The sequence below is a fragment of the Lucilia cuprina genome, chromosome 4, assembly GCF_022045245.1.
Source record: "Lucilia cuprina isolate Lc7/37 chromosome 4, ASM2204524v1, whole genome shotgun sequence".
NCBI lineage: Eukaryota > Metazoa > Arthropoda > Insecta > Diptera > Calliphoridae > Lucilia > Lucilia cuprina.
Genome location: NC_060952.1, coordinates 6,423,965 through 6,568,143, shown reverse-complemented (window position 1 = coordinate 6,568,143; position 144,179 = coordinate 6,423,965). Strand labels below are relative to the sequence as shown.

The 144,179-nt window shown below is 27.2% G+C and overlaps 4 protein-coding genes and 1 long non-coding RNA gene across 26 annotated transcripts in view; 1 reads left to right on the top strand and 4 right to left on the bottom strand.

Moving 5' to 3' along the window:
* The window catches only part of LOC124419358, a 30,348-nt gene extending 18,879 nt beyond the window's left edge, over positions 1-11,469 (bottom strand). The window contains exon 1 of the long non-coding RNA XR_006940513.1: positions 11,232-11,469. This is a non-coding gene — a long non-coding RNA (uncharacterized LOC124419358). The remainder of the gene's footprint in view (positions 1-11,231) is intronic.
* LOC111675656 (polypyrimidine tract-binding protein 1) overlaps positions 1-23,036 on the top strand; it is a 242,772-nt gene extending 219,736 nt beyond the window's left edge. For 9 of the 10 annotated variants that reach the window (XM_046948408.1, XM_046948412.1, XM_046948409.1 and 6 more), the window contains 4 exons: positions 8,546-8,638; positions 20,085-20,301; positions 22,552-22,629; positions 22,721-23,036. In XM_046948408.1, the coding sequence (XP_046804364.1) occupies positions 8,546-8,638; positions 20,085-20,301; positions 22,552-22,629; positions 22,721-22,853 (521 nt within the window). In that variant the 3' untranslated portion in view covers positions 22,854-23,036. Of the gene's footprint in view, positions 1-8,545; positions 8,639-20,084; positions 20,302-22,551; positions 22,630-22,720 lie in introns of those variants that run through there. The other variant, XR_006940512.1, reaches the window with a different exon arrangement.
* On the bottom strand, positions 20,453-21,342 carry LOC111675655 (seminase-like). The gene has a single exon (XM_023436447.2). It carries the CDS (start codon positions 21,274-21,276, stop codon positions 20,509-20,511), a length of 768 nt encoding a protein of 255 aa, XP_023292215.2. The 5' UTR covers positions 21,277-21,342; the 3' UTR covers positions 20,453-20,508.
* A 28,575-nt stretch (positions 23,037-51,611) lies between the features above and the next one.
* On the bottom strand, positions 51,612-102,730 carry LOC111675663 (rho GTPase-activating protein 100F). Of its 11 annotated transcripts, none has more exons than XM_046948156.1 (14): positions 102,253-102,730; positions 97,162-98,050; positions 87,868-88,661; positions 61,897-62,199; positions 61,708-61,830; positions 61,511-61,648; positions 61,176-61,449; positions 60,100-61,109; positions 58,913-60,038; positions 58,772-58,851; positions 58,346-58,709; positions 57,668-57,921; positions 54,895-55,018; positions 51,615-54,421 (listed from the first exon to the last, which is right to left on the bottom strand). In XM_046948156.1, the coding sequence occupies exons 3-14, from the start codon at positions 87,952-87,954 to the stop codon at positions 52,701-52,703; spliced, it is 5,604 nt and encodes a 1,867-aa protein (XP_046804112.1). In that variant the 5' UTR covers positions 87,955-88,661; positions 97,162-98,050; positions 102,253-102,730; the 3' UTR covers positions 51,615-52,700. The 11 variants fall into 11 exon arrangements, with proteins under 11 accessions (XP_046804123.1, XP_046804122.1, XP_046804118.1 ...); XM_046948158.1 differs by having other exon boundaries at positions 102,350-102,729; XM_046948157.1 differs by lacking the exon at positions 102,253-102,730 and adding an exon at positions 98,161-98,301.
* Positions 102,731-105,572: 2,842 nt separating this feature from the next.
* Positions 105,573-142,815, bottom strand: LOC111675692 (pleckstrin homology-like domain family B member 1). Of its 3 annotated transcripts, XM_046948649.1 has the most exons (11): positions 127,701-128,083; positions 127,193-127,255; positions 124,542-124,656; positions 120,728-122,496; positions 120,496-120,668; positions 119,506-120,350; positions 119,341-119,449; positions 114,688-114,901; positions 107,337-107,758; positions 107,141-107,273; positions 105,573-105,988 (listed from the first exon to the last, which is right to left on the bottom strand). In XM_046948649.1, the coding sequence occupies exons 3-11, from the start codon at positions 124,654-124,656 to the stop codon at positions 105,812-105,814; spliced, it is 3,957 nt and encodes a 1,318-aa protein (XP_046804605.1). In that variant the 5' UTR covers positions 127,193-127,255; positions 127,701-128,083; the 3' UTR covers positions 105,573-105,811. The 3 variants fall into 3 exon arrangements, with proteins under 3 accessions (XP_046804605.1, XP_023292268.2, XP_046804604.1); XM_023436500.2 differs by lacking the exons at positions 127,193-127,255; positions 127,701-128,083 and adding an exon at positions 142,138-142,815; XM_046948648.1 differs by lacking the exon at positions 127,193-127,255.
* Between the last annotated feature and the right edge of the window lie 1,364 nt (positions 142,816-144,179).

The following is a 144,179-nucleotide window of genomic DNA, read 5'->3' as shown; positions in this document are numbered from 1 at the left end:
TATCTGATGTTTAAGCTATGTTTTTTTTTTTTTTTTTTTGTTAAATTGTGTTTTGTTTTTCTTTCTATCCTACAACTCCTACATACTTTTATTGCATTAGTTAGTTTACAATTTGCGATTGTTATTTTCTCCTCGAAAAAAGTATGTTTGCACATTAAAAAAAAAAACATCTACAGCTACAACAACTGATTGCACACATGTAAAAACTCGCCTGTAGTTTAACAAGGAGTCAAAGTACTCGTCTAGTTGACATAATTTTTTGTTTTATTAATTTGGGGATATTTAACATTTAAATACTGTTCGATAATGTAAATAGGAAGAGTGACTTTTCTTTATGTCTTAATATAATTCAGCGAAAAATAACTGTAAAGTAAAATTACACCCCAAATACTGTAGGGTCCATGCACGTAAGTGTATAAACTTTAATACGCTTTGTATTAGTATGCATTAGTACTAGTTTAGTATATGTAATTGTAAATGTTGTTGTATGTCAAGTACTATGTTGAGTACATTTTTTTTCTATTCTACTATAAAAATGACTTGTAAGCATCAAGTACTTGTGTTACAACAAAAATGTAAATACATAAAAAGCGTACAGATATATACAAAAAGATAAACAAACATAAGGACGAACAATCAGACATATGTATGTTTAAGTGTATGTATTTAAAAAATAAAAAACATAAAACTACATAACTGGTCAAATGACGATGTTTATTTGATTTTTTTATATATAATAATTAAAGTGTTTTATTGTATATTTTTGAAATTTTTATGCAATACTTTTTGTTTACTATAGCCCCTTAAGTTATGCTTCATTATTGTAGTTTAACTTTTGATGTAAATAAAAATTTTTTGAAGTTCAACTTACAATTAAGCACGTCAAACAAAATTGAAAAATGTACTTGTTTTAACTGGATTAGATAAATATACATTCCGAAATTAAATCAAATTTCCAACAGTTTTGCAGACCTATACGGTTTCAACTATAATTCAAATTTTTTAAACAATTTAGCAAAATACTCTTAAACAACACTTAATACAAACACATTTACAAACTGGTCATCATCATCATCCATACTATCTTAATCATTTCTGTCATCTTTTTGAACAGCTGAAATGTAGCTTCATTTAGTTTTTTTATATTTCATCCGTTTTTCGCTCCTTTTAAGTGGTCTCTCTCAATTTGACATTAAAACTGTCATCATACAGTTTATTTAATGTCTATTTAAAAACGAAACAAGAAACAGCTACAACCAGCAACCAACACGTATTGCTCAGTAATATAAATAAAAGAAAAATAATAAAAAACACAACAACAACAACTATTATAAAAACTATACTAAAAAGTCATGTTTAAATATACTATAAAAAAAACGAAAACAATATGATGGAAGGATAAACGACCTAGATACATATAAACCAAAACACACACTACTCGTATGAATGAAAACCGGAGAAAATCATACAACTGGTATATATTCCTTTATTTATACAATAAAAAAAATAACAAATACTATATTGTCAGTATATGTATGTTAGTGTATGATTTTAGTGCATTTTACACAAACGTTACAAAACTTACACAAATACATTTTATCAAATAATATTGTGATTTTTAACTAACTAGAGAAAAATTATCAGGCTGGGTTTAGAAATGTTTTCCCTTATCTCTCCCACTTTAATTACACGTCCCTGATCAAGCAAGTCAGTCGTAAAAATTACACACACACACCTTTTTTGTTTATTGTTTCCTTTGGTCCTTAGGGTAGACATGAGTATGAAGAGGCAAATTATTTTGTAGTTTTTATTGTATTATATGCTGCGTGCATATGTTTGTTTGCAAGTGTATATGTGTGTGTGTTTTTTATATTTAAACAAATAAAATAACTTCATAAGTAATTTAAATTCAAATTAAATTCAATTTTATAAATCATTACACACTCATGGACATAAACTTGACAAATTGTTCAGAAATTCATAGAGAAATTAAACAAAATGTAAATAAGACTACAATGTAAATAAGAAATTTTAAAATTGTTTAATTAAAAAGAATACAATTGTTTTATTTTTATAAATAGCGGAAAATTATGTTTTTAACTTTTAGAAATTTAAATATTTCAAAACTATTTTATTTATATATATATATAAAAAACAAATTTAAAACAAATGAATGTTTTTATTGATTAAAAATATTTTGATAGCAGTTTTCGATAAAAGGACATTCATAACAATTTAATAAACATGTCTTTTGTTGTTACCCTGTAAACATGTTGCTTTAACATACAACTTATGATGCTACAGAAGCAGTTTTTTTGTTAAACGTTGAGCAAAAATTACCTCCGGAGTGCAAGGTACACAAATGGGTACATTTTCAAATGTTGATACAATTTTTCGATCTGAAACATTTTGTTTAGTGTCAAGTCTTTTACTCAATAAATTTCTCAAAAATGTACATTTTAAAAACAAATCTAATGTAATAATGAGCAACATATTAGCTATAATGTTGCGGCAAATAATTATAAAACATATTTACACATATCCCTAAACAAACATTAAATATTGCTGCAACATTTTGTTTCATTTGCTAGAATTTACTATATTTTGATGATACATTCTTTAATTTCTTACTTAAAAACAAGTTAATGTGGCTCCAGGAAGAAAATGTATATCATTGGTAGACCAAAACAGCTGCAACATCTATTATTAAAGATTTAAAACCGGGAATAGTTTTTGACTAATATTAAAGTACTACTTGGTATTTTCTGTTCCTCATCTTCTTGCCAATACATAAATTTCCTATTTATTCTTCCTTCCTTTAATTTTCCTACAGTAAGGTTTGTTACATATGCAATCATAGCATGCCATGCGTAAAGTAATGATGTCACAATCTTTTAAATGCTATCATTCAACAGAGTAGTAGGTCGTCACCATAGTTGTTGTGTTTATTTTATTATTATGATTCTTTTTTTATTTCATTCTTTCACTACTTGACTTGTCTTTATATTGTGTGTATTTTATACCTAGAAATGCAGCTAAATTCACTCAAGTACCTTCATTTATCCGCATGAAATTGTTATTTAACAACAACTTTGCAACTTAAATAACAATAATAGAACAAGAAGTACTGAGTTTTTGTTAGCTGCAACTTGATTTCATTTAGCATTTTATGTAAACTTTATTTTATTATAATTTCTTTATTTTTTGTTTTTTTTTACTTTATCTCTTGCAACAATAATTTAAATGCAATTAATCATAATTGTTGCTTGGCAAAATAAAATATAAACTTCTCAATTATCATTTATTATAATTTTCATAATTTATATTGTAGTATAATAAACTATTAAAATGTTAGTAAATTATGTTGAAATTCAATTATAGTTATGTTTGAAATAAAGTTTTTGTACTATTGAATGTATAATTATTATTATTATTAATTGAATTAATATTAATCATACGTTTCATTACATTTAATTTGTTGTGTATAAATATAAAATGTAAATAATATTGCAATTTTCTTATAAATTGAATTGTAATTAAGATTTTCATGATACATATACTTATATGAAAATTAAACGTATGAGTGTTATTAAAAGAAAATGTAATTGATATTACTCATACGTCAGTAAACTTAGGCAATCTACATTTTGAATTTTATGAAATTGTTATTATGAATAGGATAAATATTCTATATTTTAAACTCTATAACTTTAATTTTTTTTGTATTTTTTCTCATTTTTCCTCCATTGGCTGTCATGCAAATTTCAGTTTACTATCTCTTAAGCTTTTAAAGAGTGTTGAGAGCAAGTTAAATCAACAATAAGTAAATGATTTGTTGATATTGTATATATTTATATTTAAGCAAAAAATTGACAAGTATATCAAAGATAGAGTAAAAAAGTTGCAAATAATATGCATAACAAAATTTATCTATCAAACCTAGCTAGTCTTTTATGCAAATTATTACTTACCCTGAAAATCTTTTCACTGAAATATGTAAATTTTTTCCCAGTTTTTTTATAACTTTAAACGTTTAACATTAAATAGTCAAAAAAAAAACTTTATTATTTTATCCTTTTTTATAATAGTTAAATATCATCTAATCTATCAAAGTTTAGTAGTTTTTTTTCTTATATTTATGTATATTAGAAAAATACCTTAGTTAGATAATAACAACAGTTTAAAAAAGAATATTTATTAGTTGCGACATCGTATTAACACTTTAACATGAAAATTGAATTTTATTTATTCATACGTTTTGCTAAGGAAAAAAAGATAAAAATGGTTTAATAATGTGAACCCTTTTACCTGCTTCTTTCCATTAACGTATGAGGGTTGGTGTTTGAATAAAATAATGTTCAATATAGTGGGTGTGTGTAGTGTAGCCTAAACTTTTTATATATGTACATATGTATGTATATTATTTTTATTCTTGTTATAGATTTTGCCAAGTTGTTGATATGTGTAACGACCTGCTTTATTTAATAAAAGCATGTCAAACATACATAAATATCGATTATTGTGTATGGGAAAAAAGTTGTATAATAAAATATGATAATTTATGACACTATTAAGATAGTCTTAAGCGTATAGATTTCAAAACGCACATTAACAATGTTTACCTTACCTACAACATTTAATCAAAGTAGGTGTTTAAAAGGTGACAGTATTGTCAATGAATGGATTCACACTTTATAATTTATATAGATTTATATACCGCCTTCAATACCTGTGGTGAATTTAAGTGTTATATAAAAATTTAGGTTGTTGGTAAAGTCAAAATTTATTTAGAAGTTTCTGTTCTTTAAACAAGGGTGCTAGCCTCCATCAGTGTCATCTATAGTTTTATAAAACCGGACAGACGGACGGATGGGTATATCTTAATCGATTTAAAAAGTTATTCTGCATAGATCGGTACTTTATGGTAGGAGTAGGGTTAATATTTCTGTGCGTTACAAACATCAGCACAAACGTATAACCACCACTATAATGGTGTAGTTTTTAATCAAAATAAATGTTCCCTTTAAAAAAATTTTTACGATTAAAAATTTATATTGAGGCAAAACAAAACTTTATTAAAAAAATTTTCAATACATTTTCCACTGCTGTTTATTACTTACACTTCACTTAACATAGTCTTTAAGCCTTAAGCAAAATAATAGATACATCAATTCTTATTTATATGAATATCTACAATTTATACATATTTTTTTCCATACTTATTGAAATATTCAAATGGAATTCAAATACAACAAAGAAGAAACAATTTTTTACAAATAGTAATAGAAAGGAAATAACTTGAAATTTGCACTCAATTTAGATATATTTTTTTTATCCTTATAGTCAAAAATATAAAAATCTATAAAATAAAAAAAGGAATAAACATAAAATAATATGTTAGACATGGTTAAAACAGTCAGCAGTCACACATATTTCTTCATCAAATATGTACAGAAATATTTGCAGCAGTATTCAGCTAATGTTGCCCTGGAGAATTAAAAACGCTACTACTTGTTTTCTTTGCTTTTTTTCTACAAAAGCTGAAGGGCAATTTTTTTGTACAAGCTTTAAATGATAATAAATTATTATCAAATGTGTAAAATATTTCAATATGTATGTAACAAAAAAAAAGAAGACACTGACATGTATTATGTATAAACTACCAGTACAACGAACTGAAATTTCATGAATAGTTTACAGGTTTTTTTGTAGAGAAATTTAAAAATTTCAATTTCTTTGTTTTTACCCTTAACATGATTAACATACAACTAACATAAGTCAAGTTGTTACGAAAATCTAAAAAAAAGTTAAAAAAAAACAACCAGAATTTGAAATTCTCATTGCATTTCCATTTTAAAAAATGCTTCATTGAACATAAATTTGTTTTCTTTTTCCTACATAACATACAACATACAAATAATAGTTATGTCTGTTACTCCTGAATAGTTTATTTTTTTTTTCTTTTTCTCTAACATATTGATGTTTTTACTACACCTAATGCTTGTTAGTTTTTAAAACATTGCTTGATTTCAGTTAGTTTCATCTCAGGTTTCTCAAATTCTAAATATTCGCAAATATGTATGTATTGGATTACTTCATATATAACAGGTAACAATTCTTCTATTTTCTCTACCACCATAACTAACAAAACATCAATACGTTTTAGCATTTTTAAGCTGCTACTCTATTTCCTATTTACTGTTCATACATCTGCATGTGCTATGTGTGTGTGTACGTATGTAATAATGTAATGTATTACTTCGGCTATCTAAACCAGGGCCATTCCAATTTACTTATTGGCAAATTTGTTTGTTTTATGTATTATTTTCTTGTTACTATTGCTGGTGCATCTTGTGTTTTTGTTGGCTTATTCAATTGTATAGAACAAAATTTTCCAAACCATTTTGTAGATGTGTGAGTTCATCTGTTTTCTTCACTTTGTATTATTCCTTTGCGTTCTTTACAAAAACTCCCCAGTTGCTTATGAAGGCCAACAATTTTCACTTTATATCTGCCGAGTATATCTTAAAGTTAACGATTTTTCCTTAACCTGTTTTCTCTGGGGAACCAATTTGTGTAAAATTTAAGGATGGCTCATATGTGTGTTGGTTGTTCGAAGGTTAAAATTAAATAAAACAGAATTACAACATAAGGCAATCATTTTCAAAAATTCTCAAAAAATAAATTAAAAATTTCAAGCATTAACATCTTTTTCGAGAATTTTCTAGGAGTTTGAAACGATGCAAATTTAATTTTTAAAAAATGGAACATACTTTTAGGTAAATATAAAAATGTCTCTTTATTTGTGAAACCGTTTGTGTTTTACTCTTAGCAAAACAATTGATGTCAACGATATTCCAAGAATTCGCTTAAATTTTAAGAAAGTATTTTTTTTAAATTGTAATGTTGTGTAATTAACAGCTTTTGTTTATTAAAAAAAGCATACTTTTAGGTTAATATACAAATACATAGTTCAGAGTATTTGACTACAGAAATACTTTTAGGCAGCTATTCAATACAAAATGAGTTAAAGTTTTTTTAATTAATATTGTAGCAGTTGTGTATAGTTTTTGTATAAAAACCCTATTTATTTAAAACATTCTTCTTTTTAAATACCTTACGTTAACCACAATAAGAGGTGCATATTTCGATTAATAAAATTTTAAAAGTTATTAATATATTTTAATTTTTATATAATTCATAAAACATAACATATAACCATTACATTTAAATCCTTCTATACATCTACTTTTACTACTGCTCATTCAAAATGTAATACTCTGCCCTAATTATTGTGCTACCCTCGTTTACCAACCCATAAAATATAAATAAAAACTTTTGTTTTAATACAAAATCAATAATGCAACAATACAATCACTATACAACCAAACTCACACACAAATTACACAAAACTATAAGAAAAAGGATATAGATGTAAAGGATGAAAAAACTCAGGTAAAACGGACTTTAAATTTCTTGTTGGATTTCATGATAATGAAACATCCGGTACAACATTCAATATTACACCGGCAGTATATTGTTTGGGTTGCATGCCGAGTGTTAATGTTACAAAACATTTTATATAAGTTTGTTGTTGTTCATGATGTTAAAATAAAGCTACAAAATACATTTAAAATAATAATGAACAACTTACAACTGGGCCAAACCAACACTACCAGCACCATTAACCCCACCACAAATTATTAGCTTTAATAAACTCTTAAACTAAAAATATGATACAACAAATACCTGGCCTGTCCCAGCGACAACGGCCAAGTTTGTTGCATACAGCGGCAGCAGTAACGTCTATAAACAAAAGTTTTGGCCAACTCAATAAGCATCATAAATTTTCCAAATAAAACATAAAGAAAAAAGTCCCGACAGTTATGTGGAAAAGTTTTGCGACTGCTGCTGCTGCTCCTTGTGGGTCTTATGACTGAAGTTCTGTTAATAATCTTTATTTTAAGTTTGGGGTTTTTACTACGGATGTGGTAGTTTGTTGGTAGACGTTAAGATTTTAACAAAGTTTTTTTTTCATTTAACACGCGTTACTTTATAGAGAAAGAAAGGGACAGACAGATTTGTGCATACTTTGTCATCAGCATGAAGGTAGTCATCATCATTTGTAGCCAAACTTTGCTCATACTATATACATATATTTTTTTCTTATTGTCTTACAATTTGTAAATGCCTTTTTTTGTTGCGAGTTTTTTTTATATTAAAAACTTTGTTGCGGTTTTTGTGGTATACGATTTCTTGCTTACTGTTTAATTTATTGAAAATTTTAAGACTTTAACCAACTAAATATTTATTTGATTTAAATACAAAAAATGCATATAAATCTCAGTGTAAGGATAACCCATTGCAAATAATTAAATTTATTAAAAAAAATTTCTGCTCTGTAAAGGAAATACGTTTAAGTATGATTTTTATATAAATTCGAATTTTCCTTTTTTATATTTATCATATGTTCTTAATTGTTTCTGTTTACTTTTTTAATGCATTTTTAATAATCATTTTAATTTTTTTATTTCCTTTAATGCAGGTGTTTATGGCGATGTGCAACGTGTAAAGATTTTATATAATAAAAAGGATTCAGCTCTTATACAAATGGCCGAACCACAGCAAGCTTATTTGGGTAAGTTTTTTAATATAGCATAAAAACTTTTGTGAATTTCTATTATTGAATTCGTGAATTGTGAAAAAAATGAATTTAAATCGTGAATAATACTTAAGAGTTAATAAAATAAGTGGCATGTTTTTAGGCGGTTATAAGGAAACAAGTGCAATATAATGAAATTGATATACTCGAATATCTTTTATAGCGCCATAATCATTATAACTAATATACAATTTTAACTTTTTTAGATCGATGTTAAAATAACAATTGTTCTATAAAAATCAAAATAATTTAATGTATAAATGCAACCAAAACTAGTTATATGACATATGAATGGTTTTCTAACAGTAAATCATTATACGTCCAAAAACACACATTGAAAAAATAATAATTTTCAAAAAAATTTCCTCTACCTTTTGTTAGTCACACATATCTCCTGCTGTTGTCATACAATCTAAATTGCTCAACATTGGCCACGTTACCATCAAAGGCTGGATATAAATTTTAAATGATTTTACTCCCTCAAAAGCCTCTAGTATTTATATAAAATATTGGTAATAATTGATTTTAATACATAATCAATTTATTGGCAATATCATCTTGTGAGCTCATCAACAACATAATGAAAACAATAATTATTATCAACATCATCTTAAATACAGCCCTAGGCTCCCTAAGGAGTTTATTTGGTCTATGATAACCAGCTGAGTTTCTGTTTAAACAGAAATAATATAAATATATAATTTATAGTAAATATATTTCTGATGACAAATTATGTATATTACTCTTAAATATATACATATGTATGTATTAAAAATTTTCATTATGCTGTTAAATTTCTTAAATATATTGACTGCTACTACTGTTTAATATATTTAAATGTGGATATATACACTACTGTCACATGCATATGTATATATGTATATGTTTATTCCAGTCACGAGCAAAACTGAAATTCCAATGCACGCGTGCATAGGCCAAGAAATTCTGCTGACGCTTTGTTGACACACCTACACTATAAGCTTGTGTGTATTAGTGTGTCTGTGTTTTACTAAAATGACCACTTGTTTGTTGCTTTGTTACGATCTCAGAGATCAAAATCAAATCAGTTGCTGTTCAGCTTTTGTAGAAGCAAGATCACGTTGCGGATTTTTTTATGCTTATGATTTTTTCTCTTTTATTACACCTAGCAAAATGTTTGATATAAATTGGGAAAATGATTTCTTTTTTATAGAAAACATGAACGGTGAGGCACAATGCGTCGTATGTTATAAAATATATAAGCTACATTCCATGTTTGGCACCACATATAACTGTGAGGTGGCATTCTCAAGTATGAAACTGATTTTAAGTAAATTGCGGAATAGGTTAACCGATCAACACATTGGTGACTTATTGCGTATTAAGGAATATAAAGGAAACATTGATTTGGATAGATTAGTTGAACTTTAAATTAAGTTCAGTTAATATCTCGGTAATATCCCTTAAAAGTTCGAAATCGAATAGAAAGTCGTGATTTTCTTAATGATATTTCAGTAGTTTTATTTAATACTACTTTTTACAAATACTACTACTTTTCTTAAATGAAAAACTCTTTCCCTTTATTCCATTTTTGTTTAAAATGCCCAAAAGTTCATGAGTTTTTCTCGTCGTAAAAAGTATTTGCAATAGAAAACGAATTTCAAAACTTTTCTCAGTGTACCACCATTTTGTTATAACGTGCAGTCATCTCTCTGCTGCTTAACGCACACAAATATACACATGGTGGTATGTGTTTGCCCATGACTGGTATATTCTATAAACCGTATTATGCATATTTCTTAAGCCAACCTGCTTTTTTATTTGTTGTTGTTGTGTGCGTATTTTGAACTGTGCCTGATGCTTGCAATAACAGATGTTTGCTTTGGAATCTTTTAACAGCAAATATTCCTTTTTGCTCTCAATAGCCTTATGCTTATACAAGCAGACTACAAGTTAACGTTATTGATGATGAATTTTTGAGGTTTAATATATAGATTTATTTATTATTAAGAAAAATGCAACAACAACAAAATGAAATAAAAAGTATTTTCCACAGCAACATTTTATTTATTTCCTTTAACACATACTCACAACAATAAATGCTACATACACCCTTGCATTTGTTTAAATTGTTGATATTTTCTTTTTTTATTTTTCCATATTTGTTGTATCCTTATTTAAGAGGCAAAAGTGAACAACATTAATATACAATTAATATTATGCTGTCAACTAGCAACCATTTCATAATAATTTTCATTCTCTTTCTCGGGTATCACATTGTCGAGAAAACATTTAACAGGAATATTGTTAAAAAGTTATAAAGGTTGTGGGAAAAAATATGAAATATTCTCTACAAGTATATGAAAACAACAGATTTATGTATGTATGTGGTTGCCTGTTATAAATTAAATAAACTACGTTAAGTTGTTGTTGGTACCTGATTTTTTTTTTTTTTTTTTTTTTGTAAATATATGTTAATGAAAATCATGAAAATTAAGCAAATATTTATAAATGCATACAAGACAGTTGTACTTTGCTTTTGTTCATTAAATATTATTTTAAGCATATTAAATATTTATTAAATACTCACTTGCTGACACACACTCATTTCCATGCTCGTCTTTGGTCCAACAGTCATTATTAATTGTTTAAATCTACTGCACTTTTACTGAGTGTAAATTAATTTAAAATAACAATTGTTTTTAATTTTTATTAAAAATTTGTTTAAAAATTCACTGTTTAAATTGACAATAATTTAAATTATTTTTGTTTAAATTTTAATATAAAAAAGTTAAAAAATAAGATTCAATGTTGTCTTGCTATTAAATATTGAGAAAGTAAGGGAAACAGTAAAATAATAGCTTAACTATAATGAGCAATCACTACAAATTTTTATTGAATTAATTCTGGAAATATTATAAGTTATAAGATCTATTATATAGCGAATGCTATCCAGCAAAAATTTACATTGATAAGTTAAGGGGATTAATAAATTTTTTAGGTCATAAGTTGAACTGCCTTAATATTTTCTACAATGCAAAGGTTTTGTTGTTTAATTTGTTATAAATAAAAACGTTATGTAATTTATACATATAAAACCATTGTTTTTAGTCAATGTTTATTTAAGTGTTTTGGTTTAATTTTGTAAGTACGTGTAGTCTTTGTGTATTTGTGTTCTCATTTACAAAAAAAAAAAAAAAGAAATAAAAATACACAACACTACAAGCCAACACATATAAGCTATACATACTAACACTTGTTTATATGTATGTATAACGGAGGAAACAAAAGCTCTCCACATGATAAAAACAACGGTGCAATAGTAAAATACAATACAGTTGCCACACACTATCACACTCACACACAAGTACAATCACAGTATGACATTATTCATTGTCCTCTCGCGCACTCTAAATGGATTGTGTAAGTGTGTAAAAGTTTATTTAACTGAAATTTTGATTGTATGTGTATGCAACCAACCAACCAACCTGTTATTTAGACAAAGGTTTTCAGAGTTTGTTTTAAGTTGAAATTTTTTTTCTCTTAAACTGGTTTGTGCTTATTTGCACAAAAAAACAATACAACACACATACTACTTGTATTGTTAAACTAGTATTTTGTGGAAAAATACAATTGTAAATACAGTTTTGTTTACACAGACTCACACATGTAAACAATTTACACATTCATTAAAATTCTATTATTTACTACGTGATTTTTTTGTTTCTTCTTTCATACAACTACAGTATTGTTTAAAAAAATTATTGTGCGAGTATTAGAGTTGTCTGCCACAAAGTTGATAGTGTAAAATTAAACAATTCGAGGCTCATTTAACTAACGAATTTGAATCCATTTTTACCATTATTTCCACGAAAGTGACTCAAATTTATATATTTTTCTTTTTTGTTGTTCTGTATACATAAGTTTTTATTGTTACAAATGCACACAAAAACTATGACACATGTTCTTAATATTAGTATGCAAATTAGCAATGTGTGTTTGTTATTAAAAGGTATTGTTTTATTTACCTTTTGTCTAATGCCTCTTTTTGGTTTAATGGTGTCCACAGAAAAATTAGGAGCATATAAAGTGTAAAATGCAGTGTAGGGATTTAGTTTCTGAGAAATAAATTACTAATTTAGTAACTTGTTTGTGTTGTCTTTATTTATAGCTAACATGTTTTAAATGTTTAGCTAAAATTAAAATTATTTTAAGATAATTTTAAAATATTCTCTTAATACTCAAAATATATTTAAATATAATATGAAATTAGCTGCTATTTTAAAGGACAGCTGTAATTGTAATCCAAGCAGCTGCTATTGCTTATTGTGATATCTCTACAATTATTTTAGAAATAATGAATTTCTCTATAAACTATGGTGAATCATGTTTCATTTTGTAAACAACATAGGACCTTCATAAGTTTTATCGTGAAAAAATCATAAAATTTTATAAAATAATGTTAAGTATAGATCAATCCATATATTATTCAATACACGAGTTCATAACCAAGTTTATAGAATTTCACATAGTTTAATCAATAGATTACTAAGTGGTTTAGTTTCCATACTATTCATTAAACCAGTTCATAGACCAGTCCATAGGCTAGTCAACATACTACTCTGTTCATAAATATACTAGATCAAAGACTACTAACTAAATTTATCCATACATTTGGTAATAGATTATAGAAAGGCCAACCTATAGACCAGTCAACAAACTAATCCATGGAGTAGTCAATATATTTTTAAAATAGTACTTTTCCGAAACATATTATTCATTTTTACAATGCGGAATTTACATAATCTGATCTTTAACATTACACCAAAACTTATCAAAAAACAATTTAAAACATTTGTCTATAAAAAGTTTAACATTAAATCTCTTTTCGCTTAAAAAAAACTATACACTAGTAATTTGCAACTAATTTGCATTTTAAATATTTAATTAGTCAATACGAACTATTTTATTATAATTATTTACAAAAGAGAATTTAAACCATATATAAAACATATATAATTAAAAACAATTATAAAAAAATTATGTCTACATACTGCATCAACAAATACAAATAAAATATTCCATTTGTGAATGATTTGCTATAACTTGGCGTATACTTGTTTTTTTAATTCCTACATGTATTTAATAACAAGTATACGCCACAATTGTTAGTGACAGTTAAAAACCAATAGAATACCACCACCACTCCAATACTAGCAACAGTAACAATAAAATAAAATATGTATGTATAGATATATGTGTATGGAATTTTTTCCTGTTGCATTTGACACATATTCAATGCATTTTTAAATATACTAGTCCCTTGCAATTTACATTACATTTACTTCGATATGTATGCACATATATATATGCATGTTTTAAAACAAATTGTGGGAGTTAAAACCTTTGGTAATAAGGTGTAAATAATTATACACCTTTTGTAGTTATTTAAAATTCTATGTAATATAAAACCACACACATATACAAAGGTATTAAAAAACAATTATTTTAATTGTTTGAAATGGAAAATAGTTTACTTGTTTAAAGATTTATTAAATAGCTTAAAACCCTTTAAGCCTTTAACTGTTGCTAGAATCACAACTGCTGTCAAAACTACTTTAATGAAAACATTTCAAAGATACATATACATTTGTATTATTATTACATGTACATATATTATTTTACTTTTTCCTTTTATTATAACTTTCTTAGTTTTTATTTAATTTTTTAAATAAAACTTGTTTTGTATTTAATGTTGTTGTTGTTGTTGTTGGTGGGTGTGTGTAAATAATTATTACTAAAAGTTTTTTAAAAGAGCATTAGTTTACAAAATTTATTATATAGAGTAGTATTATTAAAAAAAATTTTGTTATAAAACATTTTGAAAGTTATTTTGCAAATATTTTAAATTTTTTTAGTTTTGTTAAAATGAAAATGTAAATTAATGGTTTCTTAAATCTTCTAAATGGAATTTTTTAAATTGTTATCATGTTGTCCATATAACTAGGAAATATTATAAGAAATCGTCGTTTAAATTGATGTTAAGATTGATGGATTCTTTTATGTTTTTGTCTGGAAAATATCTTTTCGCATATTTTAGTTAAAAATTTCATAACAAAATCTTAATAAAGAGGTATTAATAAAAACGTACGGAATACCAAAAAAGGTGTCATTTAAACAAAATATTATTTTGTTTTGTTCATGTTAAAGAATGTATTTGATTAAATTCTTTTAAAGTGCAATACGTTTATTTAAATGAAGTTTTTATACTTAAAAACAGCTGGTCCCTTTTGAAAAAACTACAATTGTTATTTTTCTTTACTAATAAAAGTATAAGAAATATTAATAAACTTTAGAGAAATTAAAATAATTTGAAATTTTTTTTAAACAAACATTTATCCTAAATTATATAAAATATATTTAGGGAAATTTTATTTTTATGTAAATAATAAAACATTAAGGGTATTCAATAAAAAAAAAATTTAATGTTTTTTTAATTAGTAAATTTTTGCCCAATTGTGTTTTTAATTTTTTTCAACATTGAGTATTTAAAATAAAATATTCTTACTTTAAGTTTAATTGTCCTACAAACAACACATTTTCTAGTTATCAACCCTAATAGTTTCATCTTAAATTATTCACAAATGTTCATATACTACCCTCAGAAACAATATAGTAGTTGTTATTATCAGTCAGCATATGCAAAATATTACAACATGATTACACTGGCAGGCAAATTTCTGTGCGTTATATGTATGTATGTATATGGAAATTAAAATACTTTAGAGATTTGACCAATATTTTTCCCAGTGTTATAGGGAATTTAAAGAGTTTTCTATTATTTACAAAAAAAAAACATGTCTTAAGAAACAAATGTTACAATAATTTCATTATGAAAATCATACGCAGACATACACTTTTGCATATGTATGTATATAAACAAATGAGTTTGTGTGTGTTTGTAATAATAATTAACTTTTGCATAAGTTAAGAACTAATGCCCTAAACAGTGAGTGTTTCAATTGTTCAATAAATGGGTCCACAAAAAACAATCTAACAATGGGATTATAGTTGGATGATAGAAAAAGAGAGAAAAATGGGGTGGTATTTTATGTTAAATATTATTGAAAATATTTTTATCGTAATTTATAAGCTAAACTAAATTTTCATTGAAAATTTTTAATCCCAAATGTATATAAACTACTATTACTACAACTATTAATACAAAATACTACAAACAGGAAGGTTTATTTAAACATACATATGTATGTGTACCCAGCAGCACAGTCGGACAGTAGTGAACTACATATTTACCTTACTGCCCAAGTGACCAGCTATTTTAAGATGTGCTGTCCTACGAGAAATTCAATCGTCACCCATTAATTTCTAAAGGACGGAAAAAGCTTCAATTTGTCCGCATGCTCTCCCCCTTAATATTTGCATTCTCTTCCCCTTACAAAGGGAACACTAAAGTGACGATTGTCTTCACCCTCGATTATAAAGAGTACAAACGTGACAACAGACGAAGTAGACCCAACCAGATAGTTAGACCTCAGTGGAAATTACTGTATTTTTCAGATGCTTTGAGTCTATGTCGCACTACTGGGTATAGACGTTTATAAACATGTAAATGTAATGTATGTTATTGTAAAAGTGTTTTATAAAGTTGCAAACAACAACATTGTTATAGTAATGTTTAAGTAAAATTTATATAGTAATCCCTTGATATTTAAAATTTTGCTTATATTTTGTTGCGTGTTATGTATGTGTGTGTCTGGTTTTCAAAACATATTTACAAACATGCAAAAATAAAGGACAATAACATGCTTATTTATAAATTTTCTTAACAATATTGAGAATCATTGATGGAAATTTGGAAAGTTATTTAAAATTGTTTTCCCCTTTTGTACATTTTTGACTAAATCTCTCAAGTTTTCGTACATATCTCAGCATTTAAAATTAAATCTAGTTTGTTTTGTTCTATTCAACCCTTATGTCGTTTGTATTTAGTAAAATTCTGAGCTAGTTTTTTGATCATATATATAAATAAATCAAACAGGAGTCGGATTCTCTAATATTAAAAAAAAAATTTCAAACATTTTTTGTAGCTTTAAAAATTTGTATTTTCTTTTACCTTAAAAGTGATTTTAATGCCTTTTAAGTTTAAAGCATACAATGTTTGTTATTCTTTTATTAAAAAAAGAAAAATGACATCCCAGCAAAACATTATCTATATTGTTTACGTTCCCTTTAAGCCCTAAAGCATTTTATTAGATTTATGTTAAACAGTCAGAAAAGTAAAAGTAAAAGATTTTTATATTAAAATTTCTCAGCTTCTCTTATTGATTCGATTTTTCCTATTTTCAAAATTAAACATCTGTTCAGCAGACATTGATTGTCCACAGTCTCTATCGTGCTTTCAGTGGACGAGTGGGTTTAGATTAGTGAAGCTCAAAAGCATACTACCAAATTTTTATTTGTGTTGGTAAAGCAACGGGGAACACAATTCAACTCAAAAATAAATTGTACTAATAAAATGACTACCAACTAAAGAGTATATGCTAACTGCCAAATATTTATTATGCATTTTGACAGCCTGCGTATATTAACACTATCTACTGTACTCTATCATTCGCTGATCTGCTACAGATTTTTTTCAAGATGACTGCAAATTAACATCAAAATTCTCATTTAAAGAAGAAATAAACCTACAGTCAACAGATTTTTCTCACCATATTACGCTTGCTATGAAATCTCAATATTCAATATTGAGATCCACTGGTTTAGATTAAAGATAAAGTTAAATTTTTTATTTTTAAAAGACTTTAAACTAAACCAGAACGCAAAAAAAAACATTCTCCAATTTTTCAAAATTTTATAAAAGATTCATTACGAAATTTTTTGCTTGGCTTTTTTAACATACGACGTCTTAATTTGTACTTTATCTCCTGTTGTAATCGATGTAAAAATATATTGCATATAACATGCGTTTGTGTAATTTTTTTTCATTGTTTCATATACATATGTAGATAGTAAAAATTTGGTAGTTGTTTTTATTTTTTTTTACTTTACAGACTTTAATACTTACCAGGTATTTGCTACAATAATTTTATTTTCTACTTTATTATACAAGTAAAAATATACACATACATAGATTTTTTTTCAAAAACATTTACAACATTGCAAACATTTGTAAATAGTATGTGTGTGTGTGTGTGTAATTGTATTAGTTCGTGTGTGAAAGTTTATGTGTAACGTATGGCTACAATTTTTGCCGCTTCGTTGATGTAACAAATGAATTTGTTAATATTTTATGAGCATTTGCAATAAAAACTTACATTTGTATTGAATATATAACACATTTCTCAACAAACCTACCAACAAAAAATACATTTAGCCAGCTTTTCTGTGTGTGTGTATTGTGTAGCAGTTATATTTGTATTTTATATCCTTGTATTGTGTGTATAGCTTTTGCCTATGTGTAATATTTTTTTTCTTTTTTTCTCCATCTTGTTGTTTTTACTACTCTATTAAAAATGCAATTGCTGTTTTTGCCACTCGTCGTCTGACAAGTCAGTGGAACTTGCCATATTATTATATGGGGGGGGGGTTAATGCCAGGACACACTCACACACAAACTTATTGGATTGTAAAGCAAGACCAGCAATATTATATATGTTTTGTTGGTTTCATGTTTCAGGCACGAAAGCAAAGAAAATTCAAAATTATTTTACTGCCCTTGTGGCACATTAGTAGTCTATATGGACTGCCATTAATACTTGTACTTCAATAGTCTTGCTGCTATTTTTTTCGTCCTTTTTTTCTGTGGGTTTTTCTTGCTTATTGTTGCTTTCCTTGTTCGTACCTTTAATAACTATAAATTGTATGTTCTTTTTCTCATACATTTATTAGTGTCTACATTTGTCTATAAGTGTTCTGTTTTTTTTTTTTGTGTCTTTTGTTGAAAAGAAAAAGGTGTCGTATTTATTTTGTGTAAGTATTTTATTTGTTGGTCCTGTGTTCTACTGACAAAAGTGCAAAATTTCATAAATTTTTAAATTTGTGAAAATTGTTTGTTGTTTTTCCTTTTTGTTCACTTTGTTTTGTTTTATATTACGTTTTCGTTTATATTTTGAATATTCAATTGATTTTGAAAGCTTACTAATGGTTTGTTTAAATTTTATAGCGTCAAAAAGTGTTGAACAGTAGTTATAGTTTTTTAAAGGTAAAAAAATAAAATAAAGTGACCATTTTTTACAAAAAAAAAGTTCTATCGTCTTAGGCTTCAAACATCTTGTCTTATCATCTAAGTAATTGATATTTACTGTAGTATAGAAGGGTATACGAGTTGCTCAAAATCAGACATATGGACATAATTAGATGTCATTGAAATTTAATGATGTTGTATTTAATACATAAAAGTAAATTATATTTGTATTTCAAAAGTAATATTAGTTACCTTTACGTTACTAATATTACTTTTAATTATTGTTTGATATTCTTATAAAATTTATATAATCCTAAACCTTATTTTATGACAATTTAAATTATTTAAATATAATTTTATTTAAAACTAAAATTTCTGAAATGTATTTTTTTATATTTAAATTCATTTCTCTTTTTGGCCACAAAACATTAAATAATAATAATAATTTTTAAGTATTTAAAAACAACCTCAGGTGTTTTGTAAAGTATTTTCAATATACTGTTGCTTAATGCATATCGAAACTAGAAACAGATACTAAGATACTATAATAAATAAGTATTATATTTTCTGCTATAAAATGTATTGTTATCTTTTGGTTAAAAGGATACAAGTTCAATCAATATCAGCAATAGCAACATCATCATCTTCAATATTGTCATAACTACTGGGTTCTTTTTCTACTCTACTATGTATATGTCTGTCTGTTTAAAGTTTAAATCTCTAAAATAAAGATGCAATAATACTCCTCACTTATGTATATGGGGACCAATTTCATTTAAATTTGTTGCCTACACTAGAGATAATGTGTGTGCTTGGTAACCAGTAGATAGCTAGATATAGTAGATATTTTTTGCAATTTATAAAGTAAATATTTAAGCAGCTTCCAGCCACCATAAATGTAAACAAATATTTACAATAACTTGTCAAGAAATAATCTGCAATATTGATGAGTGTGTCTAGAAAATATTATAACAAAATAAAAGTAAATGAAAATTAAACTAAAAGTACATTTTCAGGTTATTTATCTTAACAGTTACCTTAAGTAAAAAATAGCTAAAAAAAAAAATTATGATGAATATTGATTACGTTTTAAAAGATAATATGCCTAAATACCAAAATGTTCAAAGAAAAATATATAAGACACTAAGATTTTGTGATTTAACTAAAATAAAATTTGTTTAAACCTTTTTTACATCTATTTAATAATATTGTATTTTATTTTAATTTTACTTTCAGCTATGAATCATCTTGACAAATTACGCTTGTGGGGCAAGGCGATACGTGTTATGGCCAGCAAACACCAGGCTGTACAACTGCCAAAAGAAGGACAACCCGATGCCGGCCTTACACGTGACTACTCTCAGAATCCATTGCATCGATTCAAGAAACCAGGCAGCAAAAACTATCAAAACATCTATCCGCCATCGGCGACTTTGCATTTAAGTAACATTCCGTAAGTAAAACTCGTACAAATTAAGACATTTAAATACTACACATTCTATATTTTTGTTTTATTAAGTTACTTCTAAAAGCTTTTTGGAAAGCTTTTTTAGAAGTTATCTTACCTTAATTGCCCTTAATAAACTTAACATTAGCAAATTTTATTTTAATATGCGTTATTAAAAAAATCCTTTATTTTACTGTTAAAATTTACCATCCTTTACCTTCTCATGGCGTTTCTTATAAACTTACGAACCACATTGACATTAGTATAGACACCCGGAAATCCTCTACGGGCACAACCAATACCCCATGATACTACACCGCAAAATTGACCATTTACAAAAGCAGGACCACCTGAATCACCTAAACATGCATCTTTACGTCCAGGAATAGCTGCACAAAACATTGTCCTGCTAATCAGAGCCTGTCGACCATATTGTGCCTGACATTTAGCTCTTCCAATCACTCTCACATTCACAGTGCGTACTTGTTGTGCCACATTTCTACCATTTTCATTTAGCAATCCCCAACCGGATACTTTTACTGGTGCGCCTGGACGCCAATTTCTATTACACAAACCTGCAGGTCGTATTCCTTTGCCTCTAACTGGTTTTTGTAGTTTCAAAACTGCCACATCCATATTCATGGTAGCTTTGTTGAAACCTTTGGGCACCATTATTTTGCTAACTCTAGATCGAACACCAGGTTGGGATAGCTTAGTAGCACCGGCCACTATCGACAAACGACGGGCTTGCATACCCTTAACACAATGGGCGGCGGTGACAACAAAGCGTGGAGCTACCAAAGTGCCACCGCAAAAAAATTTACCATTTTCCAACAGTTGCACTAAATATGGTACTTGGTTAATTGTGGTTGGTTTTCCACCCACAATACGTGATTGAATTTGTGGGAAAACTTGTGTTATTTGCAATAAAACTAACTGACATATTATTAACAGTTTAAAACACGTTTTTAATTTAAACATTTTTTTTTAATAATTTGCCAATTTTTAGTCTGGCGAGTGGATAACCTCATATACTTTTTAGTTGTTTTTAAGAACTGTTGAATTATTAAAAATTTTTATAACATTTTAATCAATGTTAGAGCTGAAATAAAAATTAGTTAAAACAATTGTTTAAATATTTACTTATTAATTTTATAGAGATATACATAGTTGTTTTTGAATCTACCTATGGTTGTTTTAGAATTTGGTCTAATTTTCTATTTAAAAATGTGTCTTAAATTATTACGTTGTTTTTGTTACTTTTTTGTGCAAAGTGTGGGTTTTAATACTGATTTTTAAACTAAATGGATTACTTGTCAAAGGAGAGACACGAAGGGAAGTTTGACCTTCAATATTTTTCGCGTGTTTATTTTATTTATTTTACTTTAAGATTTGCTATTAAATTGACAACAGTTTTTAAAAACTAGCTTAACATATTTACCCGCAATGACGTGTATTAGGGTTAGTTTATTTTTAAATAATTAAAATCGGTCGTATTCGACTCTTCAAACTTAGGTAAATTCGAACTAGAACTGAACTAGAACTGAACAAAAACTGAACTAGAACTGAACTAGAACTGAACTAGAACTGAACTAGAACTGAACTAGAACTGAACTAGAACTGAACTAGAACTGAACTAGAACTGAACTAGAACTGAACTAGAACTGAACTAGAACTGAACTAGAACTGAACTAGAACTGAACTAGAACTGAACTAGAACTGAACTAGAACTGAACTAGAACTGAACTTGAACTGAACTTGAACTGAACTAAAACTGAACTTGAACTGAACTAGAACTGAACGAGAAATGTGTAGAACTTAAACTTAATTACAGCAGAACTGTAACAGAACTAATTCGTTTGTCTTTATATTAGACGCACAAGTCTAAAACTAAAACTGCTAATATATCGTTTGTTTCGAATAATACAGATGCTTCTCCTTATACTGTAAGTTTGTCTTTTAACATTTTTAAGTTTAAAGATTTTATTTAACGATATCCTCCTATGTCTGCTGCTTGCTGTGCCAGACGAAAAAGATATTCTAGCGTTCATCTTACCTGTTGGTAACAACTAACATTTAATCACCTGCGGTTATGATTATTAAAATGTAAAAGCAACAAAGGAATAAAAAACAATGTAATTAACAACAAAAACTGTTATTACAAAAAACATGCAATTTATCTTTAAGACATTGTTATAACAAAAAAATCATAATTTTCTTTTATTTTAATAATTTATTTTCTTGTTTCTTTTACAGATCATCTTGCACTGAGGAAGATATAAAAGAAGCCTTTACCACTAATAATTTCGAAGTAAAAGCTTTCAAATTTTTCCCGTAAGTTTTTCTTCATCTCTAAAACTTAATTTAGTTTAAAAATTAATTTATATTATTTTTCTATTTTTTTTTTTCATGTACCAACTTATAGTAAGGATCGTAAAATGGCCTTGTTGCAACTGTCCTCTGTTGAAGAAGCTGTTTTGGCTTTAATTAAAATGCACAATCATCAATTGTCAGAATCAAATCATTTACGTGTTAGTTTTTCGAAATCAAATATCTGAACCAATAATTATTATCATCAATTTCACCACAACCACCACCACCAACAGCAACAACAACAATACCACTACAACAACCACCAACAACAACCACACTATTATTTATATACAACTAAAAATCTATTATTACCCGCATGAATCTTTCAAAAAGAGATTTAAGATTTATAAATAAATAATAATTAAAAATTAAATAATATAAAAGTTAATAATTAATGGCAGCATATTTTATAGTATATAATACTAAAAAAACAACAACAACAACAGTAAATCAACAAGAAATACATACATACTACAACAACAAAAAGAAATTAACAATAAGTTAAGTTATCAGTACAGAGAGAGAGAGAGAGGAAAACAAAAAGAGAAGCCAAGTCATGAAAAACAAGAAGAAATCATAAAAATAAGTAAAAGAACAGTTTTTAAAATTGATCAAAAACACCGGCGTTAAGAAGTTTTTTTGTAATTTTAAGTTTAAAACAAAATCATTAAATTTAACAGAAAATTGTAAAAATTCAAACAACACAAACACAATAGTTATTAAAACAACAAACAAAAGAAAACTATAGCATATTAATAAATTTAATTAAAATTAAAATCTTACGCCCCCAAGACTCCTCCCCCTCAGCAAAAACAACAAAAAAATCGTTCCCCCATTTTTTGATTAAAACATAAGTAGGAATTTTAACAAAACAAGAAGTATTAGCAAGTAATGAAATTAAAATTTATTAAAAAATTTTTCAGTGTAACTTTGTTTTGTTTAATTTCTTTTTTTTATTAAATTTTATTCTTAATTTTATATTTAATTTTCCTCTATTTTTTTCTTATATTCTTTTTTTAAACATTTTTTATGCTCATTTATTTAACTTTTAATTATATTTTATATAAAAAGAAAAACTATTATTTAAAAAAAAACACACACAACACGTAAAAAATATATTTAAAAAAAATGAATGTGAACTCTTTCTACTTTTTAAACAAAACTAAAAAATATCTATGTAATATTAATCTCTACCCCCTTTTTTTAAAACTAAAATTTGTTTTTTTTTATAATTATCTCTTACTATTGGATGTGAACTTAAATTTAGGATATGAACAAATATTATTATATATTAAATATAAAACAAAAAATATTAAAAATTTATTAAAAATAAAACAAAAAAACAAAAAAAACAACTATCGCACATTTTAATCAACAAACTAAATGCAATACAGTTTTACAAAAGTGTATAAAAAATTAAAAAAGGAATTTAAAACACAAAAAAACATTTAATAAATAATAAACAAATGAACTTAAGACATCATAAACTTTGTTGACGTCGTCATCGGCATCAGTTAATCAGCATCAATTTCAGGTTCATCCAAGCATACCTTCCACTCCCACCCTCGGCTACACAATAGCTTAAAAACAGTTAGAAAAACATATAAATTACATACAATTTATAAAAGAAACAGTTCTTTTTCCAAAGATGTTAAGAAATTTAGTAAAAAGAGAATATTGTTCAAAATTGCTAAATATGTTTTATAAACATATTTTTAAATCCAATTAATTGAATTTAACCTACAATTTAAAAAATTAAAACAATTGAATAATGAAATTTTAAGTTAAATATAGTTGATGAAACAGGTTTTTGGTAACAACAACTTAATATGTTAATAGTTTTAACTTCGAACTTAATGTGTTATGATTAAGTCAAAGGCATTATTCGAAATCAATACTAACATAATTATAACATTTAATTTTAATCAGTTGAGTTCATATATCATTTTTGATTGCAGCAACTAAAAATTTTAGTTAAGCCCTATGTTAAAAATTGTAGAGAAATCGACCTGAAATCTGTTCTTTAAATTGATCTGATCATAGGTCGAATTTGTATTAATAAGTTTGTTCAAGGAGTTCATTTCAGATAAGTAAACTATTTGCAAATTGTGTTTTGACAAGTATTGTGAATGATAAGCATTGTGAATGAACAGTTCATGAAGGATAAGCTACGTAATTAATGTGAAAATTCGTACTAGTATCTCCAATCACATAGGATTCAGAGATAGATTAAATTACGAATTAGACCATGAATTGGTTCAAAATAATTCACAAAAAAAAAACATTATTTAAAAACTTTTGCTAACAATAATGTTTTAGATAACTTAAGACATTTACGGTAAGTTGTAATAGTTTCAGAAAAATATTTTAATTTATAAACAGAAGAGAAATTTATAGAGAAAATTGAAATACAAGTTTAACAGAATATACAACATTAATTACTTGACTTTCAAAAAAGACTTGGATGATTATAAAGATTCAGAAAGCATTTGTTTAAAGACACGAATATACATCGTTTTTAATATATCTTAAATGTAAAAAATTCTAAAAACATTTTTGGAAATAGATCTGTTTTAATAATAAAGTATGTTTTTCTAAAGCAAAAAGCAGTTTATAAATAACAAACAACTTCTTCAAATAGCAACAAATGGACAAATCATGGACATCAACACCCGCCAACAACAACATCAACACTCGTGCAAGTTTAAAAAACATTTTTTTCTTTTTCAAAATCCCATAACCATTAACCAGTTGTAGTAAGTGAGTATTGATATGACATTATTTTTAAAAAACATATTTAAATAAATTAAAAAAATAAATCAAGACAAAAATACTATAAATAAAACAACAAAATCAATCAAACTGTGTTTCGTTTTAAACAAAAAAAAAAAAAAATAAAATAATGAAAAATAAAACTAACCCCCCACAAGAACTTAAAAATATAAAAAAACATATATTGTATATTTAAAATTTTTTTGTTTTTTGTGTATTTGCTGATTTATACATAGTGTTTATTAATATATTTTTAAAACAACAAACAAAATGGGAATCTTAAATATATTTATATATAGAATATATAATATTATAACGTATGTATAAGTGACACAAAAAAACAAATTTAAATTTATTTTAATTTTTATTAAAAAGTCAAAAAATAAAGTGAAAGTGAAACTAAATTTTAATAATAATAAACAAAAGTCGAAGAAAAAAAAAACGAAAAATATATTTATTGATTAAATAGCAGAATATAAACAATTAATATGTTTAAATAATAAATGAAAAAGGCAAAACATTGCATATTATTTAAGAAAGAACTTTGGATTTTTTTTGCAGTTTTTTTAATTGGGTTGCATTTTTATCGAATTGAATTTGTTTTTAAGATTAAGTGTTAAAAATATAATATTTTGAATATGATTAAAAGAAGATCGTAGAGCTGCAAGAATTACACTCTAAATCGAATTGTTGGATCTTGCTTAAACAAACTATTTGATTTAAAATTAATTATACTAAGGACTAGTACATGGACTATCCAGTATACATCAGGCTAGACTATTGCAAGAATAGTCATTAAAATAGTTTACAGACTAGTAATGGAAACTCTCATATTGTAGATTTTAGAAAAGTTTATAGACCAGTTAATAGACCTGTTCATAGACTAGTTCTTTAGCTAATCTACAGGATAGGAAATAACAAAGTCAAAACACCAGCGAAAACTAGCTCGACTAGAAAATGGTTTATTCCACAGATTAGTCTAAATGCTAGTCAAATGATTAGTCAATAGACTAGGGCATAGATTAGACCACATTATTACAGACTAGTCAATAGACTATCAATATACAAATTAATAGACATTCAATAGGCTTATCCATACTCGTAGTCTAGGTCATATATTAGATCATATGCTAGTTCATAAACTAGTCAATAAAGCAGATTATAGACTAGTCCAAAGCGAAAGCTATAGACTATTCTACATACTAATGTCTACGGTCGATAGATTAGTTTTTAGACTGATTAATCGACTGATGCAGAGAGTAGTTCTTGTACTCTTTCTTAGATGTATAAAAAAACAATTTTTATTACTCCTTGACTTTCGCTGATCTAATCCAGAGTGTACTAAACACAAAGTGACATTAGCAAGGCTGATCATTGTTTACAAATTTTCATAGTTTAAGCTGTGATTCGCGGTTGTCAGATCTTACAACGTTGGCAGAAAACAAATTCAGAAAATTTCTAACAATCGAGTGAACTTAAAATTCCAGTTTTGCAACGTTATCAGAAAAACCATTACTGGTTTTTCAGACATTTTCTGATCATTTTTCTGCCAACATTGTAAGATCTGACAACCATGTATGCTTAACTATAGACTTATATACAGGCTTTAACAGCATGTTTGTCAAACTCCAAGTGTAAATGCAAGAAGATCTAATCCATTGACTAGTCTTTAAACAAATAATGAACTGGACCATGGAAAGTCTATGGATTATACTGGTCCCTAGAAAATTGTTAATATTTAACAATTGAAATGAAAAATCATATAGTGTAAAGTAAGCCTAATAAACACTTAACTCTTTTTACAAACTTAATTTTAAATATTAAACAATTTATTTAAACTAATTTGCTAGTTGGTTTTTGTTTAGCAGCAATAGACGCACTTACAGCTGTTTAATAGAATCATAATTAATTTTTTCTGTTTGCAAAAAAAACAGCTAAATAAAATTGAGTTTATTAAAGGTAATTAGCATTGATATACATACATTAGAAACAAAATGAGTATAGATGAAAAAAAAATTATAAACAAATAAATAAAACAATTAAATGCATGTGTAGTGAACTGAAAACGAATGACTAGTGACAAATTATGTAATTTATTTAAAAAAAAAAATTTAAACAAAAAAATAATGAGCTTGTTATAAAAGTAAACTTAAAACTAAGTAATTTTGGTTTAATTTTTGTTAAACATTACGCCCCCCAAAAAAAATTTTATTAAGGATTTAAAAGGAATTTCATATGAGTAAAACATATTAAAAATAAAAATAAAACTAAAGACAAATCAAAAGTATAAAAAACAAAACTTTCAATATATATATATACATAATATACATAAAACTAAACAAAAACAAATATTTATTATTAACAATAATAATAAACAAACATTTTAAAAATATTTTTTTTTAACTCTCTTAAGAAAAGTGCTATTTTCACAAATGAAAATTAAAAATAAAAAGAATTTTCAAAATAAAAAAATATTAAAAAAAAACTTCAAAAAATATCTTATAAAAAAATTTATAAAACCGAAAAGAATTAATACAAAAAAATTTAAAGGCTTGTGAAAAATTGCACTTGATAACAGAAAAAAAAATAAATAAAAAAGAAAAATATTGATAAATTATACATCCATATATAAAAAAATTATAAAACAATTTCCGTTAAAAATACAACAACAAGAACAAAATAAACAATTTTTAAATGTAATATTTATCCCAACGATGATAAATATAAAACAAAAAAATAAGTAAAACAGTAAAATATCAAACATAAATATATATTTTAAATGTTTTCAAGAAAAAAAAATAAATACAACAAAAAATACTTATAAAAAACAAATAAATATTTGTACATTATTTAAATTTTATTTTAAAAAACACAAACAGTAACAACAAAATAAAAAACCGTAGTTTATGGAAAAATGTTATAATTTTTAACATAATTTCAGAAAAAGATAACAAATATCTGCAAAACAAAAATTATATATTTGTTTTCTTCGGCCAAGTCGAATTCTAATATAGTCTATGCCAGTTTTAGAAGTCACTTATGTCTATTACAAATAATAATAGATATCTGTTAAAAATAATAGTTGGTAATGTTCTTTCCAGGCAATGAATGATTGACATTTTATTCAACTGATTACTCTTTAGGTTACTTAAAAACCTAAAGAATAACCAAATAGAAGTCTTCAAATAAAGAATAGAAATATAAAATAAAAGTTAGTAACGGGTTTTTTTCATTCCAGGCAATAAATGATTGAAATTTTTTTCATCTGGCTAATTTTAGATTACTTGGGAACATTATAGTCTCTTCATATTGCCATTAGGAACTTACCATTGTAAATACTTAAGAGCAATCAAATAACGCATGATTATCGAAATCTATGAAGAGAACATTGAAATTCTGATATTATTACTTATGTCTAGTGATAACTCTCTCCATTACATTACTAAGAAAATCTGGCAACTTTCTTTTATGTATATTGCTTGGGCCAGTGTCACACATTCTATATACATATATCGTTATATTTGCTGTATTGTGATATATATTGATCGTGTTTTATATCACAAAAAAAAAAAATTCAATTTTCAAAAATCCATTTATAAGAAAATAACTTTTTTCTAAATTTGTGTTAGTTCAGGATTTTGCCTGAATACGCTGATTCATTCGACGTCCCTATTCTGCATTTTAATTCGAATCGAAATTTTGTCCGTTTGGCAACTTTGGTGTTTTGCATTTCGATTCGAAGATCTCTCACTTAAATGACATCTAACAAAAACGTAAGTACGATCTTAATACAGCATTGAAACAAATTACGATTCCGTTTTTAGCCAAACTTTTTACCAATTTTCAATCGTTGCGTAACGATCCGAGGCATCCAACAATCCATTAATATGGATTGTGATTCAACTTAATCAATAAATATTATACGTGTAATAGTGCCATTCTAAAACTTCTAAAACTGGTATAAAGTATAAAATGAAAAGCTCTACAAACAAAATGAATTTAAAAATATAACAGAATAAAAAGCTTAATTAGCTGATATTTAAATGGTAATAGAATAAATTAAATTGCTTATTAAAAATATATTTCTTTAAAAAGTTTTCATTTTAGTTACAGATTATTCGAAAAATTTGTTTAAATTATGTGTTAAATATTTGTCTAGAAATTGACTGAATAAAAAGTGTAATAAAATTTAAAAAACTTTAATGATGCTAAAGCTAAAAATAGGGAAATCAAAGAATTCGGCTTAAAAAAAATAAATTAAAAAGCTTTCTTATTAAGAAGAAAATTAGGGAGATACTAGAAAACTCAGAAAGCTTTATCTTTCAAATGCAAAGCTTTTATAAAATTTCATTATTTTATAAAAGCAGACATTCGTAAAGAACTTTGCTATTAGCATAACTAGGTCAGGATAGATAAAAGACAAAAAAGCTCAAAAGCTTCAACTTTTACATAAAGTTCATACTAAGATTTATGTAGGTGTGAAGAATGTTTTAGTATCTTCTGTTTTATATTTGTGTGCATTTTAACCTTTAAAAGTTCAACTCAACTTTTGGAAAAGCTTTGGAAATTTCACTTTATTAAAGAATTTACGTCCACTTCTAGGTTTTTATAATATTTTTTGGTAATTATTTTAAAGCTCATTTTTTTAAACCCGAAATAAACAATGTTGCTAAACAACCACTATAAATACATATCAAAAAAAAACAACAACAACAAACAAAAGAAAACAGCTAGTAGCAAATTATAAAAAAGACGCTTAAAACCCACTAAAGTTGAATTTTACAGAAAAAATTGCATTAACTTGCTTGAAATATTTTTTTATTAAATAAAATAATTTAAGTATTATTATTAACAGCAGCACCTGAGTTTTATTTTAAAAAAGAACAACTTATTTGTGCTAGTTTATTTTTTAAATAATTTTTTTTATACAATTTGCTATAATTTTTAATAATATTTTTTTTATTAATAATAAATAAATAATATATATTACTTATAAAAAGAAGAAGAAAAAACACACACAGGGTTGTTATAAAATAAAACTTAAACCGTAAATAAAGAACAATCGTTTGAAACAAATCATTTTAAAAACAAAACAAAAAAACTTTAAAAGGCAAAATATATTAAACATAATTAAATTAAAACATAAAATAATATAAAATTATACATATTTAAATAATAAATAAAATAAAAATGAAAAAAAAAACAAATAAAAATAAATTTTAGCAAGTAGTTTAAATTAAATTATTTATAACTGAGTGTTGATTATTTTAAGTATTAAAACATATTTTAAAATAAAATATTAAAAAAAAACTTGTGAGTAAAACAAAATGTTAGCAGAACAAAAACAAAAACATTGAAAAAAAAAACATGCATGTAAGTGTCAAAATAATAATAAAATTTAAAAACAAACAGAAAATAATAAAACTTAAACAAAATATATAAATATATACATTACATTATACATAAAATATATTAAAATTAGTATTTTAAAAAGTCAATTGCATTTCTCTTGATTAAGACAAATTAAGAAAAATAATTAAATATAAAAAACAAAAAAAAAAGAAAATTATTATTAATAATAAAAAATAAAACAAAATTAAAAATTTACAAAAATTAAAAAAAAAATAAAAATTATTTAATTTTTTTGGTTTGTTAGTTAAGTTTAAAAAAAAAAGTTTTTAATTAAAATTTTGTTGCAAAATATTTTGTATAATTTTCTGTTCAATTAATCTTTGTTAGACATTATGTATACCAAATGAAAGTCGTCTGAAATAGTTTTCATTAGATATACATATTGCCCATTTATGAAACAAATGTTTTAAAGAATATAAGTCATATGGAATGATATTGCTATTTTAAGTTATAGAAAACTTTTCAAAGACGTACAAAAAAATTAGTTATTGGAGCAATGAGTAAGATAATATACTAATAAACATAAAAAATAACTGTAAAGACGGTTTTAAATCCAAAAAAGTCGGGTAAACATATTAGTAAGCAGTTATTTTTGGCTATAGTCAAAACAAAAATAAGTAGCTTTGTCTCTAAAAAGTGTGCACTTAGACTTTGCTCCAAAATTAGTAAAAATTCACCTAGGCCTAATATCGGGCCTGTCATGCGCCATTGCCTCGGGTGCGAATCGAAACAACAACCTCCGTTCTACCAGACTTGAACACTAACCACTAACAACCTAGCGAAGGCAACTTACTCCAATATTACTTGCCTACTTACCGTATAATAAAGAATTTTGCTAGGTAGCCTCAGAATTCTTGCATTCTTTTTGACCATATTTGAGACTTTATAAATTAGGGAGAACACCTTTTATTAAAGAATCAGTTATATTGTCTAAAAGTTCAATCCATCGACTTCAATATAAGCATTTATCACTTGTCATATCTTCATAATTCCTAAAGATATCTTAACCTAAAGTTTGAAACTATAAACGCCCAGAAATTGATGTAAGCTTTATGATAAACATTTCTTCGAACGATATTTTTGTAAGTACTAGAGATATTTACATAATTCGAACGGATTTTTATGAGAAAATTTTTAACAAATAGAACCATGAAAGTTTGTGTTTGCGGTAAAAATTTAATTTTTTGTAATTTTATGGTTGTTACAAGCTTTAGGTTAAGATATCTCGAAAAAGCAAACATATATGATGTAGATTAAAACCTTATTTTTAAGTCCAACAATGATGTTAGGTTATAGCGACTCAAATATAGCCAAAAACGTTGATTTCACAAGATATCTCAATAACTTAACGGGAAGAAGAATTTTTGAGATCAGATTTAGCCTGTCCAATCCTTTAGAAAAGTATACTTTGGTATCTGGGTTAAAAATCTGTTGATTTCTAACACACACACGTACAGACAGACTAATTTTACTTAATGTTTATCGAAATAATATTTCAATTTTAATAAGGAATAGGTTTGATGTATTTTCTTTAAATATTTCTTGACAAAATGTTAAAAAAGTTTTTTGTAACCCTAAAAACACTTATAAAATTAAAACTGACAATCAAATGTTTTGCAGCCAAAAAAGCAATAGAAATTTGCTCATAAATTTATTGTCTTTTCGACAAATAAAAACATCTTCAAAACAGCATTAACACTTACGCTGTAAGGTTAAAAGTAAGAAATAAAAAGGGTTTTGTTTTCATATATATGGGCAATATTGTCAAGCAAAGTGTTTAGTTTTATTGTATATATGCAACTTTTTTAAAATTAATTTAATTAGCTTTTGTTGGAACTTACAAAATAGCTAGTAAAATTTTTTTGGAAAAAATTATAAATGTTACCTAAAATCCTGCATACTCCTAAAACCAACTCATATTCCAAATCAAACTTTTGAACTTTACTTGCAATAGAAATAATAATAAACAATTAACAACAAAACAAATAAATAAAACAAAGAAAATAATTTAAATAAAAAAAAACAAACTCGCACACTTACACTGTATGAAAAAGTTCCTACTTTTAGTAAAAAAAACAACAACAACAGAAACACACATCATTTTCAAGCAAATTTCAAAACTCATTTATTTAGCGCAATTATATTTATGTTTGTTTTAAACAAAATATTTTTTTTAATCAATATGATTTGAAGGAAAAACTTAAAAAAGAAATAATAATATGAACTAGGGTCCAAAAGTCCAAAAAAAGAAAATATTAAACAAAAAGGAAAAAAACAAAGAAATTTTAAAACTCAACAAAAGCGAAATATAACAAAACAAATTATGTTTGAAAATATAAACATAACAGCTTAAAGCTTTAAATACTTCTTACACACACATAAAAAAATCACACACAAGGACCTTTTAAGTGTAAAATTATGAAAAGAAATTTTAAACCAAAAAAGAACTGCAAAATTATAAAAACAAAAAAGATAAATTTCAAAAAAATAATTAATACACTTAACAGAAAAATTTAACAATGTAAATTTAAAATATTACTTATTATTAACAAGAAATTGAAATATTAATTAGCAAATAATTATACAAAACATATTATTAAAATATTCAAATATTTAAATTAATTCTTTTGGTTTTATGTTTTTGTAAATAATTTTCTTTTGTTTAAATTTAGATGTCAAACAATAAAAAATTTTGTTCAAAAATTATTTCTTAATACAAAAAACGAAAACTAATTAGAATACATTTTCGTATTTTAAATTTATTGAATAGCGAAGGATAAATATGTAAAATGCATTGCAAAAAGTGATTATTTGAATTGAACAAAATTTTAAACACAAATTTTGAGTGAAAATTAAGGAAAAACATTAAAACCAAAAAAAAAAAAATATTTTACTTTTCCAACTGATTTGGCATTAGTAACAACAACTAAATAAATAAAATATAACATTCAAAAAAAAAAGAAAGAAAAAAAAATAAATTAAAAACATAAAAGTTATTTGTTTGTTATGTTTAACAATTTAAGTATAAAACTGGAGATGTAATTCATAAATAAAATATAAAAATATATAATAATATTAAACCGTATAAAAATTAAATTAAAAAAATTTATTTTTAAATTAAAAACATAAAAAGAAAAAAACAAACATGTCATTTTTTGTAATTTAAGAATTTTAATTATTTAACCATTATTATATATAAGTTTTATTCAAAAACTAATTTTTATTATTATTAATTAATTAATTAATTAATTAATTAATTAAATAAATACTTTTTAAACAAGTCGTCGTTATATGATTTAAGTTTGTTTTTTTAATAATATTTTTATTATTATTATTAATTATTAAAATATTAAAAAAAATATTTTTGTCATAGTTTTATATTGTTTTAATTAATTAATAATTATTATGTTTATTTTTTTATTAATAATTTAATTATTAATAAAAATAAATTAATAATAAATACCTAAAACTAGCAACAGCATATGTTAAATTGTTAAGTTTAAATGAAAAACAAGAAAGAATAATAATAAAATAATAATTCTGAAAATTTTAAAAATAAAAATAAATTGTGTGAGTTGGAAGTTATGGAAAATAAAAAAAAAGAAAATTAGCAAAATGTTTTTGCTTAATTTATTTTTTTTAATTGTTTGTTAATCTTCTTCTAATGTATTCGTTTTTAATCTATATAATTTTTTACATTTACTTTATAATTTTTTTACATATATATTTTTTACTTATAAAAATAATATTTTTTTAAATACAGCTGTTTAATCACAATATACAACAAATGTATCAATCAAACAATCAATACATTTATACACCTCCATACACGCCCTCTCCCAGCTCCCCTTCTCCCCCTTCCCTCTAAAATATATATTTTATGTCAAATAGTTTTTATTTTTAGTATTGTAATTTTATCACATAAAAACAAAAAAAACAAAAACAAAAAATATTTAAACTTTCGACATTTTTTAACTTAAATATTCTGCAAAACAAAATAAAATATAAAAACAAAAACTTGTATTTTTTAAAGCTATTCTTAAAAATTAAACATTAATTGTGTTAAAAACAAATAGAAAAATTGTTTCATTAAATAAAGGACAAACAAACGAAAAGTGAGTATAAAAAGTATGAATGTATAGTCGGTTATGGCTGACCATAAAATACCCTACACCAATCGGTATATTAAAATGTGAATTATTTTTTAAATATTAACGCAGAGAATTTCTACAAGTGGGGTTCGTATTGGTTGTACTTCACTACTCGCGAACAGTAGAGTTGAAGAGGATCCATTGTGAGCGGACCATTACACTCGTTAGATGTAGTATTTCATAGTTTTATATCCAACCTGTAGCAGTAAGAAATCTTAGGATATCATTAAGTTTAGCAGAGCACTTCCCTGTCTTTGCAACTGTGACGGAGTTCATTGCACCTTGCTTGTCTGCCTTAGGGTTCTATAGTTGAAACGAAAAGTCGACTCTTCGATTTTTTGCATTTTATGCAAAGTCGATTTTTCGACTTTTTTCATTTAGTTAAAAGGAGACTGTTAGACTTTTAGTATTTTATAAATAGTCGACTTTTTCCAACTTTTTTACTATTTTCGACTTTTTTCGAGTTTTTACGACTATTTTAAAGTTTTTGACTTTTTTCCCCTTTTTTCAAATTTTCGACTATTTTTGACTTTTTTCTACTATTTTCGAGTTTTCGACTTTTTGATTTCTTTCGACTTGGACTATATACCGTCTAATTCGGTTTATAAGGTGATGTAATGTTGGAGGGTAATGTTAGACAGGCGAACCAGCCTTGATAGATCCTTCTTGCATTGTCAAACTAATAGGGAAGTAGTAATATAAGAATTCAGTGAGAGAAGTGCCGCTTGACTATAGATAAAAATTACTACGTTGCAGCGAAATCGTGTTTATAAATGAATTAAAACCTTCAAGACATTTTCTGAAGTGAGCTTGTATCGGCACTAGAGCCAAATGAAGTCGATCATTACAAAAATCATCAGTGTTTTAAACTTTTAAACTCCTTAAAACTAAATTTAGCCGACTTTTGTTGACATTTTTAACCATTTAACATAATTATGAGACTAAAAACCCCATTCGGTGGTGCGGTTGTATGGGGGCTAGGTGAAATAATAGAAGAATATTAATTCAAATTATCTTGAAAATTGCGACCTGTAGCGTGCGCACAAAAAAGTGATTCTGAGCTGATTGGCATACCAAGTTATTATTTTTGTCTTATTTTTGCTGAATCCGTATCTCAAAATGATGATGAATATTGAGATGTGATGGAGAGGCTTTATTACAGCGCAAAAACTACTTTATGAGCTTTGTATATGACAAAACTACATTATTATTCGAGAACAAGCTTCGAACGAACAAATATATTGCATCCATACCTATCTGAGGACGACTTTCTGATTGTAAGTTGAAAAAGAGAAGAAATTATATTTTCAGTTTTTAAAGAATAATTAAAAATTCGCAGCAAAATTGCGCAAAGTGTAAGTACTTTCTTTTGAGTGAATATCTACTTCTACTTAACAACATAACTCAAGCTTACAAATAGCGAGTTAACGAAGTACTTACAATTTCGTCTACAAATGTAGTGTAAAGTGTCATCGAGAATACAAACCAGGGACTTCAGTTTGCTTGTCAAATGTTGTACGCATTGGACCACTTATAATTTTGTTTTATTTTTTGAAAAAATTCAGATTACAAGAAAGTCTTTACTAGAGTACGTAAAGTAATGCAAACGGTAAGATGTTGTCATTGAAGAGTATGTTGTTGAGTAAGTTAAAGTCTTAACCATGTGCAGTAGCTGCCATTAAGAAGGAGCTGAAAGAAGGCAAGGGTAAATATGGGCTTATCCTTATAAGTGTTGGTAGATCAATATAATGGTTTATAAGTTATTTATGCAGAATTTTATAGTGAAACTAGTGTTTATAAGTGAATTATTGATTTCTAAAGGGAAAATTGTATGGAGTCAAAGAAGACCAGATCAGTACCAAAATGGGCAATAAGGTTTAAACTAATACAAAACTAAGTTAGAGAGATACTAAACATTTAACATAATTATGAGCTACTCGGGGCTACGGTTGTATGGGAGCTAGGGGAAACCATATAACTATTTGCAGTATTTTTAACAGAAAATTGCTATCTGTAGCGAGTACACAAGGTAAACATTGACTAAAAATGGACTTAGAACGAATCAGAGCCGATTGGTATACGTTAAGGTGGTTGTTCAACTCCACACTTAGTGGTGTGGGGTATAAAAGAAAACAAATCATTAATTACTGAACGGTGACTACTATATACATGAATAAGAAGAAAGTTCGGTTTCTACCAGTCAGGCGCGGATCCAAGGGGAAATTTCCCCAAAAAAACAAAAAATTTATCATAAAAAATATAAAAATGAGGAAGAAAAGATGAGCTGGATCCTTGCCTTATTTAAGAAAATGCATATATATTATGTCAAATGTTTATCATGTAATTCAGTTTCGAATTGGGGATTGAATGAAAAATGAGACAGTAAATGATGAATAATAGTGTAAACAGAGCAAAATATAAGTAAAAAGGACATAAAATAATAATGTTCTATTTTTCATTTTTCTAAACCAGGTATAAAATATTGATTCTAAATGATTTGTTGGTATTAATTGCTAAAAGGTTTACTATAACTTACCCTCTGTGATTCAGTTAAATTAAAACAATTAAATTAATTTTTAATGATTTTTACTTTTTTTCATATATTTTCAGTAAATAATTTAACATTGTTTAATTCTCACGCAAAGAACTATTGTTTTTGTTTTTTTTTTTCTTTTTTTTGTATAATGTATTTTTAGTTTATATTCGTTATAATTTGATTATTATTCATTAATAGTTGGTATTAATAAATAATAATATTAATAATAATAATTATAAATAAATAATGAATGATTGAAGGAATGAACTATTTTATTGTTGATTTTATTTTGTTAATTATTTTTGTTGTAGTTTTACATAAATTTTTACTGTTTGCCCGTTTATTGTTAATTTATTTAATAATTATTGGTTTGGTTTATTAATTATTTAATTAATTAATTTTTTGTTTTAATGCTAATGCTCGCTTAGTTTAAACATGTTTTCTTCTTTTTTTCTCTTTTTTTATTTATGTTTAATTTATTTATGTTAATTATAATATGTATATTTATTTCATTCTAATTCGATTTCTTTCGCTATTAGTATTTAGTTATTTTAATTATATTTTTTTTTCTTTTGTTTTTTTTATTATTATTTATTAATTTAGTTTTAATATAATATATTTATATTAATTAATAATAATTTGTGTATGTATAATATTTAAGTTTATCATGTTGATATATATATTATTTTTTTTTTAATTTTTCTTACTTCTGTGGCAGTGGTTATTTTAAGTAGAGTATTTCATTTTTTTCGGTTTTTATAACTTTTTTTATTTGTGTACTTGATTAATATGGTTGTTAGAAAAATTGTAAGGCCGTTTAACTAATCTGAGTTTAATCCAAAAACCATAGAGATGTAAATTGAAAATCGTAATTGTATTGCTCTTAATAAATTATTAGAATATTCAATTATGTTTTTCAATATTTTCTCTTTATTTGATTTTATAAATTATACATAAATTTTAGTTAAAGGACCTTAAAACTAAATGTTAATTTTGTTTGTGACTTTATTAATATTGAACAATGTGTTGTTTGTAGTTATTGCTATGAAGTTTTTGAAAAATGTTTGTGAGTAATTTTTTTTTTTATAAAGAAAACAGTTTTGAAATAATAATTTCAAAGAAATAATATGAGCTTCATGTTCGTATGTCATGTAACTTAGTATGTAAGTATATTAATCTTAAAACAATAATCAACATTTATCTTAATAGAATAAGGTGTATAATACAGTTGTGTGCCGAATAATAGCAGAGTGTGCTATATGTTTAAACTATTTGTATACTCAAACTTTAGCCAATAGTACTTAAGAAAACTGTAAACTTTTTTTATATTTTTGTTCTTCTCATTACTTAAATAATAACAAAACAATTTAAGAAATCTACAATATATGCTATTATTTTGCTCACCGCTGTTAAACAAAAAATATAATAAAATAAAACTATAAGTAAAAATGGGGATTTAAAAAAAAATGCAAAATTTTGTGTTCATCATTTCACTTTTGTCAGTCTCAGTTCTAACAGGCTTGGGTTGATGGGATTTTCCTTAAGTTCACATGTTTTTTAATGAGTTTTGTTAACGATTTGTTGTGTTTTAAACAGATGGAGCATGCTCTGAAATGAATTTTTGTTTTGTTTTTAATTAATAAAATTTTCCCTTTATTTTGTGTTATAAACATTTGTGTAATCACATTAAAAGCCCTGAGCATTTGGTCTCCTTCTTTTAACGCGGTGTTTAACTAAAACTTTGTTATAAACACCCAATTTGTAAATAAAGTGGTTTGTTTTTTATTTCGGTTTATAAAATATAATCCCCGTAAAACTATTTTTAAAAGGCAACAAGTAAAATGAACTTTATGATTTGTTAGCTGTTAAGGCATTTGAATTGAATGATTTTTTTGGAACTGAAAAAAATTCTCAATGTTTTTATTTTAATGCCCACACAATATAATACTAAAGTAATAATATGAAAAACTTCTGATTATTTAAAATTAAACTAAAAATTTTCGCCAAAAAATTGAATTTTAAAACTGAACTACAACTGAACTAGAACTGAACTAGAACTGAACTAGAACTGAACTAGAACTGAACTAGAACTGAACTAGAACTGAACTAGAACTGAACTAGAACTGAACTAGAACTGAACTAGAACTGAACTAGAACTGAACTAGAACTGATCTAGAACTGAACTAGAACTGAACTAGAACTGAGCTAGAACTGAACTTAGAGAATTTAACTTTGTACATTTATAAAAATTTGTAAAATATAAATTTGATTTTTTTCCTTTGTAATTAAATTTAGTTATGAAAACATTTAAACTGTTTCAAAATAGTAATATTTCTATGAATTTCTATTAAAACTTCAAAAAAAAATTAATTAATCTTTATCCTTCATTATCAAAAGTTTTTCACGAAATCATAATTTAATGTTAACCCAAAATGCTGGATGTAGTTTAGGCACAAGATTTTTAAAATATAATTGTTTTTATAAATATTTAAGAAAAAAAAATACTATTCAAAAATAAAATAAATAAAAATTTTAATTAAAACTAGTGTTGGTATTTAATAAAATAAATTATTAATAGTAAAAATAAAATTAGTTTTTTCTTTGATTTTAACAAGCTCTTTGTTAAATGTTTTATTTTTTAATTATTTAATTATATATTTGTTTATTACCAAATATATTATTAAAATTAAAAAAAAAGGTTTTCAAATAAAAACTTTTGCTTGAAAGTGTTTTAAATGAAATTAATCTTTTCTTTTGTTACTTAAAGTTAACATTTTTAAATTATTATTTTGTTTCTTTTTAGTTTTTTAATTTATTAAATAAGTTTCTTGTAAAGTAAAATTAAATAACAAGTGATTCAGACATAAGTAACTATTTTTTTTTTTTTTTTGTATAACTATTTTTTGTGTTTATTGTTTTTTTGATATTTTCCAACATTTATTTTTTTTATTTTTTCAATTCAGTTTTAACAGCACAGTGTGAAAATTATTTTTTTTTTAATTTTTGGATTTGTAAGAGACATTTTTTACGTGAATTTTATTTTGAGGAATTGTTATAAAATTGAAAGGAATTTTTAAAACTGTTAAAATTTTAAAAATTTTGTTTAATTTACACTACATTTGAATTTATAATTTCAAGATTTGATAACTATCTTCAGAATGAACATGAATTGACATATATCTAAATTTATATTTTTTCTAACAACTTTTGTAATTGTGTTTAAAGCAGTAACTCTCTGACTGATATACATATGTATGTGTACATGTTAGAACAGGAGGGCCTTTACACATATTTGATATCGAGAAGCATTAATTCTCATAGCAGACATATTTTTTCTTTACTCTTTTAATACAAATCATTGACAGACATATAGTGGCAATTAGCTCTCTTGGTGGTTCGCCTTTATGCATGCATGGGAAGAGAGAAGGAAGCTTTGAAGAGAGCTCTATGTATATCAGTGATTTAGTTCCCTGGTGGAATCAGAGAGGTAGAGATATTATTACTTCACATAAACTAGATGAAATTTTGAAAATATTCTCTCCAAATAAATTGAATTTCACACTGTTTTGCCAAAATATTGTGCTTAATAATTTTGCAGTTGTTTTTTTTTTTTTGTTGCTTAATTAAAATACATTTTATTTTTTTCATGCTATTCTTGGGAGTGTTTTATTTTTTCTTTATTATTTTTTAATGTTTCAAACATTTTCTAACAAGTTTTTTTGTTGTTCTACTAAACATTTTGTTCTACATTCACTTTTTTCATTTTCATTTCTTTAGCATTTTATGTTTGTAATGTTGTGTTGTTTTGTAAGTGTAATTTGTTTAAATAGTTTTGTTTTTATTTAATTAATTAATAGAATGTATGAGAAACTTTCGATTTTCATTTATTTTGTTAAAGATTTTTAGCTTTAATTTAAATTTTGTTAATTTTCTAATTGTTGTTAATTTGTTTTTTTTAGTTTTTAATTGTAATTAATGTATGTAGAATTACGATATGACACAATGATATAATAATATTTTTTTCTTCAATTTCATTTTTATTATTATTACTATTAATTTTTCTTTAATTATAGTTTATAATTTTATTATTATGTTTAATTTTTTTTAATGTATTGTATAATAACTAAGCAAGCTCAGAACCGACATTTACCTTTATGTGTTTTCAAATACCAAAATTGTAATAGTTACAGTAGCAGTTTAAATTTACAAAATTAAATTTTCGAAATAATTAAAATTGATTTTTATTTTAAAATTAGCGCTTTTTGACTTTAAATTAAATCAAAATATTTTGAAGCAATTAACTTAGATTGAGACACACACACATGCGCAGCACACAAAAAACACATTGATTGGTTAGTAAGTACTAGTTTGTTATTTAGTTACTCTAATAATATGCCCCTTTTTTGTTAATATTTTTTATCGAAAAGCCTTGTTTGTTTCCACCGCCACTAGTTTTGTTATTTTCGCTTAATCATTGGTTTTTTAGTTTCAACATTTTTATCATTCCATGTTAAATGTTTTCTGGTTCATTATTTTAAATCTATGAAAATTATAAATTTATGCATTTTATGTTAATAATTATTTGCAAATGAATAGTTGAATAAATGTTTTTTTTTTTAATAATTATTCTTTTGTTTTGCCCGCCCAACTTAATGAATGAAAATGCTTTGCATCTATTTATATATAATTTAATTTTTTTAATAATTTATTAATTAAACTAGTGATCTATATATGAATTTAGTTAATCCATCAACGTAAAGTAGTGTGTTTTTTTTAATTTCATAAATTTTTTTATAATTATTTTGTAAATTAAAACATTTATAATTATCTAAATATTTTGCTATACAGAATGAGTAAGATGCTTTTAGAAGATTAAGGAAATCTGATTGAAAAATTCGAAGACTAAATAACAAATTTTAAAGTTTAAAACTGAAAATATTAACTAGAAGGACCAATTTAAAACTTTTTTTTAGAAATAATCTTAACTTATTTGATGATTGATATATAATTCGTAGTACCGAGGCTTATCCGAATACTATCTACTAGAGAAAATGTATTCAACAAAGCATCTCGACTTCATTCAATACTAGGTACTGAATAAATGAATTCGTCATCAACTAAAGTTGATAGCAATTTTTCTTATTGTCATAAATTATATCAAAAATAGAATTTTCGATATCGAATTTTATACGAATTTTAACCGTAGACATTCAAATTTGTTCTCTGAAAGAAAGACCTTCCTTGCTAGTGCATCAGGTGGGGAACGTACATACGACGTCCGACCTAACAGGCTAGAACAATAACCACTTCAAATTCGAAGAAACAAGTATAAGAAACGTACATACGATATCCGACCTAGCAGATTAGAACAATAGCCATTAAGTTGTAATTATGATACGAAATTTCTTCTAAAGCCCAATAAACAAATGCTGGGGATCTGATTTATATTCCTTAGATTTTGTTATTAAAATCATAGTTTATACGATTTGTTATACGATTACTGATAAATGCATAGGCCGAAGAAACACTGTGAACAAGTAAGATGCTTCTAAAGCATTGAGACTCGCTGAATCCGATTTGGATCTTCCCCATCACATCTGGGATTTGAATAAAGTAATTTTAAGATGTTATAACTGCTCGAATAAAAAATTTAGCATGTTGCAATTCTAAACACAGTTTCGAATATTCGTAGTTTATGTTCGTAACCGTAACCGCGAAGTATATGAACAGTTTCCTCCAAGTACGATCTTTAAGTAATGTATTAATAAACAATTTAATTTCCCTAAGTTGTGATTGGGGAGTATATGGGATTGAGAAGACATTTCGATCTTATCACGATCGAGGATAGAACCTGTTTCGAAATTAAGTTCTCAGTTTTAAAAGCTGAAATTATACAATCTAAATTTATTCATTTCAAAATAAAAAAGTTCTTATTTTTTTACTCCCTTATTCATTAATGATGAATGTGAAACACTACATTTTACTTCAATTTTATATATTGAATTGCAGATTTCTTATCGAAGTCGGTTAATCAATTGTGAGGTGTTTATGAACAAAATTATGTTTAAGTTTATGCGCGAAAGTTTTTTTTAACAACAGATGTATATTTGGTCTATAATTAATAATCAAATTTAAAATGATCTGCTTGAGACTCCTTAGACCTGGTTCACACTGGGAAACTTTTGATTTTGTATGTAAGAGAAAAATAAAGAAATATCAACCATCACTTTCTCTCACACACAAAATCAAAAGTTTCTCAACAAAAGTTTTCCAGTGTGAACCAGGTCTTAAGTTATATGAATGAAAAAGAAGAAAGCTTTAAAATGGTCCATCGAACCGTAGTAAAATTCAATTGTGAGTTTCTAGTCTTAGAAATTTAATTATATTTTAGCTAAATGATTTAATTAAAATGTTAATGGTTTAAATTTTTGTTTGAATAATGATAATTATATCTGTACAATTTATTTATATTTTTTATTAATTTATTAGTTAATATAAAATTTTGTTGAGTCGTTCAACGATTAAAGCTTAAAAAACCAATAATATTTTTTTTTAGATTTTCTTTTTGAGTTTTTTTTCTTTATCATTATTAAACAAAAAAGGCATAAAGTAATTCGAATTAAATTAAATTTAAGTGGTAGTGGTAGTTTTTTTAATATTTCCTTTTTAGTTGAATTTTTTTGTTTATCTAGCATAATCATAATACATAATTATTTATATATGATAAATGTTAAGTATGTTTAATTTGGTAGTTTAGTTAGTTAAATGTACTTAACAACTAATTAAATGTAATTTAAGTAATATTTTAAGTAATGGCAATAATTATAATTATGATTCCAATACACAATTGACATGAAATACTATAAAACATTTGCATTTTTATTTTCTATCATCAACGTTTTTAATGTTTATGATCATCATCATGAAAATGATTAGGGATTTTTTTCCTATTTTTATTTGTTAATAATATTTATAATTTGTTATAAGGACACCTACAAAATACAAAAAAAAAATAATACATAAATGTTTAAGTTTATTTTTTCTAAACTAATTGTGTTATATATTTTTTTAGGTTTCACTTTTTTTACTCTTTGGTTTGGGAACTACAGCCTACTCTTAGTACAGTTTTTAACAATTTTCTTTTTTCGGTTTTATTTATTTTTGCTTTAAACATTCTTTTTTTTAATAAATAAAATATTTTCAATAAAATTAATTAATTTAAAATTTTTATTATGTTTAATGTTAGTGTGTGATTAAAAAACACTTAAAGAGATTTAACTAAAGCTAAAGAATTCAAATGCACAAATTATAAAGTTAAATATGCAAAATATAAAGAAAGTTATATGTTTCTACAAACTAACAGAAGGAAACTTGTTTGATCCAGGAAAAGGCTTTTCTTGGTAATATAAAAATGGCACTACAAATCGATTAAAATATTAACACATTGCAAGTCGTTTTTCTTAAAAATAAAGTAACTTAATAATCTCAACCAAAATAATATAAGAAAATATTTATAAACGATTAATTGTTTCAATATAGTAAACCTTTTAAACTTTTATTAAAAATTTATCATAAAAAAAAAAACAAAATTAAAAAAGTTTCAATTAAAAAAGCAAATTTAACGAATGCTCTTAAACTGAAAAATATGTTGGTCCTTCGAACCACAACTAATAACAAACCTCTGACTTTAAGCAAATCTCTCAGGGTGTTTTATATAATTGGGTGTACTCAGTGTAGTGTATGTGTATAAAATTTCATAATTTTTTTTTGTTATATAGTTAAAATTATTTCATTAAAAACTGAAAAACACAGATAATTAACAATTAATATAACAATTGAAATGTTTTTTTCTTTCAAAAAAACATTTCATTCTATCGATAAATAATTAAAGTTTATGTATTAATTAATTAATCAATGAATTAATACAATATATTTGTTGCTAATTAAAATCAATAAATATAATAATATTTAGATATTTTTTGTTGTTGCTGAAATACACATACAAATCACAGGTGTGTAAATGTATGAAATGGAATAATGTTTCTTATAATTTGTGTGTGTTTTTTTTTTTTTTGGAAAATAATTAACTTGTACTGTTGGTTCTATATGTTCATGTTTTGTTTTTGTTTCTTTTGTTTTGTCATTATGTACCTTGAATAATTTTTAATTTTTTCTTTAATATTTTGATCAAATTTTTTCACTAAAAAATGTTATGGTTAAATTATGAAATTTATTTGTATTTTTTAGTTTTTAGTTTATGAAGAATAATTTTTGTAAAGTAATGTTTGTTTTTTGTATTTAATATTGCTTTATTGGCTTTAATTCAATTACTTATTGGGTTTTTGTTTAATTTTCTAGTTTGCTTTATATTTCTGTATTGGTGTTGAGGGAGTTTGTTTGTTAATTTATTTATTTGGTTTTTACTTTTTTTTTTAATTTAGGAAGTTTGCGTTTTTTTATTAATTTATATACACATGCAGTATTATCTGGAAAAAGGAATGCATAGGAAATTAAAAAAAGTATATCTTTAATTAAAGTGTAACTTTTGTTTTATTTTGAGTCGAAACTAAAAATATTAGAAATTTTGGAAAAATTTAGTTTGCTTAAATTAATCTTTAATTTTTGAAAATTAGAATTGGTCCTTTAAAACTAAAAATTTTTGCTGATTTTGTTTTGGAAACATTTAGTCAGATTAAATTGATTTTTGATATATTGAAGTGCAATACTTGTGATACCTATGAACTTAATTCTCTGTATTTTAGGCATATTGTTATTCCCACAGTCGCCGTTAAACCAATAAACTGGACTACTATTGAAGACTTTTAAAAGGTGCTGAATATTTTATATGGGATTGTTCGTTTTATATTCTTGATCGATTTGATATAGAATATAAAAACGAGTTTCGATTATTTTGTCCTTTTTCATAGTTTGTGTTCGTAACCGTGAACAGAGTTATATGAACAGCTTCCTCCAAGTAAGAGTTAATGCAATTTAAAAGACATTTTGATTTTCGAGGAGATAGCCTCGAAATATGCAAAAAGCTATGCAGGCATTAGACAATATACTAGTGACCTAGAGGCTAACCTTATCAAAGGAAAATTACAATACTAATTCTCTCTCGACAGTCAAATACTGAAAACGAAATCACTATTTGTTTGTCTTTTAAATAGTCCTTCGAACTTACAAGTTAAAAATTGATTTATTCATTTTAAAATGAACTAGTTTCTATTTTTTAGTTTAGGTTAATTTTTGCCTTTTAAAAAAGTAATTAATTACCATAACAGCACGAACTAGCTGTGAATGTAAAAATCTTAAGTTAAATAAAGCTCCTAATTTTATTTTTTCAAAAAAGGATTTACATTCTTAAAAATATAATATAAATTTAATAGTAATTGGTCCTTCGAACTTGGTAGTATTACAAGTAATAACTTTCAATTGCAACCGCTTACCTATTAACACATATTGTTTTGATTACATAGAAGCAGTCTAATAACGCCTTATTAATACTTCCTTATACATTAGACATCACATTTTGAAGCCATATAAGCTTGGCTTAAATTTCTAATTATTTGTAAGTAATTGTGGTAAGTATTTGCCTCCATAATAATGTTAAAATAATTCTTAATACGTTATTGTGTAAGAACATTTTTCCTCAGTAGATAAAGAGACAAAGATGACTTTAAACACCCTCTCTTAGTTTAGTTTAAAAGGGTTGTATGAGACCACACTGCTACACTTCCCAGCTCATCATGGAATCTCCATTTCGGTCTCAGACTCTGTATTCCGGGACAGTGGCGTGACATATGCTCGACTGTTTTCAGTACCTTTTCGTACTCACTCAACCTGCAAAAATACTATATATTACCGACCCTATTACCCCTAAAGGCTTTAACTGCGCAGTGCTCGGTTATTACCTCTATTGAAATCCTTATATTCCTTCTTTCCACTTCTAATAGTAAACTGGTTGCTTTTAGATTTAAATTTGGCTAAATGTCCAAGAAACCCTGCACCAGCCTACTGTTCCAGGATCGTTTGTTGGAGATTTTGAATTTCTCGGAGATTAGTATATAGTAATAGCAAATTAAGGGGGTTTAACCGAGCTAACCCTACTTTCAAGCTGCAGATCCGAGACCTGTCTGGATCTGGACCTGTCAGTGGATCAGGGGACCCCTAATCATGCAGTGCATGATTTTTTCTCCTAGCTGGAACTAGGAAAAAAGGTTATAGGAGGAAGGATAGAGGGAATTACAAATGTTACACTTTCTTTTTAAGATATACTTAAAAAAATGTAATTAAAAACAGCCTTTTCTATTTATATAAAATCAATATTAAGGATTTGTTTTAATATTAATTTTAAAATCTAAATTGATTTTTTATTTATTTTGTATTTAGGATGTGCAGACCGATTTTATATATATATATATTAATATTATTTTAGTTGTTTTCTGGTTTCCTTAAAGGAATGATTAGAGACATAGATTTTCGGAAAATATTTATATGCGATTATTTTGTTTTTGTTATAGAATATACATATATATGCATGTATTTATGTTTGTTTGAATGTATTTATATGTATATAAGTATTTGTATGTATATATTTATAAGTATGTATAGGTATATATTATTTATGTATATTTTCATAATTTTTTTCTTTTGGTTTTAGAATATAATATTGGTCGTAGTGTTTTAGTTTTTTTATTTTTTTTATATACGCTTAGAGTTTTGCCATTGTTATTTATTTTAATGGGGAGGGGTAGAGGTGAGAGTTATAAATACTGATTGAATAGAATACAGTGCAGTTGGAATAGGAATTTTGTAATATTTGAAACTAATTAAATTAAATAATTAATTATTTATGTGGACAGGAGGCTGTAGAGAAGTAAAGTAAAGGAAATGTATGTCATTCATGCCTTTGATTTAACTAGCTAAGTATGTATTATTTATGTATGTATGCAAGTATGTATGATTAGGTTTAACTGTCAGTTTTTTTGTTTTTCTAATAATTTTTGTTAGTTTAACTGTCTTTTGTTTTAGTTTTGTAGAAAATTTCTATTTCAAAATGTCTTGTCATTCATTCCAGCATTAAATGTTATTTTTATCAATAATTTAGTTATTTAGTTTAATATTGTTTGTTTTATAATATAAGTATATTATTAAATGCATTCAATCAACCTTTTATTGTTTTTATTTGTTTTATTTTTATTATTTTACATCAAATGTTTGTTAATATTTTTTGATGTTTTAGCTTAATTTTTGTAGCTTTTTTGTTATTTTGGGATTTATTTTTATTTAATGTAAATTTCAATACTGTTAGGGTTTGGTTTATAGTTATATCTCTATTATTTTTTTTTTTTTGCCTTTGTATATGTTAATATATAAATATTATTCATAGTTTTATATATATAAAAAAGCGTTTTGTATGTATTGAAATTATATAATTTATTATTATTAATAAATTATACAATTTGTTTTTCCTAGTGCATAATAAAGTTTTATTCCCTTTTACTACAGATTATTAAGAATTTTTTAAATATAATGTATTGGAATACAGGATTTTTGATTTGAGTCATCCATTTAATATTTCCGGTTAAAAAACGAATTCAAAACTCAGAGACTGTTCCTGAGTTAATTTTTATCTACAACATTAATTTATATGTAATAGAAAAACATTATTTCGAGCGTTACAGTTAAGTAACAAACATGAATTCTCTGGATCATCAAATTTTATGAAGATCGGTCTATAATCGATCCTCAATCTATAATGGTTTTAACGCTCATGTATAGCTTAAAAGATTAAATTCGGCACAGACATATCTTATACAAATGGAGATCATTCTACAACATTTTGTAAGGATCGATCCGTAATTGACCCTATCTTTAACAAAATGGCTTAAAACTATAAGTACAACGATGAATTTTGACATAAAATACTAGGAACCAAAATAGGATCGGCCAATAATTGCCCTTTCCCCCCATATAAGGCTACCATAATCAATCCTATATATATTTTTTTTAATTCGGAAGAGCTCAAACAACGAAGTTTATTTATGCATATGGTAGTCTTCATACTATATGATTTGATGTTGGGTATTTTTAAAAAGATAACTACTTACATAACTCCTTCTTTGTGAGAGATTATGAAAGCACTTGTAAAAGTTTTTTGTAATTTAAGTGTAAACTATAAGTTTTCTTCAAAAGCTTTTTCCAAGAGTTCTAGTAATATAAATGTAGGAAAGTTTCAAAGAAAATCAATGGTATTTGAGAAACTTACAGGTTATCCGTTGTTTATTATTCCGTAATCGATAGACTCAAAAACAACTGCGAATGCTGAGTCGTAATATATGTACGATAAATGACACATTGATTTAAATTTCAAACGATAAATCGCTTATTTTGAAAATATAAATAATACTCTGCTCTGTTATAGCATTATAAGTAACTCATTACTTAAACACGGTGGTGACATTAGAGGCATGTACTTACTTTAATTTGTAAGTCATTACTAAACTTCTTCTAAGTAATAGCGACAGTATGCAGTACTTATTGAAAAGTAAGTTGTTGAGTAAGCACAAGTTTTTAAAATTGTTCTCAGTACTTAACCACATAAATTCCGGCTGATTTAGTCCAGATTTTGACAGTTAATATACTGATTACACTTAGAATTACGAAAATAAGAATTTTACATAAAACATGTCTGTATCTCTGAAACTATAAAAATTGAGTTATCATTTTTAATAAGTGTTAATATCTTACTTTAGGGGATAAATTTTCATTATGCACTTTATATTGGTTTTTTTTTCTTTTTCGTTAGCCAAGTTAATAATAATGAAAAGTCAGTTTCAAAAATATACATATATGTATGTTAAGTTTTTTAGTTTAGTTATATTTTAGTTGTTGTAGGTTTTAGAAATGTTTAGCATAAATATTATACGTATATAAAAAAAGTCATAAATAGTCAAGTTTATAAAAAATTGTATTGTTGTTTGTATGTACATGTACAAATATATATATATATATATATGTATGTATATAAGTAAGTAAAGATTACAAAAGGAAAGTTGTTGTTTTTTATTGGTAGTTAATATGTATAATTAATTATAAATTTGGGTATAGAGAATAAATATGTTTATATATAGATAGAGGTAGCGACCAAAACAAAAAAAATGTCAGAGAAGATCAGAAAAAAGGAAACTGTAACAAAAACAACAAGTTGAAAAATTTTGTTTATCGAAAAAGTTTAAAACCGAAAAAAAAACACATTTAAAAAAGCTTTTGTTTTAAAGTTTAATGTTTATAATAATTTCTTTGTTAAGTTAATATAATGCCTATAATTTATGTTGTTATTATTTTTTTCTTTATAAGGTTGTATATAATTTATCTAAATATGTTGTTAATAAAGTAGTAATTTGTAAATTCAGCTTTTTTTAAAACGGGTATAAATTGAAAACAACAAAAATCAAAGAGCTTTTTATACATCTAGGTATAAAGAGAGAAATAATGAAATTGCTGTGGCGTTTAAAATTTCTAATACAATAAACACATAAATATGTGAAAATACAAGAATTTTTAGTTTAAGTTAAAAAGAAAATAAATCGTTTAAGAAATATTTTTAAGGATTTTTAATATTATTTAACTATTTAAGATTATTTATTATAATTATTATAATTTGTAACTATTTGTAAGTATGTATGTTTGTTTTAAATATGGATTGCCACATAATCAGTTTATTTAGTTAAATTAGTTATATTTTATTTGTTGTTTTTGTTTCTGTTCTTGTTGTTGTTTTTGTATCTTCATATTTTAATAAACCTATTGAAAATTCGTTAATTCGTTCACTTGTTGTTTAATATTTTGTTAATTTTTCTTACAATTTTTCCTCATACTTATTAGGGGAACTTTATTTTTGTTATTTTTTTCTGAATGATCATTTTTCTATATTGTTAAATGTTTAATTATATTTAATAATAATTTATTTATGTAGTCAGTTCGTTTTTATAAAGAGAAATTTAATAAAAAAAATTATATTTGTAAAAAAAAAATATTGTTATTTTTTTGTATGTTTCTTGCATTTTATTAAATACACTTATATATTTATATAGTCTTGTTAAATTGTTGTTATTTAATTATTAATAATATTATTTACTTTTTTTCATCTTACTAAATTTTTCGTATTTCTGTAAATTTGTTTTGTAAATTGTAAATGTTTAAAAAATGAAATCTTTCAAATAGTTTTTTTTATTAAAAAAACATAATTTAAAATAAAGTCAATTATTTAATAAAAAAACTAAAAAATTATTGTTTACTCTCTTGTTGGGTTTAATTCACTTTTGTATTGGTGTGTATTTTGCATCTATGTATATGTATGTGTACAATACGGGGCACACATACATCTTTGTATATGTTATTCGGAAATGAATTTGAGCTGCTGCTGATGAGAACAAGGAGAATAAGGATACGGAAATGGGTATTATACAAGTGTTTATGTGTATGTTCAGTTTAATGTACATGTATGTATATTTTGTTAGGTGGAAGAAGAAAAATATCAAAGCATACAAAATTTAAGGAACATTACTTTAATGAAGATTTTAAGCAAAAGAGCTTAAGCCCAAACTGTATTTATATATAGTTTGTAAAAAAATACAATTTTATTAACTTTATTTAATAATAGGTTTTTATTAAGAAACTTTATTCGAAATTTCGCATCATATTTAAAATATGATAAATTTCTTGACTTGATTGATAAAAAAGCTTCACAACAAAGCTCTTTGCATGTAACAATGTTTTATTTTATTTATACATGCAAAGAGAGTCTCACGATTATCGTTTATTCCGAAATTGCACTAAAATACATAAAATTTATTATGAACATTTTTTAAAAACTTTATTAAATAATTTCTATTTAAGGTTTTTTTAAACATTTTACAAATAAACTTTAAATTCTAAACAAGCTTTGTAATAATAGAGCTTTTATTAAATTCAAAAACGTTTCTCTAATTCTTTTTCCTCTCCCACCTAACTATGAATCTATGAAAAAGTGTTAAGTGTAATGTTAATGAAAATTTACTTGACTAGATGAACATGTTGTTGTATGTATGTGTGTATGTATTTGTTTGTCTAATAAGTCTATATATTTAGTATTTTTTTGGAAACAAGCCTGCTGTCTACTTTAAATCATCATATTCATCACTGCCGTTTTTCGATTCGCCAGAATGAAAAGCAGCCATAGCTGATGAACGATGATTATGATGATGATCATTATTGGAACCATTATTACCAGCACTACTACTACCACCATTACCACCACTACCACCGCCATTACTAGGCGCATCAAATGCATCTAAAAATGGATTTGTTGCGGCATATTGAACACGATAAGTACCTAATGTATGATAATTACCAGCACCATTACTACTGGTGCCCAACGATGAGGCAGCAGCGGCTGAGGTGCCATTACTATAAGGTCTAGATGTGGTAGCATACATAGAACTAGAATTCGAATACGCTGAAGAGGCATTGGAGTTGGTATAGAAATCATAACTACTGGTAGAACCAGTCATTGAACTAACACCACTACTGCTGGCCGTACCAGTAGCTGTCGATGTCCCTGAAGTATAGCCAGTGCCTCTTCCTTCGGCAGAGGTAGCCGAGGAAGATGTATTGAATAATGTAGCACCGGATATACTACCACTACCACCACCATTACCCGAACTATGTTTGGGTAAAGTGCCATACACATGCATTGCACTTGTGTGTGTGCCATTCGTACCGTTCGTACTGAACAGACTGCTACCGTATGAACGATGCTGTTGTTGCGGTTGCTGTTGTTCTGAGCTTGTTATTGACTTATTGCTAATATGACTACTACTTGCTACACTGTTTCTAATGTCATTATTATATGCTGTTGCAGATGATGTGGTGGATGTTGCTAATGTCGAACGGCCAGAGTCATGTTCTGAGGCCAAGCTATCGAACAGCCTACGGCCTGTCGATACAATCGATGAGGATCCGGATGACGATGATGAAGATGATGACGATACTGCAGTCGATGAGGATTCTCTTAAATTACCACTTACTTGTCTAGACGGAGAAGATGTTTTTTCCGTCTTTTCCACATTATATTTGCCCATTCCCGGCTTGCTACCACTGGTGAGATGGTAAGTGCCACGCGGTATGGCATCACCTCCTGGTGGTGAAGGAGAATCAGGTGATTTGATTGGAGTGAACTGAACACGAGGTTCTCGTTTTAAATATTTGGACATCAACTGTGTGGTGGTCATAGCTTGTGACTGAGCCAACAAGGCATTAGTTGATGCTGATGATTTGTAAGAAATCAAATCATCCGAGTCATCTGAGGAGGTCGTGGTAGCAGAAGTGCCCGTTGAACCAGCACTTAATACCGTCGCCTGTGAGGAGGATGACGATGATGTATTACTTGATTTATTACGCATTGCCTTATAGTCCTCGGTAGACAATGTTGCCGACGTGGTCTTATCACCCGCTGCAGTTGCATATGCTGACCGTAGTTTAAAAGCGGAATCCCCATATTTATTGTTGCCGCCGCTCCCCACACCATTATTGTCGTCGTCGTTTTTGGTCTGAGTTTTGTGCGGTTCATAGAAATCAACTCCCTTGCGATTGGTTGCTGTTGCCGTTGTTGTAGTATTAAATGATGTCGATGCAGCATATTGTTGATTGTTATTATGAAGAATATTGTTGCTGCTGCTGTTGTTGGTGGTGATGGATGAATGCATGGACGTTTTATCGTCGTGGTTATAATCTTTATCGGGTTTCCTTTGACTGAGTGAATAAGAACTGACCGATTCCTGCATGTTGATCTGTTTAACGGATGATGGTGAAACACCGCGTTTTATGGTATCAGTACCTAGGGTAGAAATTTTTGGGTTTAAAGATTTATGTGTATTGAGATTTTCTTCATTGATAATCCTTTATTGGAAATCTAAATTTTTCTTTTCTGAATTTTTAGCGAATTTTATTATTTGAATCTTATAAGGGAACTAAATTGAAATGAATGAACGTTTTGAAAATTGAAGTATGGGATTAATTAAAGTCAAGAACAGATTAAAATTAGTTGGGTTCATATTTTCATAGGAGATGTTGGGTTTAATGAAAGGTAAATATTTCTACGTATGTACATTTTTTGAAGAGATTTTGTTTTAAATATTTGAATGGTAAATGGTTTGTTTAATTATTTAAGTCTTTCAGACTCAATAAGGAATACTATGAAATTTTAAACACAATTATTGAACTTTTATAGGATATAATTTAAGACAAAAATCAATTACAGTTTAGACTTTCTATTTTTTTATATTATTTTAAATAAAAGTTTGAACTTACTTTTACCTGAACCCGAACCTGATCCTGTCGATGCCGAACTACTGCCGGGGGAGGGTGTGCCTGGAAGAGGCAGTGGCGATTGGTCGGGAATTGCTGAGCCCACTGAGTCCACCAATTGATGGGGCTGTAATGAATCATAAAATTAACAATATTTAATATTTTATAACCAATTTAACATTTAGCTACGAAAAGGGGGAGGTCAATGTATTAAGCAATGGTGCGGCATTTAAATATAGTTTAAAACGAAACAAAAAAAAACTTTGTGAAAAAATTTTGAATTCAAATTGGTTTGATTTGTTTACACAATACACAAATATTTATACAAAATTTTCAATTTCCAAATTTATGCATGTTTATTTATAAAGGGCAAAAAGGAATGGATTTTATTAATTAAATATGATATTCTTTTCTTGTTCAGTTAACAAAGGAAACTACACACAATAAAAACAGCAAAAAAATGTCAATGAAAATAGTAATACAGGTGCATTTGATAAGAATAAATCGATCCATACAAATTGTGGTGCCAATTTTTCAGTCAACCAATACATCACTGAAAATTTCATTATGTTCTTTTCACTTTTCAAAGGACATATAACAGGACATGCAAAATTTAAGTATATTTAAAAATATATATATTTTTAATTTTATCTCTCATCAAATGAAAATGTTTTTAAATGCTAAAATGTTTGTTAATATATTCAAATAAACAATTAGAATGAACGCTAATATGGGATTTTTGTATTAATTAAGCTACAATTGAGTTGATTTGAAAAAGAATGTCAAATGTTTGGTTATTATTATTGTCCGTGTATTTTTTGAAATATGACAATATAATGATGTTCTGAAGGACAACATGCCAAACAAAAGGACACAAATTACATGTCAAGTATATATGTACTTATGTAGTTAAGTAAATATGTATGTGTGAGTGAGTGAGTGTATATACAAATGATTTGATTTGTATAAAACTTTATAAAAAAGTTTTGATTGAAGTGGTTTTTGATTAAGTAGTAGATACATTAAAATGTATGCAAATACTGTGAAATGGAATGTTTTATTATTATTATTTTTTTTTTTTTGGATTTTATTATTATAATTATGTAGCATGATACATTTCTATGGTGGTTATGTTTGTAGTTATTATAATTTTTGATTTGAATATATATATGAATTACGATGTGATTGAAATGCTTGCAAATGTTTTTGAATGGGTGTTTTGTTGATTTTTTTTTAGTTTTATTTTGATTTGTATGGTTTTTGATTTGTTTTTAAGTTTCAACAAGTTTACCAGTAGTGGGCCAATCATGCTTACATCCGACTTCAGTCAATACACATCACATCAAATTAAGTAGTTCAGATTATTATTTCAATAGGTATTGTTACGGTTTACTTAATTATTATTTATTATTTCTAGTATTGTGTGTTAAGAAAAGTTTTTTTTTTAGAAAAGAGATTTTAAGTTAAAAATTTCTTTTAAAATATATTTAATTGTTTATTTTTTATTAAAGCCAGTATTTATTTACATATTATTACGCTGGACTTTTTTATGTATACAGAATTAAACTTAATTAAATTTTTACTTTTAACAAACGGTCAACAGGTTAATATTAAGAAAATGTATAAAATTAATGTTTAAAAAAATTAAAGTAAAAATTATGACATTCCATTACCAACAAAAGTATTTCATAAAATCTACTTTTTTATTAGATTTAAAAAATATCGAATTAAAATGAGAATTATATTTTTTATAAAATTAGGTGTAGGGAAATTAACGTCCCACAAAACCGAATATTAATTTAATACAAAATATAAAAATTAGGAAAAATTAAAAAATGATAATTTTGTGACAAAAAAATCCTCACTTATAGACTGATTGTGCTGAATTTGAAAATAAAACTGTTAGAAAACTTGTTTAATATAATTATTGAAGATTTGAATCTAGAGCCATCAGAAGAACAGATTTCAACAAATATGCATACAGACAGACGGACGGACAGACATAGCTTAATCGAGAGCACTTTCTATAGAAATTCTGAATATATTTATCAAAATTAAATATTTTTATAATATTTTTCGATTTTGATAATTATTTGATTTCAAATTAATAATAAATTCAATTATTCTAAATTCTAAAATGGACAGACTAAATGTGTTGTATCAGTTAGAACAACAAATGCAAATATAATTCTCAATTAGTTAAAACTTTTTAATATACATTAATAAGTCTTTTCACACCCTTTGTTGCTTTATTCAATCAATTAAAAGAGCTTAAAGTTGCTTGACTAATTCATTGGTAAAATGTTAATTAATCATTTTTATATTCATAAACAATATCTTATTTTAAAAAAGATTTATGTAAAACAAAATTTCCATAAAAAATGCATTTTCTAACCGTTTTATAAAATAACAATTTGTTTATTAAAAGGAGTTTTATTGTAGTTGGTAATGCAAAGTCAAACGTGTTTGTGGTATTTGTTAATTTAAAAAATACTTAAAAAATCCTAATATATTAAACAAAATCTTTTAGTAAAGCCTAACACTTAAAAGAATGTGATAATCCCTTTTAAAAACCCTGATTTCAATTGCAACGAATATTTATTGTTGTTTGCACATCTTTCAAATCAATTTTGTAAAAAAAAACAAATAATTCCAATTTCTTTCATTATAAACTATGATATTCGTTAGCAAATATTCTAATTATCCTAACCTTAAGACATTTAAATAGTAGAGTGTATATTGTGTCGGTGTATTTTTGTAGAATTGTATTGTTTACCTGTTGCACCGCTTGTTGCAAGGCTCGATGCGATTGAGCTAACTGACCCACTACTGATTGATACAGATGATTGTTGACTGTGGCTGAGAGCTGATGTTGGCCTTGAGAAAGTATGTTGGTTACCGAAGTGGACGAGCGTAGTAGATTGCCCGCCGCCATGAGCTGCGCCTGCTGCTGCAATAGAAGCGCCTGTCTGTCCACTTGCAACGCATTGACTTTGCTTCCACGCTGCCCTGTTGACTCGCCGCGCCGACCTGTCTACATAGGACTCTGTATTAATCAATATTATTGTAATTTTGCTTTTTTCTTATTTTAGTTAAATTATCTTAAATTATACGTAAGAATGTATGTACAAAAAATATAAAGGCAACCGTTAAACTTTTCCGTTTTAAAAATAAAAGATTTGAGTTTAGGGTTTTGAAGAATAAGAATAAAATATCGAAAGGGTTAATAGTTGGGGAAAGTTTGCCTCGATCTTGGAGATAATTTGAAAAATAATAAAATGCAGTGTAAAGTAAGAGTAGAGTTACGAAAAAAGTACCAGAAGTTAGGTAGTACGCAGCAACGGATTATGTGCCACAAATAAAGTATTTTTATATTAAAATAGTGTAGAATAAATAAAAAAATGTATTTATAAAAATAATAGAAAAAAAGAAAAATATACTAGAATTACGTTACCTGAAACAACACCGGCCATATTTGACATACTGCCCGCACTCAGACCAGCGCCTAATCCGGCCCCCATACCAACAACACCAGGAGCACCACCCACACCAGTCATGCTGTCCATAATATTTCCAGCAGCTCCCACAGTTACCGCACTCTGATGATGTTGTGTTTGCGGTTGTGGCCAGATTTGCAAGAGATATTTCAGCACGGCAATGGGTTGTGCATGGTCAATATCTGAACCGGGCTGGGCACTGGCTGAATGCAACATCAAGGGAGGACCCATAACGGTGGCTAAAGCTTGAGCTGACATCTTATTGCGCTCGGAATTGGAAACAACTAAAGACAAGTGATCGAGTAAAAATACTAAAGTGGCCTAAAATAAGAGAAAGTAATATTAATATTTATCTCGAATATTTTGTAAACAATATAGCTTACCCTATTCGCCCTGGGTAGACAATCTAAAATGCTAAGCATAAGTTTAGCATTGCCTTCGGGATCGTCAGGGAGACAGACAGCTAAGATAAGAATTTATTTATTAAGCAGTAGTAAAACAGATATCCTTAATTATTTACTCACCTAAAGCATCGACTGTCATTTGGAAGAGACACCGGGTGAATAATGGTTCTGGCAACTCGCGCAGATAGTCCTTAAGTACACCCGTTATGACATTGATATCAGGAACATGTTCTGGGCTCAATTCCACGGCACGACTATTACGTTCGAATGCCTCTCTCAGTAAACGCTTCTTGGTTGCAGAACCGCACAAACGATAAAGACCAATAATATCGAGACCTCTTCTTTCCACTTCTTCTACACAACGCCGTAAAACTATCGGTACTGGGGCACTACCTGGAGCTCCTTTTGATTCTCTATTAACTACAGTCTCTAAATCAGCGCCAAATAATGTTGGATAACCAGCACGCAAACTGGGCAATCCACGACGTTTATACAATGCTATTGGATCTGTATGACGCATACGTATGTAAATGGTACCTCTTGGCTCCACCTTCAAAGCCAACTGATGCAATGGTGACTGCCTAAGTATGGTCGATAATGATATAGCTCCACGATAACATAATTTATGGCGATGTTGGGGATCCCAAGAGTAAACTAAAACATCGAGTTGTTTATTGCCTACCAAGTCCAATTCGAAGGACTCATCCCAGTCAAACTGTAAATCTCCGGATCTTACTACGGTTCGAGCTTTGTGCACACGATCGCACTCTATCACACAGTAGAGATCTCGTGAAGGCGCCGGTCCATGAGGACCTCCTCCAACGTGCTGTGCACCTAGTTCGGGAGCCGAACGTAGGCCACGGCCCGCTAAAAGATGAATCCATAACATACCCGATACACCACCGACATCCACTATGGGTTTGTCTAACTTGTATTTGCTAAATTCTGCAGGATTAATATCTATTTGACGATGCGAACGTGGCAGTGTTGCGCTCGGAGTAGGTGCTGGACTTTGGTGGCCGGCCGTACTCATAATACTACCACTGGGGCTTGCAGGCCCAGCGGATAGTTCTAAGAGCTGGCGCATGCGACGTATACTGGGCGAACGAATCGAGGAAGGACCGCCAATGTGCTGCGATGACATTGAACGTACTGGCAGTGCAGAGATGGGACGTGGCATGCCCAGGTGTCGATCCAAAGTACCAGCACCTAGTATACCAGTTCGACTTGAGTAAATGTTTTCAGTCTGCAATAAAATGCGAGTGTTACAAATGATAAAAACTGGAAACATATCTAAAAAAACTTACATTTCTAAGAGCATCATGTATATTTTCAGCGCTGCATGAAAAACGATGTGATCGTGGCTGCGACAATAAATCCCTCGTCATGCGCATTTGTTCTGCTATGGCCGAACTACTGGGTGCTCTACGTAACCAAGCTCTGTACTCATCAGAAGTAAAGATTGAAGGGCTGGCAGTAATGCGCGATCTTAAGTCACGATCTCGTCTGGCATTGAATTCGGGTGCTGATATATTACCATCATTTTCATCCATAATGCGGTCACCAATTCTAGAACGTATACCACTTGGTAAACGTACACCTGGTCGATCTCTTGGCAGTGAGTTGAATTTCGCCATATCAGGGCCACCTCCCAACACAGATGTTCCAGCTCCAGAAGCACCTCGGGGCATACTACCAATAGCAGGTCTATTGTAGTAATAGTAACTGGGACGTGGTCCCACGGTAGCCTCTGTATCACTGGAATAATCCAGGTTGGGCCGTGAACGCCGAGTCAAAGATTGAGTGCCACTTGGACCATATTTCGAAGCAGTGTGGGGATCATAGCGGCCATAACGTCCCAAAGTGCCACCAGGAGCCATAATTACCTGTCCGGCACCACTAGGCTTGATGCTAGGCCTTAAGAGTGAATGGCGTCCCAAAGAATTAGAGTAGTCGGCATATTCCACTCTGGGCAAATGTTGATCGGAACCAGAACGTGGGAAACGCGCTCTTTGAGGTACATTTCCAACCGACAATCGCCGAGAGGGAGCACCAGGATAGAAGGCATGAACTTTCTCGGCTAAACTTTCTAAAGTTCCGGCATTTTTGTAGTAGGCATGAGAAGGCGCAAACGCATGACCCTTCGGTTGTTCAGTTATTACAGACGATGGAGGTGGTGGTGGTTTATAACCCCAATTGGGCGGTTCCACACCGGGGCGTGTGTTGTAATATAAATCCAATTGCTCCGACTGTGGACTATAGTTGTTTAAACCTAAACCTAACCGGGAACGGGACTCGGACATCTCTCGACCATCTCCTGGTTAGAAAGAGAAAAGAAAGGACCAACGTTAATATATCACAACCAAGCAAAAGTACCAAATACCTGTACGTCTTTCGCGTGATGAACGGGATCTGGACATGTGATCAGTCTCATCTAAATCTTCGTCTCGTAAATCGCGCTTCATAACAACTACCGGTGGAGGTTTCTGCTCTGGCCGTGATAGTGAGGGTGGTCCAGGAGAGCCAGTGCCACGATTACCACAACGCTGTCGTATAGCTAAGACTAGGCGACGAGGAATTGACATTATAATGACAACATCATCCAATGACATGTGAGTGACATCAACTAAGTTGACGGCCAAAATTTCATCGCCAACCTATAGAAGAATGAACATGGGTATAGAAATCTGAAATGTTAAAAATATTCGAAGTGTATACCTTTAGGCAGCCACTGTTTGATACTGCAGATTCTATAGCTATACGTGATATAAATACACCATCCGTACGATCTGCTCCATTACCTTCTCGTATGTATAAGCCCAAAGTTTGACCAGGTCTTTTAACTATTTCAACCAACTTTTTGCAAAAGAATTATTTTAGTATGGAATATTGTTTGTTAAAGTTTTAATAAGTACCTGTACTATATGTCTATTATCCTTTTTAGACAACAGTTTATGAGCAGCTTCCACGGCCTGTTTACCACCTATATTATGAGGCTCTAATATTCTAACTATCATCTCACCACGTCTCTCCACCGCCTTAAATAAAAACATAATTAGATTTTATATAATATTTACTTAAATATATTTAAGTGGAAGACTTACTTCCAAAGCCGCTGCTGTATTTGGATCATGGTCATTTTCAACAGCTTCTATCTGACGAAAGATCTCCGAACTGATACCCGATACTTTACGGAAATCGCCTTGCAACAGCACCGGTTCCTTGGGACCACCCTGTCTCTGCTGTTGCTGTTGATGGTGCTGCTGATGTTGTTGCTGTTGGGCTTGTTGCTGCTGATGATGAGCCTGCTGTTGGTTAACCATCGTTTGCAATTGATTTGTTGGCAGGGGTCCAGGCGGCGCACGACCCGGGCTCGCCGTAACATCAGGAACTGATCTCCCATTTTCCTAAAATTAACAATAAATAGAAAAAACACAAACATTTTGTTAAACTTAAGTATTCAAGAAAAAATATTAAATGCATATTTATGTTAATTCTTTTAACTAGTTTTTAGTTTTAATGGATTTTCTGTATGCAGATACTTTGCATAGATTAAAGTTAATATTCATAAGTAAGATTAGCGAAGCTGTAGTACGAATGCATATAGAAACTCCCAAGCTTTAGTACAGTTAGAGGACGTTGCAGAATGTTCATTACAGCTACAGACCGTGCATAAATTAATTTACAAAATGGCATATTTTACTACTGATGCTATACACATAGAAAAACTGCAACGGCACTTGTGATCTGTATGTATGAGTGTGCAGGATATTTACATTTAACATGATACTAGGACGCTAAATAACTTAAAAAACGTAGCACGTTTCACTCATTTGTCATAGTTTAACCACTACTACTCTATTGCTAGCAACAACAACAACTACTACTACTGGTGCTCTTGCCGCTTAGTGGAGACTTGGCAAGTAGGTTGCCTCCAATGATGCAAATTATATTATGTTACCATCTCCAGCTATTAGTGTTTGTAAGGAGATGGAGGCCAGCTACACTCACTGGCTTCAGTTAATATGGAGTCAGTCGTTGTAAGGCAAAGTGTTTTATAAAGTGATTAGTTTTGCATTTATTAGACAATTTTATACATATTTAGCTTGTGACTATAATAAAGTGAAATATTTTCAGGAAAAAGAAAAATTAAATAACACATACACTTACATAACTTCAGGAATTTAATTTGTGGTAATTGTATTAGGGAGAAAAATCTAAAGATATTTTATTCTATCTATGAGTTTTTAGTTATATTTCTAATTATTAGACTACATATTGTTATTGTAGTGGGTATGGAGTAGCAATTATTTTTTTAGAGCACAAAATATGTATATACAGTAAAGAGTTTGAGTGTTTTAGAAGTGAAATAAAAATTGGCATATATAGCATTGAATGTTGCAAGACCAACTAGAGTAAAAATTTGTAATTATTTAAAAAAAAATTAAGATCATTTAAATTTCTTAAGTAGTTTTCCTTTCTATAATATTAAACATTGAGCATGTAAGTGAGAACCCATTAGTTAGTTAGTTAGTTAGTTAGTTAGTTAGTTAGTTAGTTAGTTAGTTAGTTAGTTAGCTAGTTAGTTTGCTAGTTAGTTAGTTAGTTAGTTAGTTAGTTAGCTAGTTAGTTAGTTTGCTAGTTAGTTAGTTAGTTAGCTAGTTAGTTAGTTTGCTAGTTAGTTAGTTAGTTAGTTAGTTAGTTAGTTAGTTAGTTAGTGAGTTAGTTAGTTAGTTAGAGAGTTAGTTAGTTAGGTAGTTAGTTACAAATGGTAGGCAGTGGTGCATTATGAAGGACTCGTACATAAAAACACATTTTTCAGATACCAATTAACTGATAACGAACATAATTTCATGCACAACTTTCATTCACCCAAAATTTCCAAATGATTTATGCATAAATAAAACATTATTAATATTTGATCACCTTTAACATTTACTGTCGATCTCCGATAAGAACAAAAACGTTTAATACAATGTGTGACGAATTAAAATGACAAAACGAAATTGCTGGCCCTCGACATTATTCATCTACAAACTCATAAATAATCCACAATTTGCACATTTGTTTTTCTTGGAATGAAAAGCCATTGTCATCATTTTTGCCCAGAAAATTTTATGAACAACAAGCAACAGCAAAATAACAAATTGTTTGCAATTGAATTGAATTTGTTCACATATTTAGAAAGTGATTATTATGAGTCACTCCCCACCCTATTGCGTGTTTTTAATTTTTGTTTTTTGTAAGGACTCCAACACAAATTATTAGTTTTCACAATTACATGGAACAATTTCAAGGAAAACGAAATATGAATGAACGAAAAAATGTTTAAAAGAACTTTAACTAAATTGTATAGAAATCGCGTGTCATAAAAAAGTGAATAAGTTGCAAGAGGCAACAGTAACCAAATAATAATGAGAGAAAAGTGAAACTAAAAATGAAAACTATTAATACACCATTTCCAATAGTATTTATAATGTTTCTATTATTATCATTTTGTTAAAATTATTTATATAAAACAATAGATGGTCTAATGGTAATAGAACCCCCGACTTATAGAACTAATACACTAACGGTGCTACCAACTAACATCTTTACTTTATATTAATCAATTAGATTTCAAAAATGTCTACGATTTTGCAAAACCTTATAAAAAGCTTTTTGAGAAAAAAAATCTCTTACAAAACGAATGTGTATTTGGTGTTTGTCCAGCTAAATGGATGAACCAAGTGAACATACAAAATAAGTATTAAAAGTCGCAAATCTCAGAAACTGCAAGAGCTAGAATTCTTAAATTTTGTATGAACAACTCTGACATCAATATAAATTTGTGAGGGCAATCTGTCTATAGTAATAGTGGCACCTCTCATATAGAGAAATATACAACATAACTTCTTAGGACAAAAAAAGGGCGGAGTAGCATTTAACATAATCATTTAAATCATAATTACTTATGTTAAAGAAATAATTCAGATTATTCCAAACATAGAAAAAACAATTAATTTTTTGTTTGCTTTATATATAAAAATACAATTGAAATTTTAAAAATTCAAATAAAGTTGGAAACTGTGTTTTCATTATAAATGTCTGAATATAATTTTTATTTATACACTTATATCAGACACATACCTATAAAAGTATAAATAAATTTTGGTACTAAACATACTAAACACTGTTTGCACTGTAGTTATTTATTTAATATTCAATTCAATCATTCATGCCATTAGAAAGCAATTTGTTGTAGGTGCGGGTTTTTTTTGTTGTTTGTATTTCATTACAAATATTTGTGTCAAGTTCGAACTTTAATGAAAAACCAATAAATCCTTGTGATTTCAGTTTTTCTAATAGAATTTTACTTATGTTGTTGTCATAGTTGTAGTCACATTAAGGATATTAGTGCTGCATGCAAGCAATTTCGGACAAAATTAAATTCATACACAAACCCAAGTGTAAACAGTCATAGTTGTGTCCATGGTGTTCAAGTAAAGTAATCATTTATTGTTTAATTTAATATTCATAAAATTTATTGTACAAAAAGTTAAGTACTCTGTACTCTAACGTTACATTAGTCGCCTTAGTCCTATTAGTAGTAGTAGTAGTAGTATTAACAGTAGTTGTATTAGTAAATAAGTAGTATTTGTTTGAAATGTTTATAACTTTATATTCAATGTTTATATTGATCGATTAATAATTAAGTAGCAATAACAACAACCAACTGTAATTCTACAATAAAAACGAAAACAAAGTTTTTGTCCAAGTTTAACAATTTAATGGACATGTATAGAATGTTTAGATGTTTATTGGTGAAAGTATATTTTTTAATGTCATAGGTATGAGAGACTGTTATAAAAACTTTTACTACGCCATGTCAGTGTATATTATAATAAATTTTCTTTTCAGTTGACGACAACAAATTTTCTTGCTTTAATTTCTGTGTGTAGTTTTGTAATAAATGTAATATTTTTTTATGTGCAAAATAGATAATATTTAGGGCCTTTCACTGTTAAACTTTGTTTTAGTAAACAATTGGCTAAAATACAATGAGGGCGAAAGTTAAAAGGCGAGTGATTGTTAGGGGTCAATTTAATTAAAGGTTAAGTTATTTATTAATAAACTTTTTGGATTCTTTTTAATAGAGAATTGCATAGCGAAATTTTTTAATAATTATATTGTTGCATACCTTTAGGCAAGGGAATTTTGGTATTTTTTAATTTTTTCTTAAAAATTTTTAGATTTTCTACTTTTGCCGACAAAACATTTGAAGTTTTAATTCTAGAGAGAAAAAAAAATCATAAAAAATTTATGAAATGTATAATGTCGGTAATATTGTTTTAAAATCACATTAACTTTAATTTTCAGGTGACCAGAGAACCATATAAAAGTTAAAAGTCTGATGTACGGTAAAGCATATAATTTGAGATAAATTCGGTACTGTTTAGAAGTCAAGAGATACACCACAGAGATGTGACTGTGGAATTAAGCTTTGAGAATGTGTTAGTGGTAAATGTATGTATATGATACAGGATAAATATAGGGTATACGGAACTTATCCATCCGCATACTTAGAGTCATGCTATATAAGAGTCTCGATTGAATGGTGTGCTCTTTTGAATGGTTACGGATGAAAGGTATCTTATACAGGTGACACCATCGAATTTTCTTTATTTGTCTTGGTATGTTCAGGGTTTACTTTATTCATATCAGATTTATCACATTTACATCACCCTATTTGACGGATTCGTATTTAAGCCTATCAAGTGCTCATCTTGGAATACCGGTTTGATATTGGATAGCTTGAGTATTTGGCGAATAAGAAAGACAAAGGTGGTTAGTTGTCAAATCAGCTCATCTGGTTAGTTGTCTAATCAGCTCACTACCGTGAAATAAGATTAACAAGGCAGATGATTACGTAAAACAAATGAAAATGACAATGTTGACAGATCAACCAGAAGTTTATCAAAATGACAAGTTCAATGAAACTTTTTTAAATTTCGAATCATTATGATTTTTTTTTGAATTATTAATTTTGGAGCTAATCTGTCGTTAGAAGTAGAGTCTTATTATATTTTAAGGTGGCAGAAGTTAACTGTTATTACTAATGGCTAATATAGGCTGAAATAGATTTATTTTTTTTTTTTAAATTACTACTATATTATTTGTGAGAATAATTTCTTGGTAAAAATATACAAAAATTTTTATTCTTAAGTTGAAAATATCTAAAGTTATGAGAAATTTTTCGCCAACATTAGTTAACTCCTAACATTCGCTTCTATTATATATATATATATATATATATATATATATTATCTAAATAATGGCTTAATAAAAATCATCTCACACCTTTTAAACATATTAGATATTTCCACGAACATTTCTAATATTGAAGATTTTCTCAAATTCTTTGCTACTTTTTCCTTTTGGAAAAAAAAAGCACATATAAAGACTAACTGTTAATGTGTTAAGATTCAATAAATCTTAAAAAATTACTTCTAAAACCCACAAAAAAGTAAGCAAAACGACGAAAACAAATCGTCAACAAAACACCCTTCAATCGTGGTTAAAAAAAAACGAAAAAAAAACATAACGTATCAAGTAAAAAACAAATAAAACTCACAAAAATAATTTGATTAAATCACAAACAAAAATATGAAAAGAAAAAACTTTGAATAATATATAAAATTCTTTTTATTTTTTCCCTCATTTTGCAGTATGTAACAATGTGTAAACACTGACAAATAACTTACCTTCCGGCCACTGCTTCTGGTTAGAAAACAGCCAGTGGTTGTGCTATCGCACATTAATTTTGTGTGTGATGAAAAAATGTTGGCAATTTAAAGGATAAACGGAGGCACGCAAAAAAATATTATATGAAAATCATCCAGAAAAAGATGAAATGAGATGAGACGTACAGACGAGAACAACGACACAACGAAAGGAATTCGTATTTTTTTTTTGGTTTCGGTTCCGTTGATGTGTGTTTTTGGGGTTTTGGATTTTTGGGGATTTCTTTTTCGTATAACGCGCGCGCACTTTGAACACAGTTTCACTGACGTATACACACACTTAGTAGATACGCATACAAGGATACTGTATCCTTAAAGTACCACATTTTGAGTTTGAGCCTCCAAGAAAAAAGGAGAGAGAGTTAAGAGGAGATGACTAGAATGAAATTTGTAAATTCCAAAGCATTGATTTTTTTATTTTTTGTACATATTTCAAAATTCAAAAGTTCATAGTCTAACTCAAGGCTGCATATTAGAAGATTTTTTGTTACAACTATACTTTTTAATTTATTGTGGTTAATGTATTGTAATGCCTTCTTTTAGGCTTTATACTCTTTTTGGCATTGTCTTAGTTTTGTAGATGTATGGGTTTTTCTCTCACTCTTTCTCTCTTCGTCTATTGTTGTTAGTGTTTAAGCATTTTATGTATTGGTAATTTATCATTCGTTTTCTTTTATACTTTATAATGTTACTAGGACGGATAGTTTATTGAACTGTATATGCATAAACATATGTACATATGTACAAGTATTTCAATATATTTCAAAGTATGTCGTTATGCATTTGAGAGCAATCATTGGCGGCATTTATAATGTTTGTACCACTGACATTCAAATTGATATTTGTCGTTTCAATACCCATGTATCCGTTTACAAATGTGTATATTAATGTGTTTTAGTTATTCCTGAGTTGAATTGTTTTTAACTCTTATATTAGACACAGTATTTGTTTCTTAATTAAGTTATTAAACATAATTTTTGTTGTTTTTATTTTATTTATATATAATTTTAAATTATTTTACGTTGTTTTAAGTTCGAAGTTTAATTTCGGTGGTTTTCGTGTTGTTAATATTAATTCGTTATTATTATATTGTTAAGGTAAGTATGTATGTGAGTATCTAATCTAAAATTCATATAATAATCATTATCATACATGTAATTTTGTAATAAACTTTTGACATTTACAAATTACAAAAATGAAACCTTCACAGAATCTATAATTCCAATACATTTAATACTCAAACATTTTATTTCTCTTCATCACATGTATGTACATTTGTTTGTATGTGTCAAAAAAAATCAATACTTTGTGTTTTTAGACAACGAATTTCTAAGGGGTGTTAAGAGATTTCGTAAATGAGGATGATTTTTTTTTTGATATTTAGTTAGTTCATTAATTTTCACATTAAATATCAAGGTTAAAATTTAACACCCCTACGTGCTGCACAAATTTGTATTGAATTACCACCGAACGTAATGAATATCACTTAAGTAATTATTTCAATTTCAAGCACATTTTAATAATTACGAAAAAAATTGTGTCTATCACAAACTGAAGGATATATTGACAGTATACTTGTGGTAACTGTTTAATGTGTCGGTTAATGTTTTAATTTTGATAATCAAGTTATTATGTATAAATATTTAATAATTTTTCTTATGCATTAGGTATGCAGACTTATTATGAGATAATAATCTTACAAAATTGCTTACAGAATAAATGAAATGAATAACAAATTGTGCTTAACGGAATAATATAAAAGTGTTTATATTTTTCCAAGATTAGTATAAAGATAATTTCAAGGTTCTCTTAAATAGACAAGATTAACATAAAAGCAAAATACACATTGAAGTTAAAGTTTGTTTAAAGTTTTTTATTCTGAAGATTGAGGGATTCAGAAAAAATTCATCCATAATTCCTAGAAATGCTAAAAGTCACAGTTGGTCGACTAAAACTGAAACATTTATTCCTTGGAAAGAGTATCGAAATATTTATCTCAAGAGGCTAGTATAGTCTAGACTATAGACTAGTCCATAGTTTAGTATAAAGTAAAGTCTATAGTTTAGTCTATTCTCTAATCTTAAGTTTAGTCTATTGTCTAGTCTTTAGACTAATCTAGTTTATAGTTTAGTCTATAATCTACTTTACAGGCTAGTATATAGTCTGGTATAGTCTTCAGTTTATTCTAAAGTCCAGTCTATAGTCTATTCTAGTCTAGTACATAGTCTAGTCTATAGTCTAGTTTATAGCCTAGTCTATACTCTAGTCTATAGTCTAGTCTACAGTCTAGTTTATAGACTAATCTATATTCTAGTCTATAGACTAGTCTAAAGACTAGTCTATATTCAAGTTTATAGTCTAGTCTATAGACTAATCTAAAGACTGGTCTATATTCTAGTCTATAGACTAGTCTAAAGACTAGTCTATATTCTAGTTTATAGTCTAGTCTATAGTCTAGTCTATAGTCTAGTCTATAGTCTAGTCTATAGTCTAGTCTATAGTCTAGTCTATAGTCTAGTCTATAGTCTAGTCTATAGTCTAGTCTATAGTCTAGTCTATAGTCTAGTCTATAGTCTAGTCTATAGTCTAGTCTATAGTCTAGTCTATAGTCTAGTCTATAGTCTAGTCTATAGTCTAGTCTATAGTATAGTCTATAGTATAGTCTATAGTCTAGTTTATAGCCTAGTCTATAGTCTAGTCTATAGTCTAGTCTATAGTCTAGTCTGTAGTCTAGTCTATAGTCTAGTCTATAGTCTAGTCTATAGTCTAGTCTATAGTCTTGTTTATAGTCTAGTTTATAGTGCAGCTTATATTCTAGCTTATAGCCTAGTCTAATCTATAGTGTATAGCCTGGTCTATAGTCTAGTCTATTGTCTAATCTATAGTCTATTCTGTAGTTTAGACTTTAATCTTGTCGATAGTCTATTCTAGGCTATAATCTAATATATAGTCAATTAAATAGTTTAGTCTATAATCTAGTCAGACTTAAAGTACTTTTAAAATAATCTGTTTTTCAAAACAACCCACTGTGCAAATAACAAAAACCTACATCAACTGCTTGTCACTTAAAGATAAATTTAAAAAAAAAATGTCATGAAGTTAACTGCTTCCTACAATAACTGTCAAATATACTGATGATATACGACAACATTTCATTCAAAATAATTTAAAATTAGAAGTAAAACAATATATGTATCTTAAAATGAATCTTAATGTCACCCTTACAAAACGTATGATTAATTGTGAAACCTTTGAAGTAAAACATAATTGCAAACTACAAATTTAAATTTATTTGCATTCTGTTACTCCTTAAATTTTATTCGACAACTAAATATTGCTGTAAAACCCTCCAAACCACAAATCATGTGTAAATGTCTGTAAATAAAGTTTAAGTAGTTTTGATTTAATTTGTCATTTAATACACAAACTAAACAAAAACAAACTATTGTTCATGTTTATGGCAGCTATGTTTAAAACGATTTATTTTCAAATCTAAAAATGTATTTACACTAAATATAGCTCTTAATATTATACTTAGTTAACAATATTACAAGGCTCGTGGCTTAAAGTTATAAAAGCTCAAAATTCTATTTATTGTTTGCACACACATTAATAATTCCTGTATTTAACTTAATTGTCTCTGAATCCCCTTATTATCCCAAAAAACTACTTGATTGTAATCATGATTGTTATAGTATCGATATACAACGAAGAAAACAACACAAATATAAAATACTTAAAGTTTATTTTTCCCAAAAACAAAAAGAATATATATATAAAAGTATTATAAATATAAAATCATCCCCAAGTTTATGTGGGGGAGTTATTTAGATACACATCCCATCCACAGGCACACACATACACACACAGTATAATTGGCGCCATACAACAACACATGTGCGTTAACATATGAGTGTTGTTTCGAATGATTGTATGAAATAAAGTTCGTATACATATTTAACTATTATTTTTGGAATAGACATTCGTATGATTATGTGTCTGACGTGGTTCTTTGTTTTCAATAAAAAACAACAGAGAAATACCAAAAAAAAATTAAGGAAAACCTAGAAACTAAACAGCCAACAAAGATTGCATTCGCCTATTCCCACATTTGGTGTGTTGTTGTATCTATCAGAGTGTTTGCGTATTTCAGAGTTGCCATTCACTAGACAAAGTCTCATAAAGAAGGATACTCAAGTCACAATAATAAAAAAATAACAATAACTAGGATACAAGTATACGTCACTTGCACACTAACCCTAGAAGTGGTTGACTGAATTCGTATAGTAAAATCTAAAAAAAAAAAATTAAACAAGAAATAGGGTGGGTGTATACAAGAGATACTTTTTTTTGTAGCTTTTTGTTCTTTTATTTTGGACGCTGCTGATACACAAACAATAAGATGGGATATTGGAATAACAATATATAATAATGAACAAATGAAAAAAAAACAAAATAAATGACTCTTGATACATACAGAATATTTGCAATAAAAAGAGAAAAAAACTCTTCTACTGTATATATTTTTAAATAAATAATATATGTATATTCTATAAGGACAATACTTGCTAAGTTTTTGCTTTGATCATTTTGGGGGGTAAATTTCATAATTTTAAATATTTTAAAATTTTGTCATTTACAAAAAAATACTGAAATTTGATATATAAATCTTTAACTGACCCTTTTCTTTTCATCAATAAAAATAAAATATATAAACAAATAATAAATTATATTCGGGCGGGGCAGAGTATTATATGTCCTTCACTAGTTAAGAACATAAAATGTAATTGCTTTATATTTAAGCAATTAATTAATGAAAAACTAATTTTTTGAAATAGGCTTTATAACGGGATTGGGGATCGGTTTACAGTTACCTAGATTCACATTCATGTAGATTCTATCGTGAATGAATATACGTTTAACTTATTTTCTGGAGGGAAGGGATAAGACTAGCCCTCATCAGGTCAGGGACATGAATGCAAGTATACATCTTTGTTGTGCCTCTTTTTGTCGAGTATAGTTCAGTTTTTACGTGAACAATTTACCGATCTTTGCCATTTTCTGCAGACTTTATTCCTGGGACAATAGAAGAAGATGACAAATTTCATTGAAAATGTCGACCTGTAGTTTGATTACAAGGTTTACAAGACCTATTCCGGAGTTGCAGTTGTATGGGGGATAGGTGAAATAATAAATTGTTTTCAACCATTTTCAATAGTTTTTCAATATAAAAATAATATTGTGTAAAACATAGATATCCAACAAAAATATTGGAATTTAGAAATAATACAAATGCCAATATTAACTGCATACTATCTGTATTAAAAAGAAGTGAAAACGTAATGCCTTGTTTTATAATTTTACATTTGGACAATAAAAAAACAAATTGTAGTTCCTATGTCAGCTTATGCAGAGGTCCGTCCATCTACCTTTATGTCTGTCTATCTGTCCTATTCAAGATCCTATTTGAATATAAACATAGGATCAAAGATCTATCAATGTTTTCGGAAAAATATGCAGAAAATAATTTACTCGGATTCCAGGACTTATTTAGGATGATATTAGGGTATTAGGGGTTTTAAACGTACACGGTTTTTTTAGTATTTTTAGCCAATTGAATGAGAATTTATACTATAGAGGTAACTTTTTGATACATTTTTGTTATTTATCTAGTATTCTTAAAATTTTTCCTAATATATTAAACACAAAACATTGAATATAACCGATAAAAGAAAATATTCTGGAATTGTTTCATCTATCAAATGGTATCGTCTTTATTGAACTAAAGGGAAAATCAGTACTAGGAAAAAAACTTAATAGACTGACAACAGGAGGACACTTTCTGATAATATTTCTTTCATAAAATATATGCATATGCATACAACTATGAATGTACAGTCGGACATGGCTGACCTTATGATATCCTATAACAGTGACTATGCTTAAGAAGTAGATTATTTTTTAAATTTAGTTTTATTTTTACATTAATTCCGGAATATTGACAAAAAAAGAGGTCTTAAAAATATTGGCCTATCCTTACAAATTTAATAGATTTTCCGTATGATATTGGATCGATATTTTTGACTGTTACAAAGATAAGCACAAACGAATAATAGCCTCCCTTTTATAATGTTATAAGGTATACAAATTGGCTCAGGATAACTTTCTGATACTTGTCTTATTTTTAAAGACAATTACTTAGAACTCTTCTTACGTAAAGCTAAACGTAGTCGGTTTTCATATTCAAAAATTGTATTCAAACGTTCATTCTATATATTTCAAGCAATATAGCTATTATTAAATATATATGAAATAATATGTGTAGAATGAACTCAAAAAAAAATTGAAAATTTTATACTTTAAAAAATTCTGTATATTTTAAAATATTCCTAAAAATCATAGTGATGATTAGTTCGGTGTCGAAAGGGTTAAAATTTAAATATCAATTATTTAATGAAAAATCAGTTGTACACCAAGTATTAAAAACTAGGAACAATTAAAACCATCAATCTATAAACAAAGCTAAATCTTTTAGCAAAAAAAACTCAAAGAATTTTTCATAAAATTCTAATCTATTGTTATCTCGTAAACTTATATACATATATGTAGGTACTAAGTAAAGTTGATTCTTAACAAAACGTCACGTTTTCACATCCCTGCTGTGTGCAATGTGTGTGTATATATTCCTTTTTGTTGTGTTTTTTTTTTTTTTGGAAGGAGGGTGATAACAATTTTAGGAATTTACATTAAGAAATGTATACACAATAATGAGCAATACCATAGAGTATACTTTAAAATAAATTGAGAAGGACGAAAGGAGGAAGACACAATATAAAGCAAAGGAGGATGAAGAAGGTGGTTGATTTTTCCTTTTATGACAAGCATTGGAAGAGAAATGTAAAAAATGTATTGGATTTTTTTATTATATTTGCTTAGTTTGATAATGAAGATTTAATTTAATTTATAAAAATGTTAAAAACGTTTGAAAAAACTTGTTTTAAATTTTCAGTTTATTTAATAGTTAATCACCTTTTTATATTTTAATTTAATTAGTTTTTAATAATAACTTTCAAAACTTTTTTGATTAATTGCACCATTTTTAATTGACTTAAGTTTGGAATTTTTCCATTAATTTACACTTTAATTTTATTGTATTCAGTATTTTTTAATAATTTTATTTATTTTTTATTTTTTATTTAATAAAATATAATGAAATTTTCTCAATTTCCGTTTTATATTTTTCTATCGTCCTTTTTACTATATATTTAAGCATATTTTCGTGCCTTTTTTACAACTTTTTACTACACTATACTACGATTGAAGGATATACATATACACACACTCTGACAGTTACACATATTAATTTATTTGCTGGTGTCTTTTGTTCTTGTATATTTTCCGTTATTTTACTACTAGTATTATATATGTATATATTTCTGCATATACATATACAAAACTCTCTTTTGTATATGTATATATAAGTTGATTCTCTATGTATAGAGATGTTGTATGTATTATGTTTTTTTACACTCTTATTATTATATTTTGTTGTGTGATAAATGCCGTTCACTACATTGACTAACCGACACGACCCGACGCATTCGGCAAAACTTTTTGTATTAAAACCATTCTATGATGTTGACAAAAAATGGAGCAAGGCTTCCAATTATTAACAAAAACAGGAGCAATACACATACTTATACACTCTATATATACACATATCTACAAATGTAGGTATATGAAATAGAATTGAAAAAGCTTCTTAGTTTTTCTTTTTGTAGTAATAATATTAAAATTGTTGTTGCTCTTTGTTGTGTTGTAGCAAAAAGAAAGGAAGGAAACTCTGAAAAAAACACAAATACTTGCACAGAGCTCTTTTTTTCGGGAGAGCTTTATATAATTCTCTTTTTTGTTGAATGATTTGGTTGGTGTGTATTTGTTGTTGGTGTTATTGCAACTGAAGTAGTACTAATTTTAACCAGAGAGAGTCTTTTATTAAAAGTACTAAATATTCTAGTATATGAAGTGAACTACGATCTAGACCAATAAAAACGGTAGCCAATAGACTATAAAAATAAAAAATATGTATTACGGGTTGTATGAGTAATATTTTATAAAGTATACGATCGAATGTCGAGAACTCACAAACGCCCACAAATCTAACTAACTAACTAACTAACTAACTAACTAACTAACTAACTAACTAACTAACTAACTAACTAACTAACTAACTAACTAACTAACTAACTAACTAACTAACTAACTAACTAACTAACTAACTAACTAACTAACTAACTAACTAATTAACTAACTAACTAATTAACTAACTAACTAACTAACTAACTAACTAACTAACTAACTAACTAACTAACTAACTAACTAACTGACTAACTAACTAACTAACTAACTAACTAACTAACTAACTAACTAAGTAACTAACCAACTATCTAACTAACTAACTTTTAATTCTTCTTTATTTAAACATAAGTACCAATTTTCATACCTCATTTAATAACCATTATAACAACAAGGATTTTGCCATGAGTGCGTAAAGGAGAGTGTTTACAAGTGAGTAAAAGAGTGTGCGTATATTTGTTGTACAATAACAACAAAAAATGCTTTATATTTCATAAGTAGGTTTTTACAAAAAAATTCGGAGAAAACAATGAAAAACGCAAAAACAATACATTGGTGAACCTTATTGTAGTGTATGTGCCTAGTATATACATATGTATGTATGTACATCTATTTATTTCAAGGAATTGCCAGGCTAAATAAAAAATCCTTATACGTAGGTAGAATATTTTGTAATTTAACCATTGTATTTATAAATTATGCATACAATTGACGTTGAGTTAGGTTAGGAAAGCAAAGGAAAGAAAATTTTTGATTTAATTTAAACTTTAAATTAATAAATATATATTTGGCGTACAAAAATAACATAAACAAAAATGTTCGCTGTTACTAGCTTCAAAATTATTATAAAAAAAGAAGAACCTGAAATTATGCAAAATATAAAACAAAAACTTTACTAGACTGAGAATAAGATATTTTAACATAATTATAAAACAAAAATGTCTGGGCGCTAAATTTGAAATTAATGGGTGAGTATAGCTTACCATGGAAACCAAATATTTTACGAAAAGAAAAAAATTCTAAGAATTCACAACCGTTTTTATTTTCACATTGACAGTTTAATAATATACGACATTTGTGTTGATTTTTTAAATGACAACAACATAGTGATAAGAAAAATGTCTAATAAAAGTTTGTCAAAGATTTTTTGGTTGAATATATATATATATATATTAAGATTTAAAATTTTGTATATAAATAGTATTGCATAAATCTAATAGATTTGGATCAAAGTTGCTTGAAATTTAATGATTTTTTATTTCTAAACAAAATTTATGTTTTTCGAGATGAAAAGTTTTAAGTTTGCTTAAAGTTTTTATAAGCAATGCTCTTATAACTCCTCATAGCTTTAAAGTAATCTAAGCAGCTCGTAATTTTTAAAAAAAAAAATCTGAAAAACTTTTTGCAATTAAAAGCTCAGAGATTTCTCTTTGTATAAAACCATTAAAATACTCTAAATGTGAAAAAGAACTTATTACTCAGAAAAATTTTAAAAACTTGTTCTAAAAACAACTATTTCTAGAACGAGTACAAACACAACCACTTCAGATTCTTAAAAAAACAACTTTGAAATTAGTGATGTAGCCATTACTTCTCAAACCAATTCCTCCAAATATTGTTTTCGTTCTATAATTCTTCTAAAGAGTTTTCAAGGAACTAGTTCTTTGAGACTAGTTTTACATTAATACTACACTAGTTCAATGGAATGCATACTATTTTCGGTACAACTCTGTGGAATCAATTTAAGAAAATTAAACATGTCTATACGTTTTCCAAAACTACCAAGTTTCACAAATTCGAACTAATATCATTGTATAAAAAACTAGTATCGACTGCATAATGATTAATCAAAACCAGTTCTGAAGGTGAACATTTTGAACAAAAATCATTGTTTTAAAAGTAAAACGAGTACAGGCTGTTATCATTCGTTTTAGAACCAGTTGTGGAAGCAATGAAAATTTTCCTGGCAATGTTTATCTATAGTATCAGTTTATTCCTTATGAAATCACATATAACTTATTTATTTACATCATAAAACACCTAACTATTTTCCATTTTCCCCATAATTATTTTCCTACACTTTTGAAAATCAACACCAAAACAAGTCTGTTAAAATATTACAAAAAAAAAAATATGTCAAACAATTTCATACTTAAAAATAAATATTTTGTCCTTGTTCGAAATACATTTACATAATATTTTAAAGCTTTTAGATTTTTATATGTTTTTTTTCCAAATTTCCATGCATTTACAAAAACGCATCTTTAAAAGAGTTTCTGTGTGTGTGTGAAAAAACCCACATAGACAGAGGAGGTGCCCTACAAAATTATTATTATTTTTTTTTTGTTTTCATTTTTATTCCAATTTTAACTCGACATTCATCAAAATGTACCAACAAACGAGTATTTACTTGCACACAACACATACAAAAAGAATATTTTGAAGTCAATGAAATATTTACACACACTTTTATGACGTTGCTATTGTTGTTGTTTCTGATGTTGATGGGTGAGTGCCTAGCTCACTGAATGCAATGTTCTAGGCCATATGTACAAATGTTCATATGAGTTATGCTGATATTGTTGTTGTGTTGTATATATGTATATACATAAATATATATGAAAGGACATCAAATACAGCAGCAACATTATACAGCTTCAATAAGTACTTATACAACTACATATATTCATATACAAACAAATAAATAAAATATTGTTGTTGGTTTTTTTTATTTTTTGTTCTTTGTATTGTGTTTTTTTTTATATATAATTTTTTTTGACAAAATATGGGTCACTCTTAACAAAATTGGCAAAAATGCATGAAAAGAATATGTTATAACATAAAAAATAACAGCAGCAACAAAAATACTTATACTTAAAATCTACAAAAAAAAAGCAAAAAATATATGGCAACAAGATCAAATGTAATGATAAGAATGTTAATGGACTTAATGTTTATGTGTATAGAAATTCTCTTTATACTCATCTTCTTTTCAAAAACATCAACATAAAAACATCCCTCTTTCCCTTAATCACAAACAACCAAACATACTTTGAGAAAGTATAAATTTGTACTTAGCTAAACATACTTAAAGGGGGATTCTGTTACTCATACATTCTTATACATACAATAGTAAAATTTTTTAGGACACCTGAATGACAGCTTCTTATAAACTTGGAAATAAATACATAAAAGTACACAAAAAAAGTAAAGCAATATGAAATCAAGACAAACCGTAAAATAATCCAACGTCAAAAACAAATAAAAACATTCATTTAAAATAAAAAATTGCACTTTGATTGTACTGAGGCATGTTTGTATGTCATAAAGTGTAATGTTGTGCTAAAATGTATTTTAAAAGAAATTGAGTGATGTTAAGGTTGTAGATGACAGGAAAAACTCGGAGTTTACTAGTGTCTTTATATATTTTTCTCACTGGTTAAAAAATAGTTCTTTAATATAAAAATATTAAGTATTACTTGAAACCTCATTTAAGAAACTTTTTTTTGTTATAAAAGCATTCCGATTTTTTTAATTAAAAACATTCATTCATAATATTTCTTAACTCTCTTTGACATAAAAACTAATTACTGGAAGTTTCAAAAAAAGCTTCAAAATTTTAATCATTAATAAAGTTCATTCTCATTAGAAAAAGGTTTCAAAAACTGTATTTTTCTTAAAATTGCTTGCCAAAACTTAATAGTGAAAAAGTTCGCTAAAGCTCTTTGTAAAAAATTAAGCTTTTTTTGTTAAAAAACAGTTTTTTGAAAAAAGTCATAAAATCGTTTTTATAATAACTTGCTAAAGCTAATTAGTTAAAAGCCTACTTAAGCTTTTTGCAAAAAAGTTGCTAAATCGCTATTTTAATAAAATTGGCTAAATTAATTAGAACATTTTCTTAAAAAAAATTGCTAAAATTTCCTACCTATTTCAAAGAAAGATTGTTCATAAAAAGTTTAGGTACAAAAAGGTAAATTCTGCTAAAGCTGTTTCTTAAAAATGTTTTGATAAAGCTTTTTTTTAAATATTACTTAAGTTCTAAAGCCTAAAATCGTTTTGTTCAAAATGTGTTTAATTTTATTTAAAAAAACTCTTAGCTTAAAGTTAAAAAGCTTGTGAAAGTTTGTTCATAATAAAACTCATCAAAAAAGCTTGCTATTAAAACATGTAGTTAAAGCTTTTATATACAGAATTTAATTTAATATTATTTTTCATAGAATTTAATTTTTTTAAAATTTTTAATTTAAATCTCTTCTAAATTCAACTTGTGCAACAAACCGCTAAAATTTTATTTTTGTAAAAAAAAGTATTTATAATACTGTTGTTTACACACATAATAATGAACGGTTAAGCAATATTACGTTACGTATACGTATGGATAAACTGCCTAAATGCTAATATATGAAAATAAAGCGGATAACATGCGCTTTACATAAAACAACTTAGAGTGAGAAAATAATGAAAATGAGGTAGAGTAAAAGAGAGTAATTGAAATTTGAAAAAATGAGAAAAGTAGTATATGTGTCATTCGGTATGTATTAATAATTGTCTTATATACAATTTAATTGAGAGTTTTAATAGTATTTTCTACGATTCGATTACTGTTTCCATTTTTTCCACTGAAACCGTTTAAAATCTCTTAGTTTTTTTGTTGTTCTATTAAAATACTCATTACTCATTTTTTGTGTGGTATACACATACTCACTTACACAAAATATGTATGTGTGTTGCCCTTTTTTCTTCTCCACAACTGACAAAAACGGAAGTTTTCGGCTAATAATTGACATCCGGAGAGGAACAGTTTTATAAACTAAATTTGTCAAATGAATTAGAACCTGAACCAAATTTAAAACAATTTACTAACCTGACATCCGTAATTCTCTTGACATATCTATATATGTATATACAAATACATTTTCACATACCTTTGATATATGTATGTAGACAAACAAATACAGTTTGGTTTAAAAAAAGATACAAATACGATTAATGCTAAAGGTAAAACTGAAAATAGTGGTTGGATTATGAATGTGTATGTTGGGAATAGATTGTATTCGTAGTTTTATTATATATTTTTTTGTATTCAAGTGCTTTGTGTATTTCTTTTTTTGTTTTTTTTTTTTCTCATTGTATTGTAGGATTGTTGTGCACTTTTATTTTATTTTTTCCTCCTTTTTATGTCCCATTGAGATTTGGTAAATAAATGATCGTTTGTAGTACAAGTAGTAAGTAGATTTAAATATGTAAAAGTAACGGTGTTAACAACTGATTAAATGTTGTAAGTTTTAGGTTAAATTTCGTTTTGTAAATAAAGCAAGTTGGTTTTTTTATTGCGATATAAAGTTAAAAGTTTCAATATGTAATTTAAAGTTTAAATTGTAATATTAAACTTTTAGAAGAAATTTTTTTAATATAATGTGGGGAATACAAATACACATGATTTGGAAAAAAATATATTTTAAGGGAAACCATTGGCTTATTATAATATAATGTGAAATTTTTTTAATAAATTGATTGAAATTTAAATTATTGGTCACTAATTATATGGATTTCTCCAAATATTGTATGCCAACAGAAAATTCATTTTATTAATATTTAAATACCATCCTACATATCCTTTATGAAAACTTCAACATAAGCTTGACAAATTTATTTATAAAATGTTCAAACGAGTTCAATATTAATTCCGGAATACCGCAAGGCTCCGCTCTTTCATATAAATGAATCTCTTAATCACGACTTAATAAATTTCTCTGCATGTGGTTGTTTTCAACACATAAACCCATGGCGGATATTCGAAAACTCTTGATGATTTTGGCATGAAAATACATGCGATGTCCACTGGACTACATAAGTACATTTTAGAAGTATAGAAAGAAGAATTCAAGTGTCTGGGTTTTTTTTTTTTTTTGAATTTGTTTAAGCCATACTTTACTCCATATAATCTTCGTGCTATTTATATCACTTATATCTGACCAAAAATGAAATACAACTCTCATATATATGGAGCTTCGAAGCTTATTACTCTACCGCATGCTGAAGAGGGCAAAGTTACTTATATTCTTGTGCAACACACGGAGTTTGGGGTAGATTGGACCGCAATAGTGCAGAAGGTATGAAATATTGGATCCATACCAAATTAAGGATATTTCAATCTACTCAAAATCACTTTCTGATTCGATTTAACAAAATCTGTCTGTCCATCATCTTCAAAGTGTGATATCTTAATAACGGCTATTCAAAGGATTATTTTTATAGAAAATACATTTGGTCAATTTATTGTTGCAATAAACTTTAGGTGAGGATATCTCAAAAAAGGATATCTCAAATGTATGTCATTAACGACTTTATGATGGCACACAATATTTTATAAATGCAGTTGTGTTGACGTTGTTGCAATGTCTTCAAAACTGAAAAAAGTAATATTTTTTAACTCTAGGACCCAATATATCGAATCCAGATGTTATGAAGCAAATCTGAGGCTCCTATTTGGTCTCTTGGATTAAATAATTGTGAGCCTGTCTAGTCTAAATAAAAATGATATTGCAGACAACTAAAATTCTTTGGAAAAACCCATTTCTATAGCATCGATATGATAGATCCAAGTTTGTCTCCAATAATTCTAACTTAAAAATATATATTACGATTAAAAAAATCTGACAAATTTGTATCAACATTTGAAATTTGTATGTTCATTTACGAATATCTTGCAAACTATTAGAGAGAATATATGTGAATAAGGTATGGGCGGAGGTAGCTTTATAAGGTAGAAGATGCTTCTGCTATTTCTCATTTAAAAACTATATTATATACCTTCACAAAAAAATCTACATGTTCAGCTAAATAAAATTAGTTCATTATAATTTTTTGTATATAATATTGTTTAAATTTAAAGAACCACATTAAAATTGTTTATATTTTTAATTACATTAAAAATAAATTAAAAATGCCCTAATTTAATTTTCCCTATGTATATGCTGTAGAAAATGTTTACTAATTAAAACTATAAACCACATTAAAATTAAATTTTATTATCTTAACAATTTCTGTAAAACTAAACATTTAACAACTCTTAACAAAAGAAAAACCAAACTATACAAAAAAAATAAGAAAAGAATTCAAAACTTCTAAAACTAAATAAACAAAAGAAAGAACAAAAGCTATTAAATATTAAACAAAATTGTCAGTCTTATTAGTTTAATTAAATGTTAATTTCTTTCTTATACTCGAACACATATTTAAAAATTTCCAAATGAATAAAAACTTATTTTCAAGTATTATTTTGGGAAAAAAAAACAAAACTTTAAAACACAAACAAACCCCAAAAACACAATAACAACCAAAAGTGGCAGCAACAACAACAATAATAATGACAACAACTTTATGCAACAATAGAAATAAAGCCCAAAAGGCGCATGTTTGACTTTAGGAAAAGTTTTCCAGAGACAGAAATAAAAAATCTAAAAAATATTTAGAGGAATTAAGATGAACTAAAAACAAAACAACAGAAACAACACATTGAACATAAAACGTTTGCGTATTCTTATCTGCATTGAAGTGAACATCATTTTTAGGATGTTGTTGCTAATGCACACAGTTGGTTGCACAGCACTACAACAACAATATAGAAATATTTATGTAATATGTATAAAACACTACAATACTAAAAGTCAAAAAATTATAATTTTTTTTGTCTTGTACTTTGAATTTTCTAGTAGTTTTATTTTTTTCTGGTTATTTGCTTGTAAGAATAATGTTAAATATATTAGTGTGTGTATGTGTGTGTGTTGATCTGTATTCATGTATGTGTGTGTGTTTGTAGTTGAGCTGTTGTTGGTGCAAATAGTTTTTTGTACTTAGTGAATGGATGTTCATGTTAGATGCCATTGTGCTTAATGAAGTATCTGATGTTGATGATGTTTCATGATGATGACAACAACAATCACAATGATGATGCCACAGACTTGTATACAATAGTTTTTGTTATTGTTGTTGTAGTTCTACCACTTTGGTTGTTCTAGCACTGCTGTGTTTGAGCCTAAATGCTTAAGTTTAGTTGTTGAATGACACTCAAATGAATGTGGATATTTTAAGTTACGAAGGTTGTGTGACAAGTACATTTGAGATTTAAAATAGATAAACTTTTAAATTATTTGTGAAATTTTTTTTAAGAATCCATTTCTTTCTTTTCATACTATGCTTTGTTAAAATTTAGATTTATATAAATTTTTTGAGAAATTTTCTTTTTCTAGAAAATTTTGTTGAAATTTTTGTAATTTTCTGCAATTTTTTTAATCGGAATTATTTATAGAAATTTAAAATGAATTTTATTCTTATAGAAAATTTTAGATAAATTTTCATTAAACATAATTATACCCTACAACAAAAATATTGGTTACTGTCTGAGACGATTAAGGCGTGTCTGTCCGTTTATTGTCTATGTAAATTTTGTATGCATGTTAAAAGTAGCAATTTTCAAGATAATTTGGTCAAAAAGGGTTTTTCAGCACAGTGACTGAACCTCCAGATTTGGACTCTTTATATCGTAACTACATCAAATATACGACTATCTCTGCCAATTTTTATAATGATCGGCCTTTATTTGACCCTAGCTCCACACAAACACTCATAGTAAAAGGTATCATATGGTCATGCCCATTTTTCCACTTTTTTATGATTTTTATTTAAAACATTTTCTTTTTAGTTAATTTCAATTAAAAGTTCTTTTTATCGAAATTTTTTTATTAATTTTTTTTACATTTTCAAAAACTTAATAATTAGGAACATATTGTAGAATCTTAAATGGTTCTTCCCCCTAGTATAATGAATTAAACATGGATAACTTGGCTTAAAAATATGGATAGGAATACAATTCCACTTATCAATCTGTAATCGCTATCTATAAAGCGTTCAGAAATAATTTACATGATCACAAAATAAAATTAACAATAAAAGAAAGAAATAATAGATAATAAGTCAAAACGCCTTGTAATAATTGATTTAAAAGAAAATTTTGATATAACTCATTTCCACAAAGTAGTTGTATTATTTAAAAAGGGGGTATTTGCCTAAATGCAACATACAAATATATTTTTACGAACACTATTCCAAACTAACGCTTACACATGCATTACAATACAAACTAGTCTTATCAGCATTTATTATTCGTATTTTCTTCGTTTTTTCCATCCAAAAACATAATTTTTTTGTTCTTTTTGCTGCTATTGTTACCCTATATTTGTTTGTATTTTTTCCCTTTTTTTTGCTTCCTTCATTAGAAACTTATTTGCATAAAATGTTCATCATACATAAATACTACATGCATAAGTGTATGTGTATAAATAACAACTACAAAAACATCGAAAACTGTAAATAGTTCTTATTATTTGTTTTGTTTTTGCTGCCATTGTTGTCTTGTTATACACACATGCATACATCTAGTGTTTGTATGAATGTTTAAGCAGAAATGTTGTTATTTGTATTTTTTGTTAATAATAGGAGTGGTTGGTTGGTTGGTTAGAAACTTACTCGTATAATGATGATTTGTGAGAATGTTGTGTTTGAAAACTGAAATTTTCGATAAACGTTTGTAGGCATTTAGTTATAAATATAATTGCTGTTTTAGTTCGTATGGTTGTATGTTGTTGTTGCTGGTTTGTTTTTCAAATTTGTTTTTATTAAAGTTTATGGCCTTTAATATTTGCAAAAATATTTTACAATTTAGTAAAGGATTTTTCATAATTAAAATTTAAATGCAAATATGAAACTAATACATACATACTTTCTTGTACGAGGTATGTAATGAAAGTTTATGGTGAAATCCATAATTTTATTTCAGTTAAAAGAAATTAACAAATGTAATAAGTATACTATTATTACTTAATCGACATTACTCATACGAAACGTATATCGATCACTTTTGACGTATATCGATAACTTTTAATGAAAAATGGAAAAAGTGTTTTCGAAAGATATCGCAGGATATTATTCTTTTGGCCATTTAAGCTGGCTACACGATTGGATTTTTTCGTTTTATTTTTATTTAAACAAAAAAAATTAAGTTTCATTTTATTTCTAATCTAATAGTTTAAAAACAAAATACATTTTCAATTTGATTTTTTGATAATCATAAAAATTTTCATCTTACTTTGATTTGGCAGTATGAAATGGAAACCTAACGACTTCTCTCATAGTGTGTAGGCAGCTTTAGTGACATAAAAATGAACTTAAAATATCCCATAAATATAAAAATAAATATTTTAAAAATTATTCATAACCAGAAAAAATATATTTAACGTTTTCAAAAATTAACTAATGATTTGAATTTCTATAATCAGAAGATTTATATAAGAATTAAAATATAAACAAAACGAACAGTGCAACACGAAAAAATATGGACACATCTAAGTGATAAAATACCAAAAAAAACCAACATCCGTAGGAGCAGGTTTTGCGCAAAGTCCGGCCGCGAAAGAACAAAAAATTTTAATCATATATAATCAAGAAATTTCATCTTAAAGATCAAAATCGCAAATAACTTTAAATAAATATTTCAAATAAATACTTCTGTTAATTAGGCGTATACTTAATATTTGCAATAACAATAAATCACTAACACGTATACGTATGTTAATGTTTTGAATTTATATGTTCATAATTTCATGTAAATTTTTCCTCAAAAAGTAATTAAAAATTCCGAACAAAAAAATATGAGATTAAGAATATTATGACTTTTTTGTAAAAAATACACCGAGGCCCCAAGCAGCGTTGTCCGTTGCATATTTGAAAAGTTTTAATAATTACGTCAATAAACAATTTCCATCAATAAAAATTGGTTGAAACTGTTCCAAACAGAACGGATTTATCAAAAAAAAAAATCATAAATAAGAAACCATTTTCCCATAAATAAACCGTTTATTGAATTTCTTTCATATTTTGAAAATTGGTTGAAAATATTTGATAATAAGCATAAACAAGCATTAAGTTAATAAATATTTTAAATTTTATTTGTTTATGCAAATTGTTTAATTATCAACACTGTATTATTATTTAAATTAATTATTTATATTTCAATGCTATAGCAAATAAAGCTGAAAAACTACTTATGCAAGGATTACTGACACTTTACTCACACACTTACAATCTCTTTTAACACTTTGGAAAAAAATCTTAGCCGAGTTAAATATGCAAAATATTTTATACAATTTACAGAAAATTCGCATTGTTGTTGATATGTATCCCAGTAAAAACTTACTACATATTAAAAATAAGGGGTTAAAATGTTGGCACTACGTTAAAATTCAGTCAGTAATTTAACGCGGGCCAACATTGGAAACAAACATTTACTTACAACTTACGACAAGTAAAGTTTTTGATTTTTTTGAATACAAGGGTACGACTACAGTGTCTACAATAAGTTTTAAAAATATATATTTTTTTGTTTGTGTAAAAAAGAAAATTCGAAAACAATCTGTAAAGGTCAAAAAAGGGAATACATTATTTGTAAGTTATTAATGGACACCTTCTATTGAATGCATACAGTCATTACATTGAAGTAAGTTGTCAAATACTTAAATCAATTGCCATGTTTTTGCTGGGTTGTTGTCATAACTATTACGCTTTAATTAAATTACTAAAATAAAGTTTATTCATAGTTCGTTTTGACCATAATATTCGAAATTCACTTTTACTTGTTGTTTTTGTTTAACATTGAATGGAGTTAATAAGTTAATTGTATATTGACATGGTTATAATAATAAAAATTTTAATGTTACATAAAAGTAACGACATGCTTTCTTTCATTCGTCTCAATTCAATTTTTCTTTTTTTTTACTTGAATTAAAACACCATTTTTCATGTCAACACTCTGTGCGATACCCATACAGCAAGTAGCAGCAGTAAGCAGTGAGTGTATAAATGTCCTTAAAAATAGTTTCATTTCCTTGGCAAGTATATGCACAATACAACAAAAAGAAAAAGATAAATAAGAAGGAGTTGGTTGGACTTTCGGTTTGTCTGTCTGTCTGTCTTTATTCATTCAGTTGCACAAGAAGTTGTTATAATTCAATTTATAGTAAATAAGTACAAGCGGATGGAAATTTATTTGTTTGTTTGAAATTACTGTTCATTTCATTTCACTTCACTTTAATTTCTTACCTTTCTTCGTCCACAACAAAGCATTCTTCGCGCACGCGAATGTCCTGTAGCTGCTTTCAATCGAGTAAACTTCTTCTTCCACTGCATTTAGTGGTGTTGGTAAGGTGATAACGACGACAACACGGCGTATTTGTGGCACGTATTTATTAAACACAATAGCAGCTGCATTTAATAACAATTACACGAACAAGTGATTGCACAATTTTTGTATGATTTTCTGATTTTTTTTTTTGTTTTTTTCTTTACTCTATTCTATTTCAAACAATTTCAAACTGGAACTGCGAGTGACTGACTGAGTGACGGCCTGCCTCATTTACGTTTAATCATGGCACACACAGCAACAACAATTTCTTTTGTCTGTCGTTTTGATTTGATTTTTATTTTGTTGCTGTTTTTCTTTTTTTTCTAATTTTTGGGTTGAAGTTGTCGAATGTCGTTCGTTGTTGCTGCTGTTAATGATGGTGATGATGGAGTAGAGACAACAATGGCGTTTGTAAACGACAAATGTAATGACGACAAGGACGAAATTGGCGACGACGACGACAATGACAACGACAATGATATATGTATGTTTTTGTATGCGTTTAATTAAAATTGTGCATTGTCATAGAAAAAATGTTGTGATGAGCATTATCAATGATTACACATGATTATGACTCATTTTCGGTTCTTTTCGTCTTCTTTTTTTTCTACTCTACTCCCATTTTAGAGTTTTGTTGTTGTTTCTTATTTAGCAAAGTGGTCCATGGATTCGTTGTTAGCATCACGTTGATTTTTTGTTTTTTGTTAAGAATCTGTAAATATTAGTAAGTAAACCTATTAGCTAATGGATTTTTTTAATTAACTTTTTCAAAAATACTTTTATTACTTTAAAAATGAAAAGCTTTTGAATGAATTTTACGTTTTTTTGAAAAATTCTTATTATTTTTGTTAGTGCACATATTAAAGTATAAGGAAGATTCATTTTCTTAATATTTTTGTTTAAATAAATGCACTTTTTTGCAAAATTAAATTTTATTAATTTTTAGCAATCTTTATTTTAAAACAAATTTTCACCAAAATATTAAGCAATTGTATAACCTGGTATATATAACTAAAGACAAACGCGTTTTAAAGGAATTCAAATACATTGTATATACCAATAATATTCTTTAATCATAAGGTTTACCCAGCATCCAAAAAGCAAACTTAAGCATTTTTCTGTAAATTTTTCTCTTAAATTTTAAACACAAAAATTATTGTAACTCTAATAAAACATCTTTCGTCGGCATTTCTCTGTCGTATCATTGCGAATTTTGTCCTTTTATTATCCTGCATCAAAGTTACAAATTTGTTCTATTGCCAAATACATTTTAACATTTATTGTAAAAATGACACACATACGACAACAACTATAATCATACAAATGTGTGAATATAAATATTACAGATATAAGAATAAGAAATGCATGATGACACAATCCTTATAATATCCATATGGTTAGACTTTGTGACAAACAACAACAATAACAGTTTCTTGTAACATAAAGGACTAACATTCATTATTATCCTAGGCGCCATTAACCCTTGCCAACAAATGGATTTCAACTCAACTCAGGCGTAATGGAAAATATTATATTTATGTCTGATGTACAAATACGATTTGCTATGATAGTGTATAATATTGTAAATTATGGTCGTTGTACAAGTATGAAAATTGATAAAACTGTGTAGAACTTCTATACCCAATAATTATGGTTTACACCAAAAAAATTATACTTATACTAGTTAAGAGGAAAACCCCCAAAAAAATATACATATGTACATAGTTTTATTTGGCTTTATTTGTGTGAATTTCTGTGATTTATGATGCTCTATGGTGACGGTTTTTTCTTTCTTCAAAAAACATATACATGCGTACGTATGTATGCAAGTACATATGTATGTCTGCACTTTAAATTGCAACATGTGAATTTAATATTGAATTAGAATTACCTGTTTGTGCAGTAGTTAAATATTCATAGAAAAGTGCCAAATTTAATTTTAGTTTTCTAAATTTAGTTCGTTGACTGTTGTACAGTGGAGAACATTGACACTTCTAGATGAAATAGAATATATAATTTATAACTAACTAACTAACTAACTAACTAACTAACTAACTAACTAACTAACTAACTAACTAACTAACAACTAACAACTAACAACTAACAACTAACTAACCAACTAACTAACTAACTTACTAACTAACTAACTAACTAACTAACTAACTAACTAACTACCTAACTAACTAACTAATTAACTAACTAACTAACTAACTAACTAACTAACTAACTAACTAACTAACTAAAATAGTGACTTTATCGGAATGAATTTTCGTCCTCAGATATAATCAGTGCATATGATGAAATTCGTCATACATAGGAAACTGTGCGATAGGTTTATTTATATTTCTTACGCAGACGAACGACGAATTAATTGGGGAAAATTGTTTTAAGACCAATTCCGGTAGCCCGAACTTTTTGAAATTTGGCGGTTGTGAGCACAGCTAATGACAATACAATATTATGTTTAAATATTCGAAATTATAATCGAAAATTCGAAGTTATGTTCGAAACATTTTTTATGCTCTTAAAATAATCTGAAAATAAAATTTTCGACGATTAGAACTAAAGTTTGAAAAATTTTTAAAGCCATTTTTAAAACCAGTTCTGGCGGCCCAAATTATCTGAAATTTGGCAGTCTAAAGTACACTTGATGGCACTACAATGCTATGTTGGAATATTAAAATTATGTTTGAAAATTCGAAGTAATGTTCGAAAAAATTTTGAAGCTATTATAATAATCTCAAAATTAGGGATATTCACAAAGAAATATAATTTTAGTTCTTTTCGGGTCAAATTTAAATATACTTTTTCCAATTTCGAACAAACAAATTTTGAAACGAATTCGCAGTACGAATAATTTGATTGTGTTCCATTCGACGAATTTACACAACGAATTGTTGTCGACTAGTTCGTCGTGCTATACGAAATTCGTCGTTCGTCTCAATTGTGCGTATACTATTAATTAAATTTTACTTACTTTCCAATGGAAGTTTTTGCTGGGTAAATAATTTGAGGACCGATCAAAGTAACCTCATTCTAAGAAAAATATTCGCCACTGACAAGCTTATTTTGGTACTTTAGACATATTCACTACTTAATTTCTGATTAAACAGTTCTTAATATGTTCAATCGTGATAAATTTCCGATTTTTTAAGAGGTACCACTTCAGGTTTAATAAATGTTAATGAATAAGTTTGGCATCCAGTACATGTGATAAAAAAACCAAAAATTTTGCGAAGGTATTAACACGACCAAAAAAATTAAAAACACAAAGTCTAGACTTTTCTTTCACGAAAAGTATTTTGATTTGATCAATAGCGGAAGCGCAAGCGACATCTATCAGAAAACATTACAATTCGTGTCCTGTGGCTATGTTTTATTTTCCCTGTTTTAGTTTGAACAACATTATACAATTTGTCTACATTACGTATCTACTTTAAAGATTGCCTTGTTTACTTAATTAAAAAATTACAAATTCCATATTCGTATTTTTAAAAAAACCCAAAATTTTCCATTAATTTCCGCTTAAATATTTCGAAATTATAAAAAAAACCTTTCAGGATATAACAAACGCCAAACATATTTTTAATTATTCCAAACAACAACAAAAAAACACTTTGCATACTTTCGGGCAAAAATCACTTAGTTTTTTTTTTTGCCATACACTAAAACATTCAGCACATTAACATTAAATGTTGTGAGTATTTTTTAAACTGCGTACAATCTGCTGATGGCCAGTGTCGAAACATTAACTAATGCGTGAAGGCAGGAATTTCACTATATAAGTTGCTTTAATGTACAAATATTGAGGCTGGGCGACAAGAGTAATGCTTACAAAAAAACTCTTTTATGATTTTAATCTTTAAAAAAAATTTATAACATAGCAGGAAAAGTATTAAAGTTGTCTTCCGGCGGCATATGGAATGCATTGATGTGTTTAAGGGTAAAAAAAATAATAATATTTTAAACGTTCAGACACTGTGTCAAGTGTGTATTTGCGAGCTTGAGTTTATGTCCTGTAAATGAAGTTTACAACAAAGTATGCGTGAGCGTGTCACACATAATGGAATTTTCAGAAAAAAAATAATTATAAATACTTTGGGGGTTGACAGACAAAAACATTCACACAAACATACATATGTACATATAGAAATGCATATGCTAAGCCCTGTTGTTCTGGAAACTAGGTTCGCAATATTATCTATCATTATTTTTATAGGCAAATAATAGATAATTTAGCTATTGGATTTAACTGAGATAAAGGTGTCGAAGTAACCCAGTGAACCATTTACGATTAAAAAATCATCAAATCAAATAATGACTGCAGGACAAAAATTTTAAGAAAAAAAGTCAAAAACTTTAAAATAGTCGAAAGAAGTTAAAAATCGAAAAATGTTGGAAAAAGTCGAAAATAGTTGAAAAGTCGGAAAAAATAGTCGAAAATTCAAAAAAAAAAAAAAAACGTCGGAAAAAGTCGAAAATAGTCGAAAATTCAAAAAATGTCGGAAAAAGTCGAATATAGTCGAAAATTCAAAAATACTCAAAAAGTTGGAAAAAAAGTAGGAAAAAGTCAAAGAAAACGAAAAGTCGGCTTTTTATAAAATACTGAATGTCGAAAAGTCCAAAAGTCGACTTTTAATTAAATGAAAAAAGTCGAAAAATAGAAAAATGGAATTTTCATAAAATGCAAAAAGTGGAAAAGTCAACTTTTAACTAAATACAAAAAATCGAAAAGTCGACTTTTCGTTTACTACCCTGTAAACATTATTGGAGTACATGATCTGTATATTGTTTATTTTTTGAAGACATTATCATGTTGCGGACCACGTAATCCCATAATTTAAACAAGGAACTAGTTTTCGAATTATTCCGGAACATCACAATGTATTTAGATTAGCTTTGTCACAGTCCTTTGAGGAATGCTCTTTAAACGCGTGTGTAGAGTTTTGCGGGGATGGTCCAGAAATATTGAAATGTATATGAATATGATAAAACCTATAAAAAATTCGTAGAAATACTAGCTTAAAGAGACGTATTGATTGCTTATAACTTGCTGCAGGGTTCAAATAAATGTCCAATTTCTTATATATATGTGTGTGTGTGTGTGTGTTTGTCAGTCATTCATATTGATGATAAGAATTGGGTGGTTGTTTTTATTGTTGATGAAGTTAAACGCGCCAATGTGTGTTAAAACACATCAATATTGAAAAATAATAATTTTTTTTTCATTTCTAGAGGGTGAAATATATTTATTAAAAAAAGAAACAAAATCAATAAAACTCAATAGTATTACAAATTTATCTCTTTTTATCTATTTAAAAACCTCAAAAGAAAATGTTTATTTGAAAACAAAAAGAAGATAAAAATAAAGCTTAACGTATTGAAAAGAAAAACATGAAATAAAATTCCGTTTTATGTCCTGCCGTCATTGTAAAATAAATATCCTTTAATTTAACGATTTATCATTGATAATTTTATGCTTTATCTGAAATTATTTATTTTCAAATAAAAAACTCATCTTTAAGCAATTTCTTATACATAAATATTTTTATAACCAACCAAAACCATTTGCTAAATAATTCAGCTTTTGTCATAAAATGCATCTGATGCAAAATGAAAATATTTGGGTTAAATTTATTATAATTTTTTTTTATTTCACTCTTTTATTTCTTTTTTATATATTTTTAGTACTTTATACATTTTCAGCGTAGTCATACATACTTAAATTCATTTCATAAGTCTACATGGGTTTTCAATACTAAAACTGTCACGAAATTCTAATATAAATAAATTTATGATGTCACAACTTTGGATCATTTGCGTGCGTACACGTCATAATGTTTTATTTAAAACACAAAGCAAAAAATTATAGTAAAACAAAATTGAAAGTTACACTAAAAAGGGAGGTAATTCCTGTTAAACTATCATTTTTACAAGTTGTATATTTTACTTTGGGTTAGGTTACTTCCCTTTGCAATGCGTTAATTTCCTATCTTAATGAAAATTGCACTTTTGCTCACACCATTTAAGTATTTATAGTTTTTATGTAAGTTTTGTAGTTTTTGTATAACCCAGCCGTTTTTAAGGATTGGATTTTGAATAATATTCAAAACATGTTTTTTTTGCTAAATTATTTAAAACCTTTTAATGGTTTTTGAGATATCACCATTATTATACTAATAAGTGTGTTGTGTTCAGTTATATATAGTTTATTTTGAGCAAAAATTCGTCATAATTTTTCATATACTGCATTTAATGCCTTTTTTATACCCTACACTATTATGTGTGGAGCAGAGATACAAGCCGATGCAAAATGATCGGCGGCGGCGGCTTATTATATAAAATATCGGCGGCGGCTAAATTGTCGGCTCAATTTAACCTTTTCTTCAGAAATTGACCTTATAAGCGTTTATTATAATGAAAAATCTTTGTATAAAAACATGTCTCTATATAAGTTTTTTCTACAGAAAAATGAACATTTATAGTAGTTCTCACAATTAAAATATTAGCACAATATTGTGTGGCAACACTTTTCGATTTGCAATAATAATTTAAAATAGTGGCAACTAAAAATTGTTGAATTTATTTTCAGAAATACATGTGTGATTCCAATTTTTATCAGCGGCTACCGGCCGGCTTAGTTTTTGAGCCGAAAGAAGATGGCGGCGGCGCGGCTTGAAAAATATTACCGCCGGCCAGCTGCCGCCGATTTGTTTCAGCTTGTATCTCTAGTGTGGAGGTTATTATTTGTGATATAGTTTTTAACGCTCTAAAATATTGCTATATTTGAATCAAAATCAATCTCTGAGTACGTTATGGAATGTCCTTCTGTCCATGTAAACCTTGTGTAAAAGCTTCTTGTTTTCATAATTGAATAAAATTTGTCATACATTCTTCTTTTGGTGCAAGGACGAAAATTGAAAATATTTGAAGTCGGTCAATTATTTTCATACAACCGTACTGCCCGAATAAGGCCTCTGAGCTTATAATAATATTTACTATTCAAGGATCGCTACAAAAAAACAGCACAGCATGTAAATCTAAATAATAACTGTTGATTTTCGTAATTATCTGAACTCATTTAACACTCATTTGGAGGTCGTCACAATGAAAAATGTTATGCAATCTTTCAAAAAAAATACTTTTTTTTTAATATTTCGGATATAAGGTAAAAAAACAACTTAAATCTTCCTCACTGATGTATTGTCGGCCATACTCCCCAAACTACCGAGAAGTGTAAAAGTTTTTATAACCACAATTGCTGTTAAATTTTTTCGCATTTCCTTGTTTATTATTTGGACCGTAAGTTTATAGTTTTTGTTTACTTTTTTTTACCGGTAACTTAATCTTATTATGAACGCTAGTTTTAAATTGAAAATGTTTATTCAGTCAGTTTTTAAGAAACACCTAAGAAAATTGCTTTGGCAAAATGACATGAGCTTATTTTAATGCGTGTCTTTTACATTAAGAATTTGAAAATCAAGACGAAAAAAGTGAGTTTTGTAAAACATACATATGTTTCGAGAAACATACATATGTTTCGGTAAACATACATATGTACTTCAGAAAATATACTTCAGACATACAGACGGGTATAGCAAAATTTACTTAGCTTATTGTGAAATTTACAAAGTGTAGTAACACAATTACTTAACTCATTATCAATATATCCGATCAGATCTTTTATAGGAACAATCCATACAAAATCAAATTTAACAATTTACTTTTTTCACTTTCATAATCACTTACTTTTCCATGACTACCACTTACCGGCTGCATTACTTTAAAGTACTGACTTTTTTAATCGAATATAGAAGCAGAGTACACTTAGAAAGGAGACTGCATCACTACAACAATACAAAAACAAGTAAGTAGTTATAGTCGGGCGAGGCCGACCATATAATACCCTACACCTGTATACGAATAAAATGTGTTTTAGTTTTCATAATAAAGCATTTAAGTTGAGTTGTACCATTTATTGTTAAATAAAACTGTGGATATTTAAGTAAAATTTTGATGGGGTCTTTTTAGAGGGGCTAGGGTGAAATGAGGCCCTATAATAACAAAGTTCATCAGGGTCATCAAGACTAAGTAGTATAGAAGTTGGTTATGCAGCTTTTTGTCGAGATACGAGTATATTAAACATAATTATGAACTTAAAAGCCCTTTTTGTTGGGTTCAGTTCTATGGGGCCTAGGTGAAATAATGGACCGATGTTAACTATTTTCAATAGGCTTCGTCACAGTACCATAAAAGATCATGTGCCAAATTTCATTAAATTATCTCCAAAAATGCGAAATGAGTTCAATTACAATGTTTACAAGCCCTATTCGGGGGTACAGTTGTATGGAGTGCCTACTTGCAAGCGAGTGTAGAAGTACTTGCCTCTAATGTAATCGCCGTGTTTAAATGCTAATGAAGAAGTAGTGCAAAGAAGTTTTATTAGAATTCTAACTTAATCATTTTCAATTTAAGTTTTTTTCTGGGATTATGTTAACTTTTACATATTTAAGAAAATTTAAAAAATCCTAAAATTTTATAACATTATCGATGCTAACGCAAAATTTTTAACAATTTGATTTTATGTGGAACCGCAATTTGACATTGGTTTGGATTAAACTAGCTGGCCGGATTTCATATACAATATTTTACATTTCGAGTTGTAGAATTAAATAAGTTATGTATTTATATTTCGGACTTATTAAATCGTGTTTAAAAATTTCTATTCTGTTAAATGTCTAATAAATTTTTAGAATATATATATACATATATATGGATTTTTAAGAAATCCATGAACCTTAATTTTATTTGGACCGTCGTTTTCTAAACTAACTGGTAGACAATTTTTGGGTAGTTTTAACGTTTAAGCTTAACTAATTACAATTACTTGTAATTGCAATTTGAGATTTAACAATTACTCTTACTTACTACTAATAAATAATTCAAATTCTGTAATTGAACAATATATAGTAACAATTAATTGTAACTGTGATTTGTTTTCTAAATAATTACATTCAATTGAAAGTAATTATAATTAACAAATCTTCAATTACAAATAATTGCAATTGGTTATTGCCAAATAACACATTAAAATTGTAAATTGTAATTACCCCCTGGCGTGATGCCCCTTATTTTTTTATCATGATAGATATAAACGGAAAAATAAGTTCTAGTAAATTGCAAATATAAAATAAACCTAATATTTCACTTACTTGATGTGGCCAATTCGAAAAGTTTTCAATTTGAAAATGGATTCCTTAAACTAAGCTCGTGTTGTACGAATTTGATGTGAAATGATTTTTTTCTCTTTTCCTTTGTTGTCCTTGTTGATAGTTTGATTTGATGAATCTGATGATGTTGAGATGTGATGATGTATTCCACTTTTTTTCGACAGAATGTCCTGTTTAATTTACACACACAAACATATAGAAACTCTAATACACAACTTTTTTCTGTGTTTCTTCTTTTACAATACTTTTTCTTCTTCTTTTAATGTTTTCTTAGATTTGTTACAGATTTGATGAAAATTTTTCTTTTTGAGATATGAATTATGTAAAAGTAAATTTATATGCTTTATAGGAATTTATAATAATAATTAAGCGATTTTAGTTGTTAAATAATTTTTACGTTTTTTCTATATATTTTGTTAATAATTTATAAAAATGAGCCTCGTTGTAGTAATTCGGTGGTCAATAAACTCATTGCTTTTAATTCATTTAAAATTTTCACTATTTTTCTTGTGTTTTTGACGTTTTTCATGTGAATAGTTAAGAAACCAAATTTCGTTTTTATATTAGTTATCTATTTTCAATATATTTCCGATTTTTTGTTTAAAGTAACACTTGTTTTTAATAATTTATAATTTTATTTAATTTTTTGTTTTAGAACTTTTTATTTTCTGCCCTTTTAGTTTTAGTTGTTGTTTTTAGTGTGATACTCCATCGAATCGATTTTTTTACAACTTATTTTTTGTGTAAATCATTTCTATGTTTTTTCTTCTTTTTTATTTTTCTCGTTTTGGGTTTTTCTGCTTTTCACTTACATTTTGTTATTGTTTCTATTTTTTCTGTCATTTTCATTTTACACACACTGCAGGAGACTCTAAAATAGAAAAAAACACACACTTTTCTAATTTTCTTGCTGTTCCGATTTTTTATTTTTTTCTTATTTATTTATTTTTTTTTGGAGAATAAACCACATATACAAACGACCTCAACGACGAGTAGCTATGGAATGCGTTCGAGTGTCAATTGAGAGCTTTTTTCGTTTGCAGAGTTCCATGTATTTTTATAAAGTTTGTTGTATTTAAATCTATTGTTTTAGTAAAACTGTTTTATTTCTTATAGATTTTTCCTTTTACATCAAATATTAATGGTGGCGAATATGTGGAAATAGTAAAAATAACAAAAAAAGGGAATCATTGAGAGCGAAAAGTTGAGAGAAAAACATTTAAAGGAACAATAACGGTATTGTGGTTGTATAGAGAGAAAACAAATGAGAGCATAACTCGCTAATGAAGGTTGGCAATACTTTTTTTTTGTTGTTTTTCAGTTTTCTCTTGTGTTTTCTTTCAACCTAGTAAAACTATAAAATTTCCGTTAGATAAATAAGCCGACAGCTGTATTATTCGTTTGTACCGTTATTTTCTATATTCTACAGCAACTTTCAAAGGAGTAAAAGAGACAACTAGTTAAACAACAATAAATGCTAATGTTTTAATTTCGGTATAATAAAATATCCTGTTTACTTCTATATGAATGCAAACTGCAATCACTATAAGAAATACAAAAAAATATATATATATTTGAGAGTTAAGTAGAAAATAAGAGAGAGAGGAAGAGTGGGAGTGTAGAAAGTCTGGTTTTACTGTAATTTTAAGTGTCGATAATGTAGTGCAAAATTAATTGAAAATGTATATACAATTCATACATATTTGTTTAAAAAAATCAAATTGCAAATATTGCACAGTGTTACGTACAGCTGATTATTAAAAAACGCTTATTTAAAAGAATAAATTTGCTTTTCAGTTTTGTAGCAATTTTTTTTTTTTTTTTTTGTAAAAAAATACTTTTACATGAAAAGTATGTACTTTCATTAAAAAAGTACTTTTATAAATATTAGACCCTTTGTAATTAAAGTTACTTTTTCTGACAAAAGAGACTTTTTTCGACAATACTTTTTGTGAGAAAATAACTTTTTAGAAAAAATACTCATTGTGGAAAACTGATTTCTTGTAAAAAATATACTTTTTTTTTTAAATGGGTTTTTGTGAAAAAGTAAATTTTTGTGAAAAAATGGATTTTTGTAAAAAAATATTATTGGCAAAATATTGTATTTCTTTAAAAAAAATCTCTTTTAAAAAAGCACTTGTTGCAAAAAATAATAAAAAACCAGAAAAGTAACTTTTTGTGTAAATGTTTTTTTTTAGAAAAAAATAATTTTTAGAGAAAAAGTAAATTTTGACTTTTTGAGTACTTTTTACTAAAAAAGAAGTACTTTTCAAAATGTACTTTTTTTTAAATAAAAGTAACTTTTTGTACTCCAAATTTAACTTTTTACATTTTCCAAATTTAAGAAACTTTTTTTTGAAACCAAGGAGTGAAATATGAATAATAAATATTCGGAAACCTTCAAGTATGCTTTATTTAATCTGAAAGTACTTTAAAATTTTTGAACTCAAATAGACCAAATTCTCATTTAGTATACCCGAATGGTACAGGTTCCCTGAAATTGTGTTATGGATATTGGTTGATCCGGCTTCATATATCTCTGGGCCATTTATTTTCTTTTAATATTATTAAAATTAGAAATTTTTAAAAGCAAAACTGATCTACAAATTGAGTTATTTGCACTACTTTCGCTTTTTAGGAAACAGTTTTATTCCAAAAAAACATGAAATTAAGTTAAATGTGACAAAAATTTTTTTTTAAATATTGACTACACTTTCGAAATCATTAGAACTCGTTTCATAATGGATACGATAAATCAGAGCTTCGAATTAATTAATTCAATTTGAGCTTAATTCACCAAAATCTGAATTCAGAAATATAAAGTTTAATCTTCCAATCCTTTTTTTAATTCTCAGGAATTAATTCAATAGCTTAATTCAAAGACTTTCAGATTATTTTAATTCATTCATATACTGAATTCATTCATGTTTGAATTACATTCTACTTTGAATGATTCAATTTTTCTTTAATTCAAATCTACTCCAAATTGAATTACGAAATTTTGCTTAAATTCATTTTGTAGTATACTGAATGAAAAATTTTTCCTTTGCAGCCAGAGTGTTGTATCTCAAAAACTAAAATTTCAACTTATAAGGTTCATAAATTTTTATGTTTTTATCTCTATATAAAAAATTTTTTGCGTAAAAATTTTAAATAGCCTAGTTTACAGTTGATATTTGTATGTTTGTATAATAAGAATGATAATTCTGACTAATACTAATGTCAAGTTGTGGGCACAAGAAAATTTTTCTATTTTTTAGTTATAACAATATTGCTGCAAATAAAGATACATAATATTTATGTACAATATACAAACATACATTCATAGTATGTGACCATAGGTTTATGATCATAAAACATAACAAATCCGTTGAAGTTTGCTCAGAACAGAATATTGCATTTACTTTTCTGTAAGTTTTCATTATCATTCCATTGATATCCAATACATAATACATTTGAAAATTTAAATTACAAAAAAAATAAATTATAATTTATTTGACAAATATTAAAACATGTGTATATTAGGATTGTTCAAATAAATGTTTAATTTGAAAATAGTTCTTAAATAATACATACATATGTATATTAGTTGTTATATTTGGTTTCGTATAACCTTTCTTGTTAGCTTTTGCCTAGGAACCACATAATTTAGATGGATTCATCAGATGAAAATTCAAATTTAATTTTAATTTGAAATTTAAAATTTGAAATATTTATAATTCTGTTTATACGTATATGTTCAAACTTTTTTCGAATGAAAATTATATTTGGAAAATATTATTAAAATTTTCCAAAAACTTTATAATTTTTTAAAAAACTTTATAAATAATATGTTTCGAGTAAGATTTGTCATTTATGTAAATTTAAATAGGGGCTATATTTATTTTAGTTAAATTTTATCTATAATATAGGGCTTGTTTTTTGTTTAATCATTAGCTGAAATTAAAATACAAAATTGTATTTGTAAAATACAAAATAAAATTTCTAAAAACATAGCCCCCTAATGTATATAAATTTTTATTTAAAAATTTTTCTTTAATCCCCTACAAAAAGAATGAAGAAAAATCGATTAAAGCTATTTTGTAATAGATTTGAATTTGAAAAAATTTAAATCATTCAGCAAGGAATTAAGCCTTTAAAGAATGAATTATACAAGTAATGAATTCAACATTTTTAAAGTCCTAAAGAATTCAGCTTATGAATTAATTCGAATGAATGATATTATAGAATGGTGAAGTAATAAATTTTAATTTGATTTAAAAAATTGAATTAAGGCTTAACAATTTTAAACCTTTGCGATAAATGCTCTTATTCACAAATCAGTGTGATCTTTATATTATTGTAATATCAACAACTCAGCATAAAAGTAACAAATAATCAAACCCTGGTAAAAACTGTGGAACGGATATATACACAACGAGCTAGTTCTATATACCATCAGACCATTTTCATCAAATCCACTTTAAGTTTACGGCATGATTGAATAAACTATTTTTTTCTTCTTTATCCCTTTAAAACTTGTATTAATTAAAACACCATAAAAAACTCCACTATTCTTCTAAGTGCTTTTAAAAGCACTACATGGATCGGACCCTATAACCACACAACAAAACTTAAACTAAATGTATAAAAGAAACAGTAGAAGAGTAAAAAAGTTTACACTAAACATTTCAGAATTTAGAGCAACTTTACGCTTCGGGCAATTTAACGAAGCCAAACACTTGGAACGCGCTAGCGAGAGACAAAGGGAAGAGAGCGACGACGACAACGACGACATACATTTGAAATGACACGACCAAAACGATTGAAAATTCAATTCATTCTTAAATGCAGCTAAAATGCAATTTTTCACCAACAAGCAAAAATAAAACCGTAAAATGTTTACACACACACACATTCGCACAATCAAGTTAAACTTCAAATTTGATTGTTTTATTGAATTTTAAGCATCCTTTGGAGATTTTCACATCTTAAACAAAATTCTATATAAGGTTTTAATTTTTTTGTGGGATATGTGTATGCATTTTCTTTTTCTATATGTATGCATGTGTAACTGCATACAACAGTATGTACCTATAAATTTTTTCTTTTTAAAATTTTTTTCTTTCTTCACTTGGTTTTTTTTTTCATTCATATACATAAATCGATTATTAACACAAATTTTTCATACTTTTTTTCAAAACTTTTCATTACACTTAACACTTTTACATTTAGCAATTTGAATCTTTTTATTTTTAAGTTAAAATTTATATATAATAAATTAGTTTTTCTTGTTTTGTTGCAAGTGTAGAGTTAAAAATTTTCTATTTTTCAATATATAGAATGTAATGCATATATATCTTTTCCTTTTTTATATATATATTTATTGTTGTATGTATGTATATTTATGTATGTTTGTAGTAGAATAGTTATAATAAAATTTTCTTTTCCAATGTTGTAGTTGTTGTGCTACGCGCGCGTTGCATTGCAACCGCGAAGCAATCGATTCGAGGCGAAACAGTTAAATGCGAATAGAAATTTTTGCACAGCAAGCTATTAGGCGCATTCAGTATGTATGTTTTTCCTTTCAAACACATACTCAACAAATTGATAAGAGTACGTTTGTTTGTATAAATGTGTAGGTATGAATAGAAAAAGCTTTTTGTTTTCTCTCTATTGTTCTGCATTGCCCCGTTTTTACTCCACATGAATGTGTATGATTTTGTTGGTATTTAAACGTTGCACAAATTTTGCCGGTGTTTTGTTTAAATGAAAAGCTTTGTGCTATAAATCGTAAAATTTATATAATATATACTTTTTGGGAAAGCTTTTGTGGGACAGCAGCAGCAGCAGCTTTGTTTTATTTGGTAGTATTTTTAGTGTTTGTTTTAACGGTTTTGTAGGGTTGTATTTTTTGGTGCTATTACTGATAGATGTCACAAAATATAGAGATTTTGTGTAAATAGTTTTGCGAGTTGGAAAACAGCTTTAGCATCATCGTCAAATAAATTTTTAAGGATGGCCAGGTTTTGGTTTTCCGAATTTCGAAGTTGTTGCGTCTAATTAGCACTTGTGTTAGCATTACTTTATGCATTTATAAATTCAATTAAAAGGAAGTTCTTCCAAAATAATAACATTTTTCACCACTTCAAAAGTAGAACTATGTGAAGTTTTTTACCTGTTATGGAAGTGATGTTTATTGACTTCCAAAGAAGCGAAAATAATTCTTTTTTTTTTAATTGAAGGTATATTTTGTTGTACGGAATTTTTTTTTTGTTAAACTAATTTTATTTTGGAGTAAATTAATAAATGAGTTTTATTTATTTATATTATTCGAGTCAAATTAATTGTATTCTATAATACTACAATTTCACTTCCTAATAACTTCCAAAAAAGAACATAAAAATTACTTCCTAAGAATGAATTCAGTTGTACTAAATTCGGAATCAAATTAAAAGGACTTCCCTACTATGACAAAATCATAACTTCTACAGGTCTTTTTTAGTACTTCCATGGAGTAAATTCTACTTCTTTTTCGTTTCTTTAGAAGTTGTTTTTTGCTGAGTTGTCTGCATCAGCCTAGTACTGTTTGACCTTGTTCATACTGGGAAACTTTTGTAGAGAAACTTTTGATTTTTTGTGTGAGAGAAAGAGAAGGTTAATATTTCTTTCTCCTTTTCTCACACATAAGAATCAAAAGTTTCCCAACGTGAACCAGGTCCTTAATGCCTAAGTGAGGTTATCATTTGACCAGTTGATACTATTAAAACTCAACAGTTTATACTTTTGTAGAAAGTATTAAAATTTACTCAGAATCTTCAATATGAAGATCAATTTTTTCGGATTGTAGGAAAGTACATAACTAATAAGTTGACTTGTTCAAAGCTTAGTCCATAGACAAAGCAATACGCTAGACTGTAAACTAGTCCATGGACTCTAAGTAGACCCGTTCTTAGTTAAAAACAAACAAGAATTTACCGAAATCGGTAATATTTTGTATTATTTGATACCAATTTTTTGATTTTCAATGATGGGGATTAATTTATACCATTTTGGCAGTTAAAGCATTTCTCTCTTTGAAAATTTATTTAAAAGATCCATGTTCATAGTTTTATTTAATGTTACCTGCTGCTTTGGACTTCCTTATTCATTATTATATTTTTTATTATTGTTATACACTACACCACTATAGCAGGGAGTCAAAAATATTGATCGTAGACCTTCCTTAAGTATACCAATCGTCTCAGAATCACTTTCTGAGTCGATTTTGCTATGTCCGTCTGTCCATTATTTCTCCTAGCCCCCCGTGAATCCGCACCAGCACTTAGTTTTATGTACTGATTTGCAATCGATTGTAGTTGTGTTTATGATATTTTGATCAACCTTGTGATGCCTCATTTCTCTACCTATGTCAAGGTCAACTTAACTTTTTTAACTTAACTTTTTCAACAGTGTCATTTCTCTACTTATGTCAAGGTCAACTTAACTTTTTCAACAGTAGTAGCTCGCTTACTTCTGTATTTGTGACTACTAGCCATGCAGTCAAGTCAGGCCCATGCATTATACGCCAATCTTTTATGTACAGCTATCCATCCCAAATCTAACTATGTATTTTGAAAAGACTCCGAAGTTTGATTGAATTTTTTTATTGGGTCTAAAATTAATTAAGAATAATGTTTTATGCATATTTAATTGAGAAAATTCTTTTTTTTTATAGAATTTTTCAAAATTTCTGTTTTTAAATAAATTTCTTTTTTCATTAAATGTTAGTTTTTTACAAGAATAAAACAAAAATTTTTGAAAATACAAACTTATTTTGTATAGTACGTAGTTCAAAATAAAACTGAATTTAGAGTTATGCCAATGTTGTAGTAAATGAGCAATATATATAAAAGCAACTACAACAATCACAACAAGCTATTAATTACCAGCCATTATAATTCACATATAATAAAAAACTATCACCCCATAGGAAAAACCACTTATCAAATACAAAAATGTATTGTAAACTAATTACAGTTTTTTCACACTTAAAGCAAGGTCAACTATTTGCCGTTATTCCTCCCAAAACAACTGAAAATTAGTGTATATAAATTATCTTTCATTAACAGTTTCTAATGAATAAAATGTAATTTTTAATTACACCTTAAAGACGTTTGGAAAACTGAACATTCGATTTATAAACAAATTGAAAGAAAAGAAAATTTAAACGTATGTATATGAATATTTCACCATGAATGTGTGAATGTATTTATTTTTTTGTTTTACAATGAATTTATAGTGTTTTTGTTTCAAATTGTATTGTACTAATACTCTGCATAAATGTTTTTCTTAGTTTCAAAAACAAATAAGGGTATAAAAGCTAAAAGTAAATAAACAATAAGAAAAGTGTATAATAAAACAAAACAACAAAATTGTTTTATGTAAAATTATATATATTCATATATATATTTCCTTTGGTTGAGCATTTCTTCTTATATATAAAAAAATACAGAATTAAAAAAAAAAACTTAGTTAAACTCTTGCTTAAAGTTAATAGTAAATATTACTTAAAATTATTTAAAAATACAAATTTATATGTATATATAATAGATATATACGTTATTGTATGTATTTATATTTGTATAAAGTTTTGTAATACTTATTTTAAAAATTAATAGTCTAAGTTGCCTTGAGCTCCAGTTATTATGGCATCAATCCATATTCTGGCTGCAGCATCAGAAGCTGCCTGTAATTGATAGCTGCGTTTTTTAGTCTTAACAATAAATGTACAATGAGGACGACCACTTTTGGATATATTCAAATGATCTAGATAAACTTCATCAATTGTCTGAAAAGAAGGGGTTGAAAAAATTTTTAATTTTTATTAAAAGTTTAAGAAAAATAGCGTTTACAAAGGAAAAAGAAAAAAACCTTTCTGCAAATATTAAGAAATTTTTAACAAATTCCACTCTTTTTTTAGAGATCCCTTAAAAACTTTCAACTATATATTATTCTATTGAAAAAGTCTCTTAAAAATATACTTGTATAATAGAAAATACTCAACAACACAATTTTCTATAAAAACTCTCCGACAACACACTTTTTTATAAGAAAAGTCTCCCATCAAGATGCTTTCTATTAGGAAACTCTCGTCGCTTTGCTAATATCAAACTTTCTTAAACAACTCTCTTTACAAGACGCTTTTCTATTAGAAAAATATCTTAACAATAAAAATCTCTTAAAAAAAAACTCTATTAACTCTCAAAACACTTTTTTTGTCTCATAAATATCTTGTTCCAGATATAAGATTCTTATTAGGACACTTCTCTAGTAGAGTCTCTTATCCGGACACTTTTCTATAAGAAAAACTTTCTTAACAAGCCGCTTTTCTTTTAGAAAACTTTCTTAGCAAGATGATTTTCTATAGAAAAAATCTCTTAACAAGACACATTACTATTAGGAAACTACACTAACAAGACACTTTTTTAATAGAAAATTCTCTTATCGACACACTTTTCTAATGGAAAAGTCTCTTATCCGAGCACTTTTTTAAGACAACGCTTTCAACAAGACTCTTTTTTATTAGAAAACTTTCTTTACAATATGCTTTTCTATTAGAACAATCTTTTAACAAGACACTTTTCTATAAGAAAACTTTCTTTACAATCACTTTACATAACACTTTCCGATTAGAAAACTTTCTTAACAATATGCTTTTCTATTAGAACAATCTCTTAACAAGACACTATTTTATTAAAAGAGTCTCTTAACAAGTGATTTTTCTATAAGAAAAGTCTCATATCAAGACACTATCTGTTAAAAAATTTAGATTCTTATCTAGACGCTTATCTATTAGAAAAGGCTCTTATCAGGACACTTTTCTATTAGAAAAGTCTCTAATGAGGACTCTTTTCAATTAAAAAATTATCTTATCAGGACACATTTCTATAAGAAATCAACTTTAGAATAAGTTTCATTTTTTTATCTAATTTATACTTACAGAAAAGTAAGCGCCTCCTCTTGGTTTACGTTCCAATTTATCGGAATAATAAATAAAAGCATTACGTTGTCTATCCAAAACAAACCATCTCTTAGACCAACCATGAAATGTGGCTCCTAGTTTATGTAAATACCTATATACAGAAAATAGAATCATTAAGAACATTTAAACATGATAATCACTTTTAAATAATTACCCTCTACACGAATTCGAATCAACAAAAACATGAGGACACAAAGCTATTTGATGACCAGCCGATTCTATATGTTGTCTTAAATCCAAATCCGGTGAAAAGATCGGCAAATAACGTGTTAAAGGTCTCTGATGTTTGGGTAAAACTCTCTTACGTTCATTAGCATCCGAAGAATCCTTGTTGCGTAACTTTTGACTACCCAACATAGAATTGCTGCCATCATTTGAATTTGAACTAAGACGTTTCTCTAAGGCATAGGCAGTGTTAGTGCTAAGTTCCATATTCGATTTGGAAGAATTTTGATGACCCAAAGGTTCAATATCTGAATTGGCTTCTGATAAAGGACGAGAATTGGCACTGTGACGTTTGGGTTCATCGTCATAATGATGTTGTGTTGTTGTAAATTCGGGCTGTGAATGACGTTGCTGAAAGAAATGGAATAAAATTAAATTAACAATTAGTTGTTTGTTTTTTTTTTTTGGACTTAAATAATTAATCACTATAATCGCTTAGAGCCTTGTGTACGTGTTAGTGTACAAGAGTATTGGTTTATTTATTTTATTTTTAATTTAGGGGCCAAAGCAAGTGGCTAAATTTAACAGCCAATTGAGTTTTCTGTTGGTCTTACTTGGCCACGATACAAAACGAAAAAAAAAAACATGTGACACATTAAACAGCTAATAAAAACATTTGTATAAATCACTCGGTATGTATTTATATCTAGTATTTATTTTTTGGAATATTTGAAATTCTTTATATAAATGTTCTGTGTTTTGATTTTTTTGTTCTACTTGTCAACACCATTTCTATAATTATTAGGTTAATAATTAAATTTACTACTACTTCACTAACTTTTGAATTTGGTGTTTAATAAAAAACGTTTACAATTTATTGACAATAATTTTAATAAATTTTTTTAAGGATTGAAAATATCCCAAATTTTTTACATATTTTGAATTATTACATTTTAAATTTATTTGCTAAATTTAAAATTTTTTGAAACCTAAAATTTGAGTAAAAATTAGAATTTTTTAAAAAATTTTAATTTTTATTGTAAAAAATTCAACTTTTTTATGAAAAATTTTAATTACTGCAAAAAATATTTTAATTTTCAATTTAACATTTTTTCTGTAAAAATATTAAACATTAAAAATTTTTAAAGAAAATAATTCTCTTTGATGTTCTCTTTTAAGAATTTTGTAATTTTTTTCTTTTAAAAAGTCCAAAGTTTGAAGTCTAAAGAAGTCTCTAAAAAAGACACCTGTCTACACAAAAATCCTCTAAAGAATCTACTTTTCCATAAGAAAAGTCTCCATAGAAGATAATTTTCGATGACAAACGTGTCCATAGAAGACAATTTTCGATATGAAATGTCTCCATAGAAGACAATTTTCGATAAGAAAAGTCTCCATAAAAGACACTTTTCGAAAAGAGAAGTCTCTGAAGTCTCTAAAGAAGACGCTTTTAATTGAGAAAAGTCATTAAAGAAGAAATATTTCTAATAGAAATATATAAAGAAAACATTTGTTTGTTAGAAAAGTCTCTATAGAAAACACCTTTCAATAAAAAAAGTCTATATAGAAGGAACTTTTTTAAAAGAAAAGTTCCTAAGAAAGTCACTTTTCCATAAGAAAGGTCGTTAAAGAAGACATTTTTCTAAAAAAAAGTCTCTAGAGAAGACATTTTTTTATAAGAAAATCCTCTTAGGAAGACACTTTTCTATGAGAAAGTCTCTAAGAAGACACTTTTCTAAGAAAGTATCATAAAAAGACACTTTTCGACACTTAATATTAGAAAATTCGCCTAAGAAGACAATTCTTCATTTTAAAATTAAGAATTTTGTCCACTGAAAATATCTTTGAAGAAATTAGTATTCTTGTAGCAAAATTCTCTTGACTCGTTTCTATTAAAGTATTTTAAGAAAAAAGACTTTTATTTTAGACAATACTTATACATAAATATAAAGAAAATTTTCGAAAAGAATCTTTTCTATAAAAATGTTTCTTATGAAAATGCTTTTCTATATAAACCTATTTTGAAAAAGCAATTTTTTACAAAAACAGTTTCTTGAGAAGACTTTTTTCTATAGAAAAGTTTCTATAGAAAACAAAGCTTTCCTCAAAATTATTAACACTTTCAGCAAACAGTGTAACTAAAATCAATTTGTTAAATATGACGACAATCATAAAATATATTAACTTACTAGATAATACATTCCCTGATGACAATAACGATGTTGACCCGGTCGACGTCGTTGCACATAAGTCATCCAAACAGACATTTTGTTTTATTTTTAAAAATTAATTAACTTGTTGCTTTGAATATGTATATTTTTTGTGTAAAAAAAGATTTTTTCTTTTCAATAGTATTTCTTTTAAATAAATTTTAAGAAAATATGTTATTCTTTAAAAGACCACTTTACTTTTGATTTAGTTAGTTTTGAATTATAAAAAAACAAACAAACACATAAAAACCACAGGAACTGTGAATTTTAAAACAACCCGTTGTGTACGCAGATTTTTTTGAATATTTATTTTCAAAAAAATTTCATTCACTTAAATAAGTTTTGAAAATAGAATAATTTGTTAATGTTTCAAGAATTAGTTTAAAAATTCTTTTCACTGTTTTTTTTTTAATTAAAAATATTTAATTTTTTAATTTATTTGTTGATGGTAGTATGCTTCTATGGCAAATGCTCTTTTGACACTGACCAAATAGATTTGCGAAAAATTCTACATATTTGTCCAGTTTTATAAGATTTGAATACAACATTGAAGATGTGTACAGTGGGGTGTGTTAAAAGAGCAGTGATATTACTTTAGATAAGGTGTAAAAGGAAATGCAAATGCCCAATACACTTAAGACAAGTAGTCAATGTATATGTATGTACGTCATTTACATATTAAATTCTAAGAAAAATTGTCAAAGAGTAGATAGTATTACTTTAGCTTATATATACGTAGTTTTTACAATGTGTGGGAGTGATTTCATTAGATCATTTAAAATGTGTTTGGGCAGGTCATTGGTCACTTTTGTTTGCAATATAAATTAACGTTAAGATAAATTTATCTTCCCTTGTAAATCTTGTAAGGGTTTACACCTAAATCGCAACAAATAAACTTGAGCAGAAGTTGCCGCTTTTGTTAAATTTAAAGAAACAAAATTTTACTTTTTTTATTACGTTTTGCAGCTTTTGCAAATTAACTATTGCAATTATTTTTTGCTTAAATTTTTGGTCCATTATGCTGGCAATGTGTTTCACTTCTCAGTTCCCACCATTTTACAACAATGTTGCAAGTCTTGCAAAAATGCAACAATATGTTATTATTGTAAATTTATTGCAATAGAAAATTTCTTTAAAAGTTTGATAACGTAATGTTTTTGCGAAGCATTCCACTGATCTGCCATTTATGGAACCAATTTGCAAATAATGCAAAAAAGCAAAAGCTTGCAAGACCATAAAAATAAATTAGTTTTATAAACAAAAAAAATAATTTAACTTTTTTCAATATTACCAAAAATGTTAAATGCAATAGATTTAGTTGTTGTTTCTTATTTGCTACTCTTGCAAATTTACTATGATGAATATTTTCTGCCACAGATTGGTAATGTCATTAGTTTGAAAGGGGGATGAATGTTACGTTAAATTCAAAGAAATTCACCATCGGGACTGTTTTCTCAGTGATAATCGAGATTTGTTGTATATTTGCTACTCTCGCAAATTTACTACGAAAAATATTTTCTGCCAAAGATTGGTTATGTTTAAATGAAGAATGTATGTTACATCAAATTCAAAGAAATGCACCATCGGTATCTATCTTTTTTCATTGTATATGGTGGCAATCAAACCCACAACACAAACCACTAAGCCATAGGAGCCACTTTTACCAGAGATTAACGTAGTCTGCTACTTATTTCTTAGTCATTTAATTGAACTGGTTTTAACCTTAGTAAGGCTAGCAAAATGCAATACTAATCTTAAGCAAATTTGCAAATCATTTTTTGTTAAAGAGAAAATTATTTTTTGGATTACATTTGACGTTGTCTCCTGGTGGTTTTTTTTACAGCTCTTGCAAATTCGCTACATTCAGAATTAATTTAAATTAAAGCTGCTAAAATTTTCTCCATAACTATTTCTTTTCCGTTCTTGCGTGTGTGTTTTTATTTTTTTTTTTGCCAATACAATTTTACTGACTGTTTATAGGATGGACGCTGCTTCAGTTAAATGGGCAGAGCTGAATTATTTTGGCTGATTCACACAACTCGTCTATTTTCTTCATTTGTTTTAAACAGAATTTGTTAATGTAAATATTTTGAACGTAAAAATTTTGTATACGCAAAAAAAAAAAAACAACGCGAAACGAAAATTTAATTCAAACGTAAATAACCATAAACACTTTATGATTTGAGCAGTGATAATAGGACATGATATATGCGAGACATATTGGTCATTGATGGTATTGAAAATGTAAACAATAATTTTTGGGATGTTTTCATTAACAATATTTGTGGTTTGAAATTCGCAGCAAACGATGAATTTTCATGTGAATTTTGGAAAATGTTATAAATACAATTGAAAGACTTATTTTTAAAACATAAACATTAAGTAAGAAATGTCGTAGGTGAATAAACCTACGTTAACAAAAAAGTGGCAAATATTGTAAAAAATTTAAATAAAAAAAATTTGGACATAAAAAGTGCTTAAGATATGAAGCAAATGTTAATTTTGTTCATGTAAACATCATTAAAATATAATGACTTCCTGAAATTTTTAAAAAAGCTATTTCCAAGAAATCCCTTTAACAGTCATATCATTTTCAAAATACTTTTCAAAAATTTGTCAATACATTAGCTAATGTGTAATATTTTGAAAAAAATGTAAAATTATTACCCATAATAGTATGCTTGACAAAAATATCTTTTAAGTAAAAATATTGTTTTATTTATTTAATTGCAAAAATTGAAATGATTTGACATTTGCTATCATTCAATGTTGATAATTTTATTCATAAATTTATAGAAAATTAGCACTTAACGAAAGATTTGAAATAATAATAATAATTTCAAAGTAATATAAATAGTGTAGGTGCTAATTTAGTCATCACTACTAAGGGGACAACATAACCCAGCAAACAATATTAAGAAAATTAATATTCTTAATAGTGGTTGATGTTAAACAATTATTGAAATGTGCTCTAGCAGATTTCAGAGAGTTAGTAGAAAGGTTGTTTAGGTTCTAAAAATATTTCGAAAATTCCTTTTTTGACCGATTCTCTTAGCCAATTGTAGTCAGCTTTTGCATTTACATAAATTATTTGTTAATGATACTTCGAGCATACTTCACCGTATTACAGACTTTTCTATACTAAACAGATCTAACATTTCTTCCTTCAAAAATGATCAATCTGAAGTGATCAAGAAGTCTATATGTATATACATCTAAAGGACAGTTATTGTTTTGGGTTTAACCGCAATCAAAAAGTATTCTATAGAAAATATATCGAAAACAAGTTCTGTAAATAAGTTATCGTAGTCCCAATTTTCCGGTACGATCAAAAAGCGAAAAATAATCTGCCTGAAACTGTTTGGAGTAAGACTCATTTATAAAACAGTCTCCTTTTTTAGTTTTGCTAGAGATCAAATCAAAATTTAATTTAAATATTTATGCTGGGGGGATTGTTAGGGCCCAATATGCATCGATCCTCACGAAAGCCGGTGGATTTTAGATTTTGGCTCAAACAAAACGTGATTATGTAAAATTTTAATTATAAGCATTAAAGTAATTTTCTGAAGGGTTAGGGTCAAAGTTCACATAAGACTTGTTTATATGAAATATCATTGTTATAATAATATGTAGTTTTTAAACCAGTTAAGACTGTTTTCCGTTGGCTACTTGTATGGGGGCTATGCAAAAACCTGGACCGATTTTTCCCATTTCGATTCTCACAAAAGTCGGTAGAAAGATTTTTGTTCATACAAAACTTATTTATGTCAAATTTCATTATTGTATCTCAGTAATAAGCATTAAAGTAATTTCCTAAAGGATGGGAACCTAAAGTGGAGGTTAGAGTAAATTATGGACCGATACTAATAAAATTTGGTTAAGAGATTAAAGTTCGCATAAGAATTGTTTATGTGGAATTTTACCGTTATAATGATATGTATTTTTAAACTAGTTACGAATGTTTTCTGTTGGCTTCTTGTTTCGGGCATATGCCAAAACGTGAACTGATTTTGTCCATTTTCAATACCAAACAAACCTTACCTATAGGTAATATTTGTGTAAAATTTTAAATTTCTATCGCTCTTCGTTCGAAGCCTATCGAACAGACTGACGGACGGATGGACAAACATGGCTAGATCATCTTAGAATTTAATAAGGATCCAGAATATCTAAACTTTATCTATTGGAAACTTCTTAAAAAGTTCTCTATTAAAGAACTGTTTGAAACTGTTGTAGAACATTTATAAATGTGATCAAAAAAGTATTCCAAAAAAACTTATTTCGAATTTTCTATTCAAATCTGATTGAAGAAATGAATGAAGAATATTTTGTTTCGGAAATTTTTGGAAAAGTGGTTTATGAAGAAATAATCTGTTAATAAATAAAAACATGAATCTGTAAGAAACTGATCACAGTTTAAGGCAAATTGCGGCATTTGAAAGCAAAAAACATTTCAACTCAAAAGGTTCTAAATTGAATTGATTTAAAGTACTTGAATTTATTATATGTATAGCAAACTGATCAGTAGTGATCACATTTTTGTTTTTTGAGTCATTGAAAACTAATTCTTATCGAAAAAAACATGTTAGGTTTGATAATCTTATACATTTTATCAATTTATATTTAAATAAAATTTAATCAACTTCGTCTGCTAGAAATATTATCTTAGTCGTTTTCAAAATTTGTTTATTTTATTAAATTGTGCTAATTATATTAGTAAATACTTCAGCTGGAATTATTTAATATGTAATTTTTTTTAATAAGGTCATGGTTTGTTTGTAAAATTATAGTTATACGACTTATGCTTATTTTACTTGGTATTTAAAGTATATTTTCAAGGCAATTTTTTTTCAAAATTATATTACAATTTAATTAATTGTCCTAATTACTTTACTATTACTGTAAATAAGTATAAAATAAGTTTTTTTACTATATGGATTTTTTCAACTGCATGTTGGAAATATTTATATTGTTTATATAACAGTAAAAATTCATTATATTTTTCTTGAACGTGTGCGTTTTTCGTTGTAAGAAGGTAAATCTGATTTGCAAAATATTTTGCTATTTTATTGGCCGTTAATGTTGGAATTGTTTATAAATATTATTATTCTTTTTTTGTTTTTTGCTTACCTGACCCAAAGATTCATCATCATTTTTGTTGTTAGAATTTTGAGAATTTTTCGTTGTTGCCAGCAATATTTTCTCAACATTCGGTTGATTCTCTTTGTCCATTAGTGGGTGGTTTTCTTGTTGCTGCTTTTGATGTTGTTCTTTTTGTTGTTGAGTTTTTTGAGATGATCGTTGTGTTGTCGATGATTGAGATTCACTTTCAGTGTTAATGCCACTAAAAATGCAAAAAAAAATATATATATAACTAAGTATTCCAATAAAATTAATATAATTAACATTTTAATATAATAATACAAATTTTTACCAGCAAAGCATTGAAGTCAATTTATCCATGATTTGTTATTGTTTTTATTATATCGCAAATACACGTTATTACAAAAAATATAAAAAAAAAAAACTTAAATGCACATGTCTCTCCTCAGAGGACTGACTAAAGGTAGTAAGACCGCAAAAAATAAAAACCAATTGAATAATGAAAAAAACTCATCTAGAAATCGAAAAAAGCATAATAAAAGACATTTTTCTACTGAACAAATATGCAGCTAGAGCAAAAGCAGCAACAGCTTTAGCTAGTCCATATATTATTGTATGAGTAATGTTTATAAATGAGCGTATGATGACAATTGTTGACAATTGGACTATGAGAAGGTGAGGGAGTAAACACTGACAAACAAACCAATGTTTTACAAATACCCCAAAAATCGAAGAGCTAAAGGGGGGACACCACTAATTCAGTCGTTATAGGTTTGAGCACATAATTTTGTTTGTTTGTTTTTTTGTTATTGTTGTGTTTTGTGACTGATAACGGTAGCACATTTCTTATCTCTCTAAAAGCTTTTTCTTTTCGTTTTGTTGTTGCTGTCATAAATGCAAACACAATTTTATTTTGTTTTCTTTTTGATATCGTTTTAATGATAAAATATTAATATTATTATTTATTTTTGATTTTAATTAAAACTTTTATTTATTGAATATTTTCCATTTATTTATAATTAAAAATTATGAAAACAGCATTAACATTTTTTGTTTGTAATGCACGTGATTATTTTCATTTTATTGTAATATGATTTTTTTCCAATTTAGAACCACTTTACTCGTTTACGTTTAAAAAAATATTGAACATTAATCGACAAACTCAAGCTTAGTTAACATCACATTTTGTAAATTTAATCCATACATGTGTCTCCCTCTCATTATTGGAAACCCCCAATATAGTAGACAACACTTTAACGACAACAACAAACAAACAATGATTGAGTAAAGTTCAGGTATGTAAAATTGGATTCGATCGTATTCGTTTTTGATAGTAAATCAAATCCCTTTCAAATAAGTATTTTTACGTTTTTATAGGTATTATTTTATTGGACCCAGAATTTTATATTGGAAAAGGTTCGACTGATCCGCTTTTTTTTAAGAAGACAACTAATATTCAGGCAATCCATCCATATTGCTTTAATAATGAAATGATTAAGAAAACTGCAATATGAAATGGATCTTTTGATTTAGATCACAAGTATTAAAAACGGATCAAAATTATTGTTCAGTAAGTAAATTGCTTATAGTGACATATTTTTCGTAACAATTACAAATTTGCTACAGGAAACTGATTAAAAGATGGAAAACTGATCGCACTATTTTAATTTTGATCTATTAAAATTAAAAAAAAATATTCCGAGAGAAACTTATCACAGTCTGGCGTTTTCTTTGTGATCGCAAATTTGAAGAAAAACGTCTCTAAAAACTGTTCGTATAATTTTCTAAAGAAATTTATCAAATGCCAAAAAATTTATCAATGAATAAAAGTACTAATTCCGTGGGAAACTTATCGTTTCGATCTATATAAAGAGTTCTTTGATTAAAGCGATCGGACGTCTTTTAATGAACCTTGCACTGGGAAATAGCAAAAAAAGGAATAAAAGACATTAATGGAAATCTGATCGTTTTTTACATACAAATTCGTAGGATCATTCTTCTAAATATATCAAATTTCGTTATAGATCATTGATCGCATAGTATTCTTTTCATATTTTAGACAACACTTTTATTTAAAACTGATCAATAAATAAATCTCTAATAAAAAAATTCTACAAAAAAACTGATCGCGGTTATATACTTAATTTTAATTGTAAAATATCTTATGCGACTTTGTTTGAAAAAGTATGTAGTTTGTTTTAAACTGATCAAGAAATTATTTCCGATGAAAACGATCACATTCATCGCTACCGCTTTATAGTGGGTATATGTTTTTGTATGTTACAAACATCATCACATATCCAATATACCCTCCCCTCTAAAGTGGTGTAGGGTATAAAACCTGGAAAATATCTTAAATTTACGTTTTTGAATGCTATCTTTTAAATTAGATTAGTTCTTGTTTATTTAACTCTTACCCTCGTATTCAAAAATGCTTAATAAATTTATAAATGGTTTAAACAATTAATAACTATATAAAAATGGAAGTTTATACCCTAAACAACTACTAAAAAATTGAATAATTATTAAAAATAACATAGATAAATTCCCATCCCTGTAAATGAGCACAAATAAAAGTGTCATTGATTTCCAAGTAAATTTTGTGTGTGTATGTGTTTTTTATCTTAATCTCCAAGTGCATATACAACAATCATGTTATTTGTTTACATTTATTATTGTAGTAGTTGTTGTTGTTGCAAATGGCTTTTTTTGTTGTATTCATTAAAAACAATGCCAACATATAAACTTTGTTTATGAGCCAGACTTTAGTACTTTAAGATTGATAGTAGTTAAATAAAGATGTTTTTGTATGATTTTTTTTGTTTATATAAAAATAATAATGTCGGCATATTTGTTTACTTGTTCATTTGTTTATTTACTCATTGATGTCATCTACACATTTGGCGTTTATAGTCTTTTTTTCTTCAATTTGCCTAAAGATATACAATTCTATGGCTAAATTGAAATGTAAATTTTCATTTGATTTGCATCAGCAGAAACGTAGTAGTGGTGTCCCCTTTATGGTTTGGATTAATCGGTATTTAAATTTTAATTTATTTAATTTTAATTTAAATTTTAAATTTGTAGGTAAATTAAAGTGATCACGTGGTCAAAGATTAAACTTTTGAATGTTCATGTTATTTACTAAAAATCTAGTAATTTAGATAGATTTTTAACAATTTGAATCTCGGTGGTCTTTTTTAACCACCGTCCCATTGTGCTTCTTATAAGCAGGTCCAGTATACGTACACTTTGCTCAGAATCTTGAGCTATCTAATCTATAACCATTACTGAGTCGTTGCTTAACTTCTGAGATGCAAAAACATCAGTTCCATTTACAACCCGCCTCTGTTAAGACCAACGTAGTACGAATCCATCATTGTTTGAGGTGCAATTAGAAGATTTTAAAATGAAGATTTCTTTAATTGCGTTTTAAAAATTTTTGAAAATACATAATTTTAAATTAAAAGAATTTTAGAACTTAAGTTCGACATTTTTTTTAATTTTATTTATGCAACAATTTCTTTAATTTTACCAGCTTTTTAAAGATTTTTGAATATTCAAACTTATGTTCCAAAAAAGCATGTAAAGCTGTAAATGTAATCTTTAAATCGTAAGGATTTAAAATAAATATAATTTAATATCTGGGCCAAATTCGGATATTCGACTTAAGGTTTCATCATAAAACGATTTTTTTTTTTAATTTTCGAAAATTTAATTTTTTTATGTTGGAAAAGTTAAAATAGTTTGTAAATAATGAGAATTTTAGGGATTTCAAATGATTTTTAACGTTAGTTTTTTTTGAGGTTAATTTATTAAATTTAAATTTTTAATTTTGAATAAATTCTTAATTAATTTAAAATTTGAGTTTTGACTTCTCTAATAAGTTTTTTTAAAGATTCCAAAATTTTAAACAATTTGTGGGTTTAAAAAGTTTGAAATAGAAAACTGTAGTTATTAATGAGACATTTATTTGTATTTGTACACATTTCGTGTATAATTTTAGTTATAGCTTTAAAAAACACAAAAATCAGGAATAGAAACAAATGTAGGTAACTTCATTTTATTACAAAATTGAGTTTGCCAGGGAACGTCTATATGTATTGAGTTTAATCTTTTTTGGAATTTAAATCTATTAAGATAGGTATGTATGTATATCACAACAATTGCAAAGTTTTCCTAATTATTTAAAAATGTGTAAAAGTGAAGTTTGTCGGCTTTGCTTCTATAGATTTCAAAATATAATCTCAAACAATATTCTTAAACATCAATGTTTATAAAATCATGTTAATATTCGAATTAAATTTTAAACCTGTTCTACCATTCATTAAATTATCAATAAAGATTTGCTAAAGTTAATAAATAGTTCCAAGGATTTCGACAACAAGTGTATGATTCCATTAAAATAAAAACAACTTATTTTTGTAAACAATCAAGCCAGACTTTGAATCATCAAAGCACTTAACACAATTGCGGCAATAAATTAATAATTCATCTAAAGGTATAAGTATTTATATTCAATTAACAGCTTTTAAATAAATAATTAAATATTTTTTTTTCAGACAAGCGCATGCCAATCTTACTTAGAAAAACAACAACTCAACATTCATACTTTATACTATTAGCATACTAATTGTAGTATAAATAAAATAATAGTTAAGAGGAAAAAAAAATACTTACTCAGTATTATTTCTATTAAATATAGAAATATATTGAGCACGTGCTTCGCTGTGTATTTTCTTCTTTAGGTCATTCATCTTTTGACGCTCATGTTCGATGACATGATGACCTATAAGAAAAATAAACAAAATTTTCTCAATTTAAAGTAATAATAATTAAATTTACCTTGTTGCGCCAATAATAGTTGTCGATTACGTTCAATCTCCTTAATTGAATCGAATATTTTAGTGGTGGCTCCTTGCGATGATATGGGTGCATCAGTGGTTACCTTTGATATACGATCGATATCATCTTGAGAGGGTATACGTTTTTCCAAAGGGTTCACCTCAAAATCATCACTACCCAAGGAGAGATTACAGCGTACTGCTTGTGTAAAAGATTCACATGATTTGGAAATACTCTCCTGTTTATAGGACGCTGTTAGCTGTGAATCATCTATATTAACTATTTGCAATTGTGGTTGTCTTTTAGGAGTACTGCTAGTTGCCGTTGTTGTAGAGCTGCCAAATTCAATTTTATTATTGAAAAACATATTTTCATTAACACTCTTTGACATGATATCATTGTCGTTGTTACGTTTGGGACACAACATTTCCGCCGAACCAAATAATGATTGAGACATTATACCTATAGCTTCTCCTATGTCATAGGGTTTATTAAGCGGACTATCTTGTAATAAGGAAGAATTAAGTTTGTTGGTTTTATTTCTGGGAGAATTTGTAATATCACTGGCTTTATCGTTGTTGTTGTTGTTTTGTGTAGCTGCTGTTTTATTGGTGGGGCTTTGTAAATTTTGTAATTCCTTTTCTTTTTCCTCAATTTGTTGTATTAACATTTTCTCTTCGGTTTTTAATTCTTCATGATATGCATGCCATTCGGATTCTTCTTCTAAATATTGAAATTCTAAATCTTCAAATTGTTTACGATCATTATCGAGAGATTCACTTATATTTTTGAGTTCTTCTTTAAGGCATTCATTATTGGGTTTTTGTTTGAGCATGTCTTTAAGCCTGTAAGGAGAAGAAAATAAAATAATTAGATCGAAAATTTTATTTGTAAAATTTTAATGACATACAACTCTACAACAATACGACATAAATTGGACATATGATTCTTTCCTAAAAACTTTTACTATTCTAAGAACTTCGTACTTACTTTTTAACTTGATCCATTTTCATTTCAGTCGATTGTTTCAATTTAGCCTGTTGATTTTCCTCCATAACACGAGTAGCATTACGTTGAGCTTCCAAGCGATGAATTTTATCCTGTAACATATCCAAAATATTTTCCAATTCCTGTTTGGACAAAGTTAAAGAATCCAACTCCGACTAAAATAAAACAAAAAACTTTTAACAAACTTTTAATATTATAAAAAAAACTAACATACCTTTCTCTGCTGTTCCTTTTCATCGGCAACAGCTTGAGAATGGCTAACACCCGCCAAGTGTGGCAAACTGCCTCCTGTACTACTATTGCCAGATTTTAGTAATGTTCTAGGAGCTGGCGCTGGTTTCTTGTTCGGTTTAGGAGAATTTTGTAAAGAGCTAGGAGGTTTTAGGTTCAATTTCAGATTATTGATATTCTTATTACTTCTATGCTGGGGTGTTGCATATGTTGCAGGCTGGGGAGGTTGATAACGACTACATTCTTCGATATTTTGCATTTCTTGTTGTAATTTCTCACCAAAAGTTTTTAGTAAATCATCGTATTCCTGTTGCTTTGTAGACTTACTATTATTCAAAGTTTGAGGCTCTGGTTTTTGTGAAGAAAATATGCTGCCAAAACTTTGCTCCTTTTTGGGTGACATGCAGTTGGTGCGTATTTTAGTGCGTGGCGATTGAGGTATATATTTTCCAATGACAACATTTTCATAACCCGATTTAGGAGAACCCACCAATTGGCCATTTAACTCAACGCGATTTTGTGCCACTATACGTACATTTTCATATCCGGTAGAATAACTATTATTTCCCGACAGTTCACTGTTATTAATCGAAAGATTATTAAAACTGCCCTCAAATGATTGCTGCATAAGAGAGCTGCTCGATAAGTCATGTTGAAAAGGTGATTTCTTGTCACGCGGTAAAGAACCATTGGTTTTAATGCGATTTTGCACAATGGGTGAAGAAGACATGCTGCCACAATTACTAGAATTTTGATTTTGACGATCAGTATATTCTGAGCAAATTTTCAGCATATCATCTAAATGTTCCTTCTCATCTAAGGTTATATTACCATTATGTTCTGGAAAATTTATTTGTAATTTATTGGAAGTTTGTATATTGATTTCATTGTTAATAGTGGTCATGGGAAATATTTGCATATTACCCAATTTGGGATAACGATCGTAGGCATTTACTGCTTGTCTATGCGTCTCATTGGCTTGTTTTAATTTTGTCAAGTATTCTGCATTCCTAGAGTTTGGCTCTTGATTGTTTACCTTAAGTGCTGGTACATTGTCATAGATATTGCCATTGTTGCGACTATTGTTCATTTGATTTTGATTATTATGCCAGGCATTGTTAAGATTCTTTTCATTACGATGGTGTTCCGCCAAATTCTTGGCAAATTTTGTATATTTTTGCCCTAAAACATCTTTGGCGGGCATATTTACTGTTACTAAATCGGCGGTGAAAACTTTGGGACACTGCAAACCATTTATATCTATGGGCGCCAAATTGTTATAAGCATTAACGGCAGACTTTACATAATTGCCATCCTGCCCGTTTTCCTTTCTTAGGGAAGACTGTATTGTTGTTTCATAGAATGAGTCTATTTGATATGTTGTCACTTCTCCACTTGAGGAAGTCCCTGTACTATTACAACTTTTGGCGGAATGCCTTTGTCGTTCCTGTGCAAAATCTAATTGTGGCATTGAGATTCTTTCATTTGATCCCATTGCTGTGCGTATTTGTTGTGCTTCGGCTGGATTATTAAAACGTAAATAGTATGATTTTCCCACTGTTATCATGGCACCTTGTGTTAAATTCACTTCATCATCGATTTTATGACCATCGATTAGTATTCGTGCATCTCGTTCGGGTACTAAGGTTACTTCGTTCTCTTCGCTACGATAAATGGTGCAGTGCAGCGGACGTATACCAGTACCATTGAGTGATATACTGCAACGGGTCGAAGATCCGATCGTGGTATCACCTGTAGATGAGAACAGTGAAATTAGGTATATATTTTGAATTAGACATATATTTCGATTATTTTTAGAATCATATTTTTATTCTTATTCTTTTTAGCCATTAACAGGCCCTAAAATGCTTAATCTAATAAATTGAAGTTTATTAAACATTTCTCACATATTATTACGAAAATAATTCTTATTAAATTGTTAAAATATTTTTGCAAAAATAAATTCAAGTGGTCCTTAACAAATAACAACGAAAACACATTCATTCCCAACGACCTTGTTAATAGATAACGAACGACCTCTTTGTAAAGTAATGATACAATTTCATTTAAAAATAATACTTAACAAATTTACCATTTTATGACTAAATCAAAAACATTAACCTAAAATTCCGTTAGTACTGTTGGTGGTTACGTGCTCCTTTTTGTCGTAACATATTAATTTATATTTAAATTAAAACTGGAAGTGAACTAGAATTGAAATAAAACTGAACTAGACTGAACTAGAACTGAACTAGAACTGAACTAGAACTGCACTAGAACTGAACTAGAACTGAACTAGAACTGAACTAGAACTGAACTAGAACTGAACTAGAACTGAACTAGAACTGAACTAGAACTGAACTAGAACTGAACTAGAACTGAACTAGAACTGAACTAGAACTGAACTAGAACTGAACTAGAACTGAACTAGAACTGAACTAGAACTAGAACTAGAACTGAACTAGAACTGAACTAGAACTTAGTAACCCTTTTACCTACCACTTTTAGCCTGTGCAGTAGCTAGTCTCCAGAACTGCAGAGCTATTTGATTTCAAATCACAATCTGTTTTAGATATTTTTAAGTCTTACTTTATTTTTGTGTGACTTCAGCAAATTCTTGAGAAAAGTAAAAATAAATTTAAATTCCACTTCTCTACATGTCTCACAACTGTTACAAACACCGCTTCGTAGAATTTCTAATAAAAAACTAAATTCAATGTTGGCGTTCAATTTTCTTATGGGGAATTTCAAAAATTGCTTTTGCAAAACAGAAAAAGCTTTTATATGAAAACAGAAAAAAAAGTATCACTCACACGATAAGCAACATACAAAACTGAAATTGAAACACAACTAATGACATATAAATAAAAATAATATTTCATGCTTCATTTCTTATCAAATAACAAGCATTCCAAAGCTACATCTAACAAAAAATATGTATGGAATGAATGAAATTTATTTGCTGTTCCATATGCTGGGCTAAATACCTACTCTGAGACTAAATCTAAGTATTAATTGGTGTCTCTTAAACAAACAAGCGCCATTACTACAAATAGACAGATTTGGAAATTTGTTTTTAAAGTTTCGAAACAAACTCAAAGCTGTTTGTTTTTTTCTGTTTGTCTTATCTGTTTAATAGCAAATGGACCTATAACTTTTATGATTTTTTTTAAGAAATATTCATGTTTGGGCAGAACGAAAGAAAATAATTGAAACATATTTAAGACAATAATTTGGCAATATTTTCAAAAACAATTTAAAATCTTAAAATCTAATCTTGAAAGAAAAGACAGCTTAAAATATTAAATTATTGTGAATTCGTTAGAAGCATCAGAGAATTTATAATCGTTTTAAGAATATTTGAGAAATTCAAAGAATATTTTAAATGCGCTATATTGACCCAACATATTCGAGAGCTTTATAGAAAATGTTTTACTTATAAACAACAATTAAATTTATAAATAGATAAAGTTTATTGTTATTTTTTATCTTTATATTGATTTGAAAAAAGCAAGTACATAAGTATATAGATATCTAAAAAGTAGGCCTTTTATCAAATGATTGGAATTTATACATATGTATGTACATTTTTTCCTTTCCCCATTTCTAATTGTTACATACCATTCTCCACATAAACTGGTCTAATAATTTGAATACCTTACCTACTTATCTGTTGTAATATAATATTTTTCTCTAACATTTCCATAGCACCCAACAACATTTTTTTAATGTTGTATAATATGATAGATATGTATGTAAGTATACCTGTGATAGACAAAAGATATTTATTTACTTACCAATCGGTATATTGTGTATGGTTACAGCTGTACTTAAACGTCCACCTCCCAAACTAACCAGGTGAGGATCATTTGCTGCCACACAAAATGACGGATCTTTTTTTGTCAACGACATCTAAAAATAAAAAAATTAAAAATATAAGTAAATACATATGTATGCATGTACTTCAAAATAATTTTTTTAATGGAAAAATTAGAGAAAAAAGCATGATTTTTTTTGGTTTGTTTGAAAAAAAATCAATTCGTTTCACATTCTTTTTGTGAAATTTTAAACTTTTTTTTTTAAATGTATGTTAATGTATAGTTTTTTTTTATTTTAAAAAAATATTTAATTTTTTTAAATGTGTGTTTATAGTATTTTAAATGTTGAATTTTTGGGGATGTAAAAAAAGAATTGTGTGCTGCACTGAAAATTTAAATTTTTTTTTAACAGTGGCGGACAAAATTGATGTAAACAAAGAATTTTTTTAATACAAACAAAAATATTTATATATTTATGAAAATTTTCAGATTTTTAGAACAGTTCATGAAATAAGTAGTATATTAAATAGTGTGTCAGTACTAGCCTACTGACTAGTCTATGAACTATTGACTATACTTTGAACTTATATATTATGGAATAGTCTACAGTCTTATCAGTAAACAGGTGTAGTCTAAGACCTAAGTCTTTTGACCTTTCTGAGGATCTTTTGGCCTTTCTGACAAGTCTTACTAATCAATGGACTAGTCAAACTAATCAATGGTCTAATCCACGGACTAGTCTATGGATTAGTTTGTGACCTAGTCTATTGGCTATGGAGTACTCCATCACGCAATGGACTAGTGTAACTACTAATCAATGGACTAGACCAAGTACAAATCAATTGACTAGTCTAAGGACTAACATATGGGCTTGTCTATGGATTAGTATATGAACTAGTCTAATGAATAATCAGTGTACTAGTCTAAGGACTAATCAATGCAGCAATCTAAAGACTAAATATATCGACTTGTTTATCGACCATTCAATAAAATAATATTTTAAATAGTATTTTGACTAATCAATGGACTAGTAAATATATTGCTTTATCTGAGACTGTCTACTACTGTCTGTTAGCTAGTCTATCGGTGTTTATCGACTACAAGTATATAGACAAGTACTTTGTCTTGTCTATGGATTAGTCAATAATTTATTGATTAATCTGGTTACTAATCTATGAATTGACCATAAACTAGTCTATAGAGTAACATATAGACTAGCCTACGGACTATTCTATGGATAAGCCAATTGACTTATCTAAACTAGATATGTCTCGGGACAAGTCTATTGCTAATCTTTTAACTAGTCTGTTGTAGTACTCTATCTCAGACTGACTATTCATATATTATCTAGACTGTTGTCTAGTTTTTATACTACACTAGAATATTTTTTGAAATCTTTATCAGTGTTTGGAAAAAGTATTGAAAACCCAATATTTAGTTAGTTAGTTAGTTTGAAAGAAGGATGTATAAACATACATAAAATCCGAAAAAATATAATTAGATCTCTATCAGATCTGCTATAAGTTCCTTAAACAGTGCCAAAGGTGGGAATCGAAGCCACCACCTCCAGTCTATTAGACCAGAACTCTAACAAGGAAACGTTTTTGCTAAACTTTGCTACGTTTGCAAGATTTACAAAAGTACTTTGTTAAGAAGAGTGAAATATTCTATATTCTATAAACAAAATTATATTGCAAGGCTTACTAGGATTTTCGCTATGCATAACTTTACTATGTTTACAAGACTTGAAAGGGTAGCTTGTTATGAAGAGTGAGTTTCTTAATGAAATAAATTATTAATTAAACTTAAAAAAATAAATCTTTTCAGAAATCTCAAGTAATGACAAGCAAGATATGTGCTGTCAAATGATTGTCAATTGAACTTTTAACCTTTTTTTATTTTTAAAAACAGAAGAAACGTAATTTTTAAGAAAATATAATAAGTAAGTAAAACAATAAAAACATTTCTAATTTTTTATTTAGTTTTTTTTTTGCACATTTAATAACATTTATATGTACAAACTGACAACAACTATTAACATAAAGTGTAAATTTTTTTATCGTTGAAAGTGTATTTTTAATGATAGAAAGAAGTACGTCATAGACTCAAGAAAAAGTTTAAAAAGGTTAACAATAATTAAATAAACTAATTTAAATACAAACAAATGTAAACCCTAGTCTAGTTATTAATAGAAGAGAGAAGAAGAATACATATAATTTTTTTTATTTAAATTTAATTAGAAAATTTGTTTCAGTTAAGACAAAATTGTAACAATAGTATTTTAAAAATTCTACACCATTTCTTAGAGTATTTTGCAAATTTAAAATGATATGATTAACAAACTTTTATAAATATTTCAAATTTAATTTCAAATAAAATTTTGAATTAAAGTTTTTAAATATTTTATTTACAATTTAATATCATTAAGAAATTTTATAAAATTATGTTAAAAAAATATTTGATAATTCTGAAATTGAAGTAAACATTTTCAAAATACAATTACGAAATGCTAAAACTTATTAAGAAAGATTTAAATAATTAAACTATTTTCAATTTTTAAACACATTTAAATTTTACTCGCTCTAATTAATTTAAATGTTTATTAAAAACAAAAAAAAAATAAAACTTACGAAAATTATTTTTTTTTATATTCCCAGCCTTGACCAAAATCTGTTAAACTTAATTAAAAACGGCTACAAAGACAATTTGAATAAACACTATTATACTAGATCAATAATCAAGTAAAATTGATCAATATTTCATTTAAGAAAATTAAAAAGCACACGAAAAAATTAATTTTTAACAAAGTTTTTATTTTAGACTTATAGCAATTCATTGATATAATTAAACAAATTTTTTATTTGTTTATTATTAGAGCACACAGTTTAGGAAAAACTAACATAATTTCACACAACGAAAGAAGCAAAAACAAAAACACAAAAATTCTTATTACAAAATTACGTGATTGATTTTTTTTTTTTTTGGTGTAAAAAAGGTGATCGTGAAAATATTTAAGTCATAATAGTTTTCTAAGTATTTTTTTTATTTTTACATACATACAAATGTTTGCAAAATAGTTTATTTTTAATTTTTTTATATGATGTACATTTTTTCTAATAATTAAAATATAACAAATACCTTTTTAAATTCAATTTTATATAATGCAGCACTTTTTTTAAGAAAAATTCTGTTTAATTAAACACGCAATTAAAACAAATGCTAAATTTTAATAATTTATTTTGTTATTTTTTTATTTATTCTTTATATTCTTTTGTTAAGTTTGGTTTTTAAAATACAGTTTGTATAATTTTTTTTCTGTTATGCTCTGTTGCATTTGAAACCGTCACACCACAGTTATACACTCGCGCACTCGTTTTACAAAATTTTGTATTCAAATTTTAGAAGAAAAATATAATAATAATAAACAAAAAAACTAAACTCTAATGTATTAAGTATTGTGTGCAATATTAAAGTTAAACTTGAACCGGTAACGACAACAGCGAAATGTAATTCATGACGTAAAATAAGCAACTGATTGTTAGACTGAATGAAAATGACGTTAACTAGAGACTGACTGAGCAAACTAGCGACTGAGTGAATGATGAAGAACGCGAACAAGCAATCACACACACACACATTCAGTTATACACATATACAGTTGCGGATACAAACAAAATAAGAAACAGCTGATATTTCTAGACCAAAACATCGGTCTGCAGCACAAGTTGCAGAGGAAGAAGAAAGACGCATAAATAAAACTGTAATGAAATTGCTTTTGGTCTTGTCTTTTTTAAGGGTCAAAAGAGCAGACACTGAGTGGCATTTGTTTAAGGGAGAATGAGTAAAAAGAAACGTATTTTTTTTAATAATAAATTAATTTTTTATCTTAAGAAAATTTTTGCATTAAATCGTTAAATAATTTAAATATTAAATATTTAAAAAAATTATTATCATTTTATAGAAAAATTTTGGCATTAAATTAATAAATAAATAAATTTGTTTTTTTTTTTTTTTTAATTTTTAATAGAAAATTTAAAAACAAAATTTTCATGAAAAATAATTTTTATAGAAATTTTTAGAATTCAGATAAAAACCAGTAATTGTATACGCACAATTGGGACGAACGACGAATTTCGTATAGCACGACGAACTAGTCGACAACAATTCGTTGCATAAATTCGTCGAATGGAACACAATCAAATTATTCGTACTGCGAATTCGTTTCAAAATTTGTTTGTTCGAAATTTGAAAAAGTAAGAAAAAGGAACAAAAATTATATTTTTGTGAATTTCCACGATTTTGAGATAATTTTAACAGCTTCAAAATTTATTGGAAAATTATTTCGAAATTAAAAATATTAAGAAATTGGCCTCGAAAAGAACTAAAAATATATTTTTGTGAATATCCCAAATTTTGAGATTATTTAAATAGCTTCAAAATTTTTTCGAACATTACTTCGAATTTTCGAAACTAATTTTATATATTCCGACATAGCATTGTAGTGTCATCAAGTGCACTCTAAATAGCCAAATTTCATAATAATTTGGGCCATTTAATTCCTTTGTAATCCCTTTAAAAATTTTTTGAACCTAAGTTGGAATTTTCGAAAATTGTATTTTTAGTTCTTATGACCCAGAGATTGTTTTAAATGTATACAAAACTTAGAATTCTCGGATATAATTCCGAATATTCGAACATAATGTTGTATTATCATTAGCTGTACTCACAACCGAAAATTTTTTAGTAAAATCGGGCTACCGGAATTGGTCTTAAAACAATTTTTCTCAATTAATTCGTCGTTCGTCTGCGTAAGAAGTAGAAATAAACATATCTAGCTACTTCCATTTGGAGTTTATCGTGTTTTCAACAGACAGACGGACATACATTCTATATCGTCTTAGAGTTTAATAAGGATCCAGAATGGATCTCAAATGAATATTTCGATGTGTTACAAACGAAATGACAAAAACATTATATTTTTCTACAAAAAATACATTTTTAATCAATTAAATATTATTTCCATCTCTGTGCAATCTAGAATTTTTCAGCGTTAGCTGGAAAAACAATTCATATATGTTCCGCTTAAAAAAATATTAAAATTTTTCCGAGAATTTGTAGTACTTAGGCAAAATAATAAAGGATTTTTTACCTGTTCGGCAAACCACAAAAATAAATAAAAAAAACTACTTCCATATAACCCTTTTTTTGCAGCAGATGATAATAAAATTTAGAGGAAATTTTAAATTCACCATATTTTGGAGTTATTGGGAAACTGCAGGAGAAATAAACAATTTCAATTAACTCTTGTTGAAATGAAGGTCAAATATTCTTAAAAAAGAATTGTGTTTTAAAATGAAATACAATTTTAAGCGTCAAAAATGGTAAAACTTTATTTAAAATCAGCACAAGACTAGTTCGGGTCCATAACTAAATAAATTTCAAATATAAATTTATGGTAAAAAGTTTTCTACAAGTTCTATGAAAATAATAAATAAGAAGAGCAGGAACTAGAAAAATGTCTCTTGAACAAAGTACATATTTACTGATAATTCTATGATGATCTTTAAATCTAATGGAAAGTATTTATTTCGTTTTCTAGAATAATCAGAACTTATTATCAGACTTATTGATAATCAGTGTCAAACATTAGTATAGTCCAACATTTTAGTACTTTAATTTTCATGTTCAACTTCATAGACTTCACTGCGACATAAGGCAAGTTATTCTTTAAATATCTGAAATACAGCAAATATCTTCCCTTAATAAAATTTTCCTGACTGTCGTTAAAGAAAATAAGAATACAAGTAAGCAATACCTATCAAAAGACAAAAACACTGAAACGTAAATGAGTTTTTAGAATTTTTTTCTTTTCTCAATTTCTTTTCTTGTTGCATGAAATTTCTGGTATTTCTTAATGATGATTTTGGAAAATAACCAAAAAACTACAACAACAAATGCAACAGAAAGAACAACAACAACAATAAAATAATAAATTTTCTTATATGATAAAATAGGATAAAAACGATTAGAACCATGACTCATTCAAAATAACAAACACACACAAACAAACACTTCGTATGTATGTGCCTGATGCCACGCTAGAAATAAAGGTTGCGCGCAGGCGCATTAATACACGTACTAATTTTTTGATAAAGGTGTAAATAAACAACCCTTGTTGTAATGAAGTGGCATATTTAAGAGTAAAGCAGGACAAAAAACCCTATGAAGCCGAGCAGATCTGTACAACACCACAAAACAGGCAAATAAAATTATTTCTAGTTGATACGAATAAGAAGGTCACAAACATATTAATTCTTTTAAGGAAAAATATACGCATAAATACAGAAATAAGACTACTATTCATACACTTACAGAAGAAAACTGAATATAATTATAAAAACGCATTTTCATGTGGCTGCAATATGTTTTATAGACAGACGGATGGTGGGATGGACGGACCAACAGATATTATGGTGATGGTGGAAATTATTAGTACGCTAGGGTGTTTTAAATAAGCGATTCATTTATACTATATTTATAAAAATTTTCAAATTGCAAATTTATTTCTGCAAAAGAGTAAAACTATATATAACGAGAAAATTCAGCTAAATTTATGTTTTTGTGTTTTTGTCTTATAGACAGCAGCAGGCACCATGCATTGATCCATCCAACCGAACATCCATCCACCATATGGTTCGTAAATGTTTTTGCTCTCTTTTTTTTTGGTGGTTAAAATCATACACAGGCATACATATTTATCCAACATAAAATCAGCGAACAGGCCAAGCACATGTGCAAAATCTTTTAAATTTTATTATTGTTTTTCTAGAGATTTTTTTTTGCTAAATTGTATCTGTATGTATGAATTATTTGTAAATTCTTTTATGAACCAAAAAGGGGTTGTAAATTTTGAAAAAGAAAACAAAAGATTTATGTTTTTCCAATCATCTTTGATCTAAGAAAAAATGTATAGGAAGTTTCAGTCATTTAATCCTTTTAACGTGTACTTTGGCATATAATTTATTTATAAATGTTGCAGGCGTCTTTGTTTTATTGCAAACGAATATTATTCTGACAGCTTCATTTATTGTTGCATGTGAGATGGCAAAAAAAAGTATTATATAGGAGAGGTGGTTTAATTAGATAATGGAGATGTTTTCGAAAAAAAATAAAGTATTTGGGGTGGCACGGAGAAAAAATGTATAAGAAACAAAAAGTGACAAATATCCCGTATTAATGATTTATAGTTACTTAGTTAGGGCAAATAAAAAAGTTTGCCAAACAACCCAAGTTATTTGACGTTTCATTTGTTTTCTTAATGTAACATATTTCAAAATAATTACCAATTAAGGTTTCGTGCAGGGTAGAAGGGGGACCATACGCCACTTTTTTTGAGGCGGCCTCAAATTAAAACCACAATACATATTCTTAATTTTTTTCTTGGTTCGGATACTTCGATATGTTGGCTTTAGTTTTATTCCTTTCAATCTTTCCTAAGTTATCCTTATGTACATATTTTTTAACCTTTCCGCACTGACCAAAAACGGCGATACTGCCCGTCCATGGGGTAAATGGGGTTTATTTTCAATTTTTTTCGGGCTTCAAATTATATTATCGAAAATGTTATTATGTCTTATTCACTATTATTGACGTTCTAACCAATATTTTTTTTCTATCAGAAAAACTAAAAAATTTAGCACAAAAAGTTCACACAGTAGAATATTTTCACAGCCCTTTGAAAATTAATTCTGTCTGCCTCCCATCATATATAAAGTTAATGTTTCAAATTTTTAGGGATGATAGATAATTGATAAACGAAAACAAAATTTAATAATGCGATAAAATCGATTACTCGGTGTGCAAGTTATTCGCAATGATAGATGTGCCCCTATGGCGAATGATCCCCCTATACCCTACCTTATAAACCTTATATAAACACTTTGGCAAAAATTTTCTGATATTAGTTACCTTTGTCAACAGGCGGTCTTCACTTTAGAACTTAAATCTTTGAGTAAATTGCCTTTTTGATATTAACTAATAAAGGTTTCAACTCAAGTTCACATCACAAATTCAATGAGGGTTGTAGTAATGATAAAATAATATTTTATATATTGTTTATAATTTCCAAAATTTTTTTGAGACCCTAAAGATAGGGATTTAAAGGTCCAATAAGTTTTACGGACTCAATTCTTTAATTAATATGTTTAAAATTTTTCAATATATCAAATTTAACTGAGATATCATTAACAAGTCAGACTTTCATGATATATTTTATGGCTTATCTCCTAAATCATATGTTGGTAGTAGTCTGGAGGTTTTGGGTTTATTTCCCAACGGAGACTCTAGTCAGCTTCACTACAGGCATGTGTTCTGGTCATCGTCATCCTGAACGGTAAATTGGAATATAATTTTAAATTATATTGTAATGAACAAATAAGTAATTTTTTATTTTATTGTTGTATTCTCATAGTCAAGTCCCTTAAAATCAATAGTCTTCACACATTCTGAAATAACACCAGATGACCTTTAAGACAATGATCTTTAATAACATTGTGTCTGAATCAAGGTTGAAGTTTAAAAATGGTGTTCAAAGACATGTTGATATATTACATATATCGAATTAGTATAAACGATATAAGGTCCCTAAACTTGTTAAATATAAACTGCTATAAAATATCTAAGATCTTATAACTTTAACATAATGCTAAACTTTTGAACTATATAGTACTACAAAGAGGATAAAGGAAATATACAAAACCTTGTACCAAATTGACACCAAAGTGTTTATATTGTTTCAATAACAATTGTTGTCGATGTATATGATCACATTGCTGTTTTCGTCGTCGAAATCTAAATTTTATACACATCCCTTGTCGAAATATTAACAAACGTGGTAAGCTTACAGTTGACAACGGATTGTTTGACACTTTGGTGTCAATTTGGTACCAGGCGTGTATATTTCTTTTTCCCTCTGTGTATAAACCATTTTTTTCTAAGAGAGATTTTGGTTTCTATAGAACCGATATTTCTTTACTACAGTGTATTGTAGTTTCTAGAATAGTCATAAGAAGAATAACGATGACCATACGCTCGTTGTAGTGTAACAGAGGGTCTGGTGGGTATCGAATACATAACTCCCAGCAGACAGTGTAGTACACTACTATCTGGCCAACCCGGGTATTTAAAATAAAAGAAATATTTTAGACGAATTTACAAAAATATACGAATAAATGGAACTCTTTTATATTAATATGTATGAGCAATTTCATGTCAAGTGCCTCAACACGAAAAATTCGATTTGAATGATAATAATTGTTAGCTCCATCGGTCAAGAACAGCTAGAGTTACATTTTGGTCATAAATAGGCCGTCAAAATAGGAAATTTTGTTCATATAAGTTTTTTTTAACGAAACAATTTTTCGGCTATTGGTCGAAAATTGTCCAAAGGAGTTCAAATTTCATTTAAGTCGATTTTTTTTTGAGTTGAGTCACTTGACTCGAAAGAAGCTATATACATAGCTTCTATTATAATATTATTTTTATAATTCCCTAAAATCCCTTATAAGGAATAATATTTAATGACTCATATCATATAACAACGTTACTCTTTAACATACATTAATAAACAAAAAAAAAACATGTAAACTTTCTATGATTTAAAAAATGCTTTCTAGACAGTTTTTCAAAATTGTACCGGATACGTAGTGACATTTAAATAAATAAAACAATTAATTTCTTTCAGGTTTTTTTTTCAATTACATATGAGTTATAAAAATACAAAACAAAGAAAACCTGTAATTGCATTAGGGTGATAGTAAAATCGTTTTTCATCAACAAGTAAACAAATTTGTTTTACATAATTTTTTTTAATTATTTATATACATATTACAACATACAAAAAACACAGTGTAACTATTTTTGTAAATGTGTGTGTACATTGGCCAGCACTGCAGCCTAAACACATCTATCAAAAGAAGTGCAAAATAAACCTTGAAAACCAAAAATATTTATTGGCAGACGTTTTTAGTGGATGAAGCCAAAATTTCACTATGAGAAAAAAATATTTAAAAATACTTAAAAAAAATATTTCTAATTATGAATTTTAATCACGTCTACCATATTTATGTATTTTTGTGAAATATAAAACAAGTCAATGCGTCTGAAACCATGATGATGATAAATTGATATGTATTGTTAAAAAATGAAATAAATTCAATTGAATTTAATTAAAGCTATAATCCGTAATTTATGAAAAACGCATAAGTCATCATTCCAACCAACTCCTTAAACTTTTGAAGTTTTTTGCCTTCTTGTTTTTATTTAATAAAAAATATTACGCACGCATTATTTCCATTGTTCCGCCAAGTATGCGTCCATTGTCATCATTTGACTATGAGGGGGAAACTTTAAAATATTAAATTGAACTACTAGTATTGTAATTGTACTTACGTACTACTTACTTGGACAAGTAAGTATGTTTAAACTTATGTGATAGAATGGAATAAATTATGCACTTGAGTGTTTAGGGTTAAATGATGTCATTCTTCTTAATATGCCACCACACACACCCATACATACGCACGTATAATACATTCATTTAAATTGTAGTCATATGAATAAACAATATAAATGATTACGTTGTATACCCTATACCATTATGTCAAAGAAGTGGGCATCTGAAGACACAGATATATAAAAATAAATCCTTTCCGATAATTACTTACTAAAATTATTTCAATGTATGTGTTTGGTTACAAACTATCATTGATTGACCTTTCCACACATACTCCTGAGATTGGACCGTAACATTTTTAATATATGTAAGTTGCTAAATTTCCTATATTATTAACAAACCCTATTTATGCCTTGACCGAATTTTAAAATAAGTTAATCATTAATCGCTTAATTACCTATGGAATCGTAGAAATATATTTGTTGATCGTGTAAAGCAATACTTCAAAGAATCCAAGAATAACTTTTAAAAACCACAACTTTAAACCCATAGGCAAGGTGTTACTTGTTCGATCTTGTCTGACTTTACATTTTAACTTATTTCTACATATTTATTTGTACATTGTACAAACATGAATGCAACCACAAATGTGTTGTATTATTATTAATTTATTTAGTTGTGTTGTTTCTGTTTTTTTAGTTTTTTTATTTCTTAAAAGACCTTAATTAAAGTTGCAAATACACAATAAAAATATATGCGATTTTCTATATAAATTTTTACGAGATGGGGGAACAGAAAGAGAATCGCGCTTATCATTTAAATAAATTGACTGATAGTTTAAATAATGTTTATGTGTCATCAACTTAACTAAAACAAATGTATCAGATATTGGCAATTTACGAAAAGTAAAAAATATAAATCATATATATATGTATTGAAAATTTTAATTTTTTATTAAATAAATCGATTATTTTTATTAAAAGTGATCAAATATGGGTAAAGAAGCAGCATTTTTTAGGTACACTTTTATTAATTTTATTTACAATTTTTTATTAAAAACAATGTATGTTCATCATGTTGTTGCAACACAATTAACTAGAACTAAACTAGAACTGAACTAGAACTGAACTAGAACTGAACTAGAACTGAACTAGAACTGAACTAGAACTGAACTAGAACTGAACTAGAACTGAACTAGAACTGAACTAGAACTGAACTAGAACTGAACTAGAACTGAACTAGAACTGAACTAGAACTGAACTAGAACTGAACTAGAACTGAACTAGAACTGAACTAGAACTGAACTAGAACTGAACTAGAACTGAATTGAACTAGAACAGAACTTGGTTCACGAAATTATGTACGTATCGCCATTGAATTCGGAATAGCTTGATCGTAGAGCGTTAACCTAACGGTGTCATAAATGTTAATGACCTAAAGTTATTAAAATACCATCAAGCTGATTTCTATTTATATTTTTATAATATCTTAAATAGTCAAAGGCAAAGAAACAAACACTTACAAGGTGTAATTCCCCAAAACAAAAAAAAACTTAGATTCAAAACAATTAACTAGAATAATTATGCAACTTTAAGCGTACATATATAAATATAAATTTGTCAACCAACCAATACAATAAGCAAATGAATGAAAAATGAGAACACACAAAAAGTAATTACGAGGTGTAGTTAAAAATTTAATTAAAAAAACTTGACGCAATTTTACGTGTTTTATGGTTTAAAGATGTTTTGAATTCTGACAGCAGACTGAATGCTTTATTTCGTTCTTTGCGAAAACTGTGTAATTATGGAAATATTTCTTTTGCACTCACACTTACATACATATGTACATTCGAACTAAATAAGCTTTTATATTTACATTCATATTCATAACCGGAAACACTACTTTGATTATGTATGAATTAAATGAATGAATTAAAACAACAACACCACATATGCATGAAAGACTTAAAACGCACAAAAACACTTAGAGAAATTTTTAGAGAAATTAGCTGATTCTAATAGATTGTAATATTTTAAACATGACAGATTTTTTCTAATACTGCAAATACGAAATAATGGAAATTTAAAATATGTTTATGTTTCGCATACGGATCATAACACATTAATCTTTTATTCATTAGGGACTTTGTATCGTTAGGGAATTTAACATCTATAACTGATCAAGTTTTTATATATCAAATTTTGTATAATAAAATTCAAATTCATAGTAAATTTTGTTATATTCAACGTGTAGCAAGCTACAAATGACAGCTAGAATCAAAATAAATATTTTATTGCGTGCATGTAAATGTTTTTTTTGTCGTTGTTAAAAAATGGAACTGAATCAGACACATGTATGAACTTATGAAAATAAAGAATAATAAAAATAAATAAAAAACAGTTAATGTCCATATTAATTATGGCGGAGAATTGAAAAACAGACAAAATTTATAGAAAGTCTGACTGCTTGTGTCATTTATTAAGAGAACTCAACTGAACTGAACAACAACATCGAAAAAACCAAAACGGAGACATACTTGTCATCAACGTCGCGCACTCGAACACAATACAAAAAGTCGTGTAAGTTGTGTATATTGGCAACGGATGTAAATAACAAAATAGGGAAACTATTTATGAAAACCCATTTAATTTATTTATTCACTCAGTCAGTCATTCACTTAAACTTTTGAATAGAACTTGTTACAAAAGAATTAAAAGTTCAAGACGTCTGTCTGAACCAACGAACAAACGACCTTACGCATTTTCTATAGTTGGCTTTATGACAGAACATTTGTGATTGTTCCCTCCTTTTTGGGTAATTCCATGAAATCTTTCTTCCTACATGTAATTGAGTTGGGTGATATTAACAATTTAGATTTTGAAGCAACCTTTAATTCTTATAATAACAATAATTTATTTGAAAATTAATTGTAAAGAATAATGTTAATTGTTTTAAAAATACATAATTTATTTTAGAACTTTTGAATTAAATTATTTAAATTTAATAAAAAAGAAAATTACAAATTTGGAATGAACTCGAACTATAGCTGAATAAGAATATGGAAATTTTCTGAACTAGAAAGAGTGAGAAAGACAACTTCAAAGTGAGATATGCCAAGGCACAATTCATTCTAGACAATATTGCAAAACCCAGTAGTAATAGAAAAGGGTGCCTTAGAATCTTAATTGACTGAGCTATGGAACACCTCCTAGCCAGTGAAGACACACCTGGTGAGCAAATACATCACTAAGATAAGCGACATATGGGAAGGTTTAAAGTTTAAACCTTAAGCATATCACCGCTAATGAAATTCCGATTAGACCTCGAGCTAGAACTGAACTAGAACTAAACTAGAACTGAATTAAAACTGAATTAGAACTGAACTAGAACTGAACTAGAACTAACTTGAACTGAACTAGAACTGAACTAGAACTGAACTAGAACTAAACTAGAACTGAACTAGAACTGAACTAGAACTGAACTAGAACTGAACTAGAACTGAACTAGAACTGAACTAGAACTGAACTAGAACTGAACTAGAACTGAACTAGAACTGAACTAGAACTGAACTAGAACTGAACTAGAACTGAACTAGAACTGAACTAGAACTGAACTAGAACTGAACTAGAACTGAATTAGAACTGAACTAGAATTGAACTGAACTAAAACTGAACTAGAAAAATCTTTCAAAGTTTCATTTTTTTCGTTAGATCTTACGAATTTTTTTTTTCAATTCTTATGAAAGATGTTTCAATTTTTTTTTTCAATTCTTATGAAAGATGTTTCAAAATTTAAATTCTAGTTGCATAAGATAAATTTTTCAAAACGCAATTAACACTCGAATGACAAAATGTTCTGAAGACTTGTATCATTAAAAATTCAAAAAATAAAAACCAAAAACTTGTTATTTTTATTTTTAAAATAAAAAATTGTCTGCAAACAAAAGTTGTGTCAAGTTTTTAAAACGTCACAACTGTAAAAATCGGATAAAAGCTAAATATGGCTGAATAAACAAAGTGGGTGGTAATTTGAAACAGAAATTCTTGGTTGATTTATAGTGTAAAACAAATAAATGTCAAATGAAAGAAAGCAAATTGCAGTTTTTATTAATTGCTTTCAAATGCATTGGAGTGTGTATTGTGTGTTTTTGCGTTTAATTTGGTAAAGTTGAAAGAAAATCAGAAATCCTGTCAGAAACTAAATTATAAGCACCTATAATAGATAAATTAAGCCTAAAATATTAGAAATAAAACAAATCTATAACAAACACGAGATCAATCCCAATTTGAAACGACGTTACGGACCGATAACATAACATGTGGTCTATAAGATCACAATGTTGTAAGAAACTTTAAATATTTTGAAACAAGAAATTAATTTTAATATATAGGTACCTATACTTTTATATGTATACCTATATACTTTTGCCCCTACAAAACTTCCTCTCTAAAATCATAAAGCATAAAAATGAACCGACAAAAAATTTATGTTTTCCCTCAAAATGAGTTTTTTTATCTATAAATTAATTTTTTAATTTAAATAAATTTCTTTAATTTGCATCATTTTAATATTAATTATATACATAAACCACACAAACATAAATTTTAACATTCTCATTTTCCAGTCCACTTATAAAAGCTTTCACTGTAACTAACATTTCGTACAAATCATTGTTGCCTGTTGAATGCGTCACAAAAACAAAAAAAACAACTAGACTCTTGCAATAAGAAGGGCGAAAAACAATTACAACAACAACATGCGTTAATATATTTGAGTAAATCTATATAATTAATAGGCAAAGCGATTTTTTGTGACCCCTTTTACTTTTACAGTATACATACGATTTTGGCCAAAGATATATCATTTTAAAGGTATTTGTTCACAGATGTGCAGAATATATATACTAATAACATCGGTTCAGGATTTTGGGAGCTATAAGCATTTAAAGCTGTTACTAACATATAGAAACAAAAGTCACACGTACGTATGCTTGAACTAAATAACAAACAAAGCAAAACATAAAAAGTAAACAACACATTTAAGGAATCCAGTGAAATTGGAAATTTGGGAAGCGGAGCTCCCTTTATGTACTCTAGTATTGTTGAAAGTGTGAAAAACAAAAAGAACTTTATTATTTCGTTTCGTAAATAGGGAAATTTAACAACAACAATGGCCTTAGCAAAAACAACAATAAATAAATACTCTTGTTCATATAAAATTATGATGAAATGTTTTACAAAAAAAAAAATAAAATTTATTTTTTTTACACATTTTGTATAGAAGAGCTAGAGAAATTATTAAAGGAAATTGAATGGGGAGTGAGTGAATGATAATGAAGTGTAAACTGTAGATGAATTGTTGTTGTAATTTATAAAATTTTATTTGTTTTGTTTTTTATTATTTAATGTATATGCAGGCGTTGCCATATTTTTATATAAGAAAAATATTGTGAAGAAAAATCTTCAGCGAAAAATCTTAAATATCCAGCACACGAGGGGTTAATGGACAAATTGTTAAAATTAATAAGTACGCATTAAATAAATAAAATTGATTTAATTAAAAAAATTTCAGTAAACATCACTTCAACTTTTGAAGTAGTAATAAGTGTTATTCTTTTGGACTAACTTCGTTTTTTTTTTGCTTGGTAGGGTAGAAGGGGGGTGATGCACTACAAGGGCACATCTGTCAATGCGAATAACTTGAAAACTGAGTAATCGATTTTATCGCATTATCAAATTTTGTTTTCGTTTATCGATTATCTATCATGACTGAAAATTTGAAACATAACCTTTATTTTTCAAAGGGCTGTGAAAATATTTTACTGTGTGAATTTTTGTGCTAACTTTTTTAGTTTTTGTGATAGAAAAAATATATTGCTCAGTATTAGTACATCAATAATTGTGAACAATAAGACATAATAATATTTTCGATAATATAATTTGAAGCCCGAAAAAATTGAAACTAAACCCCAGAACTGCCCGTGAGGCACATGCGCCAAATATACTTATGTAATGCTTGTGATGTAGAACAAAATTTGGTTGAAATATTAAAAAAAAAACAGTAATAATTTGTTTTGATAAGTTTTGTGAAATAAACAATAAATATATGGTTTATTAAACTCTGTTGAATGAATTAAAGTATAAAACAGCAAAATAAGTTTTTATTTTTGTATTTTTTTCTTTTAATTTATTGATGACAATTCTGCCCCATCTCCTTGGCGCATTTACCCCATGGATGGAGCGGTATCGCCGTTTTTGGTCAGTGCGAAAAAGTTAAAAAAATATGTACATGAGGATGACTTAGAAAAGATTGAACGGAATAAAACTAAAGCCAACATATATAAATATCCGAACCAAGAATAAAATTAAGAATATGTATTGTGGTTTTAAGTTGAGGCTGCCTCAAAAAAATGTTGCGTATGGTCCTCTTCTACCCTACATTTTCAACATGTAAAGTTACCTTTCTATGTTATTACATGGACCGCCCAACTTCCTTTTGCTCATATTTGTATTAGTTTTAGACAAGTTCGAAAATTTGTCAAAAACGGTTTTTCACTCGATATTCATTAAAAATATACCTATTTTGACTTTGGATTTTTTATCATTTAATATTTTCTGCTTATCAACGAATAATAATTTAAATAAATCAACACTCTAATAACTTTCATCTAACAAATTTGACCATTTTGTCTAAACAAAAATGACAAATCTTGTAAGAAATTATAAAAAAATCTTATTGGAAATTTTTATAAATTTTTTTGGTTTATTTCAAAGATATTACATCTGGTAATATCAATCAATTGAACTGTGCTAAGAAAATATTTTTTTATGATAAATATAGTTATTGCTAACACACAAATCTGTAGGAGGCAAATCAATGTATGAAATGGACTCAACAACCGAACCACCGGCTGATTGACTGACTTGTCTGTAAATCGAAAGTAATAATGATATCGAATGTTTAACAACAACAACACAAAAACATGCACTCAGCAGACATCATTTGTCTGATGATGATGATGATCTATTTTAATATACAATTTACAAAAGTGTATAAATTTTTTTGAAAAATAACAACAACAAAAAGTATTATTAAAGTTGAATAATAAATCTTTCATACCTTAAATAAATTAGCCGCTGCACGTTTAACTGGAAATTTGTAAAAAGCCCCTTTTTATCTCGTATTCAGGGTAAAAACATTAAGAAGGTGGAACTAATAAATCATTGTTTTCTTTTCAGTTTTATTAGAATTTTTAAAAATAAATCATGTCAAGGCTGAAAAGCCTAAAAAGTGTTTGGAATTTAGAGTTTTGTTGTCTTAAACAATTTCTACACTTTATTATGGTCATTCCACATTCATTTTAAACAACTTTAGAAGAAACACAAAAGATCGAGAAGACGACGTAAAAAATGTAAACAAAACTTTCCTTAAAACTTGATCCGTTCAACGAATATTAAATTAAAACTTGTTTTTGTTTTTTATTTACTTTTTTTTGTTTCTTGCAAAGATGCAATCACATCATCATCAATCTTCTTTTAAATAATACACATTTCTTGTTTTTGGGCAAATTTACACAATTATTCACTTTGCCTTATAAATTTGTTTTTTTTTTTTCTTCGTGTTAATTTTGCAACAAATATTACTTTATTTATCTTGCGATTATTATTATTGTTTTGCAATTACTTAATGTTTGTATGTTGTTTTTTAATTGTTAAACAATTCATTTTTAAAATCTTTTTACAAATTTAAAATACAAAAAAAGACCGCGTACACCACCAATAACAACTTGTGCAGCCGGAGTTTTGAAAAAGACTGCTGATTTTTTGTTTGTTTTGTTTTTATTTTTACAGACAAGAAAATGAAAAACAAAAGCAAATGTCAAAAATACTATCTTTTGTTGTTTTCTTTGGAAATAAACATCAGTGTTGCCATTAGGATCGCCAAATAAATGAATTTATCTCTAAATTGGACATTTCAAGTGTTATTTGGGCACAGATTTTCTTGGGGAATTTTTTTTATAATTTTTGAGCTATTTTTATCTTTACTAAATAATAATCTATTTCTCAAACCTTCTGTGCTGACCCCATTAGGTGCTGATTATCATAATCAGCACCAGATGGCGTCAGCTGCGAAGGTTTGAGAAATTGATTATTATTTAGTAAGGACATAAACCTTAGTATATTGACTGTTGCGAAAAAAGTGTTGCCTAGTTAGAAAAACTCAAGTTATATTTTTCCGTTATTCAAGGGTACATATAACGTTTTATTTAATATTTTTACAAATAATAAGCTTTTTATACCCTTCACATTCTTAAGAAGGGTATATATATAAGTTTGTCATTCCGTTTGTAATTTCTATAATATAATTTTCCAACCCTATAAAGTATATATATTCGGGATCCTTATAAATAGCGGAGTCGATTATGCTATGTCCGTCTGTCTGTCTGTTGAAATCAGTTTTTAGAGGACCCCAGATATCAGCGAGATCCAAATCTTCAATAATTCTGTTAGACATGCTTTCGAGAAGATCGCTATTTAAAATCAGCAAAATCGGTCGGTAAATAACGGAGATATGAGCAAAAATCCGAGACAACCTGTGAAAATTTCATTAAAAAATGTCATATTTTTTTCATGCTTTGTTAAATAAGCGACAACAACATTGTATATTGGAAAAATATGTATACGTGTTTGTAGATGTATTTGGTTTTATACAGCTGTGTATTTTACTTTATATGTTTCAATGCTGTTGGCGTCATTGAGTTATGTATTTTGTTTTTGTGAATTCTATTCTTATATTTGGATGTAGGTTCGTTTTATTGCGTTGTTTATTTTGTTTTCGTTTTTCTGTGTTTTTCGTTATGTATGTTTAGATGCCTTGTGTATTTTGTATTTTATTTCGTTTAGCGTTGTTGTTTTTCATTTTGTTTAGCTTTTGGTGTAATAATAATGTAGTCGGGAAAAAATTTAAAATTTATAAAACTAAGATGTTAAAATGATTCGCGTGTGGACTTTCAAAGAGTTTAGACGTATTATTGTGGATTGTCTAGTGTGTCTTTTGTCTCACTCATACTCGTGCATTTTAATCTGTATTTTTCTGTTTGTGTCTTGTACCGTTATAACTGTTTAATATTAATTTGGTGCGTCAGTATACATACTGAAGAG

Coding starts and splice junctions, on each gene's coding strand:
- LOC111675655 (XM_023436447.2), bottom strand. CDS start 21,276: ATGTTTAAATTAAAAACGTGTTTTAAACTGTTAATAATATGTCAGTTA.
- LOC111675663 (XM_046948156.1), bottom strand. CDS start 87,954: ATGCAGTGGAAGAAGAAGTTTACTCGATTGAAAGCAGCTACAGGACAT. Junction 61,649..61,707: donor ATAATAGACATATAGTACAG/GTACTTATTAAA, acceptor TTTTGCAAAAAG/TTGGTTGAAATAGTTAAAAG. Junction 61,110..61,175: donor ATCACGCGAAAGACGTACAG/GTATTTGGTACT, acceptor CTTTCTAACCAG/GAGATGGTCGAGAGATGTCC.
- LOC111675692 (XM_023436500.2), bottom strand. CDS start 124,656: ATGTCGTTGACAAAAAAAGATCCGTCATTTTGTGTGGCAGCAAATGAT. Junction 122,497..124,541: donor CATACACAATATACCGATTG/GTAAGTAAATAA, acceptor TCTCATCTACAG/GTGATACCACGATCGGATCT. Junction 105,989..107,140: donor GAGGAGGCGCTTACTTTTCT/GTAAGTATAAAT, acceptor CCTTCTTTTCAG/ACAATTGATGAAGTTTATCT.